Source organism: Aplidium turbinatum, chromosome 5 (genome assembly GCF_918807975.1).
Source record: "Aplidium turbinatum chromosome 5, kaAplTurb1.1, whole genome shotgun sequence".
NCBI lineage: Eukaryota > Metazoa > Chordata > Ascidiacea > Aplousobranchia > Polyclinidae > Aplidium > Aplidium turbinatum.
The window spans coordinates 26856925-26981062 of record NC_137476.1 but is presented as its reverse complement, the minus strand read 5'-3'; the positions used below and the strand labels follow the sequence as shown (position 1 = coordinate 26981062).

General features: G+C 37.7%; 4 protein-coding genes, 1 non-coding gene and 1 pseudogene across 5 annotated transcripts; 4 read left to right on the top strand and 2 right to left on the bottom strand.

Moving 5' to 3' along the window:
- The first annotated feature begins 15968 nt into the window (after positions 1-15968).
- LOC145770506 (cytochrome P450 3A25-like) lies at positions 15969-29236 on the top strand. The gene is made up of 15 exons (XM_082582171.1): positions 15969-16081; positions 19239-19350; positions 20165-20214; positions 20936-21032; positions 21489-21568; positions 21977-22111; positions 22791-22857; positions 24038-24119; positions 24453-24580; positions 24798-24870; positions 25467-25627; positions 25804-25892; positions 26066-26203; positions 26661-26817; positions 27867-29236. The coding sequence occupies exons 1-15, from the start codon at positions 16011-16013 to the stop codon at positions 27951-27953; spliced, it is 1527 nt and encodes a 508-aa protein (XP_082438297.1). The 5' UTR covers positions 15969-16010; the 3' UTR covers positions 27954-29236.
- LOC145771437 (U6 spliceosomal RNA) lies at positions 21643-21739 on the top strand (annotated as a pseudogene).
- A 16122-nt stretch (positions 29237-45358) lies between the features above and the next one.
- LOC145770458 (ATP synthase F(1) complex subunit delta, mitochondrial-like) lies at positions 45359-48706 on the bottom strand. Its single transcript, XM_082582113.1, has 4 exons — positions 48511-48706; positions 47755-47911; positions 47070-47158; positions 45359-45671 (listed from the first exon to the last, which is right to left on the bottom strand). The coding sequence occupies exons 1-4, from the start codon at positions 48652-48654 to the stop codon at positions 45555-45557; spliced, it is 507 nt and encodes a 168-aa protein (XP_082438239.1). The 5' UTR covers positions 48655-48706; the 3' UTR covers positions 45359-45554.
- Positions 48707-62691: 13985 nt separating this feature from the next.
- LOC145771081 (uncharacterized) lies at positions 62692-84215 on the top strand. The gene is made up of 12 exons (XM_082582823.1): positions 62692-63054; positions 63904-64002; positions 65668-65746; positions 69404-70800; positions 71578-71751; positions 74581-74742; positions 75114-75224; positions 78578-78680; positions 79549-80184; positions 80473-80581; positions 80889-81010; positions 81670-84215. The coding sequence occupies exons 1-12, from the start codon at positions 62899-62901 to the stop codon at positions 81816-81818; spliced, it is 3297 nt and encodes a 1098-aa protein (XP_082438949.1). The 5' UTR covers positions 62692-62898; the 3' UTR covers positions 81819-84215.
- A 1016-nt stretch (positions 84216-85231) lies between these two features.
- On the top strand, positions 85232-85335 carry LOC145771428 (U6 spliceosomal RNA). The gene has a single exon (XR_014289218.1). It is a non-coding gene; the product is annotated as a U6 spliceosomal RNA (small nuclear RNA).
- Positions 85336-88083: 2748 nt separating this feature from the next.
- Positions 88084-111674, bottom strand: LOC145770043 (WD repeat-containing protein 81-like). Its single transcript, XM_082581631.1, has 26 exons — positions 111300-111674; positions 110580-110634; positions 107602-107704; positions 107203-107385; positions 105471-105653; positions 105006-105222; positions 104275-104349; positions 103810-103976; positions 102688-102975; positions 101806-102004; positions 101039-101246; positions 100304-100534; positions 99710-99836; positions 99489-99648; positions 99040-99224; positions 98246-98377; positions 97587-97674; positions 96655-96792; positions 95794-96018; positions 94699-94837; positions 94433-94568; positions 94059-94284; positions 93546-93727; positions 92875-93055; positions 91027-91180; positions 88084-90679 (listed from the first exon to the last, which is right to left on the bottom strand). The coding sequence occupies exons 1-26, from the start codon at positions 111669-111671 to the stop codon at positions 90522-90524; spliced, it is 4512 nt and encodes a 1503-aa protein (XP_082437757.1). The 5' UTR covers positions 111672-111674; the 3' UTR covers positions 88084-90521.
- Positions 111675-124138: the final 12464 nt, after the last annotated feature.

Sequence of the window (124138 nt, the reverse complement as noted above, 5' to 3'; positions counted from 1 at the left end):
CTAACAACAGACCAAAAAGTTTTTCTCCAATGACCTCAAACTAAAACAACACAACACTGCTAACTTTTCTATCACGTAAATTATATCGCACTGGTGAAGTGCAAACAGGAACCGCAACTGACCATAGTTGCCGCTTGCCAGGTGCCGACGGGTGAATTTCTCCAAAGCTGCCAAGCAAATTCACCAATGCCTCTCGACCAAATCTATAGGCCAACCAGCACCATTGTTTGATATATTACGTTTTTATAACTATATAAAAAAAAGCCATCATCTCAAACAAAAACATTTACTGGCAATCAAGTTGAACCAGTTTGCCTTGAAAATCCCTAATCTGGCAATCTTGATTTCACTGATCACGTGACCGTTACTTTACCATAATTTCTACTTCTTCGAATTTCAATTCCATTTGCCTTTAATAACCGAGTTTTGTAGGATCAACTTCCAAAAGTAGCCCATTCGAACGTGTTGAAACTAACTCAAGCGATGTAATAGAGAGAAATATTTTTATTTTATAATGATTTCACTGTAACACACAAATGCACAATGAGATTAGGCTGCAAGTGCAACATGTCCGCATCGTTAGCTTGGTTTTCAAAACGCTTGGCTTCATGGGTAAACACTAGAACATGACCATAGGATCGAAAAGGAAAAACTTTAAATTTTCTGTTTTTTAAAACCTACTTTTTTTCGAAAAGCTCGTACAGTACTCCTTTTTCTTCTTTGTTGATTGTGTAGGTGTAGGCTGATCATGGTTGCCAGGTGGCATAAAATGCTGAACCATAAGAAAAGCATTTTGCATTATTTCGTTTGTTTTTGAATCTTTAGCTTTATCCTCGGACAGACAAAGCCTTGACAGGTTATTTCGGTTATTTTTAGTAGTTTTCCAAAGGGTACTTGCAGAGGCTTTTGAAGTTTTGACGCAGGGCCGATTACCGAGATTGGCAGAGCGGAGTTTTCTGATTGTTAGAGTTAGGGTACGATACCGTAGTCTAGATTAGAACATAAAGTCATAGTCAGAGATGGGCAAGATCACCAGTATTGGTGATCTTGAAGATCAAGATCACCAAACTATGTGATCTTGAAGATCAAGATCGTGATCTTAAAGATCAAGATCACTTTTTGTGTAGGCCTAGGCTACTTGAAAAAAAAATAAAGTTTTTGATCAATGATGTTGCAAAAAATAATTACTATGAGCAACCTGGGTAAAGGTATGTAGCGGACGCTGCTTTCAGCATATCCACACATACACAGCCATCAGTGGGATGGCAACATTCCTGGGCGAAGTCGGCAAGGAATGATAGGACACGAGGTCGATTACGCTACTATATTGTTTGCTAACTCCAACTCAGAAGATCAATGCTTGCTCACAACGTAATTGTTTATAGTTTTAATCTTTGATCCAGCAACACAGAAAGCAAAGGAAAACACCAGAATCATTAAAGCTCCACCACCAACAACTGGATACGAAATGTTGTCGCTGCTACATTATTAACAATAAACTGATCCATGGCCACCTAAAGATACGGCCTGATTTGTCACATTTTGCATAAATTTCCTGGTTTTTCTCACTTTGGGCAAACGTTTAAATAAATTTTTCTAAAAATTAGATTTTTACGCTTTCTTTATTCTTTTCCCCAGATGACACAATAGGTTTTAACATTCTCACATGTTGAAAAACAAAGAAAATTTGATTTCGAAGATTTTAGTCAGACTGTTAATTTTCAATAACAGTCTGATTTTGCGTTTTTCAACTTACTTTTTCTCATATGCTGCTGCTTTCCCAAGGCAACAAAAAAGTTTTATGTCATTAGGAAACCGCAAAAAGTAAAAACATCTCAAAAAATGTCTGTCAAGCACTAGTAGTAGCTGTAATCAAAATCTGCAAAATGTGACAAATCAGGCCGCATCTCCAGGTGGCCATGACTGATCCAAACGTCATCCTGGCAGTGCCAAAAAATATAGAAACAGTAGCAACAACGAAACTGATATATTGCTTTAGAACTACCAAGACTGATTTCTTGATACTGGTTTTAAGTTCTGATTTTAGATATTGCATTCAACTGATTTTCATATTGAAAGAACCGACTTTTCATATTGAACAAAAACTCAACAAACTGATTTTACATATTGCAAAACTCGACAAAAGACTGATTTTCACATAGCAAAAGACTTAACACACTCTGATTTAAAATCATGAGCTAAACTTCTTTAAGAAGGTTTCTAGTGTGGGATTGCGAGTTTTACATGCGATCACACAACGCAACACGACTGCAAATCTACATAACGATGAACCAAGGTAGGAATTCGGCATAGTGAAGTTGATTACTGAAGTTGCATTCCCGATTACTGGATTGAATTCCCGAGACGTGCAGTTATGCGCTCAAGGCGGAGCCTTCTGGACAAATCTAGTCTACGTGTGACGTCAGAGACGACAGAGCTCTCTAGCGCTACAGGTATATAGTTGGTATTGCTAACTTTTACTTTTAACTACTCGATCGCTGGCCTAAGAATGGTAATAAGTTAGTGACTTTTGTTATTAGGCCTATCAATTGTTGACGTAGTGGTCGCAGCGGTAAACCATAATCTCTTCGTGGGAAAATTGTAACATAAGATTCCAGGATCCGTTCGTCTGTATGTAATGATCGAAAAAGAAACACTCTTCTGAAACGTCTATTCAAAAAGTGTATTACTGTAAAATTAGCCCGCGGCTATCGAAAATGGAGTGCAACGCGATACACCACTAAAAACTTGTCACTACAATCCAAACTACTTAGATAAAGACGGAAATTTTGTCCAGCTGGCAAGCACTAAGCAAACAGTTAAATATGCGACTGACTTTCAATCAACAATTTTACGAAATGACGAGAATAGATTGCAATATCTCAAACTCACGTACGCAGTTACTGTGACGTCATAGTAAAACATTGTGAAGTAATTCTCAACAGGTGTGATACAAGTCTTACGAACGATGGTGCAATCTTGGCTCATTTTTAGGAAAAATTCCATGACGTAATATGCTAAGATTCAGTAGACCTGAACGGTTTTATATTATGACGTTTGATTTGGTGAACCATTGTCGGGAACACGTAGTTTGCATAGAATCGCAACGTCACACCCAAGGCCGAGGTTAATTACAGTATAAGTTCCGAAAAAGTCGCAAAATTTGCGATTAGTTTTCCACTTTTTATTTATAATAAATAACTAAAAATAAACTTTGAACTGCATCATTTTTTACCAAATTTTTATTTGGTTCATGTGGGAGTTTTTATACTGTACGTGTTGCTAAGCAGTTTTAACTTTCACTGTATTATGTCAATGTTTATTGCACCATTTACCCATCTGGCAACCTGGATGCTGTTGTCTGCTATCAAAAAAGTTCAGAGGCCTGCGGTCACACAAACCGCTCCATACTCAGACCCTAAACAAGTCTTGGTCTGGTTGATTTGCTGCAATAAACCACTTTACATGACCAAAGTCGGCGTCCTAGAGTCCAGATTTTTTAACACCGCCACTCTAGAGTTTTAAAACATCTAAAATTGGGTCAAAGAAAGAAAACATTTTTTTTAAATTTACACATGAAAATTGTGAACAAAGTTAAATCATTTTTTATTATACGTCAACATAAAGTACACGGTAGTTGACTTCTTTATTACGATCGACACAGAAAATTTTAATTTTGAAATGGCAACACTAACCAGATTAGATGAAGACTTTAAATCAGGGGGAAGGCACTTTAACATGCAGATATCCAATCCACGGACTTCTGTCCAATCCAACCACGAACCAATGAAATGCTACGTTATCTGTCCAATTGTGACCATTCCAGCATTCAGCCAGAGAATTACATGTAATTATTACTTTGAACTTTGTTTGGTAATTACTAGGGCAACCAAAAGTCAATAAAGTCAAAATTTTTCTGCTTTGTTCAAAGTTTATAAAACGTCCATAAACTAAATTTCAGGCTGACACGAAGAGAGGTTTCAAAGTTATTAGGTAAAAAAAAAGTCAAATTTCATGGTTAAGTCAAAATTTTCTTTTAACGTAGTTTTTCTTCTCTCTATTAATAATTTATTAAAGCTACACAGATACTGATTTTTTTGTTGCAATTTCTGTTGCTAGTCTGGCGTAATAATCCATTTGTTGCAATTTCTGAGGTAATAATCTTATTTTGCCCACTACTGACGATTAAGTATTAAGTAGCCTAGGTTAGGCATAGAAGGCAAGTAATTTCTTTGTAGCGTAATGGTCTTTGTTCTTGGTTAGGTGAATACGATTACGCAAACCATTACAGTAGCCTACACATAGTATTGAGTTATATCTTCCGGATGTTCTCAAATTTGTTTTTAGCTAGCCTATAATTATGCCCAAGGTTAAACATTATATTCAAGCAAGAATCTGAAGGAATGACAATTGACATCAAGTGCATTGTGAAAATGGGAGGAAATGACATTTCACCACATTTCTATAGCCTGCTGAGGAACTCCAAAGTAACTTCTGTATTAGTAGAGAGAAGCTTCTCCATTTTAGGAAAAAAATTTGGCGAGAGACAGGAACTTCAAAGGCGATAATGTGAAACATTCCTTGATGTTGAAGTATAATACTGCAGAACCCTCTCAGTAATTTCGGGATATTTAAAGACACTCCATATTTATCTTTTGCAGTTTTTCGAGTGACTTTCATTACATGTTCGTTAGCTGTGTGGTGTTGTTGAATCTTTCACGCTTTTGTTTTATTTCATTAGAAAGAGAAGATATCCTTACGTAACAGTTTGATTTCTAACATGCTTTGTATTTCGCATTTGGGTTGTAAACGCAGACAGCTATTGGTCAAAATTTGTAAATTATAAAGTCAAAATTTCAAGTTTTTAGGTCAAAAAATTGGTTGCCCTAGTAATTACAGAAGAAAAAAGAGCTATAGCAGAAGTGGGAATCAAACCCACGTCAATGTAATGACTACCACCGCTCTAACCCAATGCGCCAAGTCAACCGATGGAAAAGCATTGATTTAATTTAGCTAGAATTTGCGTTTTTCCTTTATTCTTCCAAGACGCAACCTTGATGACGTCATGAACAGCGTAGCTTCTGATTGGTTCGTGGTTTATTAGAAATCTGCTTGTTAAAGTGCCTACCAAATGAGGGGGTAGGCACTTTGTACAAGCCACTGCTTTAAAGCGTTTATGCGCAAGAAAATTTACAAATGTTGGAGTTTGAGGACAGCAGTGGGCTATTAATGTACCAATATTGTGTAAACTTTTATCAGCATTTACTTTTTAAATTTGAACTACCTGACTGAGCACCGTACAAGATAAGATTACAGCAATACAGACAGAATTCAGAAGTTTTGTTATTTAGTGTGGTTGAGGCGAAATATTGAAGTTTGCTTAGGGTTCCAAATAACTTTGCGCCGGCCCTGCCATATTTCATTCAGTTTTTTGTTGGCTACATATTTCCACGTTAACATTGAAACGTGCACAAGTATGACGCGCTGCTTGTAGCTTCACAACAAAACACGAGATTCATCTCAGTCACGTAGAAGGGAAGTTGAAAATTTAACCATTTTAATCAATGCAATGTGATATGCCGTCAAAGCGATTCAACTGAGAAAAAAGAAATCAAAGGAGTTAAACCGCAACCATGCAGCGTTTCGTCTATATAAGCAATAGAAATGATTTTTGCTTTCACAAAAGGCAAGGAATAAATTCAACACAAGGACGGTAGAATCACTGTGATTATTAGAAGCACGCACCATTCTGAGACATGACTGTTTTGGAGGTTAAATCGATGTGCAAAAAGTGAATCTTTCTTGCAGGCCAGGTTTTTCAAGCATTCGGCTGGCACTACACAAGCTGAAGTTAGATAAAAGAATTACAGCTTATCGGGAGACAACTGTCACTCTGTTTGAAATTGTCTGACTAATTTTCTTGACAGTTGCTACTCAAAAAGCCACAGTTCAGGTGTGTTCAGAAGTGCTCGCCTGTCAGCTCAAAGCAGGCAAAACAAGCGCAGTCGAAAACAAAACAGCGTAGCCTACATTTTTATGAATGGCCTACTGCGCGGTAAGTGTGTACAGCAGCAGTGGCGTACGTTAGGGAGAGGGGTGAGGTTGGGGGTAACCCCCCCCCCCCCCCGAGCTTGATATTTCAATTTTTTGTATTGTTTGATGATGGCTTATCATGGCTTTATTTAAATGCGTCATCCTTTATTTTTCTTAGTTTTTATGTAAATTAAGTTTTGTAAACACGTATTTGTGTTGTGATGCAACAATTACAGCCAAGAAACTGTCTACGACGAAACTAATAAGTGAAAAATTGAGTAGCTGGCATAGAGAATTATAAATTTTTCGCTTGCTTTTGTTGATTATAAGTTTCGTACAGCTGCTTGAAGCTAAACTGTAGGACGGTAGGATAATAGACTCAGGCTCATGACAGCTAGAATAATTGGTATGTTTTTCGCTGATGGCTAGCCTAGTTTTAGTAGGATACGGTTTCCACCTTTTGATTGGACATCTCCTAGATAGGTCCAAGAATGAGCAACTTTAATGTTACGTTGAAACGCTTTTAAAACAATGTTTTGTTTCATTTTGACGGAAAATTGTTTTATCTTCTTTGATTGCGAGATCTCAGCAATTTGGTTTCGTTATGACTGAAAAGAAATATGAAATGCCAATGCATGAGAATCGTAGGCTACACTACAAGGTAGAAAACGTCAAGACAAAAATGCATGGGATTGCGTAAAAAGTGTTTATTTTAAGATAAACTGCCTACCTTCACTCAGGGGTGTTTCAAACAAGACACAACCTATTTCAAAATTTTGTTTTTTTTGGTAAATAATAATTAATTCATCTCATCATCATCAACCAATTTTGATTATTATACAGGCCATGAATTAATCCTCATGTCGAGGGTGTGGCCTGTCTATCTGTCGAGAACGAAGTCTTCCCCTCCACACCTCAGGGTTTGTAAATATTTTTATCGTCTTTAACCTTCCTTTTTCTGTCCCAAAATAAAAGCAAATTACTGCAACGAGTATTTTAAATTCCTTTTTACTACAAAATGCAGTCTCAACGCAGTGCCGGTCTTTGGGGTGTGCAAACCGTGCGATCGCACAAGGCCCGCAATTTGCTCAGAAAATTCAGTAATTTTGTCATTTCCAATGGAAAAATTCAACACGTGAATTCAACAAAGGAATTAGCAACAAGAAAACATAGAGACTCAACGGGTGCAACCTATTTCGTCCCCTGAACATTTCGTACCCAGAAAAGATCGAGAAAAAAAACAACACAGCCGAAGTTGCTGATCGGAGTTGCCGCAAACATTTCAAATTTCTCTCGATCTTTTCAGGGGACGAAATAGTTCGTAATTTATTTTGTTACTCCGATTTCAGGGTACGAAATCGGGGTACGAATTTTTCAGGGGACGAAATAGGTTGCATCCAGACTTAACATAGCTTTATTTCCGAAAAATGCCAAAGAATGCATGATCTTATCCTTTTGCTATGCCACCGGACAGCACCATTTCACAGTAATATTCATACCCAAATTTTGAACATGCTCTCAGAATGCCCCAAATTCAAAGTAATTTTTCAAAATTTTCTGGGGGAGGTCCCCCAGACCCCCTGCCGCTGGGTGTCGCCTTCGGCGATCACACCGTCAGGCTTCGTCTGCCGACAGTTAAACCACCCCCTCCCATTTCAAAATACCTAGCTATGCTACTGAATTGGATCATTGTCATTGGGGCCCGCAAAGCATATTCCGCACAGGGCCCGAAATACCCTCAGACCGGCACTGCTCAACGTAACTCAAATGAAAAACGTCTTCGTTCTCCTCTGGAAACACCAGCCAAATTCTGAATCGACAGTGGATAGCATTCACGATTTGCATTGCATATTTGCATTAACCAACAAGTTTTTAACATAATTCAATTCAATTCAATTTTTTAATTCAAAAAACGTACGTTAATGTTCGTCAAGCTTTCCCCACCATATTGTAGCCCTAATCATCAGCACAATGACAAGTGTAGGCTACGTTCACTGACCTGTCATAGGCCCACTTTCGTTTCCGCCGTGAACTGAATGTTGGTTACGATTAAAATGGTCTCACGAATTTGTTTCAAACCCCCTTCCCATGAAAAATTCCTGCGTACGCCACTGTACAACAGCATGGGAAATTCCACCTACCTACAGCAAGACAGTAAAGTTAGATTACCAGAAAGTAAGAAAAATATGCAGGGATACGCAACAAATGCAATAATTAAAGCAAACAATATCCAAAATATAAAATAATCGTAAGATATTTGACACGCTCATGCAAAAAAGTTGCAATGCACAGACATTCTTTTCAAAAGTGGTTTGAAAACTTTGAAGTATATTATTGTAGATCTTTTCCGACATTACTGTCTCTGGCCTGATAAGTTTCCATTTCGTTTTCAATAACAACTTGTCTACATCAAGCCATGGTCTATATCAGGGGTCACAAAACTACGGCCCGCGGGCCGGAACCGGCCCGCGAACTGATTTTATCTGGCCCGCCACGTGCTGCGGAAATAACAGCTGCACTATACAACTGTTAAGGAAAAAAGTTACCAAACTTTTGGTAAAGTACTGACGTTGCTGTTGAGCTACACGCAACCTGCTAATGATTTTTCCATATTGTTTCTTCTTATGTTTCTTTTATCATTGGGCCACCACAAATGGGGACAGCCTAGGCCAAATTTGGAAAGATGTAATGTTTTTTCAAGAGTACGATGTCCTGCAGTGTATCCAGGCCCGTAGCCAGACATTTTCAAGGGGGGGTTTCCAAATCCAAAAATATGGACCTTTTGATAACACTTTCTTCTTGGCGTGTCCACAAGCAAGCAATCAAAACATAGGAAGAAGCAGTACACAGTGATGTACGCGCATACAAAAAATATTGACGCCGTCAGCGTAAACGCAAACGTTCGAAAAACTATACGCCGTATGCGTCAACGTAACTTGTAAAAAAAAGTTGGCGGAGTCGGCGTCAGCGCATACACTAGCGTAAACTAATTTTGTTTGCTAGGTGCCAAACAATCACACGGTATAAACCACTCGAAACAAACAAGTTTTATTTTGAATTTCCACGAGGAAACACAAGCATCTGAAAGTGTTCATCTGACATTTTGCTGTGTTTTGGTTCCAATATGTCTTTGCCCATTGAAAACATTCTTTCAACTGCAGCGCTGGAAGGTATTGGCGTGTTGTAGCGAAAAAAATACATTAAAAAGTATGCGTTGACGCTATGCGCTAAAAAACCGCGAAAACTTTACGGCGTAGCCTCAAGCGCAAACTATCCAAAAAAATGTGGCTGCAAGCGTTAGCGTAACCAAAAAGTCTACGCCGCAAGTCTGCGGCGTGGAATTTGCGGCGTATACGTAGCCTACATCTCTGGCAGTACATAATAATTATATAAACCAACAAACAAAACAAACTTCAAATTGTCAACATTACAAAAACGAACTAAATAAATAGGCTACATTTTGCAATATACCGGTAACGATTTCTGTTATTCGCTTTTAGCTTAAATTGTCTACGATATGCGAGGTTCTAAACCAGGGATCTGCAAATAGTGGGTCGCCACCCCAATTTGGGTCGCGAGACCATCCACAGTGGGTCGCAAAAGGGTTTAAACTTACTATAAATATAACTTGTATGTCAAAAATAAATAGGCCTACAATCATATAGGCCTACTCTTTGACGTGCTGAGTTTCGTACAATTTTGTACAAGAAAATTTCTACTTTCCAAAGTAGTACAGTAGCCTAGTCCTCGCTTATTAAGCCCACAGTTATAAAGCCTAGAAGACACCCTGATCCATGACATGAAAACTCTCTCAGCTTATCTCCAGAATTGGCGGCTGAAACTCAGCGAAACCAAAACTGTGGCAGCAGCTTTCCACCTAAACAATCGGTAAGCTGATCGTAAGCTACATGTTCAGAACAATGGAAAACCTCTGTCCTTCTGCCGCGAACCAAAAATTCTTGGAGTGTCACTAGTAGAGATGTAAATGCAAAAAAAACGAACCGTTTTTTTTAAAAAAAAACGTTTTTTTTTCAAAAAAAACTTGAGCCAAAAAAAACACTCGTTTTTTGGTTTTTTTTGTTTTTTTTCATATTTTTCTGAAAAAGTTGCAATTTTTTTGCAATTTACAGCTTAGTTTCATTATAGTGCTCTTGAAAAACATTAAATTACTAAAAATATTGTTTGTGTTTGGCAGCATATGTTCTTGCATAGTCCTATGAGGACCTATGTTGTTTCGCTTTCTTCTTCATTCTCTGGCATGTTTGTGGCAGTAGACCTGACAAACATTGAATTAATGAAATTTGATACATGACATAATGTAGATGAGTTAATTTCTTTTTCCTTTTATGGAAGTTAGCCTATGATGTTAGTATACTGTGGTACTGGTTATTCTTGTACACACACAATGGGTTGACAAAATTTTGACAAAACAAGGTGGCAGTATTCAGTACACACATTTAGCCTACCTTGTTTGTGGACGTGGTAATTTACTAATGCAAGCTATTGCCAATAGCTTGTTTAAACATGTTTTGTAACTGATAGCTTGCCAACGATGTATATGCTTTATAAATGTTGAAACAGAAGTATTCTTTTCGTGTGTTGTAAGATCTTGGATTGGACACTTCGTCATTGATGCTTCTTGCAGATTATTTGGGACATATAATGCAAGAGACCTTATCACTGATATTTTTAGCTGTCAAAAGTTAGTGCATTTGTCAGAAAAGGTTTAGGTTAATGTTCCTTTCAAATGCCCACCACCCATGTTGACTATTGCTAGTAACTACCATTCTACCAACCTTGAATGAAGAAATTTTTCCTTTAAAGTGGAGTTTTTCAGCACTGCTCAGTGCTCAGTGTTCACATAGTGAATAAATGCTTTATAATGCTTTTCCTGACAAGAATAAAGTTTTACCCATATTCCCACAATGCAGGATAAAGATACAAAACAAACATCAAAGATGAAAACTTATTTTATTTGAGAACTAGGCCTACTGTTTTTTGAGATAAAAAGAAATTGACCTCTTGTCGTTACGCACCAATAAAACCATGATGCAAACTTTAGTTTTTTTTATTGGGCAGAGGAAAGATTGACGAAAAGTTAGGCAAAAACAAAAAAAGTGCTAAAGTCTCAAAGTTCTGCAAACTAGTTCAAATTGGATGGATTAAGTGCAACCAATAACCATACTTCTTTTTAACATGTCTATGACAGCACAATGGTGTGATTAAGGGAAAACAAACATGACTATGACGTCACAAAGGATTATTGAATCTCTTCAGGGAAAATAAAAAAACATCAAAACGTTTCCATCTTTCACTACATTTAAATGTGATTTGGGCTAAAAGTTGGGACTTTAGCACTACACTGCTTTTGCCAAACTTGTCATCAATCTTTCTTCTACCCAATTATTTTTTTTTTTAATTTACGCACCATGGTTTTATTGGTGCGTAACGACAAGAGGTTAATTTCTTTTTAGCTCAAAAAGTAGTAGCCAAAACTTGTTTTAATATTCATAAACAGATAGCCCACCCCATAAAACATGGGGGTAGAGCTAAAACTTATGTAAATATGTTGAGCGGTTCTTGAGATATGGCCGTTTTTCTATTGCTCCTTATCTATAAAGCCACTTAGTGGCTAAGGTTATTTCACTTATAACTCGAGAACCGCTTGTGTGATTTTCATCACGTTTGCACCAAATGCACATCAACTGGAACAATCTCTTGACGTTGTACTGGTAATGGTGTGGTGTGCTGGTGAAAAGTGCCTTTGTGAAGTAGAGAAACAGGACCCTGACCACCTGGTCCTAACGTAACATGCCCATTAACCAAAATCCCAGGTGGCTTCGAAACTGTACACGAGTGTGGTACTGCATTTAACAACTGGCTGAACCAAATTACAGACAATACTTGAGATGTGCCAACCATAGGACACTGTGTTACTATTTGAGACGATGAGAAACCTTTACGGCTCGTGTGTTGAGACTTGAGAGACATATTGTCTCATTTGAAAGATGTTATACGAGTTATGAGACTATTTTTTTGTTGAAAGAGACGCTATTGCAATGAGTTTACCGTAATTGCTGCATATTGTGACATTTAATAAAAAAATAGATAAAAAAAAACAAAAAAAACGAATAAAAAACAAAAAAAAACGATAAAAAACAAAAAAAACGAGCTCGTTTTTTTTAAAAACAAAAAAAATCTTTTTTTTACATCTCTACCTACCACCACCATTTGGTGTCACTGCGCAAGAAACTGACAAACTGCGCTGGGCTACTCAGTACTCAAGTGCCTGGCAGGATCCAGCTGGGGGACGAGAGATGACACTTTGCATATAGCAGCCTTAGCCCTTGTCTACTCTTCAGCAGAGTACTGTGAACCTGTTTGGTGCTGCAGTGCTCACTGCCACAACATTGACATTGCCATAAACAGCGCCCTGCGCACAGTGGCGTAGCAACGCAATATGCCGCCCTTGGATTTTTGCACGAAACGCCGCCCCTACCCCCCCCCCCCCCCCTGTGACACCGTCGTAAAAGCTGATTAAAATTCCACACAACAGAAGAATTAAAGCAGTTTTGTTTAATTTTATTGAAAGTTCAAAATAAAACCACTTCTTACTCTGACAGCTGAAGGATTCTTTGTCTCCTTTATTTACTCTAATCCCTTGGCTTGAATGGCCCTTGTTTATTCTGAAACCTTTCGGGCCATAATTTGATTGTCTCAACTCTCATGTTATGAGTTAATGTTTCTGGCCAAGTAGTTATCGCTTATTCGCTATCGTTATCGCTTTTCTGGCCAAGCCACATCGTTATAAGAATAATAGATAGCATCTGCTTAACTTTATCTGACAGTATTTCATTCACAGGCTTGCAATGATCACTTTGTTATTGTTTTGCTAGAGGTAGCCTACATATTCTTCTTCCGTCTCAATTTGAGGTACCGTACCGTATTAGAGATTTACTGTGCTAATCTTTTCTGTTTTTTTTTAGCAGAGGCAATTTTTACGAACTTCAAAATGACTCCTTCATTCTTTTTAGCTCCTCTTCTCTAGCTTTCTTTTTCTTTAAAAAAATCTTCACTTTCTTTTACTCTCGTCATAGGCAAAACATAACTTAAAAAAATTGCAACTTAAATCTTGTTCTGGAACCTACAGCACATTTGTTAAAAACAATAACCATATAATTGCAAATTTGCTGAGTTAAGCTAAATGATCTATTTCAGACCTTGAACTTTAAACATTTCACTAACCTAACCCATCTTCACACATGAAATGGAGGAATCCCGTCTATCTACCACTGACAGGTAGTAAAGGTGGTTGACTCGATGACCTCACGGTCCATTCCTGTCTCCTCCCGAAAGTGAAATAAACTTAAAACTAATCTGAACTTAACTACCGTACCAAAGCTAAATTGACTGAACAATGCTATAGCTTACAAGTTACAACCGACATTTTATCATTACTTCAACAGCATGAATACCGTATCATTAAACCGTCACAAATAGGCTACCGCATGGTGAGGCTCAATCTAAAAAAGTTGCAAATTAGTTTATAGGCATAACTTGTTTAATTTTTTGGCTTCACTTAGATCAGGGTTAACTTATGTCGTTTAAATCTGAGTCTCTCCGAGAATAAATTAATGTGACTGTCTTTGTTTGTTTAAACTTTAAAACGTTATCACATTTTTCCGCCCTCTAGCAACGTGCCGCCCCTGGATTTATCCACAAGATCCAATGGGTAGTTACGCCACTGCCTGCGCACAGTGACCGGATGCCTGCGCCCCACACCATTGAACAATCTCCCCGTTCTCGCTGGCATCCAACCGACTGAGCTTTGTGGCGAATAAACCATTCTGTCTCTCGGTCGACGGGCACTGGAGCCTAACCATCTTCTCCACCACAAGATCTCTGCTCTCCCAAACGAGCACCCCGTCGACTGAAATCAAGATAATTAATCGTGCCAGAACTTCTGATCAACGAAGCTGATGAAAAAACATCTCTGCGGCCACTTGGGCGGACCATAAATGGAATTCTGAACGGAAGTCAAGTGGGCTAGCACCAGAAACCATTCGTTCATTTCCTACGCCGACACATGCTCCATAAGCCTGACACTACTGGTCACAGCGGTAAACCATAATCTCTTCGTGGGAAAATTGTAACATAAGATTTCCGAATCCGTTCGTCTGTATGTATCGACCGAAAAAGAAACACTCCTTGAAACGTCTATTCAATAAGTGTATTCCTGTAAAATTAGCCCGCGGCTATCGAAATCGAGATGCAACGCCGTACACCTCTAAAAACTGTCACTACGATACAGATTACTTGGATAAAAGACGGAACTTTTGTCCAGCTAGCAAGCACTAAGCCAACAGTTAAATGTGCGGCCAACTTTCAAACAATCATTTTACGAATGACCAGAATAGATAGCAATATCTTAAACTCACATATGCAGTACTGTGACGCAATAATGAAAGACAATTATGAAGTCATTCAAATAGGTGTTTAAAGCTGATGTAATATTTCCTGTTTAAACAGGTTTCAAACTGAAACAGGCCCAAACAGGTCCAAACAGGTTTGACACAAGTCTTATGAACGATGGTGCAATTTTGGCACATTTTCTAGCAACTTCCATGACGTAATATTCAGTAGACTTGAACGGTTTTTTATATGACGTTTTATTAGGTGAACCATTGTCTGGAACAACTACAAAGACAGGCATGGGTGCGCCTCAACAGTCTTCGTGCGGGCGTCGGCTTTTCCGCTCAACCATGCAGTCATGCACCAATGGTGAATGGCCTCTTCCTCCTCCTGTGAATGTGGTGCCGAGGAACAGACCGCAGACCACATCATCAATGACTACAGGCTACCAAGACACCTAAGGGAGTGGAAGGTCTACGCGTCTTGGATGATGAAACCAAAGACTGGCCGCTCTCTAGTAGCCTTCCGGTGTAGTCCGGGAACATCATGGATTTTGGGTGGTAAAAGGATAGACCCTCGGTCCCAGAGGCTCACACGACGACGAAGCCCACGGTTAATAGGTCCACTCGCTTATTAAGCCCAATTTGGTCCATTTCTGAATTACTGAAGGTATAGGAGTGGTAGAAAATTCTCCACGCTCAATAAGCCCAAAATTGTCCGGTCCCTATGTGAGCTTAATAAGCGGGGACGATCGTATTGAAATTGATATTAAATTGCAAAGTATTTTGCGCAAAATTATATGCTTCTGAAACGTTTGGCCCGCGAAGATTCACGGTCGCGCAAACAAGTATTTACGGCCCTGTTCTAAACAAGCAGCAAAGACATATCTTTCGGAAATACACAAACTTTTGTGCATTTATCGAACAATCGCGCTCATCTCGATCAATGCTGAACGCAGTTTTAGTGCCATGAGGCGAGTAAAAACTTTGCTTCGTACCACAATGACAGACGACAGTTAACAACCGAATGTTTGTGACTATTCACAAACAGGTGATGGACACCATTGACATTGCAACACAAGGCATTATGATGCAGCAATGATCAAAGTTTAATACTTTACTATTGTACAATGTAGGCTACAATCTTTCATTTATTTTAGGTAGCTGATCCTGTGACCCTATATGTACACTACACCTTTTCCAAAATGTGGACCTTTTCGGCTCAAGGGGGGGTTACCGGGAACCCCGAGAACCCCCCCTGGCTACGGGCCTGAGTGTGTCACAGTAGGGGATAACTTTTCCAGCAACCTTTCGATTTTCATCACAACTTTGCTATTCCTCCGCTGACTTTGTTATTCATTGTGCTCATTTCAAGTCAATGGAGATTCTAAATAGTTGTATATCTTTTCGCAATTTGCATCCGGCCCGCAGCTGTTAATCTCGCAGCAATCCGGCCCTCAGAGAAAAAAGTTTGGTGACCCCTGGTCTACATTGATTAAATCGCACGAAAAACTATACTTTGTAGTAACTTTAAGTTGACGTCCTGTAAAGTTGTTACTGTGAAAAATGATGTCACCTTTTGATATTTTATCTCTGGAAACATGGACTCTTCTTGTCACAGTGGTTGTTTTGATACGGTTCGTATTCAATTGATTATTTTTGCACGTTAGAAGATGTCGATTGAACGCAATCTCTTTACAAACTGTACGAATGCTGGAAATAGTATAAGTGAACTTTGTTTTAAAGTATTTCTTCCTTACTATGAACTAGGCTACTTGTAGTTTGACGCCAGTTTAACAACATTGTTTAATGCAATATGTTTCTTTCATTGGATGGTCTGAATGGCTAGCGTGGAAGCTACACCGTTATGGTTAGCGAATCGCAACTGCTCGCTGTACTAGTGAGTGCTCAGCCTTGTGCTGATAGCCGGGAAGAACGCCCCTTTCTTCACATTGTTTAGTGCAGTGGTTCCCAACTCATGGGTCGCGACCCAAAGTTGGGTCGCCTGATAATTTTTTCGGGTCGCTTGTTTTTCAGGCATATTGTATCTTGGGCGAAAAAAATAACAATAAAATAATTTAAAACGTGAAGAGATCGATCACAAAACTGGAAAATATAAACACAAGTCATGAAGCGTTTCATGTCGAGACATCGGAAAGCTTTGTAGCATGATCGTAGTGCAAAAAGGTTTAACAATTTTCGCTTTTATTATTGTTATTATTATTATTAATTAAATGTAAACCCAACAAAAATTTCAGTCTCAAACATAAATTAACTTCACAAAGTTACGAGATATATATTGTAACGTGCACTATATGTCACGAACGCTATGTCGGACAAACTATGACAAAGTTTTCCACACGTTGGATCACGCACAGTCTGGTGTGGTAAAACGCATCAAAGACAAAGCCCCAAGTGCTGTATGGACTTATTGCTTTCTCCACAGAGGCCTTTGCTGCAAAAGAGCTGTCTCAAGAGCTGCACGAAGTGTTGAATCAGGGTTGTCAGACAGTTTTTGAGAAAAAGAGCCAAATAATGTCGAAAAATGGGCCAAACTGGGTAAAAAAGAGCCAAATTGTTCAATAATGTTAATAACGTTGCTAATAAAACATAATAACGTTACAAGATTACAACAACACAGTCTATACTCTACAAGAACAATTCCAAATCTTCATCTTCTACAGTGTTTCCACTCGAATCTTTGGCATAAACATTGTCAGCTAAACACTGTCTAAAAAATTGTAATCACTTTTCAGTCTCAAGTTCCGAAAGACATTTATTTAAATAGCTAGTTTGATAGTATGTGTCAACTGCTTCCAAAAAGAGCCAAATATTGACAACAAAGGGCCAAGGGGCCAAACAATTTTTTTTGGGGCCAACTACCTCTAAAAAGGGCCAAATTTCACAAATTTGGCCCCAAAAGGGCCAATCTGGCAAGCCTGTGTTGAATGATGTGAAGTGTGTAAACTTCATCAAAACAAGTCCACTAAATCAGCATTTGTTTTCGTCTTTGTGGATTCTGATTATTATCAAGCATTGCTGTTGCACATAGAAGTGCGATAGTTGTCACGAGGTCGTGTCCTGAAGCGAGTTTGTAATTTGCGAGAGGAGATTGCTATCTTCCTGAGGCAACAGAACTGTGTGAGATTAGCCGAAAAGTTTTTGCAAGAAGATTTCAAGGCAAAAGTTGCTTACCTTGCCGATATATTTGACTCTCTGAATTCTCTAAATTTACAGTATATATGCAAGGCAACGATTTTACGGTGATTGATCGCGCCGCAAAAGTTTCTGCTTAACACAAAAAACTCATATTCTGGAAAAGTTATGTCACCAGAGATGAGTACGATATATTTCCTTAGCTAACGCATCTGTGGCAATGAAGTTGATATTAAGCAAATGATATAATTAGACACCTGTGACAGTTTGCCAAAAAGTTTTTGCACTACTATGGAGAATCTCTAACACTTAATAACCAAAATGATTGGATAATTGATTCATTTGTTGGAAAAGATCTTCCTCACCTTTCTATCCATGTTACAGAACAGTTTGTGGACATAACGACAGAAGTAGCAAACTGTAGCCTATTTCTTTTGCGTCCTTCAAAGACAAATAGCCTACCCCAAAGATTCTGCAAACATCCACTTTTGGGCTTCCATGTACAAAGTGTATCCCACAGTTTCACAATTAGGGGTTCAAAAACAGATTCCATTTGCAACAACTTGGCTTTGTAAGATTGGATTTAGCGCCATGTGTGTATTGAAAACTGAACAGCGAAACCGGCTGGAAGTTAAAGCCGACATGCGGCTATGCCTAAGCAAAATAATGCCTCGATTTCAAAAAATCACTGACAGCAAGCCAGCACAGCTATCTCATTAGTGATTTGATAAACATATCATTTTCGGAAAAAGTTACTGCTTTTGTAGTGCTGTTTGTTTGCAACGCAAGCTTGTATGGCTTTTAAAATATTACGACAATTTGCTTGGGTCGCAAGATTTTACCGAACTGAATTTTTTTTTTAAATGGGTCGCCTTAAAAACGAGTTGGGAACCACTGGTTTAGTGCATTTTTTTCGCCAATAAAAGGAACAAATGCAAATTTAACTGATTTCGTTGCACCTACGTAACTTTATTTATAATTCTATAATTTTTACTGTTATTACTGTATTTATAGTACGGTACAATTTACTTTTTAGTTGTACCTTTTCATTATTTTTCCTAAACCGTCTTAATGTAATCAGTTTTAACGTCCTTACACTCACTACTAAGTTAATAACTTGAACGGTGTCCGACAAATTGTTCGTAAGCAATTGTTCGTAAAACAATTGTTTGTAAAATTAATTCTTCGTAAAACAATTCTTCCTAAAGCATTTTTTCGTGCATGCAGTTAAAATTTGATGTATACGAAGAAATGCTTTACGAAGAATTGTTTTACGAACAATTGTTTTACGAACAATTGCTTACGAATAATTGCTTTACGAACAATTGCTTACGAACAATTTGCCTATAACCAACTTGAACACACGCCTGCACCACCAAATTAAACTTAAACAAAAAATCATAAATAATCATTAAATATAACTTACAAATAGTGCTCGTAACTCTTTTGATTAACCATAGACAGATAAGATTTTCCCGCCCATAGACAGATAAGTTTTCGGCCATACAAATGTTTACGTTCGTAGTTTATAGATTATGTTCACTTTTAATATGTTAAATGCCGTGTGGTTGCTTGGTTTTATCTGTCTATGGTTGAAAAAAGTCACCTCTTGATGAAAATTGTATTTTGGTTAAACAGGCTATACATTTATCAACGTTGGAAAGTTCTTAAGAACCTGAACATTCCCCATGATCCCCCATCGCTAATGTGTATAGGAAACATGGGAGAACTGATGAAGAGCGTTGATGCTGTAAGAATTTGTTGGTTTATTCTTAAAAGAATTAGTATGTAACCGAGCAAAATAACAAGAAGGCGAATTGTACTCTGCGAATGAACGATGAAACTCTATAAGGCGGCTTGAGAAAGCATTAATTGTTGAAGAGAATTATTTTAAATATTGACTTTCAAATTCTTGTAGCCCAGGTCAACCTATTCTTCGAATTTGGAACTAGGTCGCTAAACATAAAAGTTTAGAGTTTCCAAATTTAATTTAGAGAAATTAATGGATTACATGTTATGTTTGTTTATAACTATTCCACCGACAAAGTTCTAATGAAAAGTAAATGTTTCTTAGCTTTGCTTATCTGTCCCTCCAACTCAAAGTATTGTAAACTTCAAACACATCCCAGTCAGCAAATCAGTCTTTTTTGACATTGATTCAATGTCTGCAGACGTTAAATAAATGTTAAAAAGGACATTTGTTAGCTGGGATTTCATCCGAGAAATATAACAGTGTATGTTTTATTATAAGGTTTATCTTAGATTTGGACCAGTCCATACAGCGTACAAAAAAACAAACATAAGTATATCTGATAACTTCGCCTTCTGGATAGGCTACGTATGTAGAGAATGGTATCGTAATAGTGCAGATCTTTTTTAAGTAGCCTGCTTAATGTACGAGCATCAAACTGGTGGCCCGCGAGCTACAAGCGCCTCACTGTGGCGTCTCTGATAAACTTGTCCAGTGTACCAATTAACAAAACTATCTCACGTAAAGTCTAAGGCAGTTGCATGCGTTCCACTGCATGAAGTGATTTCGTCATCTCTGACGTATTACTTTTCAGATATTCAATCAGGATTTAATTGATAAGAAGAAGTTTGGATACGTGTATGGGTAAGCATTAAATAAGGCCAAGCAACATAGCCTACACCCGTCAACGAGAAAAAATCAAGGATTGCACGTTAAAAACAAATGTCACGAATGTAGTATGCTCACTCAGTAGGGCTTTTCGTAAAAAATTGTTTTAAAAATTAAGTTTAATTTTAAAATAGATTTTGTTTAATAGTTTACGACTAAGAGGTTAGGTTTTGTTTAAATTTCAAAGTGGTAATAAGTTTTATTATTCCTGCTCGGCAACTCAGCAAAGGAATGAATGCAGGATAATAATGTACTCGGCTATACGGATGCGCTGACACTGTCTGCTTTGTAATGAGCTGAGAAGCAACGCTTATCCGCGATGGATAGGTCACACCGCTTTACAAAAAGTTTCTTGGTGAAAGATTTTGTTTCCAACGTGTTTTCGTTTTAAATGCCCCTAGGCTACAATGAGAATTATTCAGCAATTGTTCTCAATTTTAGGCCAATGTGTTCTGTTTTTTTGTTTTATTTTAATCTGACCGTTCTAATCGGTAAAAGCAAAAAATAAAGATAACACAGTCAAACAACTGCAGAGTGCCGTCATCAGAATATGCGTATTTACAGTACATCGCTGCTGTGGTGTGCTTTAATTGAGTGTTCAAAGGTCACCTACATAAACCAAAGCAACAACGGGAGTTGAAAGTGAAACCTTGCGTGCTTTCCAGAAAAGATATTTTAAACGTTTCTTGCTTGGTAGCTACTATATTGGATTCCAGCCTCGAATTTGCATCAGTGATCCTCACATTTTGAAGCAAATTTACATCAAAGAATTTTCTACTTTCACAGACCGTACAGTACGTATCTAGAGTAAGGTTGTTATAAAAATATCGAAAAGTTTATAAATACCGTCTAAGACTAAGTGATTGCAAAGATATTGTGCCCGTTTTCATCTGAATAAGTTAGTTAATAGAATATATTTTTTCAGATTGCAAGCTACTATACTGACGAAAAGCATTGGTTTGATTGATCTAGAATCTAGATCTAAGCATTTGTTGATTTGAGAGAATTGGATTTCTGAAAACTCATGTTAAAGTACTATTGCAGAAAACGATTGACAGCAAAGACAACAGATAGTAACATAGCATTCATTCCAGGCCTAATAACTTTTCTATCAACATCTGGTGTTGCTGGTATTGCGCCAAACTTTGAATAGAGATGGATGTTTCATAGCCCCACAAGTGCAAAAAATTTAACCACCAAAATTTAACAGTAAATAAAATAATCTCTGCCTAACTATGTGCTTTCAACAGAAATTGTGGAACCGAGTTGGTGGCAAGGAAATGAACACAACACTGGAGGTCACCAGCGGCAAGCAATGGAAGAGAATAAGGTTTGCCACTTGATGCACTATTTACAACAATCGATATGAAAATCTTAAACTTTCCAAAACAACTTGCTTCGGCAGTAGCCTACATATACTAAAATTGAAACGATACAGAGAAGATTAGCATGGCCCTTGCGCAAGGATGACACGCAAAATCGTGAAGCGTTCCATATCAAAAAAAACAAAACAAAAAAAACAAAACAAAAAAAAACTTTCCAAAACAAATCCTACTCTTGTTTGGCTTGATGGGAGCTCTATTAAAAGTAATGTATTGAAGGTAGCTACTATACTGACTCACGTCACTACAGAAAAATAGTTACGAGCCTATTTTTAAACCTGAACTATCTTAGACTCGGGACCTTAGATCTGTCATCATGTTCAGCTTATCTGTACTAGTAATCTTTTTACCGGCAGGAACACTTTAGCACCGACGTTTTCTACTCTGAAGTTGAAAGATATGATGATATTAGTTGACCAATGTTCTGACAAAATGACCAACAATCTGAAACTCATTTCGACAGAAAACGAAGGAAGGTTTTCAACCAAAGAGTAAGTGAAATTTTTTTTTTAAATTGACCTTAAATTTAGGCATTAGTAGATTTTATCGAATGCTCACTGTGTTGTAGGCTGTAAACTATTTTTATGACTAGGCCTAGGCTTTTATGACTGTGTTCAGATTTTTTTGTCATGTGAATGAAGCAGATGTGACCCCACATAAATGGATGATGATGTTGATTTTGATCATGATGTAATGTAGCCAAGCTGACATAAACTTGGCTGAACCATTACACACGTTTAACTAAAAAAGAAGCAACATTCAACACAATTAGAGCAGTTCGAAACCAATTCGTTTCTACATAACGTTAAATTAGTTTGCAAAGAATTTCGTTTCAATCAATTTTTTTTTGAACAGCCATATGTACAGACTTTCCAGATTGTTTTTAGTTAGCTACAGTTTGATACACGCCACTATCAACAATTCGGACAGTAGGCCTACCTATTATTTCATGAGATGGAGTTCTAACTTATGCACCCAAATGATGAAAGTGGTAGGTAGGCCTAGGTTAATTTTTTGCATAGCGCTGGCAGTGTAGGCCTATCTACATTTTAGTGTAACGATCGAGATATTTAAACTGTTTGAAACATTGAGAAGTGCTCCGTTAAAAGCGAACTATTATTGTATTGCATATTAAGTAGCATATATGTAAGAAGTAAAATTTTTTTACAGTTTGTTTGGAAACTTTTCGATGGACGTCATATGTTCGGCAGCCTTCAGCGTGAATGTGAATTGTCAGGTAGACCCAGTAGCCTACATTCGTGGTACTAGTTTAACATAGCCTAAATGACATTTAGGCCTAATGTTGCAATAGGCTACTTCATATCGTCGCAGTTAGCCAAAGTTTTGTTACTACCTAAAATGTTTATCTTAGCATTTGTGTAACACTGTAACAGTGCCTCTGATTTGCTTATGTGTTAAAATTGAAGTGCACCTGATTCTGAATAAATCGTAACTTATGCTGGATTGGCTACCAGACTCCAGAATAGAAAAGAAATTGATCCTGATAACTTTAAAAAAACAAGAAATAGACCTACATTGCTATTGTGGCAGAAAATAAATCAATAAATTTGCTCTTCTTTTAACAAATTCTGTTCATTTACCTCGATCTACCATCGCTTAATTGTCTAGCGCTGGTTTATTGTGGTTCCAGAAAATGGCTGTTAGCTACAATCTTGTTTTGTTCGTCATTCAGACCTGCGCTATTGCGTTGTCTCTACTTTCAGATATGAAAAACGAAACACATAACACAAAACAAGTTTTATGACAGGGCCGTGTGAGCACCATCTCGGGCCCTCCCTCGAAATTCACTGGTAGCCTAGGCCCTTATGTTTAGTGATGGCTCTTAAAAATAGAACAAAAGAGCGTTAGGTTATGGCCGCAAACTCTTTCAATGTAGGGGAAAAAATTTACATTTATAATTTCAGCAAACCGTAAAAAAAGCTTAGGCTAATGTATTTTTTAGAAAAAAAGTAAAAATGTCGACAATACAAGATTTGGAAGAAGACAAAGAGTTCTAACAAAGCAACATTTACACGACATATGGACAATACAAAACGTGATGTCCAAAAAAGCAAAGCACTATATTGGGTGTGGGGGTTTGCCTGGAAGAAGTAAATACGCCCTTGTATTAAGCTATTGATTTTTAAGCTTTTGTAGCAGCTTTTTTTCTTTTTTTAAACAGTTAAGAACATTAAGCAGACTAAAATCGGTGTGCCTCCTCGGCCGGAGGCACGGGAGGCGGTTAACGCGGCCCTGATGACAATCTACACTTATATTTTCACATCCATAATTATACACCATTTAAGTTTAGGCAATCCTGCGATAGGAAAGCGACAGCGCATGGCCAACGGAAGTCAAATAGGCTATTCTGCATCATCGTTGATTGCGTTGTGTTGATTAAGAATTTATTTTACCAGGATACCAGTAGTGACGTCGTTGGCAAATCAAAAAAGTTGTTTGAGAGGTCGATCTTTTCAAGCCCTGCCGCTCTTTTATTTGGTAAGCAACGAAGCATATCAAGTCATTTTATTTTTCGTCATTGAGACGTCCGGGACAAACATCAAGCTAGAAATTGGTTCAGCATTTTGCTGAACATCAAGTTGTAAAATCGAAATCGTTGGAAAACCACCGATTTCGAACTTATACGAAGTTTAATATTGTGAACTTAAAGGTAAAATTGGACAAATTGGACTTTGTCTTATTCATTTCAACTCCAATAAAAAATGATCAAATGTGCTGCCCTGGTCGAAAATGAGAATTTGCTTTGACGGAATTGATCTGTTGTATAGATTTGAGCTGTCGTTACAAATATGTTTCGCTTCTATTTTTTAGTTTTGTTTCCATGGACCGAGCGGATTGCGGAAATGTTCAACTATTCCATATTTGGTCAAGATTTCTTAAATTATTACAAGAGTTTGCTCAACGCTATTATTGCTGGGAAGAAAGGCTCTGAAAATCAGGCAAGCGTTGCGCAGAAAATGCTTTAGCTTTTTGCCAAACACCTTTTTTCGTGTAGCTTATCCAGACGTAAAAGAAATGTATTTTCGGTGGACGTTATTCATTGATAGGCCTAACTGGTTCGATATTGGGAGCCTAGACATTGTTCCGTCCTGTAACCTATGCAGTAGCCTACAGCGCATTAATCAAGATTTTTTAAAGACTTTTTTCCCTTTCCAGAGAGTGGACATTTTGCAGCAAATGTTGAAACACGAAATCACAGACAAGGAGGCAAAAAACGAACCCATTAAAGGTGACCAACCGACCCTACATAATTTATAGAACAAAGCAATATCCAGATCGTTTTGTTATGAGAGCCAAACTCCTTAGCGGAAAAGCTGGAAATTAACAATTAGTTTCACATCTTTCAAACAACGGTGCTAGCATGATTTCTTTTGCTTTTCTTTCTTGGTGGTCGTAGGTTGCCGCAAGGTTCAGAAGAAGGAGAAACTTGATGTCGTCAACTTTAGCGACTACTGTTTTACGTTAGCGCGTTGGGCTCGCAGTCGAGAGCCTGCATGTTCGACTCCAGCCACCCGCACTTGCTGTTGTTTCTCTGGGCAAGAAACTTTACGATAATTGCCTCTACCCAGTGATCGATTTCGAGTAATGGGTAATACCAATTTTAAATCATAAGTAGAGTAGACAACCGGAAACAGATATTGCAGTCGGCTGCAGCGTGGGTCGGTGTACGTCGGAAGGCTTACACCGATGCATAGCGCTCAAGTCCGCTTTCCCGCAATGCAGGATAAAGATAATAAAACAAAATATACAAACACTGTCTTACGTTCTCACCAGTGTCTTACGTTTCTCAAGAAATAACTAATCCCTTGAGCTTAATATTTTTAGGCCTGACACGATCTGAAATCATAGGCAACTCTGTACTGATGATGCTTGCTGGGTACGAAACGACAGCAATTACAATCACATTTCTTGCTTACTGTCTTGCCATGTACAAAGAAGCCCAAGAGAAAGTTCGAAACGAAATAAAAAGAATTGTTGAAAAACATGTAAGAAGCAAATCGGCTAAGAGATGAATACAACTGTTAGTCCTGGTTTATTTTGGATATAGACTTTTTAGCTTATAGGTTACAGAACTACACGTAGACGTAGGCTATGCATAACTTCCAGTTTGTTGGACGAGCTTTGAAAGTAGGATACGTGTTTTAAATTTGATTTCAAACAGGGTGGCTTGACCTTTGAAGCTGTGAACGATCTCAAGTTTTTGGATATGTGCATGAAGGAATCTCAAAGGCTTTATGGTGCCCTTCCCAGGTAAGACGCTAAAAAATTGATATTTTGCATAAAGGTTAAAAGTGTGATGACTGATGATATTATGTAGGTTTGATGATTTTTTTCCCTTAAGAGTGGCAAGTTGCATTGTGTTTTCAACATGCATAAAGATGGCTGTTAAAAGTGCATGATGCCGATTTTTTTCATGTGTGAAGGAGTATGCGACACTGCAGTAAAGACATCACGATCGACAATATACATATCCCAGCTGGAATGCAAGTAGAGATTCCTATTTACGGAATGAACCATGACGAAGAGTATTGGGACTCGCCATGGGAATTTAAACCTGAAAGGCAAGAACCATTTGCTGAATCATAATCCAGCCAAACAATCAGTCCTCTTTTGCAATGATTTAATGATTTAAAAAAAGCTGCAGACCTTGCCTCAATGTAAAAGAACTGGTTGTTTGTCTAGGAATGTTTTCAAGATATAGGCCTAAAGCCACAGAAATTAAATATGGGACTGACAAGGACTGACAAGATATGACAAGTTTATCCTCTCAAAGAACAGCAGTTGGGTAAAGGTTAAAATAAAGATAAAATCTATACCATCTCAATCAAAGTGAAGTGTTTCACTGCTGTGTAAACCCTTTCTTGTAGGCATTTGCAGAATAAACCCACTTTCAGCTGAAGCAATCTTTGAAAAATGAATTTACAAGTTGCCGCCATTTTTTTTTTTTGGAAACCAAAGTTACAAAGTATTTCTCAACCAAACCAAACTCAAATTTTAATTCAAGATCGTAATTTTCAGATTCGAAGACATGAGTAAAATTGATCCGGTCATTTTTCAACCGTTTGGTGTAGGTCCTCGCAATTGCATTGGCATGAGGCTTGCTATACTTGAAGTGAAAGTTGCTATTTGCAAGATTCTTCAAGATTTTGATCTCAGTGCATGTGATGACACTCCGGTGAGTTATGTTAAGCTGGCACACTGTAAATAAGCACAGATTTGTATTTTTAAATTTACTTAAAAATTACTACAAGAAAATGCAGATGTGAAGTATTATTGCATGTGAATGTTAGCTGGAAGAAAAAAATGAGCCACACGAAAAGTAGAAAATGGCTGCATGATTCCCGCGGCCCGCCCATTGCTCACCCCGCTTAGGGATGGTTAAAAACATTTTTATTCGTTTTATTTTTTTGCTTTTTATACTATTTCCTATCGTTTTATACATCTTTTCAAGGACCGTAGCAACTGTTTTTATTTATCATAACAAAAAAATGCAAAAGAAAGTGTTGAGTTACAGCTGCCATGTTAATAGTCAACCTCCTTTGTTGCTTGTCGTAATTTCTTTTATTTGTTTGTTTATATCTTTTATTCCAGTCATTTTTTTCATTGTATAGCCTATTATGATGAGTATTATGATGTTCCTTAAAGTCTAATTATTGGTGAGTCTACAAACTACTCGGCTGATACAGGTTAATTTATCAATAAAAAAAGTAGACAGTGCCACTAAATTGACAAAATCAAGCTCTTTCAATTTCAATTTAATAAACTTGAATTTGCCAATTTTAGTGTGATACTGTATACTTTTTTTGATAATTTATCACACTAAGCATGCTTTTGGATCATTGGTGAAGTTAAAAAAGATTTTAATGAAAAGTTTAGTTACAAAGTTTTATTTTGGCAACTTATCAATGTCTTGATCATTTCGGAACAAATATTTCACAAAAGTAAACATACAAATTTAGTTTCAACATTTAAATTTTAGACAGACTGTTGGTGCAATAAAAAAACGATCTTTTTTTATTATTTTTCTTCAAAAAAATACATGTTTTAAAAAAAACAAAAAACAAGAACAACAAAAACGGCTCACATCTCTATCCCTGCTATAAGATTTAGTAGATGAATTATTTGGTTTAAAATTTTAAGAAAGTTATTAGCAATAGGTTTGAATTTGAGTGAAACATTCACCCATAGTCTATTATTGTTACAGTTGTTTCTTACTTTACGCAGGCACCACCGCTTGATGTGACATTGAAAGCAAGCATGCGACCAAAGAAAGAGATCTTTCTGAAAATCCAACCTCTGGAAGCAAATTGAGCTAGCCTTGACCCTGGTGGATCTTTGCAGCTAAATGATATACAGATCGGCATATCAAGTTGTAAATATTTGAAGTGCAAATAATTACAATTTGGCGATGTCTTTAATTAAGTGGCATTTCATCGCTTTGTTTTTTTCTTATAACGTTGTGTGTTTGAAATTAACCTTCGATTCCATTTCTGAAAAAGTTTTTTAAGTATATTTAATCTTTTGACAAGTAACACAAAACTTTTATTTGTCTTGGCATCATACAGTACATGACCAAGCGTTTACCCGCATATGCATAAACAATTGAGTACGCAAGAGAGGCGATCGGGCTACAGTATGTTCCCCTCTTCGAAACTTTCTTTGAAGATTAAATTTTAAACCAGCGATGCGGCTGCTTTCAACGAAGTCGCCGAGTTTCTTTGCCTCATTTTCGATCAAATTATTTGCTTTCAATCCACAATTTATCCGAAGTAACCTCAGCTTTTGCAAATTCGGAAATTGGTATCGTAAATGTACGCTGAGTATGGTCATCCTATCCTGGCTTTAATTTTATAAGCTAATGAGCGTTTTTCTAAAAAGAAGGAATGTTCCCTTGAAGGAAATCCTGCGTACGCCCTTGCGCACAAATGTTAATTTAGCAAGTGTGACAAGCTCAATACAGTATCTCAATTATGGAAAAGTAAAATATTCGCAATTTTTCTCGATGAGCAAGTTGTTCATTTTGTTACAGTTACTGTTCTGATATTGGCAGAATACGTAAATGTTGTACATTACACGTTCCGAACTCTACTTAAATGCCATGCCACGATGTATTCTTGGTGTTGTGCAAGGTTGTTGATGATGCTCTGACAACCCTTCCTGTCAATACGCTGCTAACTGCATGCTTTCTTTTTCATAATTTGCTGGAAAAACTCTGTATGGACATTTACCTAACCAGCAAATCAGTTGTTTGCCACATTGATTTAACATATGCAGACGTCGAATCAATGTAAAAAACAACTGATTTACTGGCTGGGTAGTCATAAAATCTACAAAATCAATAGTCTCAGAAAGGTCAATCAGTTGAAAAAAACAGTTTCAGAAACACTAAGGTTCGTAAAATTCGGAAGATTAATTTATTTTATCGTAAGCATGACATGCTTTTGCATCAAACTGACCACAATCTAAGGACTTCGCAACAGACGAAAATATCGGAAAATAAACTTGACTTGTGGTTTCGAAATGAATTGGCTTGCAGTTGGTTTTCTTCACTTGAGTTTACTTGTTCAAGTAAATTGACTTGATTAATGCTTTCATTTTTTTGTCATATTTTCATCTCAGTGGTTGAAGATTTAGGCTCACAGTAGAAGGGAATCAAACAAAAGAATATTGCTGAAAGACAGTTGCTTGCTCAGGGTAGGTATCGAACCGGCGTCCTTTCGAAGTCGTGTAGGCGCTCTTATCGCTGTCATGCAGCCAACCTGCTTTCGTAGATTTACATGAAGAAAAACAGACCGAGAAACTAAGATTCCCTTTAGTCTGCTGCCCTATGGTCCAAGGCAATGCAGTAGGGTAGACTGGGGTAAAGAGCCCCCCTTAAGGACAAAACGACATAACTCAGCACATTGATTTGCTAAACCAAGAGTTTTTATGTTAAACTGCGTAAGAAATGCAACTGAATGAAAAGCGTTTAGTTATGTGGCTGCAGCATTCACATTTTTAAGAAAAAAATTAAAAAATATATTTTTAGTCAAAGGGGCTTCTTACCCCGCAGCTGGGGTAAATAGCCTATAGGGAGGCGCTTTACCCCATAATGATACGTCATACTGCAATTTATTGCAATCTACATAAACACTGTTTTTTGTAGTATTTTGTTCATCCCTTTATGATAATCCTGTTGTAGGCCAATATTCTATTCATTATTGTCGTTTAATTTTCGGGACAAAGGATGTTTGGATGTGTAATAAATAAAAATGGACTATTTCATAAACATACGAACAAGAGTATGAAGTAGGCCTACTGTAGTGGAATTCGTGGGCTAACTATTTTTAAAGCACATGAAAAGTAATACTTCATTCACTTAAAATGGCAGCCTACAGTACAGAAATTATTTGTTGATAAAAAAAAGTCTCTCTCAACATTAAAATGATGCAAGTCTTATGGAAAATGGATTCAGTGTTAACAATGACAAGCCAATAGGCAACATGATTAAAGTCGGATTCTAGTTGTCTTCGTCATCTGAATCACAGTTTTGACATCTAGTGTACAATGGTTCTCCAGGTGTGCATTCTTCATGGGCCCACAACCGGCATGAAACACATTGGATCCATCCTTCACCTGGTCTGCTATTACAAAATGGCTCTCCACACCAGTGGCTCCGAGAGGGGGGGGGGAAGTCGGGCCAGTTTACCCCCTAGCAAAACATTGTAAAGGAAAAACGAGTAGTTTTTTGTTTTTGTACTTTTGAGGGGGGCCCATTTTTAGTACTAAAGTAAAAACGTACCGACTAAATAATTAACAAGTTCTTAAATGAAGTGCGTAGTTCCAAGTATTTCTCAATCATTGCAAATGCCACTCTCGATGCTTCTTATCAAGAACAAATCATTTTCGTGTTAAGGTAGGCGATGTTGAACAGCTTCAAGACGTAAAATCTGAAGCTGAAATGATTTCTGTATCACTGAACGGTTTCGATTGTATTGATAGTTTCAACTTGAAAACTGGCGCTGTTTTAGCTAAGAGGGAACTATTTTTGCTTGACAACTGAACCTTAACTTCAAAATCTGCGTTGGACAGGCATAGGATGTTGTAACTTTATCTCCTCCGCCTGCAGCAGATTGCGCATCAACATGAGTTATTTGCTTCCAAGAGTGGCGATTTTGATTCAGCTCGCCCAGTGTCGCCAAGTTGAGTCCGGTCCATGGTTAGATGTCGTCTTGCCATCGTTTTGGTTGTCTGCTACGTTTTCTTTTTCCTTCTACTTTTCCTTCTGTGCAAACTTTGCTGATTCCGAATTGTGATCTTTTAGAGTGGTCGAACAGTTTTAAAACTTTTGATTTTATTAACTTATTACCTCAATTGGATGTAATTTTTGTCATAGTTAAAAGATGGTCTGTTTTCGTGTGGTCAAGTAGACTTTTGGTGGTCATGCTTCTCATGATGTGATTTTGGAAGGTAGTGAGTTTTTTCTTTATTTGAGTTTTTGTGTTTATGGATGTTGTTGCTTAAATCTAGTTGGAATTCATAATGTTGCCTACGGACAGTGTTGTTCAAATGTCTTATCATTTTTGGAGTAATTGATTTATCTGTAAGCTTGTGGCATCTTTTAAGTTATAGCCCAGTCAGAGGAAAAATTCTGAAAAATCTAAAGAAAGCTGTCCTGTCATCTTGCAAAGAAAACTGACTTCGAGAATATGTAATCAAGGCGTGGTGCAGTCAAACCCAATGCTTTACATTACCCTTTTTGCAATTGGAGCTCTAAAGACGTTTCTTAAATGCATCAAGTTGGAACCAACAAGAGCTTGGCCGGAAGCTGAGTCAATGCTAAAGTAGCCTACAACTAGCAGTTTTAAATTTGTGACTGCTTTGCATTATGTGGGTTACGGTCCTAAACAAGATTCACTGATGAATTTAATGAAATTAAAAGAAGATGTAATCTAAGTAAGAGAAAGCTGAGAAGAGTAGGCTACTACTCGCAAGCTAAAGTTGCAGTGGCAATTATAAATTTAAAAGAAAATAACTTTGTTTTCCTGAGGACAGAACGATTTTATAACTCCACTTAACTAGCTGAATCATTCGAAGGAAATGTATTCTACCGTACATTGCAAAGGATTCGATAGTTGTTGAAATTGACAAATGTATCAACAAACTTAAACATATCGTCGATGAATTTGAAATTCCATGAAAATTTCATCGTATGTCTGTTGTGCAGTTGCGGGTATGTGCGACAAATTTAAACCATTTGTAGGCTACAACAATGACATTTTTCAAGACATTTTGGATGAGTGGTACTTTTGACAGAAAGCCACACAGCAAACTTCAGCTGCAAACCAGAACGAACCACCCCATAATCTCTACACAAGGAATCATTGATTGCAACTTTCGAAAGGTTTTTCCAAATAGTTTTGTTATGATTTTTTTTGTGTAGCCTACTGGTAGCTACATCCAACGGTTGTGCTTTGAGAACACGGTTTTAACAATTACTGAAATTTGTAAAGAATTGTTTGCGCTCCAGTAGGCCTATGACGCAAAACCGATTGACAAGCCTAACTATAAAAGCCTAAGTATACTAGTAGGCTACATGTTGTGGATCAATTCAGACGTCGCAAAATTTTATCATTTGATGCTGTGATCCGTAACTTTGCATTGCAAAAAGTCCAGAAAGGGTTGAATTAAATCAGGGATGTCCAAAGTCCGGCCCGCGGGCCAACTCCGGCCCACGAGACGTTTTTGTATGGCCCGCGCCTGTTGTTGTACAATGTGTTATTTTTGGCCTGCAGACATACAAAAATCATATAAATTCAACTTGCAGTTTTCAGTAAAATTATTGTGGCTGTTGGCCGCGAACACTTAGCCTATTATCAAATCTGGCTCGCGTGGGAAAAAGATTTGACACTCATGAATTAAATACTTGGTTGAACTATTTTCCCTGCCTGTCGGCCTATTGTGTGTTTACAAGGCTTTCTAGACAAAATAGTTTGCCTCAATGGCAATTTTGCTTCAAGTGTGATCCAGTGAGTATACATTGGTGATTTTTACATTGAACGAAGTTCTTTTTATGCTGAGGAAAGTAGGGTAGGCTAATTTCAGCTTAACACGAACATGCAATGCAATATTTGCTAAAAAATATTATGGGGCCCATTTTTCGTGTTGTTTCCCGACCAGTGCTGACTTCTCTCGGAGGCCCTGCTCCACACACGAGGCATGGCCATTCTTCATCCTCTGAACTTTCATCAACAGTGTTTTTCTGGACGGACAATTTTTGTTTCTTGCTTCTTTGTTTAAATACGAGCTGCTTTCTTTTTTGCATATTCACCTTTGGCCTACTTGCACCAGTTTTTTGCTTTTCTTTCAGCAAGTTTTTGTAAGGGGAAGATGTTAGGAGATTCGACTGCTGCGGGACACGTGTTCGTGTGCGTTTGGTTATAGATTTTACAGGTTTGCATAATTCAAACAGCGTTCGTTTGGCTGTAACAATGTTGATTGCTAGTGATCGTGCATCTTCACGTGAAGAGGAACATGGCACATCATTCAGGTTCCCTGCTATTGTATCGACATCGTTGAACCTTGCTTGTTGTTCTTCGTCTGATGCCGACATTTCTGGATGCTGTATGCTATCTTCTTGATCATGTGTTGTGTCTTCTCTTTGATGGCTGGCTGTTTGTCGTTGTGGCTCTTCATCTGTACCGACGGAAGCAGATTGCTCTGGATGTTGTTGACCTTTAGAAAGAGATAAATTTGGAGTAACAGAAAAATCGTTTTGATGGCATTCTACAAAGTTTTCTAGGTGTGGTTCTGGCTCATCAGTAAGAGCAGATGCAGCAAAGTTATCATCGCAGAAGATGTCGTCGTTAAAGGGCCAAAGACCACATGTCCTAAAGCCATTAACTGACTTCTCAATCGTAGCTGATTTATTATATGCCACTGCAAATATTTTGGCAATCTCAAAGAAGCTGATTCTTTTTCCTTGATTGGCAACCATCCAAGTGTCGGCAGAAGCATTATACGCGCTTTTCAAAGATTTGAAAAATGTTCTATCCAACGACTGCATTTTGTGAGAGCAATGAGGTGGAAGAGTGAGAAGTTCAATCCCAATAGAACGGGAGAACTCTATAGCTGCAAGTGTTTTGTGGCTGTGATGACCATTAAGTATGATGATGTGTTTTTCCTCCTGTGATGGTTTTGCAATTGTAGCAAAGAGTTTCAGCCATTTCAAAAACGCTTGCTCGTCGGTCCAACCACTATCCGTACAATGGCCAATTGCTCCAGCAGGTGCCTCGTTCATGAGAGCATCCACCATGCGCTTTCTGGGAAATATAAACATTGGGGGTATGTACGATCCTGCAGCATTCGTGGCACATATTACGGTTACGGTCTTCCCCTTTTCTCCACTAGTTATTTTGCCCACTTCTCTGGCACCTTTGGTAGCAATGATGTTTGCAGGCTTGTGAACGTTAGATATCCCAGTCTCATCCATGTTCCAGACACGCGTTGGGCTGTATTGGTGGCTAGTTAGCACACTGCGGTAAATGTCAAAAAATTTCTTTACTTGTGGTTTATTAAACCCTACAGCTCTGGCGATATTAGTGGCTTCAGGTTTGCGGATCGCCAGTTCCGGATGTCGAGACATAAATCCATTAAGCCAGTCTGGACCAGCCATTTTCGTTTCTGTATTAAACCTATGTTTAATGTCCATCTGGGTAGCATAATCATAAGCAAGGCGACGAACGTCTTTCGTTGTGAGGCCAAATAATGCTTTTTCCATAGACTGGATTTTCGAAACAAGCTCAGTCTCGTACTCATCGGGAATGTCTGACCGGAACCTACTGGTCACAGCGGTAAACCATAATTTCTTCGTGGGAAAATTGTAACTTAAAGTTCCCGGATCCTTTCGTCTGCATATAATGACCGAAGAAACACACACTTGAACTTCTTTTCAAACAGTGTATTTATGTAAAAATTAGCCCACGGCTACCAAAAACGAGGGGGTGCAACGCGTACACCACTTAAACTGTCACTACACAACAGATTACTTGGATAAAAGACGGAACTTTTGTCCAGCTAGCAAGCACTAAGCCAACAGTTAAATGTGCGGCCAACTTTCAAACAATCATTTTTACGAATGACCAGAATAGATATCAATATCTCAAATTCACGTATGCAGTACTGTGACGCAATAATGAAAAACAATTATGAAGTCATTCAACAGGTGTTCGAGCTAGTGAACCAATGCATTCATGTTTAAACAGGCCCAAACAGGTCCAAACAGATTTAAACAGGTCTGACACAAGTCTTATTAACGCTGGTGCAATTTTGGCTCATGTTTTAGGAATTTCCATGACGTAATATTCAGTAGACTTGAACGGTTTTTATATGACGTTTGATTTGGTGAAAATTGTCGGGAACATAGCGGCCCCTAGTTATGACAGTCTGACATGGCATAACTAAAAAGAATTGACGACAATTGTGAGCCAATGAATAAAAACACATGATACACTAATTGTTTGAATCACTCACGTTCAAGTTAATACGCAAATACAAAGGGCATGCAAAGAATGAACAGCAATAAGAATAAACACGATGATACATGAAATTGGTACCATAGGTACACGCTAAATTGACGCTATATACAATTGTTGCGATAATAACCGACTGTTCTGGGCTCAGACAAGGGTCGGCCACCGCAGACAAAACCAGGCTCAAACCCTAACACTTAGGTGTTCTTTACGGGGGCGAGGCACGAAATATCCCTCAACACGTAGTCTACTTTTACTTTCCCCGTACTCTCATCATAGTTGCAGACGGCAACTTTGGCTCTACGAACCACAGGCTTCCCTTTCCTAATTTGTGGAACTACCTCATGCACCCTCCCAAGTTGATACTTCCCACGTTTACCAATGTCTTGGAGAGAACCTACCACTACAAGTTGACCAGGCTCCAAATTCTCGGCCATTTTTAGCCATTTTTTCCGGCCCTGAAGACCTGGCAAGTAAAAATCGATCCATTTACTCCAAAACTGCTGAGAAAGTGACAAATTGAACCGATAATCCCTTCTTAATTGGTCACGATCATGTGGTTGCCCAACAGCACAGTATGGGTCTAAGTATGGGGTCAAAAGTGAGGCAGGGGTGATGACAGTAAAATCCCTAGGGTCGTCACTCAAAGGTACCAAAGGGCGTTCGTTCACGATCCGAACGGCACTGCCTGTGTACGTAAGCAGTTCAATAAAATTGGGCTTACGAATTGAAGAGTCCAAAATGTGAAAAAATGCAATTTTAAATTGTTTAACCATTGCCTCCCAGGCGCCACCTTGCGCCGGAGCATACGGGGGTATAAATTCCCAGTTTATCTCTCTCTGTCTCAGGGCGTTGTGAAATTCAGCTGATTCTATCAACTCGGGTAACTTCTTAGATGCTGCCTGAAAGGTACTTCCATTATCGGAATAGATAGCATTAACCTGCCCACGTAAATCTGTAAACCTTGTAAAGGCAAGTAAAAAATCACTCAGCGACAATGACGTAACCAGCTCAACATGAATAGCGCGAGATGCCATACATGTGAATAAGAGTCCCCAAGCTTTTTTGTGACTCCTACCTTCAACAAATGTCAATGGTCCAAGATAGTCTAAGCCGCAATCAAAAAAGGGTTTCCTATGGGCAGTTGTGCGAGACAAAGGTAAATCAGACATGAGCTGCCTTATAGGCCGAGCTTTCTCAATCGCACATACACCACAATCATTAAGATACCTCTTCACGGAAGCATTACCATTAGCGATCCAAAACTTCTGTCGCGTAGACAACAAAGTGTGCTGTACTCCACAGTGCGCATTTCGATTATGATGCGACAGTACAACAAGCCTAGTGAAGGGGTGTTTCGAAGGCAAAACAATCGGATGCTTTGCTTCTAAGTGCTTCTTAGCCTACCAACTACAAACTTCGTCTTTTATTTTTTTTTTGCTTCTAAGTGCTTCTTGGCCTACCAGCTAACAAATTCGTCTTTTATTTTTTATGCTGCCTGTGCTTCCGTACAAACACTAGCCAGAGAATCGTCTTTTATTTTTTATGGTCACAGCGGTAAACCATAATTTCTTCGTGGGAAAATTGTAACTTAAAGTTCCCGGATCCTTTCGTCTGCATATAATGACCGAAGAAACACACACTTGAACTTCTTTTCAAACAGTGTATTTCTGTAAAAATTAGCCCACGGCTACCAAAAACGAGGGGGTGCAACGCGTACACCACTTAAACTGTCACTACACAACAGATTACTTGGATAAAAGACGGAACTTTTGTCCAGCTAGCAAGCACTAAGCCAACAGTTAAATGTGCGGCCAACTTTCAAACAATCATTTTACGAATGACCAGAATAGATATCAATATCTCAAATTCACGTATGCAGTACTGTGACGCAATAATGAAAAACAATTATGAAGTCATTCAACAGGTGTTCGAGCTAGTGAACCAATGCATTCATGTTTAAACAGGCCCAAACAGGTCCAAACAGATTTAAACAGGTCTGACACAAGTCTTATTAACGCTGGTGCAATTTTGGCTCATGTTTTAGGAATTTCCATGACGTAATATTCAGTAGACTTGAACGGTTTTTATATGACGTTTGATTTGGTGAAAATTGTCGGGAACACCTACCTAAAGCAACACACCCAGGTTTCTCTACTTTCCCGTCCCTGTGTCGTCGTAGCGTCCGAGGTGAAATGCCATAAGCTTTCGCCGTTGACTTTAAAGCACCGCCTGCTTTAACTGCTGCAAGAGCCCTCTGCAAATCGTCTTCTGTGTAAGAAGCTCGCAATGTTTTACGCTTGTAAACACGTGGCATTTTATAGAGATTGCGACTTTACAAATTTAATATAGACTATGTTCGTTACATGAAGACGATATCCTAAAACAAATACAACATCTGTTTCTATGTATATGTATTTAGTTTTGGGGTAAAAAGCCTACTGCACTGGGGTAAAGAGCCCACAGTGGGCCTTTTACCCCGATGAATAGTAGGCTTCTTACCCCATAAGCATCCATTTTATATTTTCTACTGTTGTTCTAAATCTGTGCGAACTCTACGAAACTGGCTCTTACAGTCCTGATTATACACAATGATCTACAACTTAACAAGTATACTTTTCAATTTTGTTGTTTTTTAATGAGCACAGTAGTGAAGAATTGATTTCTAAATTTTACAACATATTCATGAAAAACTGAAAACTTCTCACAACAACATTATCACTTCATTCTTTTCGATCCTTTCACGTGCAAAACATACCCACAATGCATACCTTGTAGTGGCGGCAGTATAGAGTTATTTCACCAAACGCTTTAGAAAAAAAAGGGCATAGGCGTTTTACCTCGGGTGGGCTCTTTACCCCAGTTTACCTATGTAGCGTATCGTATGCAACAAGTTAACAAATCGTTGATAAACACTTAGAACGAAAACTTCTCAACGTCACGTCTAAAGTCTTTGCGTGAGGTCACCATGAGATAATTTAACCTGCTTATTACGTTTGCACAGTGCACTTGGATTCTATTCACTTCTTCGAAAGTCAGAATATGACGCCATCTATTGATGACTTCCTGGGCTCTTTTTCGTACACCAAACGGCGCATGATTGGCTGGCATGTGCATTGACTCAGTCTGCAAAAAAAATGCGACCAATCAAAAATGTACAGTAGTAGCGTTTTTTAACACAGTTCATGAAGTTTTTTTGTTGGCGCTTTATTTTGAAAAGACAATTTTTTTTTACTTCATTCATGGATGTGTCTTTGAGCCAGGTTTTTACTTCATCGGGTAGTTCCTGCCCAATAAATTTGTACATCGTTTCAGCTGCTTTTTCCGGTTGACTGGCTATGTACTCATGTCTTATGCGCAGATAAGAAGTGTTGCTATTGTCTGGAAAACACAATGGTGTATCAACTTATTTGCTGCGTTACTTTCAAAACACAATAGCCTATAACTTACACAAAAAAACAACAACATAACAACCAAACTGCATTTAACATAATAACATGAAAATAAACTAAAAATTACAAACGTTTTCGGCCATACTCATGTTACATGATGTTAGCCCTTTTCAAGTAACCAACTGACTGATGTTCTTCATAAATTGAAATTACAGATCTGATCTACATACACAAAAATCGAAAAAAGAAACGCATAAGAATGAAACGGCAAGGCAGAGGAGAGGCAAAAGTCAAACGTAAAATTTGTAATTTTTAGTTTATTTTCATGTTATTATGTTAAATGCCGTCTGATTGTTAGGTTTTATTTGTTTCTATGCCATGGTTAAAAAAAATTACCTCTCTACCAAAATTGTAAAATACAATATGTCAATCAATGCAAGCTAATATACTTTGGATAAATTATACATAACGGACTAGGAAAGAGTGTGGTAGATCCATGTCTATCCAGCAGGTGAAGATATTGTTAAAGAAAGACCTTCCATTCATTTGTGTGTCAAACGGTTGATTCCCAAAGACGTATTAAAATTTTGGATTTAATAGAGAATCCTTGACGAATGGCAAAACAAAAGATAGAGGCGTATTTTGTGATGTTGCTTCAGCAATATGCTCTTAATATATAAAGCATAAACGCTAGTAGCCTTGTTGAACACTCTGAGTTCTAGCAAGCCTAAATACGCAGCCTAAGCGTAACCTAATGCAAGCAACGTATCTATTCTATATTGATTTCAAATACACTATTAAATGTGACGCTTGACATTAATTATATCTTAGGAGTGTTGTATTTCTTACTTTTCCATTTAGAATCAGCAATTTGTAGATTTTTCTCGAGTCTACGACAAAGAGAAGCAGCTGTTTCTTCTAATGTGTCGGACCTTGTCTCATCCGTATCTATCTGATAAAATAAAGGTTTGTTACATGGTTGTGCAACACTGCACTGAATTATCTAGTTAGACAATAGATGCTATATCATGAGTAAAAAATTTAAAACCCTCAATAGGTTGACTTCCTATTTCATTATGAAGGGTTTGCTCTGGAAACGTAACCTACAAATACCATATAGCCTAGAATAAATACAAATCGGATGCGGATGCGCAATAAATACCTACGAATATAGGATAGCTTACTGAACGAACATAATTATGTAACTGCATAACTTGCCGAAGTAGGATGAAGAATTTATTTATGTGATGCATTTACAGGAGGCAGCAGCTTTAACGTATTAAGACTAAGCTACACCTACAATGCCACAAAATAGCAGCCTATGAAATACCATCATTCTTGACGAAAGGATTGCTCTTGGATCTCTTACAAGATGAATAATCTTCAAATCCACATCACGCCTTTCATTCATTTCTTCAATTAGGCCTATTTCTTGCAAGCTCTGTAACTCGCAGATACGTAGTATTTTGAACACTACAAGAGGTGATTTCGAGCAAATGCTCGAAATAAGAGAAGTCTTTAAAGGAGGTTTACAATCTTTCGTTTTCGATGTGTCGGTAAAAGTAATCTCTTTTGAACTATTGCTGGATGAAAAACATTCCGCATGATATTTTGTCAGCAAAGGCTGATGTCTATCAAGAAAACAAAGTGTGTTTTGTTTGCACTTTGCATACCAGTCTGTGTGATTGGATAAACTGAAAGCTTTTCGATAGATTTGTTTGACATCTTGAAAATTGCACTGAATGAACTGCCTCAACGCATCAAGCTTTTCGCTTTGGAGGACATCACAGTCACGAGTAAACGGAAACAGAGGTTCAAAAAGATAAAACGCGTTTTTATTCCTGTTGAAGAATTCACCGACAAATGAGGATCCGGACCGTTTGTTAGAGAACAAAAGAACAACTTTTTTCCGACTAGACTGTGTTTTCAAAAACATCTTTGACTTCTTAAAAACTTTATATTGATCTTTTGTTGATGGTCGTGCACCTCTTGATGAAAGAGAGCTGAACCTTATGTTTCCACAGATTGTCGATGTGCAGTCAAGATAGTAGATTGTGGAAATGCAGCAAAGACTAACAAAGAAGCACTTACATTTTAGCATGAATCTAATTTTACGAAGCAGTTTATTACGTTTTGAAGACATTAGGCTACTAAGAGGTAAAAATATTCAACATTGCTAAAATAAAAGTTTTTGTGATTTAAGCAAAACAATAATTTGTGGCTCAACTAACCCTTTTTGTAATGTTAGTTGAGTCATTTGAGTTGACTAGACATTAACACTGTCCGCTAGTTCTCGTAGTAAAATAGCCACTTATCAGTAGGGCTATGATTCTTGAAAAGATTGTTCAATGCATGCTTAGGCCTACCTACGATAATAGTTGCGTTATAGCGTTAGGGTTAATGACAATGAATGCAAAACTTGCTGGTCATCATTCTAAGACTACATAGTGACGATCATACCAACCAAAGACTAGCTGTTTTGCCACGTAAAAATTGAAGATCTGTTATCTGTGACAGACTATGTTTCAACCACGGCTGTTGAGAGGATCGACTGCTTAGGGCTCGATACGTATGAGATGGCAGAGCCTTTGAAAGAAGACATTTCAAGAAAAACACAGCATAGCCTAATCATAAGGAGGACATCTTGAGTCCTGGTAAAAAAGTAGGCTACCGCCTATCACAGCTACCGGCTGCAGTTACAATAAAATCAAAAAGTCCAAAAGTGGCTTTACTGCACTATAAATAAGTAAGTAGCCTATAGGCGCAGCAAAATTTGCTTGGTAGTTAGACTTAGCAGAAAACGAGACAGACAACCAAAAGAACGGCAAGACTATTCTAATCCAACCTAAGGCGAGCTGCGTTGGAAGACAGTAAGTAAACTCATTTCACGAAATAAAAAGTTATTGAAGAAAATGGCCGAACCGATGTTGATGCGCAATCCGCTGCAAACGAAGATAGCAACGCATGATGACTTGCCGTTCCTGTAGGCCTATAGGCTACAAAGGCCGTTGAGAGGATATTTTGGGCCCAGTAGCAATCACATCTTCGGGCCCCAAGTGAAGCACACTATAGGCTATCCAAAGAATACACGGTGATTTTTTCAAGTTCCCGGGCCTCTGAAATCAACCTGGCCTCGGATCCAAAGGAACCTACTGGATCTCCCTGTCAACGCTAGGCCTACTAATTTATCGCAATTCGCAACCCATTATCAATACGGTTCCTTTAATCTGGTTTTTATCTTGACTTCCTTTACTCTTTTTATTTTTTTTGTTTTCGCTAACCTCCATGTCTGAAATTTGTTTCGACCCTTGGTTGGAAAATTTTCCTAGACTAGTCCCGGGACTAGGCCTACTTATTTTGCAACAAGCTCAAAAGGAACGAACCGCTTTTCTCGGCTGTCATTGAAAATGCGTGGTGTAGGCCTACGAAGCACGGAGACATAACACGAATTCTAAAGTATGTTCTGTTGGAAGACTGTTGCCTAAGGCAGAATACAAGCTGAACGACAACTATTCATTTTACCATGGTCGCGATGAAAAGCGATGTTCAAAAACATCATTACGACGGAAGAAACAAATATAGGCTACAAAGCAACTCAAAACGTAAACTTACTAAAATTAAACATCATACGCCTATAGCCTAACTTTAAAATGCCATCTTACCCTAGGCCACGAGTAGCCTATATAAGTATATATATTTTGTAAATACGGTAAATTATTCTATTCCGTTGGGTTGCTCTTGATGACTGGCTACTTGTACTTGTAGCCTACACCTAATCTCCGAATTGTTGCGCATCGGAAACTTCGGTTTGGCCGTGTTACATTTTAGGTTGAGTTTTATCACCTTGCGATTTTTATATTTTTTTATATTGATACTTATTTACGTGTTGCTCCACTTACCCCGGAATAAATTGTACTTTATGGGGTAAATTGAGCAATAACCTGGGGTAAGTTGAGCAATTCGATTAAGTTGAAGCACTCGAGAAAGTTTAAGAAATGGAAAGAAGGATTTGAAACCAAGGGTATGAAGGTGAATCTTGAAAAAACAAAAGTGATGGTGAGTGGAGCAGAAGGAACAGTTGTTGAGAGCAAAGTAGATCCCTGTGGAATATGTGGCAAGAGAGTGATGAAAAATTCAATGCAATGCAAGGAATGTGGAAAGTGGGTACATGCAAGATGTGCTAATGTCAAGAGAGCCGCAACAAGATTGGCGAAGTGTTTTGTTTGTAGGAAATGCAGTAAAGAAAGGAATGAAGTGGAAGGCCATGATGATGAGTTCTGCCATGGCATCGAAACAGTAACAGATTTCTGTTATCTGGGTGATCGGATAGATGGAAGTGGTGGATGTGAAGCAGCGGTGACAACAAGGGCAAGATTGGGCTGGGCAAAGTTCAGGGAATGTGGGGAAATGTTGTATGGCAGAAAATTTTCACTAAGGATGAAAGGAAAAGTATATCGGAGCTGTGTGCGGCCTGCAAAGAGACATGGGTATTGAGAAAGAGTGAACTGGCAATCCTGAAAAGAACGGAAAGGTCAATGGTGAGAGCAATGTGTGGGGTGAAAACGAGAAGGGAAAAAAGGACTGAAGAATTGTTGGATATGCTAGAGATGAGAGAGACCATAGACCAAATGGCAAGGGCAAATGGTGTAAGATGGTATGGACATGTGATAAGGAGAGAAGAAGGAAGTTTTCTTAGAAAGGCACTAGATCTAAAGGTGGATGGGAAGAAGAAACGCGGTCGTCCAAGAAGAACGTGGAAACAACAAGTGAAGGATGAATTTAAAAAAGTCGGACTGAAGGAGGAAAATGCAAGGGACAGGGTGAAATGGAGAAAAGGGATAAAAACAATTGCTGCGCGGAAACAATCGGCCACCCCCACTAGTGGGGAACAAACCGACGATGGATTATGATGATGATGATTCCCCTGTCAGTTTGTTTGTATAATTGCGAGCCTGCGAGGCATTATGCTTTACAACACAACACTGTTTTTTTTATCCAATACGAACCTAAAAAGACATAAATTCAACATTTCAAATATTAAATAAGCTAATAAGGCTATTTCTTTTGGGGTAAGTTGAGCAACTGCTCCAAGATACTTCAACTAGCATTGCACACTTTACCCCATCCTGATTTTTGTGACAAAATTACAAATATTCAAAAAACTACAAGACTAACCAACCTGAACGTTTTATTGAATATCCTCACACTTTATACTTACCAATACAAAAAAAAAGATTTGATTTACATAGTGTAACAAAAAGTTATTCAGTTTTTTGGCAAATTTTTTTTTCTCGAATTTTCAACATAAACAATAGGCTATAATTGCGTACGTGCCATTGTAAAATGCAATTCTCAGTGGACATAACAAATACATTGAATGAAGTGGCATTATGAGTGATAGCCTACATCCAGAATAAAAAATCCGCCGACTCGTTTTTCCAAAAACAGGGGTTGCTCATCTTACCCTATTGCACACTTTACCCCAGTCTCCCCTAGTTATGATGACTGGGAAATAGGACTTGGTCTATTCGGAAAAATTATGGAGATTTATTCAAGTTTAACTTTGCACGCTGCTATTGTAATAATTTTAAATGTGTTGCCTTATTTTTTTTTATCGAACTCAATTTTTCACTTTAGATAGGCTATAGCCTATCAACCTGTTTTTGAGTTGCATTGATCTACAAATGATAAAGCTTTGGTAGAGACTAGAGTTTGCTTTGTTTGATTTCTCTATGATCTACAAATGTAGACACCAATCAATATTTATCTTGCAGTGAGGTGTAGGGTAGCATCTGATAGAATTTCCCACGGTGGCAATAAAAGATCCTTATAGCCAAGTTCACCTTAAGCTATGCTTCTAATGTTTGGCATTTAATTAATTCCAATTTCTTTTTTTGTATAAGTGAATATCTTTAATACTTTACATTTATAGTAACCTACAATAGCTATAGTGATTGTCTTGAGCATTGTTAGAATGCAATGGTTTAACTGAGGATTCTTCCATTTTTCGCTCCAGCTGAAAAAGGCCTCAAGCCACTGACAGGTTCGAGTTTCAAGCAACGTCTTCTGGTGCAGAGTAGCTTACGTATTTCATTGGTCATCACCGAGGAAGTCTTACACTACCGGTAGTAATTAAAAATTATATTAAATTATCTTTTCGTATTGGGATTCAGCGCTTAGTTTTTCTGGTGCAATTGCACAATACTCTTTTTTTCCGAGTGGCGGAAAATAGGTCAGGCTACGCCTTGTCAATAATTATTATCCTTTAAATTCATTTTGATGCCCACTAATGGGGTTGCAGTTTTTTACATGCATGGATTGTCTTATCCATCACAATACATGGAGAAGCTTGCAATGACCACAGGCTAATTTCCAATGATATGTGGTTGAAGGAATTGATTGTTTTGTGACCTACTGGGGTGCATAGTTTCATACAGTGCTGCTGGTCTATCGACCGTTGATACAAGTCACTCCCAATTTATGATCATTCTCCAACATCATCCTTGTTCAGTTGAACATCTTTCGTGTGAAAAATAATAATGGCTTTTGACGACGTAAGCCATTTCTTTCATCGAGCGAAGCCGTGATAATTTGAGATTTCAGAAAGACATCTTACCTTTTTGTATTTTGTTTTTCACTACGCCTGATAGCTACGCCTACCAATTATACAGCAAGTTTAAGCCTATGTGAATCAAAAGCACACGATTTCCAGTCCTTCAACAAAATCTTGTAAATGAAAGCTGCTGGGAGCAGCAGAATAGCTCTACAAACATGTCCATTCATCATTCACCGCAAGCTTGAAACACAGAGACAATTTCTGGTCGTAAACAATTTATTTTCTACAATTTGTCACCACGAGCGATGTCGTTATGATCAAATTTAGCGATCGTCTTCAAGCTGGAAGTTTTTTAAATTTTTACGAAGATTCAACGTTGTAAGGAGATGAAGTCATGAAAACGACAAAATTTCCAGCCGCTCCAAGTCGGAAAACATTAAAATTAGAGCAAAGTTTACGCGCCGATGATAGCTTCATTGCATGAAATAGCAATTTCAGCCTCCATTCTGCTTGCATCGTCGCTGGCCGAAGATAATTGTGATTGGGCTTTGGTTAAGTTGGCACGAGCAAGCTGAAAAAAGAGAATGGACTATCAGAAACACCTCTTTATTATCTGATTTTGCAAAATATATGAAATTGATTGACCTAGTTCTAGTCTGCAGAGCCCATAAACATTATAGCACGCAAAAAGTAATAACCTATTTAGTACTAAAATTAGTTTGCGTTCTTCTGGTGACTATCTACTAGGTTACCTCGTGACTATATACTAGGTTACCTCGTGATGTTAAAGATGATAACTAGCTTTTGTATTTCCGGAAGGTATTTACCTATTTACAATAGGTAAATACCTTCCCTCCGCTAAAGACCCCATGAAAGAAGGTGAAGTTTCTGGATTGATCTACCAAGTTCCGTGTCATGACTGTGATTTAATCTACATTGGACAGACAAAACGTGATCTTAAATCTAGAATCAACGAGCACCAAAGAGCTATTAAATTTCAACGTCCAGAGCATTCCGCTCTTTGCAAACACTCTATAAATTCAGACCATAAAATTACTTGGACCAACGCCACCATTCTTAAAACTGAAAAGGATTATACAAAAAGATTGTTCACAGAAAAATGGTACATAAACCAGAAGGCACAACATGCTCTTAACCAAAAAGATGGTCAGAATTTCCCCTCTGTGTACAAAAAATTACTTTAACTTTAGCTTCACCTTTTCCATTCTCAGTGCGTCTTCTCTACCATTGTTATTGCTAATCCCATTGTTTTCTGTCTTGTCTGATATTTTTTCAACGTTTCTTGACAGTGGCCCAATAGATAGATAAATTTACGCTGTTGGAAAGTAGCCTACTGGTTTTAGGCATTCACTGCATTTAGTTTAACCTCTAGGTATCGTTGCGTGTTTTAATTCTGATTCTTGCTGCTTTACTTTACTCATTTTATCAGTATGTTTTTGTGTTGTGCCATCGTTGCTGAACAGGTTGTGTTATCCTGTTTTAGCCACCTTGATAAAGTCAGTCGTGCTGACTGACGAAACGTCGGAAATACAAAAGCTAGTTATCATCTTTAACATCACGAGGTAACCTAGTATATAGTCACCAGAAGAACGCAAACTAATTTTATTACCAAATGCCTGGTGAACAGTCTCTCTCTGTTTTTACTATTTAGTACTTTTAGAAATATTTAAGAACCTCTAGTCTAGACTACTCAGTAAACTTCAAATTTTCCCTCAATTTTGCTGTATGTCCAAGTTATTACAACTTCAAGCAGATTAGGTATATGCCGAATAAAAAATTTATGTGGTGAACTATCAAGCAATCGCCTTGCCAAACAATTACAAATAACACTTTTCACACTAGGATTTAATAACCTTTAAGAGCAGCAAATGAATATTAGCAGTGCACCCTGTAAGGTAGAGCAAAAAGAAGTTGGAAATACGGAACTATGAAGCAGTCATTGACTCACATCTTTGTCTAAATCGTCGAGGTGCACAGCTTCTTCAGCAGTTATTTGAACTGAATCATCTTCATTTACGCTAAATGATCCACTGCTCACTGCAGAGAGTAACAAAAGTTAACATGGGTGCAGTTGTGAAATGCAGCAAGGCATTGACGGCTTAACATTCAAAGAATCCTGGCATCCTCCTACACCACAATTTGATGGTTGCTTTACATTCCGCTATGCATTGCAATAAAGCTAAAGTTACCGTACCGGCACGATAGCTCAGTTGGTTAGCGTGTGACTTCTGGAACGAAGAAGCTTCAAGATCAAGCGGCGCTGGTTCGACTCTCGGGGCGTGCACTTGAGCAATGTACGCTAAGGACTGCTCTCCGTTCAGCGGCATCTAATGGATGGAATAATTCCCCGCCAACAAGACTTCAACAATTGGAAACTTCACTCTGTCAATCTCGGTGACCGGGCCTGCGTCAGTGATTCAAAGCCCCTACAGGTATGCGAAACTACCAGAATTAAGCTCTGCAAGAAGCTTTCCCGGTCCGACAATAAAGATTCAATCAATCAGTCAAGTTACGACCAACTAAAAAAAAAATAATGAATTGCAATAAAATTTCAACTTTTGCAACAGAACAGAACAAAATCAAAATAAAGAGATAAAAGGACCGATATTTAAACCATATTTATAATTTCATACCAAAATACTTGGTGACTGTCCCCTCCATTTCAGTAACTGTGACTACCCCGGGTTGGAGAACACCCAGCGTCGGCACATGGTTGGCCAAAATACCAATCACTCCTGTTCCAGTAGGCACATCAACCTGGCGAACTTTTTCGCTGGACTGGTAAAATGCCTGCAATGACAATGCACGATCAAAGAAAAATGTCAAGAAAAAAAACAATCAGCAAGGTAAACGGAGTTTCTATATAAGAGTAGATTTAAAAATCCCTTTAACACACTGAATACTGCACAATATTTAGGTGCTTCTACACCACTGAACGAGATGGTTCGATACAGTGATGATGATAGAGGGATGAGCATGAAAGTGCTGAAGGAAGCTGAGAGTAAACAAGAGTTGAGGGCGGTCCTTGGCTTAGATAACTGCAGGCTTTTTTATGTCTCCGGGGTGTAACCTCCATATGAATAAAAATAATATGTTATATTATGTGCTATTGTACATTGAAATGGATGTGGACTGTGGAGCTATCCAATAAACTTGATTGATTGAATACAGAGAGAGATGAATTACAGAATGACCTAGAGTTGCAATTTACTGAAAATATAGTAGTGATACCACCAAAGTTTTAGCCACAACTTCAGTTACAAGGAACACGCAGGCAATCAGGCATTCCATTCACTCAACTTACCCCAGATAAGACAAAACAGCAAAATTGTGACAAAATTGACAAACAAAATATTCCTAGCAGAAACTAGCAAATAAAAAAGTCTTACCTGTGAAGGAGAAGCAAAAGTAAAAACCATTTGGCCAGAAGCAGGTGGTGCATCAGCAAAGGTTCTGGTTTGTTGAGATAGAGCCATATAGCGACAGATAGATGATGCATTTCGCAAGTAACACCGTGCTATTGCAGCAGACATGTTTAGTTATGTAGTTATAACAATGAATCTATGTACAAAAAATTCAAGAAAAAATCCTGAATGTAAAAATCTGTTTAAAGTTACATGCTCCATCAAAACAACTGCACGTAGCAGTAATTTCTACAGTAACTTTCATACATGTTGTATTTCAACAGATTGCGTCAGAGACTGTATATGCATTATGCATAACCCAATAACTCATGGAATGACATTAAGCAAGGGTGCACAAACCATGGCCCAAATGTGGTTTGAACTTTTTGAATTGCGGAAAAGTCCGGATATTAAAAAAATGTGTGGTCTGCTACATGATTTTCATTTATATTTTAAGTTTGCAACGTTTAGTAAACGTTATTTTTTGTTTGGCAGCCCGACAAGTTCAACCAATCAAGCATTCAAATCTTTACCTATATCTCTAGTAGATACATCTTTTGATTGCAGTCACACTAGCCACAGTTTAACTGTGGCAGCACAATTCTATTTGCTCGCACGCAGCACGAAACTTAAACTAATTTTATGTTAAATAAAGTAAACAATATCACACCAAATCAGAAGAATCAGTTTATTTAAATACACAGCTTTCGCCACACAAGTGTGGCTTCATCAGTACAATCTGCAACAACAATAAAGAATGAAATACTATTAAGATGATTATAAAATTTAATGAAAGTGTTAAAAAAGTAAAAAAGATCAAATATTATACATAACTATAAGACTTTAGGTCAATACATCAGATAAAGAGATGATAATAAACATGTAAAACATCAAATCTATTAAAATTGCAATTAAAGAAAACTTTTAACTATAAAACTAGTTTCTACGTATTATAGCTCCTATCATTTGTCCGACTTGCCTGACTTCTTACGATGACATAGCCCAGTGGTTCCCAACTCATGGGTCACGACCCAAAGTTGGGTCGCCTGATGATTTTTTTGGGTCGCTTGTTTTTCAGGCATATTGTATCTTGGGTGAAAAAAATAACAATAAAAAAAAATTTAAAACGTGATGAGATCGATCACAAAACTGGAAAATATAAACACAAGTCATGAAGCGTTTCATGTTGAGACATTGGAAAGCTTTGTAGCATGATCGTAGTGCAAGAAGTTTTAACAATTTTCGCTTTTATTATTGTTATTATTAAATGTAAACCCAACAAAAATTTCAGTCTCAAACATAAAATAACTTGACATAGTTACGGGATATATGTTGTAACGTGCACTACAGTATATGTCACGAACGCTATGTCGAACAAACTATGACAAAGTTTTCCACACGTTGGACCACACAGAGTCTGGTGTGGTAAAACGCATCAAAGACAAAGCTCCAAGTGCTGTATGGACTTATTGCTTTCTCGACAGAGAGGCCTTTGCTGCAAAAAAGCTGCACGAAGTGTTGAATGATGTGAAGTGAGTAAACTTCATCAAAACAAGTTCACTAAATCCGCATTTGTTTTCGTCTTTGTGGATTCTGATTATTATCAAGCATTGCTGTTGCACACAGAAGTGCGATCGTTGTCACGAGGTCGTGTCCTGAAGCGAGCTTATAATTTGCGAGAGAAGATTGCTATCTTCCTGAGGCAACCAACAGAACTGTGTGAGATTAGCCGAGAAGTTTTTGCAAGAAGATTTTAAGGAAAAAGTTGCTTACCTTGCCGATATATTTGACTCTCTGAACTCTCTAAATTTATATATAATGCAAGGCAACGGTTTTACAGTGATTGATCGCGCCGCAAAAGTTTCTGCTTACCACAAAAAATTCATATTCTGGAAAAGTTATGTCACCAGAGATGAGTACGATATATTTCCTCAGCTAACGCAATATATCTGTGGTAATGACGTTGATATTGAGCAAACGATAATTAGACACCTGGAACAGTTTGCCAAAAAGTTTGTGCACTACTACAGGGTTCGATCTTAGCACTGGTCCTCTGGCCAATGTCTAGTGCGAGTTCACCACGAACCAGTACGAATCGTTTCGCACTGGTCCGACTGTCCAGTGCGAAAATATCATCGTATTATGTCGTTTGATTGTTTAGAGTGCGTGGTTCTCGTTTGCACTTCTCTTCAAACAACAAAACACGTGATCCGTGCGTGTTAAACCGTAAGAAAAAGGCAATCGCAACATCACGTGTTAAATCATAAGAAAAATGCAATAGCAACATCATGTGACAGTGTTAAATCGTAAGAAAAAGGGTAATCGATTCATATGTGAGGTCAAGAAGGCCCGACACTGGCTATGTGTTTACAAGGCCAGACAACACACATCGGATTTCGATTATGACCCATCATCGGATTCAGAAATTGAAGAGCCCCAAGTAGATTGAAGACTCAACGTAGATTGAATGTCTTGCCTAGATAAACTGTTGTTACTGTTATTGCCATTGTATATTTCCATGTTATTGCCACCATTCATTGTTGTCGTTTTAAGGTGGTTTTCCCTGGGTTGGCCTCGTGCTTCCCAGGACAATCTTGTTTTTATCAGTAAATGGGACAGACCAGTGCGATCTCGTGCGGACCAGTGCAAATGGTGAGCCACTGGTCCGGTTGGCCAGTGCGAAAAAAAGTTAAGGCCGAACCCTGCTACTATGGAGAATCTCTAACACTTAATAACCAAAATGATTGGATAATTGATCCATTTGTTGGAAAAGATCTGCCTCAACTTTCCATTCATGTTGCAGAACAGTTTATGGACATAACAGAAGTAGCAAACCGTATTTCTTTTGCGTCCTTCAAAGACAAATAACCCAAAGATTCTGCAAACATCCTCTTTTGGGCTTCCATGTACAAAGTGTATCCCACAGTTTCACAATTAGGGATTCAAAAACAGATTCCATTTGCAACAACTTGGCTTTGTAAGATTGGACTTAGTGCCATGTGTGTATTGAAAACTGAACAGCAAAACCGGCTGGAAGTTAAAGCCGACATGCGGCTATGCCTAAGCAAAATAACGCCTCGATTTCAAAAACTCACTGACAGCAAGCCAGCACAGCTATCTCAATAGTGATTTGATAAACATATAGACAGACAATCGATAACAACTTAATAACATTGAATTGCATAATTAATACAAAAATGAAATAGATACATAATTTCAAACGTTTTCGGCAAAACTTTCTGCCCTCTTCAGGAAAATATCTTAATTCATCTAAACAAAACAAAACCAAAATGTTATGTTGTCCGCTCACTATTTTGTCTCATGACCACACTCCCGCATAATTATGACAGATTGCTACCACCTTTTGTGTTTGTTCGTCAGTTGTTGCTTGTACGCAGGTCAGTGCAGTTTTATTGAATTTCAGTCATTTATTATTAACATTTCACGAATAATTTTGTTTTGTTTAGATGAATTAAGATATTTTCCTGAAGAGGGCAGAAAGTTTTGCCGAAAACGTTTGAAATTATGTATCTATTTCATTTCTGTATTTATTTTGAATTATGCAATTCAATGTTATTAAGTTGTTATCGATTGTCTGTCTATGGTTTTTAAAAAGTACCTCTCTACCAAAGCTATGATAAACATATTATTTTCGAAAAAAGTTACTGCTTTTGTAGTACTGTTTGTTTGCAACACAATCTTGTATGGCTTTTAAAATATTACGACAATTTGCATGGGTCGCAAGATTTTACCGAACTGAATTTTTTTTAAAAATGGGTCGCCTTAAAAACGAGTTGGGAACCACTGACATAGCCTACACTATTTTTCATCGTGATAGTAAGGAATAAAAACAAACTGAACCGCTAATTTAAACAGAACTAAATTCTAAGAATGTTGAGATGCAATGACATTGGCATAGCAACGATAGGTTAAGTGAAAATGCATTTGAATAATGATGTCATAATGAAAATTTTATATTAGAATTGATATTGTTTACTTCATTTAAAATGTTTTGTCACACCGCGCACCCCAGTGGATCGTCAGTTGAATTATAGGAAAATTTGATGAAAAGTTTAGGAACAAACTTTGGTTTTGTAATTTTATGTTGTTCGCATGCTAAAACTCCAGACAAAAAATCTGCTGTTGTTTTGCGGTGGAATAGCCTTTTCGCGTGCTATACTGTGTGAACAAGGAGTGAACATCCATCCACTGAGCATCTTGCTGCGGTTCTCACTATGCATGCTCTATTGCTCTGGCTGAAGAATGAAGATGCTTAGCTAGGTGGAAAGTACCTGCGTAGTCATTTATTGCGTGTGCATTCATCATAATATAGTGAACGGGTGCAACCTAGTTCGTACCCTGAAAAGATCGAGAGAAAAAATTTAAAAAAGCCGAAGTCGCTGATCGCAGTTTAATAGCACAAAGCCGAACTCGCTGATCGGAGTTTCGCAAACAAACTCGAGGGTTAGGGTTAGCGGAAACTGCGGAAAAATATTTGAGGAAACTGCAATCAGCGAGGGTTAGAGCATAGATTACTCTATGGTTACGGTAAAGGTTAGCGGAAACTGCGGGAAAACGTTTGCAGAAACTGCGATCAGCGAGGGTTAGGGTTAGAGAGCATAGATTACTCGATTGTTAGAGTTAGGGCCGAGTTAGGGTAAGCGGAAACTGCGGTAAGCGGAAAAATGTTTGCGGAAACTGCGATCAGCGAGGGTTAGGGTTAGAGCATACCGTAGATTACTCTATGGTTAGAGTCTTTCTCTCGATCTTTTCAGGAGGAAAATTTTGAAATGTTTGCGGAAACTGTGATCAGCGACTTCCGCTTTTTTTAATTTTTTCTCTTGATCTTTTCAGGGTACAAACTGAGGATACGAACTGTTCAGGATACGAACTAGGTTGCATCCATAGTGAACAATAGATATTTCGAGCTGTGGCTGCAGACCAAGCTGGTCATGCAGTTATGTGCATTTGGCTTGCAATGCTGAAAGTTTGCACACCCTTGGTTAAAAGTATGATAAGAATATAAAGCTTTCAAAGCCACAAATAATTGAGCCTGTTGGTTCTGAGAAATATGATGTCAATTTAAATGCTGTTAGGTGCAGATTGATACCTATTTTTTTTTTGCTGAGACTTTTCAGTCATTTGTCCGAAATGACTTGAAAAAATTAGGTCATTTTTATTTATTTCGGTCATTTTTTCTGATGAAAATATTTCCTTTCAAGTAGCTGATACAAACCAAAATTTGCACTTCCTGACTAGCTACAACATTACAAAGTTTCGCTGAGAAACTTTGTTGTTTTCGGACATTTTGACCGAATTGACCATATTTTTTTCAGACATTTTGCTAAAAAATCGGTCAATGACCGATAGATGATCGAAAAAAAAACCCAGATTGATACTCTAGTCTTGAACACAAGTGTCAAATTATGTTGCCAGATAATGAAATCACTAATGATTGAAACATACCGGTACGTCTATTGAATCTGAAACTAGCAAGCTGAGGTGCAGTGGGGTGCGGCTATCTACTCCAAAATAATGAAGGTTTATAAAAATATGTACCGGTATCAACTACAGTTTTGCAAGAATTACAATAAGGTACTGAAGAAGCCACCTTTACGGTACGTTGGTGAAAGAGTCATTTATAATTTACAAATTTCCGAGGATGGTTGACTTTATTTACCAATACGATACTTGCCATGTTTAATTACACCCTAACTGAAAAATCCTAGTCCAACTTTTATTTTCAGTAACATAAAGAAAATAAAGAGACAACAGGGTCTACTTGATCACCTAACTGTATATATATTAAAATGTACTGTAGTACAGTATTGGCAATAAAGTTAGACCAGTGAATGTAATGCAAAATTTCGAAATTATAGCATTGTTTTAACTTTAGCAATTGCCAACACCATTTAAAAATCTATAATTTCACGCCAGCAATACTTTTGCCATCATAAAACTAGTCATTTTGAAGGTTGAGGATATGAGAGCTCTGTAAGATGTGAGTGTCGATAGCATGATAGGTATTACTTTTCATCATTAATGACAAAGATAGTACCGTAACTAACCAAATGAAAAAAATTGTACTAGCTACAATAATCCATATACCAGCCCATCAATCAACGAAAAAAAGGTGCCAAAATCTTGAGGTAAATAAGACATGCCTGAATAGTTCATGTGTGGTATGGTAAGACTAAAAGTTTATATCTATAACCGGCAAGGCCAACAACTTGGATATGATTTGAAGTTTTTCTTATATTTTTTTGGTTGATTTTTTTCTAAAAAGTTAGTCACATTCAGCAGCTTATCCAAAATTATAAGATGGGTACCTACTCTTGAAAAAACAGTTGCAAGGGGGAGACTCACAACACACACTGCATGTTTTCAATGCTATTTACCGTACTTCTCCAATTTTTGATTACCTTGTCCGTTCAAACAAACAACTAAATATGCAAATCGCAAATCTAAAACATAAACTTGTCAAGAAAACTGTTGAAAAAGATACCTTACTCAACAAGAGCACTCATGCTTGAATTTACTAAACCTCTTATTTTCAGTCACTAGGGTCATTTTGCTGAAGGGCAGAGTTGCCAGACAAAAAATTAATTTTATGTTGAAAAACCCTATGTCCAGATAAAATTGGCTAACTGCCAAAACGTGTTTCAAACATATTTTACAGTTTTTATCAAACTTTTCTGTTTTCATCATTCCAGTAAACAGGTTTGGACACTGGACAGTCTACTACAGTCTCCCTGTCGGTATAGGAACTTGTGTAACTTTTGTATTGTGTATATTCAGTGTTGTACGTTGACGCCGTCAATTTGACGCGTCAACTTTTGGTTGACGCTGAGGCTAGCGCCGTCAACTATTTTGCCGATTTTAAGCGTCACGCGCTATGAGTCATTTTTCGTTTGCATAGAAAATCTCGTTTCACAATGAGAGTTAAATTTTGTTTGACGTTTTGACTTTCAGACTGATAGCAATGAACAATCTTTTTCTGTGGCAGCTGTTCGTCTATCTAATTATGCAGTTTCAAGTTGGTTTATCGTATTTTGGGTTAATCTGAGTCGAAAAAAGACGAAATCGTCTTTCGCAGCTCGAAACAGTCTCAAAAACCAAACTCGTTAGAAGTCGAATACTTTCGTTTTGTGAAACCCTGGCTAAAATAGCTCTAGAAATTAGCGCTGACGCCGTCAATTTCTTTAAGAGCTTATGCAGTAGGCTACTTTACGCCGTAAAGTTTTTAGGCAATTCGCGCTGACGCCGTCAATTTATTTCATTGACGCATACAACACTGTGTATATTAGCCTATTTGCAGAGTTGGAAGTAGGCTAACGACTATAGTTGTCACTATTCGATAGCGTCATTCGTTGCTTTCTGAATATCGATTGCTTATACCCATTCTATTTAAAAATTAATATCGAATGCGCGTTATTCACTGCTTTTTTATGCCAGCAACGAAATCCTTATTCGTTTTTCACTAATCGATATTTAGGAGAACTGCTGAATCATGTTTTCTTGTTCACTTATATCGTCGTCAAAACGAATTTACGAGATTTAGTTTTCGGATTAGCCTACTATCCGACCTAGTCTCCTTCCGGTTTTCGAACTTTAAAGGATTAAGGAAAATTTTGCGGCAACACAGTTCAGAAAAACGTACCATGCCAGTGGGAGTCGGTAGCCTATTCGTTAAACACGCAAATAGGCAGCTGTGTTGTACGCGTCAATAAAATAAATTGACGGCGTCAGCGCGAATTGCCTAAAAACTTTACGGCGTAAAGTAGCCTACTGCATAAGCTCATAAAGAAATTGACGGCGTCAGCGTCAGCGCTAATTTCTAGAGCTATTTTAGCTAAGGTCTCACAAAACGGAAGTATTCGACTTCTAACGAGTTTGGTTTTTGAGACTGTTTCGAGCTGCGAAAGACGATTTCGTCTTTTTTTGACTCAGATTAACTTAGGATACGATAAACAAACTTGAAACTGCATAATTGGATAGACGAACAGCTGCCACAGAAAAAGATTGTTCATTGCTACCAGTCTCAAAGTCAAAACGTCAAACAAAATTTAACTCTCATTGTGAAACGATATTTTCCATGCAAACGAAAAATGACTCATAGCGAGTGACGCTTAAAATCGGCAGAATAGTTGACGGCGCTATCACTTCCGTCAACTGAAAAATAAACTGACGGCGCTATAGCCTCTGCGTCAACATACAACACTGCAAATAGGCTACAATAAAACACAATGAGTTATTTTTAGTAATTGCTAATCATTGCTTTTTTTAAGTATCGATAGCGGAAAGTCATTGCTTTTTTGGGCACTATCGAATAGTGAAATAGTCATTGCTTTTTGACTAACGACTTCCAACCCTGATTACTTGCATATTTCAAACATGTAGCCTGCTATATTCCTGTAATTGACAAATAAACCGATGATTGATTGATTGGTATTTTGTTTCGCGGCAGCAGGTTGCACGCCCCTACATCATAGGTTGGTTGGTTGACTTTGAATCTTTATCCTCGAACTTACAAAGCCTTAATTGGTAGGTTATTCCTGGCAGTTTCGCATACTTGTAGTTGTAGAGGCTTTTGACACAGAGCAGTCCTTAGAATGCGTTGCTTAATAAACACTTCGAGAGTCGAACTAGCGCCGCTTGATCTTTCGTTCACGAGGACAGACAAGAAAGGTTTGAAATGTTATATGATTCAAAGCTATAGATTTTAGTTTAGTCTTTTAGTTTTATACATCAAAACTAAGAAAATCTTTTTTTCTGCAAAAAAAACATATGTTTTTGGCTATTGCACACACAGTGACACAGTAGCCTAAGTAGGCTAAGTTAATGAGATCTTGCCAAAAGTACAAACAACAGGTTGCATGCCTTGCCCGCAGGCTATAGGCCCACCCGATGGACTATTTCAGAGGTCACAAGTCTTTTTTGAGAAAGGGCTATGTAGGCAACTGTGAGAAGAGATGCTTTTTGGCAGAATAACTAGTTTGTTCAATGTAGTGTTCAACCTGTGGTGATATGCTAATTCAGTGGAGTGGGTGTGATTTATTCAGCTGTATAGCCTACAGCAATTGACACGTTCGGTGGTTGCAGGCGAGGATGTGGAGAAAAGACTTAACGGTATTATAATTTATCACAAACTCCCAAAGTCACATATAACCAGTGTTGGGCGCGATAACTCATTTTTCAGTTAAGCGATAACGATAATCGATAAACGAAAAATGCCTAAAGCGATAACGATAAACGATAAATCAAAAAAAAGTTAAGCGATAACGATAAACGATAAATTATCGCCGATAATGTCCGATAACGATAATTTTTTTTTTTCTTGATTAGCGCTGCCCCATCCCATGCAGCACGAACTGTTTTCATCAACACGACGAAAAATCGAACATAATATAGCCTACTGTAGTGTAAAGAGACAAAACTTTTTGTAAGTTATGCATGAATAAAATCGCAACAGCGGCAGTAGGTATCGAATCTTCCTTCAGGTGTCACTATAGGCGAGTTCTACTGTACTGTATTTAGCATAATTTTACCACGCAACTCGATGCGCCTATTGTCATGCAAAAACTACTACAAGATGCAAAAAGTGTGATGTCGGTCTGCATGTCAAATGCTTCAAGCAATATCATATTCTGCAATGACTTGTTTCAGTGATGGTGGCGCGAAAGACCATGTTTCCGATGTAAAAGCGGCCTCGTATTGCGATACTTTCATAAACCACTTGCCAATTTCTTTCGCTTCGCTTCAAAGGAATCTGTACCGCCTGTGCGCTTACATTTTAATTGTAAAATTCACTCGCGATTGCCGATTGCAGCAAAACAACAAGAGACTTGTTGCATGCATTTCATTGCATTGCAATTTGCAACTCTGAAAATTATTGTGTTGTCAGGACCGTCGCTACAGGGGGCGTGCCCCTCCCATGACAACGACCTGTGCACACACATTTCAGGCACTGAAGAAGAACGGGTTTTAATTTTAGTTTCATGAACTAGGTGGCTAGTAAAAACATTACTTTTCATGGTCTTTCCACTTATGTGTCGATCCAACATAAAATTTATCGGCGATTAATTATCGGCGATAATCAAATATTGCCTTTGGCGATAACGATAAACGATAACTGAAAAAATAATTAAGCGATAACGATAAGCGATAAAAATTTATCGCCGATAATTATCGCCGATAAATTATCGCCGATAATGCCCATCACTGCATATAACCTATAGGCCTAGCTTAGGCCTAGGCTACTTATTTTTTCAGAAATAGCTATTTAAAAAAAGTCCAATAGAAAATAAGGAGGGGCAACACCAAATTAAATATTCAAACATTTCACACCCAGTAGCACATCCTGGGAGCACTTGATCACGTGCTCACCCTATTTAGCCTACTGTTGTAAAAGCTCAGTACATGAACCGAGCAATCGAGCCATATTCTCTTCCGCGATAGCATCGAAATCTACATGTAGTCTTGCGTCATTTTTACGTTACCTTTCTGCTGTGCACCGCATCAATTCACTCGTGTTGCTTTTGGAGTGTTGGAGCTATTAGGTCTCTGGGGCTACTTTTCTGGGTTTTGTTACTTTTCTAGGCTTCTCTAGGCTACTTGTTTAGGTTTCTAAGTCTTGTGCAGCCATCGTCATAGCCTACCTATTTTTGAACTTTTATTTTTGACCTTATGATTTAGAAACAAATAGATCTAATATTTTATCTTTGAAAGAAATTTTTATTGTAAAAATAATGAACAACGACAATCAAACAAACCTCTACTTCAAAGTATAATCTTTTGGAAGTTTTACCACACAATGGAATAGAAATCATTCTGATACTATCTGGAATTTTATGTGAGGGGAGAAAGGAATTTTCAAAAGCAGAGTGAACTGCTTGTTTTTATAGGGAAGAGGGGTAACCAAAGGCCTCTTGGAATTGTTACTAGCTGTCATTTGTTTGAAACTTTGTGATTTACAATCACGATAAGTCACTTGTTGAAATTAGACTGCCAAACATGCAAAGCTGTCAAAAGATGAAATTATTCTATTGTTTGGTTATTCACTTGCAGATTGAAACTGAATCAAGAATTAACAAAAACGATATCAAATTACAGTTGATTCAATAAAACCGCTTAGTGGCGCTGTAGAATCAAACTAGTTTGAAATATTTTGTTAACGCGATCGAACAAACAAAGCTATTGATAAAGCATTGGTTCATGTGTCAACAAATGAATATGTCGTTTCTCTTTCAGTCAGTCCAAACCTAGTTGAAAGTTGTTTCATCGTTTACCTAAGCCATCGATAAGCAGATTATTTGTTGTACTGATCCAAAGATTGTTAAATACACGGATCTAAGCAGAAGGCTTAATTTCTGTTAGATTTTTGCTCAGTAGTAAACGAGATTATGAAAGTGACATCTAACATGTGATAGGAAACTATTAAAGGTTGTTATTTTTACTATTGAAAACTATACCTAGATTGAATTTATGCTTTTCGTATCTTCCAACGTCTTGGCATCAGATCGAAAAGAGAGACTAAAACGTTCATGTTTTGTAGACTAGTCTGTGAATGGTATTAGTAGAACAATCGAAAGAGAAAGTAGAGAGGATCTTGTTCTAATATTAGACCTAATAGATTGATGACACAGAAAAATTGAAAAGGGAATTGACAGAGATAATAAATCGATTACAAACTGAAATTGAAAAGCACGCTGGTTTATCACTGTAGTAAAAATGAAATTTGCCCTATTGGTGTGAATAATTTTTCCTTTTTATCACTACATTGTTGAATGCAGGCATTAATGCATTGGATCAAAATTGTCTGCTCCAATTTGCAGACTGTTGTACTGTAGGCCTACGGGTAAGAAGACGAAGGGGGTTGTGAAAAACGTTGTAAATTGCATTGCCATGATTGAGGTCACTCACTTACAACAGCTACCCAGAACTCTATTTGGGGTCTTTTGCATAAGTTAAAAGATAGAATACAACTTTTAGTTCACTCATTCATCCACAATTACTCAGCATAAACACAGATGAGCAACCCGTTCGAATTTAAACCAAAAGTAAATATGTCAGTACTTTTGCCGTATATCGTTTCACTGTCCCTGGCAGCTTGACAAAATGACCACCTACAAATCGGTTACCGCCTTGTGGACAGGGGATAACTTAGTAGTTTACTCTGAAGTGCCAGTTAAACACAGCTCAAGATTGAATGATTAGAGATCATAAAATCTAGCAATGGCATTCCTTTTCCAGAGGTCAAGCTGGGAATTTTCCAAAAATTTGTGGAAGGTTTCAGAGATATAAGTGTGTCGGACTGAAACGAAATTGTGCGTACGACAACGTCGCTTTAACGTGATGTAGACTTGCCATGTCGAAACAAGTCCACGCTACTTGAATTACGAGCTATTAAACCACGGGCAAACACGATAAAAAAACGTGTGTTGAAAGATCACCTCTGCATATTTTTGAAGCTTGTTCTGTGTGTCAATAGGGTATTTTGAAGCTGCAGCAATAAAGAATGGTACAAAAAATAAGCGTACGTCAAACTGAGGCTAAATCAGTTAGTCGATTTCATAATTAAACTTGTCAAAACAAGATTAGACAGTGTTTAATTAGCCTGTTGTATATAAGTTAAGATGACCGCTTTTTTACTGATACCGTAGTTAAAAAGAAATGTACTTTTTTAATTTTTGTAAGCTTGCTACTTGAAACAAAGAAGAACAGGTTGCACCTGTAATTTACAATGTTTCAGAATTAGATCAATTTCAGCTGGCAAAATTCACACTTTTTGCATTGATTCCGTATTTTTTGACAATGGTGTAATATAGTTTTCTAACTAGGAATGTCCGGGGAAGGTCTATAACTTGGTGCTAAAGCAACACACAAGAAAACAATTCTTAGGCAAAGCACAACCTAAAGCTCAGGATGCATAAATGTGTTTGAGTTTTTACGAAAAAATAAGCTACAGTATGCAATGCTTAAGAGCAAAATGGCTGGAAAGTCTGGTAAATCTAATAAAAAAAAAAATAAAGAGCCAGAATTATACAGTAGATACTAAAAACATGATCAGTAAACGTTTCAAACTAAAAGGCCAGACAAATAATAGCAGTGAAGATCAAAACAGTCCACTACTCCAACGTTTACTGAAAATGAGTTTACTGTCTACATTGTGGGCCCTTTATGTTTTGATTACAATATACTGTTTTGGACGGATACATTAAAATCATTAAAAATTAAAACCAATGTTAAATACTATATATTTCAATCAAAATGTCAATCACAAATAATTGAACAGTAGACGCCTCTTGAATCATAATAAAACCACTTTGATAGATGATTCAGTGTTTAAATATTTATATTTATATTCCAGTTTTGAGGATTTTAAGTCTATCCAATCGGAAATCTGTGATTTTTGGAGGTTATTTATGGTCAAGAACAGACTAACACGCCAAACGCCACCAAAGCGTTCATGCTTTGTTAGATTGGAATCACTAAAATTTACATTGATAATTTAAGGACTAGCCTGCGCAAGGTAAACCTACATCAACCGTTTATCAGCCATTGATACCTCAATTAAGCATCTACTAGGTCCGACACTACTAGAAGAGTGAGGTTAGGTAGGCTACAGTTTATTACGGTTGGCATAAAAATCATCATAATTCAAAGTCACCTGACAACCTTTCAATAGAAACAATCAAACTTCCTGGATGACTATTTTTAAAAACAAACTTGGCAACACTGTCAGTTTGAAACGATTTTCTGAAATATCCACACGGTTGCAAAAAATTCAGTTCAAGCTTGTGGTTCCATTACAATTAAAATACACCAAGTTCGAGCAATCTCTCCTTTAGAAACTTAAAAGCATTTGTGTACATAAAGAAAACATTTGCTGTGTGCTCAGTGGTTATGTTTAGTATCGTATTGTAAAACACACACACAACTATGAATGCGTCTTTGTTGAAGATTTTTTTATCACTCACGTCCCCATAACCTATGTGACAAAGTAGAAAAATACCATGCTTATTTCTCCAACGAATTCCTGCATAAAAAGCTTATTGTTAACAGAATCTCATTACCAAAATCACATTTTATAGATGTTCGTCACAGGTTAGTTCAAACACGTTTGTAAGGAAAAGCAACATGAATAATTCTTTACCAAGTGACGAAAACACCTTTTTACAAGAGCAAATAGTGTCGGGACAAAACGAATTTCCTCCACCTTATCCTCAAAGAACTTCAGATCATTATCAACCTCCGCCTCCGCTTTATCAACTGGAGCACTCTTCTCAAAATCCTTTGCACTCTTCTTCTTCTCAAGTTCTTCGTCACCAAAGAACTCGGACTTTATCAAAAGATGCAAGCCCAGCGCATTCTATGTCTTCCAGCACTTTCAGTCCAGCCGGAGCGATACCTGAGTGTTCTCCCGAAAGAAATCTAAATTGTCCAACAATTTTAGTTCAAGCGGAAACTCCTTGTCCTCCTGTTATTGAAACCCCTGTTTCCATGACAGCGTCAAACTCCTACATGCCGGTGAGTTAAGAAATATTAAAGTAAGATCGTGATTTCAAAATTACTTTGGATAACGTTAGATTACATTTTTTCTGTTTCAAGATTTTATGCTGTCTGTGGCTTTGAAGATATTTCTACAGGCATTCCACTTTAATTCATTCTTTGGAAACATTTACAAACAGGGATGAACAATAGGGTTTAAACAATCCCTACTTATTGTTTAATTACCTTTTTCACGTCTTCCTTAAGTCTTGATATTTGCAAATGATGTTTTATACAACAGCACAAAATGTTTAGGTTACCATACTACCAGTAGGCCTACATTGTTGGAAATCGTGGCAGAACATCAGTTTAATACTTATGCTTTCAGTTTTTGATGTTAACATTATGTTACCATCTATTTAGAATAGAATTTTTATCCGTGTTGATATTATCAGAGTTTTACTTTATTCACTTGTTTACTTTATTTGTTTGTTTTACGTATTTTTCAATTTTTTTTACATGTGCTAGCTGAAGATGCTATTATAGCCTACTAATAGCGAAATCCATTTCTAATAAATTACGGTATGAGGTTAGATTGTTGTGCAAATGCCAACATTTGATGAATAAAAAATAACAGTACCTGTCATATTATAGATATATTATGCGTTATGAGAAAAGTAAATTTTGGGATACTCTGTAATGTTGATCTTCTTCGATGTCGAATTACAAGATTACGAGACATCTGTGCTTTTGAGTATCCGTTCTCCATTACTTCATGCAGCTGCATCATTCGTGAAGTGGCTACGTAGTAAATAACTCTAGATAATGATACAAACAAGCAAAAAGTTTTCGAAAAACTTATTGACTTCTTACGTTTTTACTTTCAAGGGAGACGTGATGTCCCCGAGAGGACAACTGCCAGAAAGATTTTCAAAATTACGAGTCCAGTCCAATTCTGTTGTCCCTGAAGAAGTTACTTTCGCAGACGTAAGTACCTAGTAAAAGTCTGCAGATGTTGAGTTAATGCGAAAATTGTGAATTGTTCTGGCGGGTAGCTAGGCGAATATGAAAAACTTAAGAGTAATAACGAAGGAGATTTAAAAAAAAAAAATGGAGAATTTTAGTGTTTGAAGTTTGCAATCAAAAATTTTGAAGTGTAAGGCTTTCTTTATGGCTGTAAGTTCTGAAAATCCGGCTGTAGGTAAACGGTACCTCTGATTTTCCTACTATTTTTAAATCTCTTGTTTAAAGTTTGTTTTATGTTTAAGTTTTAGAAAAAAATGCTAACAGATTCACTTAGAAAAGCTTTTTCTAAAAGCAAACTTCCTAAAACCTCAATATGTAAATTTGGATTAGACTAAATTAACTTATTTATTGAAATTTAACCCATTCTATACCACGCAATCAACTGCTCCCTTAGCTACTCCTGTGACGACAACGACTTAAAAACATTAAAAACAATGCTCTTATCTGGCTCGGACACAGGCGTGACAAGCTATGAATGAATAAATCTATTGAATAGGGTATGATGGGGAAATATTGTAATTGCATTGGATATATTGACGTACAATAATTTGTAACTCTTTAACATTCGTTAAAAAAGGATACAGCTATGCGCTTGAATGTAGGCTACAATTTTCTACTATCCAAAACTCCGTGTATCTTTTCAATGTCACTTGCAATAAGTGAAAGTTTAAACCCGATCTGTAAAAACAGGACCGTTAAGAGAATAATTAAGCCCAGGGCCAATGGGAAGTCTGAGCCCTTCAAACAAGACATTTTCCTAACCAACAATAGGACTCCAAAGAAAATGTGGTATTTTCTTTGTTCTTGTCTCTCCTGGAAAGATCCCGGACCTCTAAAATTATCCCAGGTCTGGTCTAAAAGTACTCCCGAGACCCTTTGTCAACGCCTCTGAATGAAAGCATCCATCTTTCGCATAAAATATCTTTGTTTCGATACCGTTTGAGATGAACGTATGTGTTTTGTCACGTCACGTTATGACACACTTGAAGTTGGGCACATTGCACGTGACAGTAGTCGTCATCTTTTGATGTTGTAATGTTAATGATTTATCTATTTTTATGTATATTGCTCCCCCTCCATAAACTTAATAGGACATTATTTTAAAGACTTCTCGTCAGTTTGCTGCTAAAAATTTTTCACATAGTTTTGCTTTTCTTGTTAAATTTATAATTTAAAACGTAGGGACAACATTAAGATCACGTAGATTTTTTCTTAAAAAATTTTGCGCGCTTGTTTATTCAATCGTCTCACTTGGATGATTTGCAAAACAGCTTGTTTAACAACTTTCAATCGCTCTCAACAAACTATAACGACTGGCCATGTTTACAAAAATGCAACGTGTTTCGATGTGAAACAAGGAAAACGTAGACAATTTTCAACCATCGGTGACATATAAACAACTATTCCATGAAGACTTGACATGATTTAATGTCAATAGATCCTTTGAAAAGAAAGTTTAAAAATAAATGCTTAAGTAAACGATTTTCATACCAAAGACATGGCTCACCAATTCATGTACATTGAAAAACTATGGTGAAAAAAGGTAGCACTGTTTAAAAACATATGTTTAAGTAAGTGTCATTTTGTGTGAGAGAGTTTACTTGATCTGTGCGTATTTGTTTTCAGACTTTCACAGCTCCAGTCGATGTCCAACAAGCAGATTTCACATACAGCCACACTGGATTTATGAACTCAGATTTAACTGGTAATTTTCATAGGCGAACGCTACATTATTACAGTGGGAAATGATAATACCTCGATCTCTTTTTAATGTTTGCCAATGGTTATTACACGTTAAAATCCTCCTTTTTTAAAAAAGCTGGCGCTTTCTCCCTTTTAAAGCGTTTAATTCAGAACAAACTAGGTTTTCTATAATAATTCGCATCGCGAACTATGCAAACATAGATTATTGAATGCCGTCCCAGCCTTTGTCGCCAACGAGCTTAGCTAGGATAGCATTATTAATTCAAACAGCGATTTCAAGTGCTCCACTGTGTTCGTTATTTACTGGATTTTTCTTTAAAATTATCAAAGTTATGACAAAGTTTTGGCGCTAGTCTGCATAACTTAGAGCTTGCCTGCTGTGACAAAAATACTTTTCTTTGGCAAAAATCCCGATATGCTATATTGGAGTTCTTTTGAAGATAGAAAATTGGAATTAACTGATTTTTGGCTTGATCTTGTGTAAACTAAATTTGCTAAACTTAATCGAAACTTGTCTCATGGGTTATACTCTGCTTTTTTGTTCAAAATTGAAGATAAGTGTGAGATTCTTTGTAGCCTACGATGTATTTTTTTGCGACTAAATTGCTCTCAGGTCTAAATTTTGGTCTTGAAAAGTTTGTTCCAATAAATTTAATATAATTCCTTTGCATACGTAGGCTACACTAAGTTCTTTCTTTTCTTTCAGAAGGATTTGGTATTTGGTCTTTATGGCGTCAATATAAAAAAGCTTTTGCAACAAAGATTGGTTGAAATTTTATTAGTGTTTTATTACAAATCTTTAATCGTGCTACTATGTAAAAAATCAACTATTCTTTTCTTCAAAATTAATACTGTAGGCTGCTTATTGGAAAAATATATAGCTCTCTTTCAAGCGTTAGCTTTACTCACAGTCTTGTATGATGATTTTTTGTTGCTTATATGTGATGTTGACATACGTGCAGCAAATGTCAAGCACCTAGAAACGGTGCTAAAAGCTCCTTTATTCTATATCTAGCAGCGATGTTTATTTGGCCAGTCAAGCAGTGTTTTGTCGATGATCCTAAACTCTCAATAATGGAGCATATTGCTTCGGCCAGGTATTGTTGTAATTTGTGTTTGATTGACAATTTAATTAAATTTTGAAATCCATTTTTGACATCAATTCAACTATTTTGTTTCAAGACAACAATGACTGTTGTTTATTTTATCAAACAAGATTTTTGAAGTCACTAAGTTTTTCACTGTAAAAATATCTCTAAACAATACATGCTACAAGTTAACATATTTGTAAGCGGAATTTGTTACTTACAAACTTGCACGTCTCGGTTTTGCAGAACTTTCTAAAAATGCTTTTTTCCATGATCCGAGTTCCATCATTCTCTACTACAATATAACTTAACCAGTTTTCAATAAGATGATTGAGATAGTAAAATTAGAGAAAGTTTTGCCGCTACAATAGGCTACTTGTAGTAAGTATTTTTGAAGCATATTCTTAAACGTAGCATACTGTAATTTTCGCCGGATACCAGCATTTTGAAAGTTTCTATGAATTGAAGTCCTTAACGACTTTGGGTGGCGAGTTTCAGTCTAATAGTTTGTTGCAAACAATGTCAATTTTCGATGTTCTTTCTAAATTGCTTTGTCCCTTTCGTGCGTGGTATGTTTTCCAATGATTTTTTCATGTAAAGTTGACACGTGACACGTGTAATCCTCATTCATCGATCATCAAAATCTTCCCAAAACAATGGAAGATTCTGAGTTTGTGTTATTTGACACCCTTCTGTTCTCTCACTGTCTGAAATTGGAACCTTGTTGTATATGATATCGCAAATACCCAAAAAGGAAACGACTCCTGTTTTGTCTTTCAACATAAGTGTAAAGTTGTCAGACCATGAAATACATAGAGTGTTATGATACGGTACGCTAATAGGCTATAGTAGGTCTTTTGGCTGAAATACAGACAAACGAGAAAGCAAACTGAACAATGCAAAACTGCAAGTTGCTGCATTTTGCTTGGCAATCGTCCAGTTCATATAAAATTAGCTTGCTTCTGAAATAGATACATTGAAGAGCACATTTTAAACGTTAAATTGCATTGTAGAAACATCCTTATTGTCATCAGCCACCAATATCGTCTTATTTTTTGCAATTTTACTCGCACTCAAAGCGCTTTCACTGTTTATGTTGAAGCCTAAGACAAAATTCTACAGTGAAAAAGAACTTTATGAAGCCATTTGTGGATGAATTGTTTGAATATGTGTCTAGTGTCGATTTGAACGTTTTCGTTTTCTAAACAACGCTTGGCTTTCATAGCTAAAACGAGGAATTAAAAACGAAAGTGCTCAGATCAAAAAAACAAAGTTTGGTTTTCTTTAGTTCTCTTAGTTTTGAACTTAAAGCCTAGTTCAAAATAAAACTAAATTCAAGACAAAAAAAGTTTGCGTCAAAACGAAATGTTTCGCAAATTCGAATAGCCCTAATTTCTATTTTACACATACGAACACGTGGGCTGCAATTTTAAGAAATTTCTGAATAAACCATTAAATAAACCGAACAAACTTCGACCATTGTCTGCCAATGGCTGTTTCAATGCCACATAATTCCAAACATTCAGAGTTGCCATCACAACAGCTACAAACACAACATCGTTTATGTAGTTTCTAAGCTTAGACAGCGTTGTAACGGCCTGTCCTGTGGATAAGTATTAAACCATTGGTTTTCCACTTGGCTGTGCGCTTTGTTTATTGAGACAAAGCTGAAACCCCGGCGAGCTTTCGACAATGTCCCGGATGAACTAAATGGATTATGTATAGAACAAATTTTCCGGTTATTAAAATTGACTGTTTTAACTTAAATAAATGCACGTATGCTATGTCTGAATAATTAAAAAACGCAATTGATTTAAAAGTTTGCATTATTTGATTGACAGTTATCTTGTTGATAATAACTATATATATATATTATAGACTATTTGTAGTTTAAGCTGTATATTCAGATAGGATGATTTATAGAGATTTATGACACAAAGTCACATGGTAAGCCTTTTACACAATGTCTCTGCTTTCCTTGCATCACTTCGGTTCAGTTCAACAGGCCATAGCCCTGAAAAGGGGCGTAGACATTTCTCTGTAGAGCAGCGTAGGCTACTTTTTTATAATATAGGCCTAAGAGAAATCATGAGCTATGGCTGAAAGAGACGCCACTTCACAATCGACCGCGTGCCTTTAAGTGTCTTGCCAAAAACACAACCACATGCTCTTGAGCGGTGTCGAACCGGCGTCTTTTCGACTGCAGTACAGGGCTCTCACCACTCAGCTATGCAGCCGATACTGATCAGCATCATTAGCCTATTATCATCTGACTGACTACACTACATGTTAGCAATAGTCTACCATCTTTGAAAAGTATATAAAATCGAATTAAATCAAAAGGTTGATACATTGCTTAACCCAATGAAAAAAATCAAATATTAACTAGGTTAGAGTAACAGGTTTTACAGTATGTTTTGTGGCACGACAAGAAATCTTTCTTCCAAGGCTGTATCATGTTTAATCCTAGCCTTCTGCTGAAGATGACGTGTTATTTTAAATCTGGCTTGAAGTAAAAAAAAACTTGTCAATGAAAAAAGCGTCTTTGTTAAACAAGATTTTTTTTACAGACAACGAAAATTCCAATGATTTACCATCATTTCACCAACAAAGCAGCGGCAGTGGTTTTCCATCTGAAGCTGCTCCATCATTTTCAACGGAATCATCGCATTTTAATGACAAAAGCACCAACAACCACATAAAGATTTCGGTTAAAGTAGAGAATCCAGATCATTTAGATGAATATATGAAAAAAACGGAAGAATCTCTTGATCACTTTTCTCAGCCGCGAGATGATAAAGAAAGCTACAAAGTGGAGTCTTCATTTGGAGAACAAGATTGGGCTGATCCGAACTCCATGCCTTTGACTACAGAAGCCACTCATATGCTGCAAAGTAATCACCACTTTTTACAGCCCACCAACCCTCAGACGCCGACGGTCAATCATCTTCATGTGCAATCTCACTTAAGTCCTAACAGCCACAGTCACTCATATAAACCATTGGGAACATCTAATACCTTAAACCCGTACAAAGTTTTGCCTCCTGTTACTCCTACCGGTTCTTTTACTGCCCATCACGTCAACCATGAAGACTTTTTGATCCCGCCTGGGAGCGCTATGTCCACAATAAGTGGTCTGAGTGGCTTGTCTCCGTTTCAGGGTTTTTCTCCAATCAACTCCACATTGGTGAGTCCGAGACATTCAGCAAAATCTGGATCGAGAACTTTATTCTCCGCTGCTCGAAAACGTACTTTGTCAGTTTCACCTCTGTCTATGGATGGAATCGATTTTAATTCACTCATACGAATATCTCCGAATTCTTTACTTTTTAGTAACGGATCTCCTTTGCCACAGACCAGCAGCAACGCTTTAGAGTTTAACGGAACATACGGCCACTTAGGAGCGCGAAATATGCTGACTCCCTCTAACGGGACGATATCACGGCAGTTGCTAGTAGCAACTCCAGGAAGTGTAATGGCTCAAAGTGAACAGCATCCGGCTCCACAATTAGGAGAGTACATGGCTGGGGCATTTTCAAACTTGTTTGAGCATGAAAATACCAAGCACGGAACAAACCAATCCTATCCACAAACCAACGTTTCCCATCCAGTTTCTGGATCTTCCTTAGAGCAAGCAGATGCAAACTCTCATCTAGCACAGGGGAGCAAAGCAAACGAAATGCAACCTCCACACAACATAAACTACCCCCCGTTTTTCGATTTTAACAACTCAGGAAAACAACCAGGAGCAGAAGATCTTGAACGACAAGGTGCCCAGTCGTCATTTTCTCGCTTATCCTCACAAGTCAAAAGCACTCATCATCCCCCTTCCAACGTAATGTTAAACCAGTTTCGTCCTCCTTCTCTGCCACCCTCCAGCAGTAGGGGAACTTCAGAAGCAGTAGTCACTTCCAAAGAAGGGTCCATTTGGATTTGTCGTTGGTTAGAGTGCAATTTAGTTTTCAAGGTAATTTTTCATAGATATGTATATATTGGACAGGATAATTTTAGGTCAAAATTGAAAGAGAACTTTATTGAGTAAAAACTGTTTGAGACAAAATGGTGCAAATTTTGTTTTAAAAGTTTTGAAAACACTTTTGTTTCAATCCCTTGTACCGCTAATTTATTGGCAAATTTTCGAAAAACATTTGCGCAAGGCGCATTAGCCTACTTTATTTATTTTGGTACTTTATTTTAAATTTTCAGGTGTCTTGTCTTAATTTGGAATGCTCAACGAAACACAGTTTCTTGGGTTTCAAAAGAAAATTAAACAAGATGTTATACTAAGAACGCTATTTCGAAAAAAAAAAACTTAAGCAAATTTGCATCAAAACGAAGCAAAGTATTTTCGAATTTTTTTAAAAATACGACACTTTAGGACAGTCTTAGTTTATCAATACAAGAAAGTAAGTTGCATGTTTTACAGCTAAAGTTGAAATGTTGTCCAACAAAATATACTTGTTCATTAAAACGTCTTGATTTCTGTTAGTTGAACAATTTAAAAAAATAGTAAAAAATTATCTATTGTTTTTACAGCGAAGAACAAACTTGCCAACAAAGCCCTCCCAATAGATATTTATTTTAACTTATACCAAACTGTATACGTGTGGTCTTTGCTTTGTTCGAAAACGAATTGGTCGTATCATCACATTGCACTTTCATTTTGAATCCCACCTATCAGAGGCAGTAAACGATCTTTTACAACGCAGCGGTATTTAATCAATCAATTGTTTATTTTGAATAGGAACAAGAGGAACTAGTTAAACATATAGAGAAGATTCATATCGACCAAAGAAAGGGGGAGGAATTCACTTGCTTTTGGGCTTTGTGCCCGAGAAATTACAAGCCCTTCAATGCTCGCTACAAACTATTAATTCACATGAGAGTCCATTCAGGGGAAAGACCTAACAAGTGCACGGTAAGTAATTAATTGGGTCGAAGGAAGTTTGATATTTGACTTTGCAAAACTGCTGAGATATTTTGCTAATATCCATATCATTATGAACGTTTCAATTTTATTACACATGTGAAATATAGGTAGAAGATTTTTCATTTCTCGAAACTGCAGTACTTTTCGTCGGAGTCAGACTCTGTTGAGAGTCTGACGAAAAGTACGCTTCTGCAGCTTCGAGCAATCAAATACCTTTTCCTTGCCTTATTCAAGTTCTGTGCCTCAAACCATACTCCAAGCTACATGTGGAACAGCAGCAAATTACTGTAGCTTCAGCAGGACGTGAGCGTGATGACAAAACATGTCGATATTTGCTTGGAGAAACACATTGATTAAGTTATATGCAACATTCAACATACTGTGTGTGTTCGAGCAATGTTATTTTGGGAGTTTTTATGCATGTGGTTTCAGCACTTCTTATACACAACTGATCAAACGCTTACCGATGGCATAATTCCACTGTAATCAATTGTACATGTGCTTAAACTCATTGGCATCAAGTAATGTGCATGTAAATATGCTGCCGAGATAACGTTAGGCTAGCCACCAAAGCGTTGAGTCAACAATAAATGGGAAATGGCTCCGCAATACACAAGTTTTAATGTGCGAAAACTTAACATGCTATGACCATGCACAGAAAAAGTGCAAATTGTGTGGCTGAAAACATTCCTGACTTGGGAGGACTTCAGCATGATACAAGAGCATTATCTTCATCATGTGATGAAAGATGCTGTAATGTATCAACACGCAAACCACTTCCACCACGTCTAATGCTTTTCAAGGAAAGCTCTTTCAATAGGCAAAGATACTGTCTTGGAATTTTTCTAGCTCATATTTCTCAAATAATTTTCATTCAAAATGCACAGATCTACTTTGTGGTAAATCAAATATATTTACGACATTAGATAGATAAAATTATGAACATAAAAGCCATATTTTTCATCGTGTTTAAACAGCAATGAACTGGACAAATTCAAACATTACTGTCTTCTCAATGACAGCCAGGTATGTCTGTAAGATAAGAAAAGAATTTACATCAAAATCAATCAAGCCACTAGATAAGAGAACATTTCATGTCCGACAAATATAGTTTACGTTTCACAATAATTTATTTCTAGTAATTTTGAAATGGACGTTTTGAATAAATTTGCTTTGCAAGGTAAAATACTAGGAATAACCTGTGTACAGCGCATAATCATAGAGATTCTATTTCCGATTTCGATTCATTAAATGCAAAGCCAACACAAGCGCATAAACATGGAGTTAACCGTTTTTAACAAAAGTCTAATTTCTATTAGTGTGGTCAATAGACGGCATTCCGTGAGCAATATAAAAGATCTACTTTATTTTTGTGTATAATTTTCAGCGAAAAATAACAGTATGCCTTAAACAAATTCATAACTATAATCCAAAAACTAAAATCATACTTATTAGAAGCAAAAAAAAACTGTATGAAAACCAATGTATCACTGCAGACGTACGTAAGAAGAACAAATATTAACTAAGTCATCTTCACTATTATATAAAAACAAAGGCAAATAAAAAGCTTAAGCAAAGGAATAATAATTTCATTTTTTTCTGATCATAAGATAGAATATCGAAGATTCATCCATTGCTGCTTTGAGAGAAGTCCATCCAACAAATCAGTGATTTGTTACACCGATATCTGAAGACATAAAAAGCAATAGCAGTGCATAAAAATGACTGATCTCAATGGATTGTTCTTTTTCGCTTGACACCAACAACCACAAAATCGATGAGTCAAACTCAGTCAAATAAATGTCTCTGGGTTGCAAGCTATGCTGGTGAGAACAATTGTGGCCCATGATAAGTTCTAAAACTGCTGAAATTTTTATTACAAAGCTGACTTTGACAACAGGCTAAAAATAAGTTTATTTTTCGTTTGCATCACGATGTTTGCGGACAGAAGATTCTGGTTGTCATTCGTGTGCATGAGCGATATATCAATCAGCTTTGGAAGGAGGACACAATGTCTTTTGATAACAGCTTGCAACCACTTGCAAAAGCCTTAGAAATATCTTGTTAAAGAAAAAAATTTCAAAACTTAAAAACGTGCACGACTTTTCTATGAAAGATGTATCAAAGGGTTTAGGGTGTGTGGGCTCCTATTCCGGAAAATTAACTTTAAAGGCCAGCTTCGCCCGCTGTTTGCAGGCCTCATTGCGGCTCGTCACAGTATTTCATGCGGCCCGCGTGATAGCCTTCTAGTATGTTTTTGAAAATTCAAGCTCAACAATTCTCTATATAAATTTTAAACTTTGTGTGTTCAGCAAAACACGGGATTTTCACGATCAGTGAGTGAATTTTTTCGAAGCTGATATATTTTTAATTAATATTTTAATTTGCATTCTTGATTGTGTCGCCAACGTACATCAACTAGCACTACGAAGTTGAAACTATTGCATAAATGTTAACATTTTTTGTTTGTCAACGTTGCATAATCCTAAACAATGCATCTGCATGGTGTAAAACTACTTTTTCTCTTTTAATGAGCAAGCAATTAGTTCAGAATCTTTGTTTTACAAGGCCTATCTTTTCTTTTTACACAAGATTTGCTACGTAAACGTAGTCTACAGCTTTTGTGACATTCCCATACCTATTTACATAATATATGAATTGACTTCTTTATTCGTGCAGGCCGCCGCGAAACCATGTCTACTAATCATTATAAAACAATTTAAAGATTATTTACATAGATACAACTCATATGTTCAGATTGAAGAAGTGTTTCCAAGCAACGAAATTTGATTTATAATTTATTCAATTTCCTTTTAGTTTGAAGGATGCAATAAAGCTTTTTCACGACTGGAGAACTTGAAGATCCATCTTCGTTCTCATACCGGAGAACGGCCGTATATATGTCAACATGTGGGCTGCTCTAAGGCTTTCAGCAATTCTTCAGACCGAGCGAAACACCAAAGAACTCATTTGGACACGGTAATAGCTAAATTGAAATTTATATGACTTCGTTTTCTTCGACAGTTGCCACCAGCTGATCCAGGGGAGACACTTTAACTTGTGTAAACGTGCCACCTCTCAAAAAACAAGAAAAGTAATTATATAATTTGACATAGGCTAGCCAATATAAGGACAACATTTTGTAAATGGGTCAAAGTAACAACCTTTCCAGCATGGCACGTAATTTAAAAATGTAAAATACTGCTTTGCATGGGTTTATCTAAAATTTCCAACTGTGACACAAAATGGGACACTGTGGTTACTAACAAGCTAAAGGTGTAGTCTAATAAGTTAAATTATTACTGTAAGTAACTTGTTAGAACAATTTTCTCATGCATTTTTGTTTTCAGAAACCATACGCCTGTCAGTTTCCTGGCTGCAATAAACGTTACACAGACCCTTCTTCCTTACGCAAACATGTAAAAGGGGGACACACCACAAAAGAACAGACAAGAAAAAAGGTAAGAAATCAATGCATAGACATGCTTTATTGCTGAATCAAAATTGTTTTACTTAATTGCCCATGTTTTGATTGCATCATAGGATGAAGCTGTTAAAAAAGATAAGGTGAGAGTATAAGTAGTGAAGTGCATCTAATTGATATAAAAGTACTACATAATGCCATTGCTATGTTGGCAAGAGAAAAACATTTTCTTTTACACTTTGTAAGTTATGAGCATAAACGAACATGAGGTTTTCCTTTTTGTGGCCGCCTTGAGCAGTAAGTAGGCTACTGTGCTCACATAGGCTAATACAGCTGGTAGGTATGTTGCTAAGGCCACAAATCACATGTAGCCTACTTAGCTTAAGTGGACTATAGTTTATCTGTTTATTACTTTTGCTCTTAGATTGAATTCATTCTCTTTTCTAGTTACTTGTCACAACTTCCGTTAACTCAGCGTTTTAATTACTGAACAGATAAAATAAATAAGTCAAACAGATTGCTTGATAACAGGTTTGTTGGCCAAGTTTAAATGAGAGTTAAAAAATTAAAAGTTTATTGCTGACATCTGTTCGACATTAGACATTTATAAAACTCTCTTCAACAGGCAAAGGTTCAGAGTTTTTGTTTGTTTAATTGACTTTAACTTTTGACAATCGAATTCCTTGAATATGAAAGATCTTGAGCAAATTTTCGATTTGCCTTAACTTGTGTAAACAGTTGTGAGTGCCAGCAACTGAACTTTTATCTTGTCAGACAGTTATGAAAGGTTGGCCATCAATTTGCATTGGTTAGGTAATTTACCTTTCTATTTCGTCAGTTAATCGTAAACTTTAATGTTTTGAATCTGAAATGTATTTTTGTCTGTTGCTAAAATAAGATGAAAGAAATCTGCTTTGCAACGTAGGTGTGCTACCGTTACCAGTATTGTCGCCTCTGAAATAGTTGATATTAACCTCCAGACCCATCACAGAACTGTTACTTCTGCAAATTTTGCTTGATACTATGTAAAGCTTTGAGTGGAAGTTAGTATTTCACTGTAAGTCTTAACTGCTCTCCTTATTACGTAACGTTTTATTTTATAAAGGTCTAAGCTCTCATGGGTCAATATTCCACCAAATTTAAAGAGTAAAAGACTACACCTATATGACTATCTCTGTAAATAATCGATGGGAAAATTTTCAAATTTTATTGACATTCTAAAGGTGTGCTGTATTCGCATAGTGTTTAGAAGGAGCGATTTTCCTGACGTCAGCACAAGGCTGACAACTCACTAAAGCAGAAGTCGGTCACTCTGTTGGCATGAATTAATGGTGCGATACTGATGAGATCAGCCTAGTGGGCGAAACACGTGTCTATCGCTGCCACTTTTTGCTACACTTTAATGCTGAGAAACGCATGCTCTTGTGCTTAGGCCTGGTTTATGGGGGGTACTAAAGAAACCATTTCAAGAGTTCCAGGGGTCCGTCCGTTCGGTTTCGGAAGCAAACTTCCTTTGCCTTTTCGTTGTTTTGAAGTTCATTTTTTTTATGTGATGAATTACGTTTTATACCAAGTCGATTTTATAAAACTGTTTAAATTTTGTTTATTTTTTTTTTCGACAAAACAATCTTTTTAAACACACTTATCAATTTATTGTTATGTTTTGGTAACTTTATTGTAATTTCAACGAGTTTAACATGTTTTATTACACACAGAAATACATCATAATTCAAATCAGCTCAAACGTTTTCGACACGTAGGTCTACTTGTGTCCTCATCAGCAATTATTTTACATCTGCAACATACATAAAAATAGGAATTAGAAGATAAATCTGACTGTGCATTATGGTAGTCAATGATACAGCAAAACGAACTTTCTACTGAAGCTTTATTGTAATTCAACAACAGTTCGAATGAAATGAAACAGTTATTTGATGTTTCTGAAAAATTAGCTTTAGCCTACTTTGTGACAAAATACTGTATGCAGTAACACCGTTGACATTGGAGTCCAAGAGATACTTTAGGACCGGGGATACGTATGGGATACTTTTGGACCGGGGATACTTATGGGATACTTTTGGACCGGGGATACTTATGGGATACTTTTAGACCGGGAATACTTATGGGATACTTTTGGACCGGGAATACTTATGGGATACTTTTGGACCGGGAATACTTATAGGATACTTTTGGACCGGGGATACTTATGGGATACTTTTGGACCGGGGATAATTATGGGATACTTTTGGACCGGGGATACTTATGGGATACTTTTGGACCGGGAATACTTATGGGATACTTTTGGACCGGGGATAATTATGGGATACTTTTGGACCGGGGTACTTATGAGATACTTTTGAACCGGGAATGCTTATGGGATACTTTTGGACCGTAAATACTTATGTGATACTTTTGGACGCTTTTGGACCATAAACTTTAAAAAACCACCTTGTATTATTTGGATATGGTGTGTTTTTCTGAGAAATGTCTTGATCTTGGCCTCAAGGATCTCATTGGTACGGGACTCATGTTAGCCTATTCTTTTAACGTCTCTGTGTATATGTTTCTATAGGCTTTGACTTTGTGTTATCACTATCTTTAGTATCACCAGTCTTAGAAAAACTTACAGTCCAATGTAGGCTTTCGTGTCATATCGCCTTATCTTGGCAAATAGTTGTTACTAAAGGTCACATAGAACTATAAGCCATGTTACACTGCAATGTAAACTCAAAAACACCGCGATGACTTGATCTGCGTTCTAATTGCCGAAATAATCAGGCTGAGAAAGCTAAATACCTATCACTTTATTTCAATCTTTTTTTCAATATTATTTTTTACTATTTGTGATCACACCTTCAATAAACACTTCATGGTATCAAGGTGACTCAAAGCTAAAGCAATTAATTAAAAAAATTTCATTGCCATTCGATCAATCAAGCTTTATTCCAGCAATCGTTTAATGTTTAATTCAAGTTTAAACGTAGTTCGATTTGATCAGCGTCCTTTTTTGACGCTAAATAAACTTTGAAGGATAAATCTGGAGATTTTTGACAAAGGATTTTGAACGACTGACATCGTTGTTTTTCTTCGGAGTATTAAATCCATTTCGGTTGAATCTTTGAATTCAAGTTACAATAGCAAAGTTAATAAGCAACAGTCGCAAAATACATATAAATTCAGGCAAAAGGCAAGTTGTCCAACGTGTTTAAGTTGCCTATATCTCACTCGGTTTAGTTTAAATACAATAACGTCTTTTATAAAATTTGCGAAACTACTTTTGTCGTGAAAGTCCATCTATAACGATGTGACGTCATATGACATCTACAAGATGATGAGCGGTTTCAAGAGATATAGCTTAAGTTGAACATACTGTTAAAACTTTTGTTTCAGATGAGAAGTTTGGACACTGTTAAAAGTGAAGGGTTGGTTGACTGTCTCACTATTCAACCTCTGCATCTACTAGCTCACGAAGAAACTTTAGGACTGGATCGAGGTACGTTGATTGACTAGAATAATACACTTTGTAACCTCAGAATGAGAAAGAATCTTAGGCAGTTTGGATCCTTGCAAAAGATGTATTCCGTTACCGTAGACCCATTCACTTCATCTATACCTGGTGGCGCTAAATGGAAAAATGTTTTCCAATGTCCGCCCCGTTAGCTCAGTGGTTACGCGCCCGGCTCAAGATCACGCGGCGCTGGTTCGACTCTCGGGGTGTGCGCTTGAGCAACGCATTTCAGGACTGCTCTCCTTTCAGTGACACCTAGTGAATGGAATAATTCCAACCTCTCAATCTGAAAACTTCACCCTGCCAATCTCGGTAACCGGCCCTGCGTTAAGAGCCTCTACAAGTATGCGAAACTACCAGCAATAACCTATCAAGGCTTTTTCAGTCCGAGGATAAAGATTCAAAATCAACCAACCAACCAATAAGCGAAATGCCTTCAATTGCACTTACAAACAGCTAAAACCTCATTGCTTTATCTCACTACTGTTTCATTTGTAGACCTAAATATCTGTCAATTCTAATAGGATTGTTTCTTATTGTCATTGTTTCATGAACACTTTAAACAAACAAACTATGTATCTCGTAAGTTATAATGTTATTTTGAACGTACACGCCTAATGTGTCTACTTGTTTATGCTGGCATATGTCTTATGGTGCATGGTGCATGCAAGTGAATTCGTTGAATTGCTCTCTTCACTTCGTATGGATCACAAGGTCTAGAATAAGCGCTTAATAATATTATGATGAAACAGTTGTTTTCTGTTAAAAAACTTTCTCAAAATGTTGTTTTAATCCGAATAAGCTATTATTCTAGCCCAGGGTAATCAACCTAATAAAAAATGTACTTTTGTAGGTGATGGGGCAGTGGGAAGTACAAATCGAAAAGATACTCATGGTTTGATGGGAAGTCAATCTTGTGCCAATTCTCCTCACCTCCAACCAACTAGAAACACTCCAGTATATTCATTCGGACATCCCCACTCTCAAAGTCCAAGAAATCAATCTAATCTGCATCCTTTTAATCCACTCCACTCCCATCAAGTTCGTCTTCCACCGAATCCGTATCATTTGCCTCCCATCGCATCACAAAACCAAAATAATGATGTATCCCACCAACCCAGTTCCCATCATTTTACGACTCCTCAACCTCCCTATCTTTCTCCGGCCAATCACGATCCTTTTCATCACAATGTGCCTATGTCTCCTCATCCTTCTTACTCTCATCATGTGGAACACAATGAAGAGTCTTTAAATCTTCAGCAATTAATGCCTCCACCACCTCCACCTCTTTCACTTCCTGGGACACATTCTAATCTCCCTCACTCTAATGTGAATATTGTCTCAGGTAGAAATCATCAAAAAAATCCTCACATCTACATACAAAATATTTCCTCCAGTACGCTAGGTAACAACTCAGAAGACATGCCTCACATGATTCCACACCCACCGTCAACCCCAGGCTCATCTTCAAGAAGACCAAGTTCCAAAGGTACCAATCCTGGCACTATACTTTAACGATCTCCTGCATTAAAATATCATGGGATTTTACTTGAATGCAGCTTACTGATACAAAGATATGCCATAAAGATGGTTTCGTATAGTCATCTCTTTGTAGAGAGAAAAAAGTTTTCTCTGCCTATAAAACGTTGAATGGTAGTTTTATTAAATATTTCTGGAAACTTCCTTGGTTTGTATTATCTGAATCATCTCTTAATCGATTTATTTTACTTGGTGTCTTGATTAGACCTCCTCTGATTTTTCATTTTGTTTTCAATAGGTTACAACTCTAGTAACAGCGCATCAGATGAACATCGTTCACACCGTTGCAGCGCCAATCTCAACAGAAACTCTTTGACACCTTCTTACCATCAATCAAGCAGATTACGGTGGGTATTCTACTTTGCATTATTTGAACGTAGCTTAGCCTAACTATTCATATGATTCTGTTCTTGTACGTAAATTTACGAAATGTTATTTTGCTACGTGCAGCTCTATTCATTAAGTTTACTCGTCACACCTAAGTTTTTATTTACTTTAATACATCAATATAGGCTACTGGATAACTGTTAGTGTTAACATTAAATTAACTACAGTTGTCTTGTTAGTAGTCTAATATGCATGGTATGCTATACAAACATGACAAGCATTCGCAGGAAATACCTTTAAGATATTTTATTTGTTTTGTGTGTTTAGTGTCCATTCTTCTACCAGTTCAAATCATCTTGGCATGTTTCACGTCACTGATGGCGTAGGAATGACGTATGAAGCTGTGCAAAGAGCCATTTCTGTCAACAGTAATAACTCAGAACGAAAAGGTAGGATACTAACCCCTTTATGCTTGCGTCAGTCAATTTGAGATATAGACTTAGATATTCACATGAGAGATTGATTTTTTATTTGCAATAGAAAAAAAAAACTTTTATCTCAATAACAATGTGTAGCAAAGAAACGAAAAACGTAGTAACATATTTCTGGCCGACAGATTAACCAAAACACAATACGGTATTAACGAAACTTTGTGTTTGACAAAAACGCGCTCATTACAAAGAACGGTTGACTTTGTAGTCTTTTGTAGGCTACAAAGGTGTTTTAGCTTAAATATTCTTTTTGAGTTGCCGTTGGTTTAATCTTGATCGTTTAGGCTCCTTTGTTTCGTTGTATAAGAAAGAATTTGATTTGCGGCAAAACTTTCTGTTTCGTATTATACAGTATTAAGACAAATACATTTTTCCTCTATTTAATTAATCTTTTTGTTCCAATACGTAATGTGTTAATGAATGAGTTTATAAAGAATGAGTTTATGTAAAGAGTTAATGAATGAGGGATTCAACAGTTTCTCTTGCGAATGGAGCTATCTATAGATAGGCTACTGTAAATGCTCCTGATGATAAACTGATAATCTGCCGCCTTTAGTAAAGCATACAACACCATTATAAAATCAATTGCGCAGCCTATGAACTTGATTTTGTTGCAGGTCTGGATTTGCCACCAGGATCGCCATATAGCTATATGGCCAATACCGAGTCAATGAGAAGTCATGACTCCGCTGCTGTTTTACAACTGAAAGCTGTGGATCGTTGTCCAAGTCAAACGTCCATGGTGTTTGCTGATGGGCCAGTGTAACTTAATACTTCCTTACAGCAGTGATGAAACATTGCACACAGAAATTCAAATTCCGTGTTTCCCAACGTATTAAAAAAAGGGCGTTGGAAAATGAATAAAGTTGTTTTCGAAACTTGACTGGAAAGGGACAGCTTAGATCTACCATAAAATAAGAACAATAACATACGAAAAACAACAAACAAAATTTGTGTAACAATATTTTGACAGTATCACAACAGATTTGGAGTGAAATTTGTTAGGCTACTTAGTTAAAAAGCTTGATTTGGGTTGCACTTTGCTGCAATCAGGCTATAAAGTTTATCAGATTCAAAAAATCCTAAATTGTATTCACTCTCTCGTGAAATGTGCAACCTGTTGCTTTGCATTTTTTCCTTTTTGCATTGGCCAAGCTGGACGTGAAACTCCGGACGAACTAAAAATGGTAGGCCTTTAGACAGGGGTGTTGGAAACGGTTTACACGCCTAGCGTAGTGTGAGCTATTCAATTTCAAACTTTTGTTGCGGTAGGCCTATTTATATTTTTTGAATAGCCAAAATACATTATAGGATAATATGCTACTATAAAACTATCTTGGGCCCTCGTACGAGAGGCACGGAGAATAGTTCACACGGCCCTGTATGTTGTATTGCTTTTCACTCGCTACGTTTACTTAATGCTTATTTTTTACTAAAATAGAAAGTGATATTTTCAGAAAGTTTTATACTGTAGGAAGCCTGGGTCTATGTGAAGCCTAGCATGCTCTGGAGATTGTAGTCTATATATCATTAACGTTATTTGTTTTTTTGCCAAGATATTTACAACATTAGTGCCTCGTGGTGCAGGAAACTGTCAACAACAGTCAATAAAGGCCATGATAGCCTTTACCAAACGATAGCCTACATCTAATAGGCTAAAAAATTTGAAGTTGTAGGCCCAATCTACTAGCGTGTCGGCTATACCTTCCGGAGTGCATGCTCCTTGTTTGAAAAACTAAATTACCAACTTCAAACCCAAACAGCAAAACTTGTCATTTCTTCATTAAATTAACGTATACAGGCGTTTAATCAACGCAGAACTGACGGATTTAGCTGTGTAGGAAATTAATTCTACACGATTGACAATAAGGTTTCAGAGCCGAGAGAGTCATTGAACTCGGCTTATGCAATCTCTAAAAAGCAACTGACTAAATTTGGTCAACGTAGGAAGTTTAATGTGATTTTTTATTGGTTTTCAGTTTTAGTCGATTTAGTCGTAAACTGTGTTTCGACAACTAGTAAAACTAACAATAAAGAGGGATTATGATGACTTAATAATTAACTTGTTCTCGGTCAGCCATTTCTGTGTCTTCGATTGTATGTACTTTTCCAAGAAATGAGATTTTTGGAATGTACTAAATATTTCACATTCTATTCAAATTTTACGGACGGTATGACGGATATGAAACTTATTTTCTCTTTACTAAAATACCTATTTGACCCAGGAATGTTGTCTTGGTATAGGCTACTGGTAACGTAAAAAGACAAAGTATTTTAAGTCAATGCTGCTTATGTTTTTGTCTATTTGATGATGAATGAGCTCAATTTTGCAAACAAGCAAAAACTTCTTTAAATCTGCGCCAAAAGAATGTTTGATTGAAAGTAGCCTAAACAGAAAACGTTGCCCAGAATCCAGCTTACATAAAGTAGGCTAGATTCAAGTGTTGTAGGCAGTTCTTATGCATGAAAAGTTTATTGCAGCCTATTGACAAAATGAAATTAAAAAGGGCCTAAATTTTTTGGACCTAGCTAGGCCTATACTTATTTCTTTGCCTCTATCTTCTCTTTTTCAATTACAACCTAAATTTATCTAGAATCATTGCTAAAACAATGAAAACTATTAATACTACAAAAAGTGCTTAATGCTAAGCAAAAAAGCAAAGCAGAGCGAATTAAATCAAATATAGTTATTACTATCAGAATCCTTAACAGCCTGTTTCACCTACACGGATCATCAGAAGTTCTTATTCAAATAGAATATTCATTTTGAAATATTTTATTTAAGGATTCAGATAGTAATAACTATATTTGATTTAGAATCATTGCTATATTCATATTGTATTTAATTTAAGTCAAATTCATTTTTTATGGCTGGTGACTCGCTTGGCAACAACAGTTGGGCATCACTGTTTTGAATTGTCAACGTATGAGAATTCTCGCAACTTCACTGCCACGAAACTGTTTCATGCGACTGTGATTGTAGTTTTACACTTTGTAGCTTTTCATATAGGCTAAGGTACCGTATTTTCCTTAATGTTTCTTCATTTGTTTAATGTAGCACACTGATCTATTAGATATTTTGTATATACTTTTTAACACTTTTGCTTCTTTTAATTATTTCTGGTCAGTAAACCGTGTAGTATTTTGTTGTTGCAAAGTTACATTAAAATACAACATGAATGACTGAGTAACAAGAATGGGATCTCTGAAAGCCGTGATATCCGTGAAGTGCCGCTTAAAACAATGACAATCGAAGTTAGCTATTGGGATTGAAACTACACCAGAAACTATGTAGGCTACGCAAATCGCCAATTCACTTAGTTTCTCACTTTTTATCAGTTTCGGCAGAAACCCTGTCTTTATTTCAATTATTCTGATTTATCTTCTTTCTCAATCAGTTAGGCTAGCTATGTCTCCGACAAACCCTTGCTTGTGGAAGTGATTATTTGCTGTGCTAATTCGCAGCATCAGGCTACTGTATTTCATTATGAAGCTCTAGAGCAGGGGTCACCAACCTTTTTGCATGCGGGCCACTTTGGTACTAAGGAGAGCTGTGGCGGCCGCATTAATAAAATTTTAGGTAATAAGACTGACTTTTATGCTAGAAAAGAACGTATCCAGCGTTACATGTTGTTAATATTTGTCTTATAATACCGCAGCAACAAAATTAGTCGAACAACGCTACTGCTAGGCCAAGCTCCTTTAACAACACTTTTGACTTTTTTAACAATGCCTAATAAACGAGGCCACTTGTTTTGTGCACTTATAGCGAGGCGAGCGGCTTCATCAGAATATTCATCGCCAAGCAATACCGGTAGTGGTGTTGTCACTTCGCTTCACAAAAGATATCTTGCCATTAACAGTTTCAGTAAACAAGGAAATGTTTGACACATCGCAATACAGGCAACAATAGTGACCTGCAAACACACCAGCAAAAAATAGGCTCCAATAACAAGGATAAAGAAACCAGTCACCAGCATGTAACAAACGCTTGTGGAAATCACCGAAAAAACGTTTCCATCGTAATTCATGAACAGTGTTCCCTTTAAAAAAGCAATTAGTTGGTTTTTCATATTTTTGTGAGAGTCTATAAAACCGTCTTTCTTTTATGATAGACAACTGTCACTTGCGGTGCTTATCAGCGTGGCAAGAATTTGTTGATTAACAACATTTTGCGATGCTTGCTTCGGCAGTGCATATACTAAAATTGAAACGATACAGAGAAGATTAGCATGGTCCCTGCGCAAGGTGACACGCAAAATCGTGAAGCGTTCCATATTTCTTAAAAAAACAAACAGTTGCAGTAGCCTACTAAGCTAAATATTTTCATAATACAATCAGAAAAAGTCTTTGAATTTATATATAATATTTTGCCAACTTATTATAAATTGAGTTGGCACACCGATCTGTTTTGCCAACAAAAACTTGCATAAAGAGAACACTGCTCGTGAAACACAATAACGATGAAACGCACACCAGTGTTTACATGACATTTGCAAACTTAAAATAAGCAACCCTATGCTCACAGACAGTGACGATCGGTGAGGGAAAGCAAGGAAAGCAGTGCTTACCTGAGCGAAAACTATGCAAAATATAATGACTGAATTCTAGGTTTAACTTCTTATTATTTTTATCACGTCTATTTTAACTTGAAAATTACTGTGTTCGTGACTAGAATTACTCGTAACGCTTGTGAGTAGTCTAAGTCCTCACCAAACCGCATGTCTTGCCTATAAATGCCAATTAACACAAACGCTCCTGTCAGAAACAACCACTGAGGCTTCAGGGAAATCAACTTGCAAAGTTGCTTTCCCCACGTCCAAAAACGTCAAAAAACGCCTTCGTTTTATCCAATCCTCACCCGTTTTGCAAAACGTCACCAGCTGCTTAGCCAATCAGATGTGTTATGGTTAGAGTTGCTTTCCTAGTGACGTCAATGCGTTCAATCGCTAGACTAACTGGTCATACGCACAGAATGGTCTCTCGTCACGGTACACAGCACAGCATCATAAAGGCGAAAAGATTGTTGCTGTTTTTTGATGTCTCCCGCCATGTACTTTAGCCTACTATAGCTTTCATAGTCATGCCTTTGCCCTTTTTACAGCGTTGATATAACGTTACTTCGTCAATGAACGTTCAGGTGCGGATGCAATATTTAGTTCGTTAAGCTTCTATACGCAGGAGGCAAACTTATCCAGCGTTTTGTACAAATTCCTTGCGGTTGTAATGTTTAGGCCTAAGTGTTAGTTTTTGTAGTGTAGCTGTAGGCCTAACTGAATATCTGAGAATGAACATTCATGACGAATTAAATATTTAGACAACTATTATTCCATGTCTAACACTGGATTTTGGTCCTGCAACGTTAAAATTAAGATTGTGCAATAAATGTTCATGACTTCTAAATATTAAATGGAGGTATGATCACGACAAAGGCGAAGCACAATTTGACAGATTTTTATTTTTGATTTGTTTTGGAAATGCTCTCAGAGCGTACGAAATTGAAAGTGTTTTTCAAAATTTTCTGGGGGAGGCCCCCAGACCCCCCGCTGGAAGTGTTGCCTTCGGCAACACGCCTTCGGGCTTCGCCCGACGGTAACGCCCTTCGTGCCTACTACCTTGCTGCAGAATATTTCCAAGTTGCTTTCCCAACGGTTTAAGCCACCGAACGTCACTGCTCACAGACATTTTCGAAATTCAAAAACAGACATTTTAATCAACCACTGGGACCGTGTGGCAGGACATCGCATTGGAATAGCTTTAAGCAACCCCCATCCAAAACTATAATCTGATTGGTCGGTCGGTGGAATCGTATGCAAAGCGAAAATATGCTTCCCGAAAAGTATTTTTTGCCTTCGTGCTCTTTAACTCCTCAAGAAAAGTATTTTTGGTTATACTTGTACGCTGATACATTCCGCGGGCCGCAGCGATACAGCGTGGCGGGCTGCCAGTTGGTGACCCCTGCTCTAGAGCACACCCCGCTGGTTCGACTCTCGGGGTATGCGCTTGAGCAACGCATTATCGGGACTGCTTTCCATTCAGCGGTACCTAATGGATGGAATAATTCCCCAGCAACAAGACTTCAACAATCGGAAACTACACTCTTGTCAATCTCGGTGAGCGGGTCTGCGTAAGTGGTCCAAAGCCTACAAGTATGCGAAACTGCTAGAGCTAAGCTCTCAAAGAAGCTTTTCCAGTCCGAAGATAAAAATTCAATCAATCAGTAAAAATGACGCGGTCATCATGGTTAGTTGAATGCTGATCAGACCTCAAACAACGGTAGCCACTTTAACATACGGTACCTAACAACTTTTGTAAGTCAGTAAAGTTTCAAAGCAATCAGAAGTAGGCTACGGTATATGTAAAATAGCGTTTCAACCAATCAGAAGTTAGAGGTAGAACAAAGAAAAAGCGCTAACAGTTCTGATAGGAAATAATTTAGTGAACCTTCCGCAGTAGCCAGGGTGGCCCAGAGGGTTAAGGAATACATATCGATGACGTGGGTTTGACTCTCCACCCCTGGCATAACTCTTTTTTTGGTTTGACTCTCAAGGTGTGTGCTTGAAGCAAGCATTTCAAGGACAGCTCTCCATTCAGCGGCGTCTGGTGGGGATGGAATAATTCACATGCAACAAGCGGGAACTTTACTTTGTCCATCTCAGTGACCGGGCCTGCGTCCCTGGTTCAAAGCCACTACAAGCATGTGCAGCTGCCACAATTTATCTCTCCAAGAAACTTTCTCAGTTCAAGGATAAAGAATTAATCGATTATAGAACTTTAGCATTACAAAAACTTTGCGCTTATTGGATGCAGCTGGCAGCAGATTTGATTCACAGAGTCGGCTACTGGATGAAAGAATAGGTATAGATTTGTCACAAGTGCCACCACGCCCAAAGCTGGAGTCTACAGCATCATTTGATGCTAAAGATGAACTGTATTGCAGGATGAAGTGAAAACCACTTGTAGCCAATCAGCGCAAAGACAACTCAAAAACATTGTGGAAGCTATGACGTAACGAAAGCAATCAACTCATCGATCGTGACGTAAGATTTATTGCACTTGATTGCGTTTGATAAAAAAGCGTCAATTTGATGGTAAAGAAATTCTAAAGCAACATTAACACTCAACAGAGTCAGAAGATGCTTCGTAAGAGACAAGCTAAGGACCGAATGAATCGATGGGCACGTGAGGTCAACTACATTCTCAGACAGCAAAATTCGTCATTTTTACATTGATTGAACGTCTGTAGACGTTGATCTGCACACGTTAAATCAATGGAAAAATGACGAATTTTGCTGTTTGGGTTGCTTGTTATCATACTGATATCACAAGGTCATTCTCACAAAATTTAGCAGAGTGCCATTAGTATTTCAAAATAAGCCAAACAGGATATTGTCCTTCTTTTACGTAATTTCAACGTCTGAAAACGTTAAATTATTATGTATACTGGCAATAAAGCACAAAATAAAAGTCACCTTTTTACATCACACTCCAGTTGAACAACGTCGAAATGATAAAATGCGTATTGAAAAAAAATCTTCAGACATGTTTGTGAACAAGATGTGATCGACAGGCACCTTGAAACGGAGGTGTATCCAACTTACACGAAATCGGTGTTTGCCTGAAGTATTTTTAACCCACCCGCATTCCTTACACATGTAGGTTAGTACAAATTAAAATGAGAATAATGTACGTATGTCAATGCTTAGACAGAGGGTTCGACTGACTGGCACTGAGAAGTTGGCGGCTACAACGCGAGGAATGTGATGCGATAGCAGGAAATGATTTCATTGGTCGCAGTGGAATTAAAAAAATCTACGGTATGGCAAGATGATCATTTAGTTCATGGCTCAGTGACGTTTGCGGTGGGTTAAGTTAGAAAACAAAATAAGTCTAATCAAAAAATAAAGAGCCCAAAATGTAGATACCAAACTCATGTTCAGCAAACAAACGTTTCGAAGAAGACAGTATAGTTTTCGAAACGTTTGTTTGCTGAACATGAGTTTGGTATCTACATTTTGGGCTCTCCATTTTTTGATTAAAATAAGTCTGTTCTGCTAAAAACTGAAAAGAAGTCAAAAAAACAACCCAACACTGGACATGTCAACGTCAACCACAATTCTGCAAAGCTTGTTTGCAGGGTTATGAAAAGATTGGCATTTTTCTTCCATCAATAAATCAGTTTTTAACGTCTGTAGACATAAAATCAACGTACAAATGACTGGTTTTATGCAAGGGTTAAGCACTGCAAATGTATTTCACGTTTTGTATTTCGTATACCGCACGAAATAGAATATAGCTTTTCCTCGCAGTGTTTTGATGTAAATACAATGAAAAATAAACTTTTTGCACGTTGACTTGGCGCGGTATCGAACAAGTCAACGACACAGATCCGCTTGATGGTGAGAACAGCGCTGGATAAAACCATTTAATCACGCACAAATCACAAAAACAACAAAGAAGTAACATTCTGTTACGTAGAATTACTACATGCCTAGCAATGAGATTTTTTTAATGCTTTCTTGGTGGAATGAGACCTTTTTGGTCCGTCCAACATCTTTGTAATTTATTTTTAATCTGGATTGATAAACAGATGAATCGCCTAATTTCCCTTACGGTCAACAAAGCTCAAGCAAAAAATAAGCAAGGTGCACCATGCGGGTTGCGAACCCGTGACGCCACTGATCATATGGTATGCCATAGTTTTGTTATAAAATACAGGGGGTGTCAAAAAAGATAACTCATATTTAACACATTGACACATTTTTGCAACACCATGCAAAAAAATTACGTAATAGCTTTGGCTTTTTGAAATATTGAAAAAAACCTAGAAAGCGATCGACAGTATAAATCAAATGAGATTATGTTAAAAAAAAGCACAGTTAATTACGCACTGCAGTCCACTGCTCAGTACGTACAAATGCAGAATAACTTTAGCGATACAAGCAACAGGCTGCTAACTTTGGCATGAACTAAGAATTCGTTTATAAGGAATTCTCCATCAGAAAAGAGCAGTGCTCCACAAAAGAGGTTCGTAAATACAATTCATTAACGCGTGAAAAAGTAGATTTAATTTCAAAACGATAACTGAAGTTTTTAACTTGACGTAACAAACAATTGTAAAATAATATTTTGCGCTCTTCTGGTGACTGCAAACCCGGATATCACAAATATGTGATGTTAATGCAAGAAAAGAGCGTTTTTCCTGGCAGTCAGCACAAGGCTGAGTAGTGAGTACTCACTAGAACAGCGAGCAAATCGGCTGCTGAGAAACAAATAGCAAATAATGGGTGAAACTATCCATGGAAAACGCTCAACCGACCCAGACAACAAATCAAGCGTTTTTTACATTGATTCAACGTCTGCAGACGTTGAATCAATGTATAAAAACGCTTGATTTGTTGTCTGGGGACCAACCCACGCCCTGAAGTGGTTATACCAAACTTGACGTAAGAGCATAACAACATGAACATTAAGCTAGCAATTTGATGTTCCCAGTATCAGAAGCCACCAGCAACTGACGCTTCATCGAAAGGATTGAGAATGTGGTCAGGCTTCCTCGAAGGACGTCGGATCTGAGCTTTGTGGCAGCAGTGGGTTTATCGAGTTGAGCTTTCAGTGTAGTGGAATCTAAGAACGTGAAGTAATTTTTAGTGGTTGATCGAACGTTTATGAACGTAATTCCGTCATTCTACGTCCGGCCGAGAAATCAGTCTCTTTTTATATTGACTCTCTGCATGTCAACAAACGTTGAATCAATGTACAAAGAACTGATTTCCCGATGGGATAATACATAAAACAAACAGAAGCCAGTTATCATTGAAATAAAATACATGGAGCCAGATGGCGAGTTCTGTTGCATCAAATATATTCAACGTTTATTTCTAGCAAGTACAGCTAAGTTTTACATCATGAGACGTAGAACCAATGTAGTAGTGATGTGAAGAAAAAAAGAAAACACAAAAATATTTTTCTACCTCCGTTTGAGTTCTTCATGGGCAAGGTGTGTACGAGGATGCGATTGGAGGAAGATGCCGAGAGGATCTCGTTGTGGAAGGTCCGGACAACGTGCACCGGCTCCGGTATTGAGCGATACACCATGGTCGGAACAAGGTTTCCCGTCTCCCAGTACTGTTATGTAGATAAACGTAACTCGACGTGCGTCACTACGCAACGTGACGTAAATTTACGTGCATCACTACGCAAAGTAACGGGAAATTGTTTTAAGTGATCGAGCACCAGGGGCTCTATCCACTTTTAGAATTCGGGGGGGTGATTTTTGGACAGTGGGCTAAAATCGTCATAGTCATTTCAACTTCTGGGGGGCTGCGCCCCCCAGACCCCCCATTGCAGCATCAGCTTCACTCTGATGGGAGCACAGGGGTTCCAAGTCATTTCACAAAGTATGTTTCGGAAAGGGCATTTTTGGGTAAGCAAACTGGTAGTCACTTAACAAGAAATAATTCTGCCACTGCAAATGAAAACTCGAACCAATCATAAACTACGTTTTCCATGATGCGAAAAAGGGCGAAAAGAAGATGATACAAAGCAAATCAAGTGCTGGATTTTCTGTCAGCTGGTTGGCATAGGGGTTAGGGTTAGAAAGTAGTCATTTCATTGACGTGGGTTCCATTCTCACAACTGCTATTGCTCTTTTTTCTTCTGTAATTACCAAATAAAGTTCAAAACAAGGATTAACTTTCTGGCTGAGTGCAATGCGAGAAAGGTCACAATTGGACGGTAGCCTCTTATAACATGTTCTGATTGGTTGGCGGTGTCATTCTAGTAATTTGCAGTGGCAGAATTTTTTCTTGTTAAAGTGGCTACCAAGCAGACTAAGTTAAAACCAGAGATGTACGTATACGCCGCAAATTCTACGCCGCATGCTTGCGGCGTAGGGCCACATTTTTTTGGATAGTTGTCGCTTGAGGCTACGCCGTAAAGTTTTCGCGTTTTTTTAGCGCATAGCGTCAACGCATACTTTTTTTCGCTACAACACGCCAATACCTTCCAGCGCTGCAGTTGAAAGAATGTTTTCAATGGGCAAAGACATATTCGAACCAAAACACAGCAAAATTTCAGATGAACACTTTCAGATGCTTGTGTTTCTTCGTGGAAATTCAAAATAAAACTTGTTTGTTTCGAGTGGTTTATACCGTGTGAATGTTTGGCACCTAGCAAACAAAATTAGTTTACGCTGGTGTATGCGCTGACGCTGACGCCGTCAACTTTTTTTACAAGTTACGTTGATATTTTATACGGTTTATACGGCGTATGGTTTTTCGAACGTTTGTGTTTACGCTGACGGCGTCAATATTTTTTGTATGCGCTTACACCACTGGTTAAAACACAGTGTAAACGCCTGGCTCGTAGTTCAGGGTTGCCAAACCAAAAAATCTTATTAAAATGAAATATATATTCATACTGAAAATTCATATTGAAAAAAATTTAAAATCTGCTAATAGCGAAAATATTTTTTTTCAAAATTTGATCAATAAAATATCACAAAACCTTTTCAAAGCCAAATGAGTGGGGGGGGTGATTTTGCATTGATCACACCCCCACTCCAATTAGTGGGGGGGTGATCACCCCCCTCACCCCCCCTTGGATAGAGCCCATGTCGAGCACCATCTCGACACACCAAAATACACGTGACTCGCAACGTGACGTACATTTACGTGCGTCACTACGCAAGGTAACGTAAATATTTTTTAAGTGCTCAAGCACCATTTCGACACACCAAAATAACTACTTTGCAAAAATATTTGTCTACGCTACCAATGACTTCCACACACGAATACAAAGCCAACAGGCCCAACACTCACAGCTATGGTTTGGTCAGCGGAAGCGGTCACGAATGTGTTTCCGGTCACGTACGATGACGTGATGACGTCACTGTCGTGAGCCTGCCACATCCGGAGGATGGGACCCATCCGGATGTCCAGGAGAGACAAGACTCCGGAGCTGAAGCCCACCGCGGCGTAGTTACCACTGGAGCACACAGATCTGGAAGAATAAAAGATGCTTCGAGAAGTGAAAAAAAGTTGAATTCCTCAAGATCGACCAGTGGATCAAAATGCATCCTTTTTATATCTCATACGTCGGCTGCGTGTCTGAGTGGTGAGAGCGTAGGACAGATGTTCGAAAGGACGTTGGTTTGAAACCCTTCAAAAGCACGACTGGTTCTTGGCAAGACAATTGGTAAAACGGTTCGAGATGAACACAAATTCGTTTTCTTGCCTTTCGTCTGCTACATTGGCATCTTGACGTCACGATATTTCAAATCGAGTTGATCTTAGAAAGAAACGGAGTAGCTGCAGACAACTGGTGGACCTAGATGTTTCGAGAAGACCAGGCTTATTTGAAGCAAAATGAAGAGAGTCGAAATGATCTTGTAAGACTTGAATTAACAGGATAATTAAAACCTTACCGAAAAGACAAGCTACTTACATTCAGTTTTAAATTTAAAGTCAAAAATCGGAAAAGGATTTCTAACCTTGGTACGCCAACTGAAGGCCCAATGACAGTCTTGTATTCCTGAGCGAGCAAGTCGGTCCGAAGATCGACAACTTTCAAAACTGAATCGGATGTCACCACGAGCAGTTGGCGGTGCGGAGCTGGCGCGAGGGAGAGCGACAAAACGTTCGCTTTGAAATCGTTGCTTTCCAAACTGCTGATCTGTGAAAGGAAAATGGTGCAATGGCTTGTCGAAGTTGCACGTTTGAACAATGAACATGCATGTTACAAAAGGTTCAGAGTGAGTGTTAAAATTTGTTGTTTACAAGAAAAATGGAAACATAACATTCATCTTGACGTCATGAAGAGAATTCAACAATCAAAACTAATTCTAGCAGTTGCGAGATGTTGTTTGAATTGCTGCCTCACAAGCAAGAAGAATAATGTAATAACCCAGACAGAAAATCAGTCGCTTTTGATATTGATTCAACGTCTACAGACGAATACGTCGACAGATGTCTGGGAATAGCACGTTTATCTTGAATGTATGTACCTGTTGGCCAGTGTATGGATCCCATATGTGCAAGCTGCCATCGCACGACACGACCTTATGATCGGCTTCAACTAAGTTTGTGTAGAAGACTGGTTTCTTGTGTTGTTTATAAACGAAGAGTGGCTGAGTGGTGTCATTGTTCCCGCACTGCAGCGACCATATCTTCACAGTCTTATCTTTGCTGGCTGACATGAACCACTCTTCAGAGCCGCTGACGTAGGTCGATCTGTAAAAAGAAAAAGTCGAACATTTTTGAAATTGTCGAAATAACAACTGCAAACCTAACATCATCAAACGTTCAAATCAGATCAAGATTTAGACCTAAAATCGATGATCAGTGCAGGTCGTGGGGGCGTGAAGAATGACCAATTCACCTGACAGCGGCAGAATGGCCCTGGAAAGATTGAAGATCGATTTGGTTGAAGTGGATGTGACTGTCATCGGGGGCCAGTCCTATCTCGTGCTCCCAGTAAGCCAGCCAGTTCCCTTTCAAGTAACTGCTGTCGTCACCTGAAGAATGAATCAGCAATGTGACAGTTTGGATTTGAACATCGAGGTTTTTCAGTTTCAGCCACGTAAGTTTGCGATGTGAATTGATAACATGTTGTTTTTACATCATGCAAATATGTGTTGTTTTTACCTTTCAATTCTTTCTGTTGCGTGGAGTCGACAGAAATGACAACGTTTTCGGCAACTTCTTGTTTGTCCTCCACAACAATTCGATTACCGACTGACGATATTTCCGCACTGCTCTTCACTTCTTTCATACCGTCGGATAGCTACACAACACAAGACGTTACGTCATTTTGAAATTTCGATTACCGCAACAAGATTAGAACTCGACTTTTTTAAAGTTTCTAAAAAAAAAAAAGAAAAAAAAAACACTAACAAGAACCGATAAGTTATAAAGATGGCGCATTAGACCGAGATCATGACTGTTCTTTACGGAATCTTCATCATCAGTCATCACTATCGCCATGCAAGTTATTCAATGCGTTAGCATGCAAAACTTTGTCTTTTATCGAATCAAGACTTAGACCAGATGAGGTAGAGTTGAATTGAGTGGTCGATAAAGCCAATTTCGTGCCCATGTTGAAACGTGTTTCCACAAATTATTGCCAAATAATCAAAACATAAATAGTCCAAAATGTACCGCAGATACTAAACTCATGTTCAGCAAACTTTTTGAAAAGAAACCTGTTTTCATCTTCCATGCTGTTGATGAGATATTGATTGATAATAGTGGCTCAACAGAGTTAAAGATGCAAACAGCTTCGTTTACGAAACGTTTGTTACGTTTTGGGCTCTTCATTTTTTTGATTAGATTGACCAGGCGTTTCAGTGATGTTGCTCCACTGTCAAGTGATCTCTAAATTTCACTTGCCACTAATTGCATTACCACACACGCTCAGTAGAGTACAGTAGTTAAGGCTAAAGGGTATCTGAATAACCTGTTTTAAAAAATATGACATGGCACTGTCTGGATTCTCAACACTTATGTCTGGTTCAACGCATAGAGAATTATATTTATTGGGAGTAAGGTATTGGTAACAGGGTCACTTTCATAAAAGAACGCTTTTGGAAAAAAAGAAAAAATTGAAATATTGTAGAAACCTTACGTCTTTCGTAATTTCTGATGCAAACGCAATCACGCAAAACGTCATGTGATTGTGATCATAGCTCATGATAAAGCATCACTAACAAAAAATATCATATGACGCGAAGCACTCCGTACCTTTGCCTTGGCTTCTGAGGTCAGGTTGGAGGATTGAAGACTGAGATTCTGCACAACATCGTGGTGGTCCTTGAGTATCCTCTCCATGTGGATGCTTCCCATCAGGCGAGCAAACGGGATGTACGCGTGGCAGGCAGCCTCCGGGCAGAAGGCCTCACGAAGTTCGACGTTTATTTCTTCCATCAGCTTTGCGTCAACTGACGCAAGACGTCCGCTTCTTTTTAGCTAGAGCGAAAACCAACGTCATGTTTATTCAGTGAGGGATTTGTTTGAATAGAATCGTGCTAGAAGTAATAACTTTTGTTTTTCTTGCTTCTAACAGTTCTTTCGCAACACATACAGAAGTTAATTTCACTGAGAGATGATAATGTTTCTACGATCATGTTATTTTTAAACAGGAAACTGATAACAGTTAAATGTGTATTGCTCTGTTCTCAGATAACAATGTCACTGTAGCAGCATTGGAAGCCGCAAGTGGCTTTTGGGTGAAATTTGAGGTTAAGTTGTTGTTGTTTTTTTTTTAATGTACGGGAATTCTTTGCACATTTATGTTGCCCATCTTGTCCTTGTCGAATTGATAAAACCAGAAAATTTAAAATTTGCGCTTCAAATCAGATTTCGGGTTCGGGGCAGGTTTGAAAAATGAAATGTAGTAGCGCTTGACTGCTGACGCTTGAACGATGCACAGAGCTTGTACAACCGAGTCTGACAAAGCAAATGCGTAAAATTCCTACCTACCAAGGCTACCAGAATGGCAAGATTAAGTAAATTACTGAAAACCATCCAAAATTTACTTAACGACGAATCCAGTTTCGCGTTCGAAAAAGCGAACTGATCAAGCCGATGTTTGAAAGCACTCACAACAGTCGCTTCGTCTTTAGCTTCTGCATCGGCAGGGGATTTATCCAATGGACTGCTCAATTCGCCATATTGAACGGCGGCGGTTATTGAATCCAATTCTGGCTCCAAAGTGGATGAAATTGCATCAAGATCGCCAAACTGGACAAAGTATAAACGAATCGGTCAAGAAAGTTGCACAAATCGGTCAATTTACTTGGATTTGTCAATATTTTTGTAACATTCCATTATAAAGCGAAAAACTAAATACAGCAAAAAGTTACATTATGAATGAATGAGACTAATATACACGGAGATACAAAGGGTTTGGGTCATACTAAATTTTATTTAAATAAAATTAAAAGTATAATAACTGGCAATCCTGAGAAGAACGGAAAGGTCAATGGTGAGAGCAATGTGTGGGGTGAAAACGAGAAGGGAAAAAAGGACTGAAGAATTGTTGGATATGCTAGAGATGAGAGAGACCATAGACCAAATGGCAAGGGCAAATGGAGTAAGATGGTATGGACATGTGATAAGGAGGGAGGAAGGAAGTTTTCTTAGAAAGGCACTAGATCTAAAGGTGGATGGGAAGAGGAAACGCGGTCGTCCAAGAAGAACGTGGAAACAACAAGTAAAGGATGAATTTAAAAAAGTCGGACTGAAGGAGGAAGATGCAAGGGACAGGGTGAAATGGAGAAAAGGGATAAAAACAATTGCTGCGCGGAAACAATCGGCCACCCCCACTAGTGGGGAACAAACCGACGATGGATTATGATGATGAAAAGTATAATACTCTGAATAAAACCTTCAGTTTTTCTTTTTGCGTTTTCCAAGCAAACTATCTTTGAAGATACGCTGTTATATTATCAACGTTACAAGAGCTGAAGCTTGAGAGCGAAGAATTTTCTCTACACGAGAAGGAATTTGTGAATCTTTGCAAACATCGTTTTTACCTCAATTCCGTCGTCTTCAAAACAGTACAAATCCTCCCCAGTGTTGGCGCTTGCGTCAGAAGCTGTGGTGTTATGAGGGAGGAAGTTGCTAAATATACATTTTAGACGTAATTTTACGTTTAAAAACTCGCTCATAAGTTGAATCGAATAGGTGTAAAACTCCGGTGACAAAACTAAATCGTTCAAATTATAAACAAATACTTTACTTCACAAATTTTATGTCAATACTTCTAATTAGCATTTTTCGTCTTCCAAGTTTCAGTTACAAAACATAACAATGTTGAATCAAGGCGGTGGTGTGCCGCGTCCTGCGTCCGCAAGCCTAAAATTCAGCACTGCATCGCATCGCGAATAATGTATTCATCAAAAAGACGGGAAAGAGAAGACCACAGAAAACATGGAAAGACACAATGAAGGAAGAGCTGACAAAAAAAACTTGAAGATGCTAAACGACAGAGAGAAGTGGAGGAGTCGCTGCAGACAATTGGTCGACCCTGATGTTTCGGGATGAAAACCAGGCTTCTATAAAGAAAAATGGAGAGAGAGAGATATCGCGTAGTGACATCTTTTCAGTAACTGACAGCCGATTGCAGCGTTTATGTGATTGACTCAAACGTTGTTGATAAGAAAATAAACTTTTTCAAAGGGATATTCCATACCTGAAAAAAGAATGTAACAAATCAGTCAAATGCAAACGGGACATCTCTCGGCCGATGCGTAGAGCAATGCAGACAAGAATATCAATCACTTTCAGACAGAGCCGCTTCCGTTGCTCCCCACCCCCTGGAAACCTGCAGACAGTCAAAGATGATCAAAAAACAAAACTCGCCATTTTGTTTTCCATCAGATTGTGTTTTTTGTTAATTGTTTGTCGTATCCAGGCTTACATCCAGTGGTTGAAGATTTAAATTAAGTGGACGGGAAGGCAAGGAAGCCAATCTTCGGTGTCCACCTTCAGCATGCCTTTAAGTGTCCTGCCAAAGACACAGCCGCATGCTCTTGAGCGGTGTCGAACCGGCGCCCTTTAGACTGCGTTCCAGGGCTCTCACCACTCGGCTATGCAGCCGAAGTCTAATCAGATTGTGTTGAAGAAATAACAATTTCATTTATCATATGAGCGTGATGGTGATGTGTTTGCAAATGTTGTTACACATCTCGTGAAACTGTTCGGTAATCAGGTCAACAACCCCTGGATAAATTAAAGGCTAATAAAGTTAAAGAGAAAAAGTCGCTCATAAAATAATACCAAACAATGACAAAATCAACTCAATGGCTCAACCAAGAAACACAAGATACAAGAAATTAATCAAATGTAACACCACAAATCAAGAAGAGGTTTTCTTCTGCTTGGCACTTCTAATGCTACACTTTAGTTGGACACCAAAACTATCGGCACAAATGCACATGAATAAAAATTGAAAAAAAATATTTAACAAAGTATAACAACACACACCTGACATGATTGGATGAGATGACGCCAATGAGTGGCATGATGATCTCCTTCGAGAGCCTGTTAAGTTGCTCCATCAGAGCGTGGTCGCTCATGTAAGGGACGATGCATGTGAGGAGAGTTGTGGAAGCCTCCAGTGCAGCGTACGAGCGCTCGGTGAAGCAGGTACCGGAGATAGCCGAGGAAACCTGGAGGTGCAGTTTATTGAAATGTGACACACTTCAACGTCAAATCAACGTTATACGACTTGCTTTCTCGTGACCTGAAGACTAACTCAAGACAGCAAATTGAACGTTTTTTTACATTGATTCCTGCAGACGTTGAATCAATGTAAAAACGGTTGAATTGCTGTTTGGGAAAGTATAAACAGATATTCCAAAAATGAAACAATTTCGATAAACAGATAAATTTTAAACGGCAAACCACAAGTCACTCGATTGCATTCGACTTACAGAAAACGAGATATGAGGAATGTACTGCAGGGTGAAGAGGACCGAGCCATACAGTGATGCAGCGTATATGAGGCTCCCGATCACTCGCTCGCAGTGTACGTCGCTTGAAGACTTTTCTGTTGAGAAAAAAAATGACGTCATTTGTACTGACGTGAATTGACTTTCAAATGACGTCATCAATCATGAAAAAATAGTCAGTGCTGCGGACAATTAGAAGATACATACGTCCATTTGCGTCTGCGCAGTAACATGCGCTGATGCTGAGAAGAAGCTGTCGTATGACGTATTTTGACGCGATGGTTGGACCCAAGCTGGAAAGCAACCACTCAATACTCGATGAAATGGTGTCTAAACAATGGATGAGTTGGTTATAAGATTGCTGCGCGAAAACATTCCAGCATCTATAGATCACAAAGCAAACACTGGCTGGTCGCTTGTAGAACTGGATAAGGAGCAGTTTGCGAATTTTGTAAGCAGACCAAAAAAGATAATTTTCTAGCTTAATCGTGGCAGTTTCTTGTGCTTACAGCGGGTCGAGCCACGATAGGCAGAATTCCAAAGATAAAGCCTTAGATAGATTACACTGGACAACACAATGTTTGGTGCAACAAAGTTAAGAGGGGTTTTGAGAGTTTGTGAGGGTTGGGAATTTTTGAAGGCTGGAGACACAAATAAAAATGACTGAAATTCCTATCGCTTGGGTGCGTCGCAAGTCCAACAAACTTTTTCAAAAGCGTCGCAACGAAAAAGGTTTGAGAATCACTGTTTAAAACGCGCACACAATCGACCTTCTTGGAGCAGTTGTTGCAACCTACCGTAGCATTCCGAACTTTTCACCAGAGCTTCAATTATGATGCAAGGAAAGGTTTCGAGGAAGATATTGAGGCCCAGTCGCGCCTGAAGTTGCACGAGAAACATTTTGTCGCACAGAGCTGACGCCAAATTGTCGCAGTTGCTGACGTCAGCGCCTATCGCCAAATCTGCGACAACTTTATTGTAGATGGCAATGATTGTGGGGAGGAGTTGTTTGCATGTGTTTTCAGGACCTGAAATTATATACCATTTATGTTAAGGAAATAAAAGTGAAAATACACAGTTGACAAAAATCATAAGAACTTTCGTAGTCATTTTTAAACTTTTCTTCCATCATTTTCCCAAGGTTTCAAACTGTTAGAGTAATATAACCTCTCTTGCTGCAAAAACAATAGTATGACAGTAGTAAAAGTTAAAACAGTAAAAAAATTGTTTTTTGATTGGAGAACTGCTTTGATTTATTTGTTGCAAAACTTCTATATCTATCTTCCTTGCCAGTTACGAGCACAATATGTTCAATGACATAAAATAAACTACGCATTATTCAATCTGAAACAAGAAATAGTCATATCGGCGAAACAGTTTAGAACTTTCCAGAATGTTGGAATGAAAATCAAAAATAACGTCGCGATGTCCACGTCATGAATCGTGCATCGAGCTTGGTACTTCACATTCTCACTGAGTGATGTCGAAAACTCCCTCAATAACCGATCTCAACTTACATAATAATATCTTACCTAGCTCCTGGGCAATGTGGTCGAAGACAAGCAGAAGAATATTGACGGAATGCTGAATCGGTTGATCGAGTAAGCGGACAATGTGAGGCACGAGAATGTCCATGCCTTCAGGACAACCATGTAATTTCCTCAGCAGATTGATTAAATCTCGTTCTACTGCTTCAAAGTGCTCATCTTGGAGTGGAAATTGATAATAGTTTGTCAATCTCTGCAAACAGTACATAGAGATACTGCAGAAACACAGCATTACAAGGCCAGAAAGCAAATTATGAAAATAAAACTAACAGCTGGTACCACTAAAATAAGCTGTGCACCAAGTCTAATCGTTATGCCAGACTGCTAGTGGTACTTATAAGTGAAAATTGCAATTTATTACTTTCCTGTTATATGGGAATAAAGTCTTGGCTTGGAAATCTCGTTTACGTTAGTTGCAAACCACTCGCTCTTGTCCAAATTAATTACACATTTGACTAATGCTATTGATTCAGTCGTAATATCATGTATCAACTCTTTTGGGTGGGAAGTGAAGATAAGTTGCTTCCATGCTACGAAGCATCTGAAAGTATGCGAAACCCCCAGGTTGAGTTTACTCACGGGTTTCTAACTCTTAAAATGAATATTCCATCAGTCAATTGCCGTTGTTGCGCTGGTAGCGGATTTACTTCAGTGATGAATCCTTACAGTTTTTAAAACTTCAAGAAAAAATAAACGACCCAAGTCTATTTTACTTCATTTGTCGGCCAGAGACTGCACGGCACTCTACTTACCACGAGCTGTTCAATGAAGCTGTGGAGCTTATCAAAGTATATCGGGAACTGGGCAATCTGCATAGGCTCAGAAAGGAAGTGCTTGGGCCGGGGAGGTGGGTAGCCCCGACTTGTAGAGTTCTTGAAGAGTCTGCGTCGCTTAGGTTTTGGTCCGTTTTCCGAAATTCCTGTTTCTTCTTTCCTGAGTTCCACGCAAGTTCTGTGATTCAAATGTATGTTGGCTCAGAGATTATGCTATTTTTCACATAAGAGTATCCGCGTCCAATGCACATTCGTTCACCCATTGCACTCACTAACGCTAAAACAGGTAACCATATTCACTGAATATTCCTATCAATGTTTGATCAAAGCAATGTTTCCGTCGTGTTTATGTTACTACAAAGTCTTAAAAAGCTTAGTTAGCTTTTGCTAAATTTCGCAGATTTTTTGCCAACCGTCTGACTGAAATCTTGCAAGTCACATTTCACAATTTGTGACTGCCTGATGATATCATAACAGCTTATGCTGCCTAGCAGAGACATGAGAAAATGCGAAGTTTAAAAAATTTCAGTTAGGCTGATAGCAATAGCCAGCAAAATCTGACATATTATGCCGCGTCTTCAGGTGACGTTAACCAACACAACGGGACGCAAGGAAATTTCACAATTGGCTCAAGCGTTTGTTTTGCTTGTGTTTTCTTAACAGGGTCGCCTGTAGTCCTCAATCAACGCTTTAACAATATCACAATAGTGAAGTTTTGGCGTAAAAATACAAGTCCCCACCTAACGAAATGAACAACAAAATTACAGCAAGCAAAACTACTGAACTACAAAACTGTGAAAACCACCGACCGCGTACGGAATTGAAAATTTGTACAAAACAAATCGTGAAAAGATGTCTCACCGTTCTACAGAATATTTCAAGCAGCTGAGTAAAAAATCCAAAGCGTCTCTTACAGTGATGGGAAATACGTGTTTGTTCGAGCGGTAACTCAGTACGGCTGTTTCGAATCGCTCTGACAACGCCAATTGCGTCCCGGAGTACTTGATGTGAGGTATCATGAAGAGTTCAGAGGTTAGACAGACGAAAACCAACATATTGCGATCGGACGTAATCTCTTGTGCACTACTTTGCAACATTTTGTCTCGGCTGCTTTTCAAGGTTTCTTGTAGTTCTGTTGATATTTCCAATCTGAAAATAAGAATCTATTATGTTTTTATGCAGCAGTTTTTTGTAAAAACTCAGGTTGCAATGTATCACGTTGTATTGCTACAAGGTTGTTGTGTCTTGGCTATTAAACGGTGGTAAATTTTTAGCGAAGAAATTAGTTTGTACGTCATTCCTTTAAGCATGCCCAAGTTGAACAAACACAGTTCAAGTACAATTTCTGTGCCACGCAGAGCAACAATGGCTTTGTAGCGATCAGAATGACAATGACATTTCATGGAGTTGGTACCCGCACTGAAGCTTCATTACACGGCTAAGTGCGAAAAAATCCGCAGTCTATTACGTTATGGTTGAATGCAGTTTTTGAATATTTTCCACGTACGTCTAAGGTGTCTTGTCCAACACAGCTACATGGCCTACAAGGTTGTCAAATTAAAAACGTTTGGCGCCGTTTGTTAAAACTTACAATGCTTGAAACCCTGCAAGCTTTTGCTACTTGTCTTTTGCAGTCGTGCTAGATTTGCGACCATCGCCGTAAAAATAGTCAGTTTACAAGCAAGCGTTTGATTTAAGGTTTGCTTTGGTTGATACACTAATAAAAACGCAGGAATTTCTCTAACCTTGAACCGTCGAGGTAGGTGATGTCACAATTAGCATATTGAAAAACGCACTTCGACATAGTTTTAAGACGCGGAAAAATTCTTTATCAAATTGCGTTTCATTCTCATATAATGAAATCTATTGATGACATTGTCGTGTATGCCGTACTTTAGAATCAATACAAAAAATGCAAGGAGTCGTTAGGTCAAAGTTTTGTGCAGCTATCCACGCGACACGGTATTCCACAGGTGCACACACCTTTCCAATTCAAATGCTTTAAAATTATAAAGTTTCTCAAGTTGGTCGAGAGCAGCGAAGGGCTCATAGTCGTCGGGAAGCCGGATAGCCTGTCCGACATAACCTTCGTCTGATGTTGCGGTGTCGTCCGATCTCACTGCTTCTGACGGCTTGTCGTTAGGACTGGACTGAAATTAATTGATTTACTTTATTTATTTTTAATAATTTCTGAACTGATGGGCTTTGTCAGTAGTGATAATGAATTATTGTTTTACAAATTGTTTTTGTTAACCACTATTTATTTACTGCAATGATAATAATGATTGTAATCAGAAATCCACAATATAATAGTCACCACAACAGAGCAAAGACTGTGGTTTCACGCAACTTCATACCATCTACGGTACCGAAGCATTGCAAGCATAAAATGTATTGCCACTATATTTTATGCAAATACGGTGAAACTTAATGCTATATATATCGTACTTCTGCTTCAATTTTGATTTCCTTCCCATCAACTGACAGCTCTTTGGAGCTGTTGAGTCTTGTTTTCGACAGAATCTAAAACAACACGTCATACTTTGACCAATGTGGTTGATTGTGAGAATATTTGTCATCGAACTGAAAAAGCTTCTTTAGAAGCTTGATCGTGGCAGTTCCGCATACTTGTAGAGCAAGGGTAAGCAACCTTTTATACACAAGGACCGGTTGTGAAAATGAAAGGGTATACAAAGTGGAAAAGGGTCGCACGCGGCCCACCCCTGTTGTCGTGGCCTTAATCTGCCGACGTAGGCCAGGGAACCGAGTTTGGCAGAGTAAAGTTTATGTTTGAAGTGTTGCAGTATAGGTCAATCACATCTTCAAGATTGCTGTTATGTAACCCTTTATGTAAGACACAATATGGTATTCAAGGCAACCACAGCTTTCATAAGTTGCTGCTGCAATTCCTTACCTAATTGTGAAAAAGAAACTGGAAATTTAAAAAAATTCCAAACTCGTTTGAAAACATTCTGTTTTGCTGAACAATAGCCTTACCACTGAATAAAATTATCAACACGTACAGTGTACATCGCCCAGCAGCACAGTTTGCACTATGGACGTAGCGCTACACAACTGCTATTATTATTATACGAGCGGTTGAATAATATAGCAGGTTTAAAGTTGTAAACTCTTCAGCTCATATACCAACAAAAAAAGAACTTTACAAGTGCACTAACCGTATGAGGAAAATAGGGTTTCGGTATTCTCTTCTGTGGATGTGGAGAATTAAATAGTTGGACAATTCCCTGCGTTACCGGCTTGGTGTGTTGGTCAACCAGTTGTCGGCAAACGTTTAACGACTGTATAGCGTGCTTACCCGATAGCTTGTAGCCAAATGTTATGTCGATCCAATCATGTAAATGATTTGACACTGGGTCACTTTCAAGCATGGCCCTGTTGAAACGGGTTAAAAAAACAGTGTGAAAAACAAAATACAGTAATAAGTAAAAATTGCAATGACTATTGGAACACATACAACGTGAAAAACAGAATTTGCTTCCAATAAAGGAGATTTTTAAAAACAATTTTAAAAAGAAAATCATGCAACCTTTTTGCTACATTTTCAAAAACTTACATTTTTGTGTTGTTATTCAAAATGAAGCAAATAAAAGGTTTTAGCGCTGTAACTACAATAAGCTTACATATGTTTTGACACAAAATCTTCCGGTGAATCACACCAATCAGGAACAGCCAAATCAGTCATGTCTTGATGGAGAGAAGTAAAGATAGAAGGATCGTTGTAAAACTCCGGGATGCACTCATCAGGAGTCCACCCCTGCATCCTCTGGATGCTGGATGGATATTCATTCGGCTCCCAGTACGACCTGAAAGATAATGGGATATTAAAGACAAAAATGGCTGAACGTTTTTCGAACAATGATATAAAACTTAAACGAGTTTCCAGGTAAGTAACTTCATGTCTGAGAGGCCATTGCCCATATGGCAACAGATATCCTTATAATCATTCCCAGGTTACATTGTTTGCACTTGTCCTTCCAATTCCAGACTTTGGTGCTCATTAAGCTTAAACTATCCCAGGGGTGTCCAACCTTTTTCACAGGAGGGCCAAATTTGATAATGCAGAAGTGCCTGCGGGCCAACAGCCTCTGACAATCTAGTTTTGCGTAAAGAAAAATGCATATTGCATATATAGCAATATTGTAATTTGTTTAATGTTATTTTCATACAACAAAGCAATGTGCAGGTTTAAGTATTTCATTGTACACATATCACGAGATATCATAAGTTAGGCTGCATAAGTCATCCGCTTTTCCGTCAGACAAACACACTCATGTTAGTGTCAAGGATGAAATTGACGTCTTGATTTCTATTCCCAGATCAAGTATGGTTCGAGGTTAATGGTAGACAAGCTGAAAATATCACGTAGATGGGAGTCGCTCAGCTTTAATCTCAAGCGGTTCTTATTTAAGTTCATAACGGAAAACGTCTGCTCACACAAGATATTGAACCGTACAACGTCAACATTTTTTTTGTTTTATTGCAAATTTTTGCAAAGTTGTTGCTGGCAGCTTCGCAGAGAAGCCCAATTAGCAGCGGTCGTTGAATTTGCTAGCTAGCAAGAAAATGAATGAATGCTTGACTATCACTCATTACAATGCTCTCAGGCAATAAAAACCGAATTTGCAATTATGACGCAACAATGATTTTAGCTTTTCTCCCCTGGATTTTTGGGCGAGAAAATACTGTCTTCATCAATTCAAAAAAAATTCAAATTGAATTGGTGTGATTTGATTAATTTATGTGTGTCTGCGGGCCAAAAATAACACACTGTGCAACAACGGGCGCGGGCCATACAAAAACGTATCGCCGGTCGGATTTTGCCGGCGGGTCACACTTTGGACACCCCTGAACTATCCAGATAGCGGTTAACGAATTTTTTCTATTTAGAACTGGATATAATCTTGTTAGTAAACCGGATAGCATAATTAAGTAACATTACCAATGTGTTTTTTTAGCAAGTTTGGATATCCTTTGTTTCCACCATACGGGAGCGGCCTTGGTATACTAAATCCTCGAATATTTGTCACCAAAACAATTGAATATTTTGCAAATTTCAGATGAGCGTTTGTCTGGTAATTATCGGTTATTATCCAGTTAACCAGTCGGCTAAAAATATATCCGATACATCCGTTATCCCAGTAATAAAAACTATTGATATCTGAACTAAATTTGGTGCCCATGCACATTGCACACTTGTTTCCACTGATGCAACATTTTAACTATTTAAAAATGTTTTTGCTCGCAAGATGATTATTGCAAGACTATTTCGTCCGTGCTTTATGATCTAATGTGGCCGAAAATACAGTGGAAATTTGATTTGGGTAACCACTAACCAGAAACGATTTATCATACCTTACATGCTTTTGGAGTATGTCTTGAGGTATCGTCCTTGCTTTATACACATAGAAGGTGATATCAGAAAGCATGTCAGGTACATGATGAGGTACGTGAGTATTGTGGCCAGAGTTAGGTGATCGCTTTTCATTGGCAGCCATGGCATATTGCAACTCAAGTTGATCATCTCCTTTGTTTAACCTGAAGAGTGAAGATACAATTCAATAAAATTATGGATAGTTTATATTGTTTATGCTACCAGTTCACCCTTCACTACTCAACATCCTATCACGGATTTCGGATGACTTGAGCTTAATATCATACTAAAAAAGTTAGTTTCTGTAAAGTATGATAACTTATACATAACTTTATTATTATTTATTATATACTATGAAATAATTCTGTTCTTGTTCTGACCTGTATTTTGATTTGGTGAGATCTCTCCAACCGCCGTCACACCTTGAAAAATCAGAAACCCATGGTAATATGGGATGATGATTCGGGTCATTGAACCGACGACCTGTTAATACATTGCCATATATAAATTGAAGTATTAGCAAAAGGTATGGTCAGAGATGGGCAAGATCACCTGTTTTGGTGATCTTGAAGATCAAGAACTTCTAAACTTGTATGTTAACCTACTACGTATTTGTAAGTGTTACTAGATTATATTAATCTTTATTGAACCATTTACCCATCTGGCAACCTTGACACTGTTGTCTGATATCAAAAAAGTTTAGAGGTCTGAGGTCAGATAAATCACTCCAAAAAAATGCACAAGCTAGCCTATACAAAAAAGAGGTAGCAACCGTTTTTAGATTTACTATAGTTGTTTATACTCAGACCCTAAACAATTATTGACCAAGGTTAATTTGTGAGATAAACCACTTTACATGACCAAAGTCGACTATACAGTGGAACTCTTTTAGCACTGCCATTCTAAACTTTTTAATCATCTAAAATTGGGTCAAAGCAAACATTTTTTTTTAGAATTTGCAAAACAAAGTTGTGAACAATCAACAAAGTCGAATCATTTTTTGTTATACAACAATAGAAAGTATATATATACAGTATATATATATATAAGGAAGTTAACTTATTTATTATGACTAACTCAGAAAACTTTTTAATTTTTGAAATGGCAACACTGACCAAATTATTGAAACTTTAAATCGACTTTTTTTGGACACATATTATTTTAACAGTGACTTGATGTTTTGGTTTGGTTTGTGAATCTTTATCCTTGGACTGACAAAGCCTTGATAGGTTATTCCTGGTACTTGTTCGCATACTTGTAGAGGCTCTTGACGCAGGGCCGGTTACCGAGATTGGCAGAGTGAAGTTTTTTCCGATTGTTGAAGTGTTGTTGCCGAGAAATTATTCCATTCACTAGGTGCCGCTGAATGGAGAGCAGTCCTGAAATGCGTTGCTCAAGCGCACACCCCGAGAGTCGAACCAGCGCCGCGTGATCTTGAGCCCGACGCGTAACCAATTACATTACCATGTTAGTAATGTAATTACCACAAAATACTTTCTACAGTACGAGCTCAAAAAGTGTCCCAATGTTGTAAGTAAACTTTAGTTTCAACTTTTAAAGTGATCTTGATCTTACTGTTTTTCAAGACCAAAATCACACAAAAAAGTGACCTTAGATCAAGATCACTGAAATAAAAGTGATCCTCAAGATCAAGCCCAAATTGCCCATCTCTGGGTAGGATGATGCGCATTGCGCAAGCAACCAAATAATTAGTTTTCGTGGAAAAGGTAACAAAATTTATGACTTGTAGTAGCGTACCAATGTGAAACATATGTCTCACTCCACAAACTCAATGCAATGTTAAAGTAAAAAGGTGGTTCACTGGTTCTACTTAAAAATGCTCCAGATTTTACGTATATATAGAACGTTGTTACTAGGAAGAAGTCCTGAGTTGTGACCAATAAAAATAAACCTTAACTGAAAGATTGAATCTGCTGACGTTAAACTAGTGAAAAAAGGGTTGATTTGCTAACTAGGTTTCTGCAGTGGCGGATCCAGAGGGGGCAATCCCCTCCCTAAAACAGACAAAAGTAACTTTATTCACTTTAACTTTATTTTTATTCATGTATTTGCAAGGTCAGATTAATGTAGGCCTAGACACCATTGTGTTGAGCTTGAAATTCCCCCTAAGGCTACTTAATTGCATCTGCCCTGGGTTTCTGTAATCAACAGATCTTCGAAATTAATATCGGCACTTTTTTGACACAATTTATATTTTGTTGGATTATTTCACCATTTACACGCCAATAGCCCAGCTAAATTCAAAAGCTGCAGACTGATAAAGCTTCTTTGGAAGCTTGGCAGTGCCACATATTTGTAAAGGATTTTAACTACAATATTCAAACTTTGAAGCCACACAGATATATTTATACTGATTTTTTCCATTCAAGAAATGAAGAGCTTGTTTCCAAAATTGCTTACATCCACTTTTGGTGATTTCGAGAAAACCACGAAAAACGTTTATGACAGTTTCGCTTGGTAAATGTAATGCGCTTTTGATTTCTAACGATGTATAACTACCTACTGAATTGAGCCATGACGTTTGTCCAGATCTAAGGAATATTAGAAGGCTTAGAATCGCCTTTTTATAAAATTAGAAATGTGGATATAAGCGGTTTTGGAAATAAACTGGAGAATAAAAATTGCCAGAATGACAGAAACCAATTTTTGAAACCATTTTTCCAAGCTGACCACCACTAATTCATCACCACAATCCAAATCCACTTTAAACAAAGCAAAAAAACACAGTTATAAAGCTCAAGTGGCTACTAAGCAGTCTAAGCACCGTTGGTAGCTGCAACAATAGGCTGCAAGCCTATAACAGTGCTTATCAGTGTTGCCAGATAGTAGATGCTTCAAACTACCAAACACATTTCAAATTTTGCCAAACTGACCAGAGACTGACTGTCAACTCACCAAAAATGTTTGCCAAAATTCTGCCAACTCAAAATTTTACTGCCAAACAACGTAAAGTTCTGCCAAATCTCGAATTTGGTAGTGAAATTTGCCAAATGGTAACACTGCTGCTTATCACGAAACGATGACAAAAACGGTTTAACAATCAGCGATATGTCACCTGATACAATGGCTTAATATGATTGGTTAATTGTGGATACAAGTGGTTTTGGAAACAAAGTGTGATGGCGCGTAAGCGGTTTTGGAAGAAAACGCAATTTTTAGTGTCGAATTTGAAGCAGAAAGAGAAGGTTTTGGAAAAAAAGGAATTGATAGTAGGTACCTATGGTAATACTCTACCTAATGACACTCTAAACTCAATTTTGGTAAAAGTGGCGCCTAAGCGGTTTTGGAAACAAGCTCTTCAAATACAGACCCACATAATACAAACTCATTTACCAACCTGCCAACTTGTTCAAGTGCATGAGGTAGTCATAGTTAGAGAGTTTTCCACCAACCTAAAATTAAACACAAGTACGACATGCATATTGGACTCCTGTATTTTCTCCATGAGTTATTGAAATAGTATCGACTGCACTTTAAGACTATTTCCACTTTTTGAATTTTATATTATGATCATCATGCACAGAACAAAATCAATCTATATAAATGTTGTACGGTATTATAAAAAACAAACATATCCTTTAATGAATTGAGCAACACAAGATTAAATCTAGCACAAACTAGTGATCAACAATTCCAGATGTTTTTTATTTTGGGTACCGTACAGTACACAACATTCTGTCGCGGGTGACCTGTGACAAGACAACTGACTGCAGCCAACCTATTGCAGAGACATCTCACTGCAGAGTGTATTTCACAGAATAGCACAGAAATAGAAGGTCAGAAAATTACATTATGGCCAAACAATAATAAGATACTGTATTAACTTTAATGGACTTGGTAAAAGCCGACAGTTACAGAAGCAACCGAAAACATAATAAAATGGTGAAAATTAGTTGTAGCAGCAACATACATCATAATGCAGTTATACTTCAGTCTGCACTCTGCAGCATATTGCATCTATATATACAAGGCTTGTGGTACAAAACACTGACACTCCCCAGCTGATTGGAGTAATAAGCTAATGAACTAGTTCAGTAGCCTAACTCAACATGCTTACCCATAAATCAGTGACTTCGTTCAAGGTAGAAGACGAGACAGTTGTTACAGCTTTCTTTGTATCTTCATCAAATTCATCAGAGCAACACTGAGGTATTTTGTGTTCACGAAGGTCTGCTTGGATCCACATTAATTGATCTAATGCCACTCGCCTCCAAGTCAAAGATGCCAGGTCAAGTGAAGATAGATTGATACAAACAAAACTCATTAATTTCAGAAGTTGAAAAAATAGGAATAACGGTCTTGCGTTAGAAGTGCTCAAAAATGTAGGACTATACATCAATGCATCATAAACGCTATGCAATATGCATTTTTTGAGACAATAGGCTCGACTTGAAGCTTTAATTTTTACCAAAACTGGAAGGCAATGCATAGATAAATCGTTGTGCAATGGGATGCATACATGCACTTTATCATCATCAGTACTGTTATTTTTTAAAATGTTTTCTTCATTTGCATTGGCAGAGATAAATTTGTCTTCAAACTTACTCAAAAATAACCTTTCTTGGTCAACATCTTCCGGTTTTTCCAAAATATAACTGTCTTTATATTTTGAGTAAGCATTTTTCCAACTGTAAGCAAAATTATCAAGAGATAGTTCCTCATAAAAATTACCTAATGTACGATGTTGTAAACTAAAATTTACATTCCCTTTCCACTGAGATGACTCTTTTTCATCACATAACAAAATGAATAATTTCACGTATCCATCCGTGACAAAAGTGGAATGATGCAGTTCAGCTGAAAGTTGATATTTTGATAAATTCTTAGGTTCATTGCACTGAGGAATTGTGTTGAACTCTTGGAGGTTTGAGAGCCACTTCTTTTCTACAAGCAACGTAGCTTCAGTCTCACTTTTGCATCTTATCAGTGCATGAGGAATATTTAAGTCATTGGAAATGAGTAACTGCAAATTTTCCATCGCCATCTCACACGCACACAATTCCAAATAAATTCAATGGTATATTTTTCACACTCAAGACTAGAAAGTTTCTTTGCATCTTTTTCTTGTCTTCGCAAAATGCCCAAATATGCATAACTATTTCTACATTTGAAGAATGTAGAAAACGTTCTTTCACTAGGCTTGCTCAGCCCTCCATCTTTCCTCAAGTCGAAGAACCTTCCAACCAAACAAATACAAACACTATAAAAAAAATCAATCAACAATACAGAGTTGCCAAATTGGAATTTTTTTAACTTGTCATATATCAGTGTTGCCAGAGACTATCACAATTTCATCAAACCTCTTTTAAAAATTTCCAATCGCAAATAAATTTGTTTTACCTGTACCATGCAGTGGCGTACCGTGACCACTTTGACAGGATGTTCAGTGACGGCAAAGCAACAGCGGGGGGTCTGGGGGGCCTCACCCAGAAATTTTTTAAAATTAACATTGAATTTGGTGCGTTTGTAGGGACCCGAATGAATTTCCATTTTTTTAGCTTTCTACAAAATGTAATTCTCACATAGCATTTGCGTCTCTTAAAAAAGGCTCACTTGTTGTGCACCGAGATAATTTTAATGGATCATTTTTTACTCAAATAACCTTCCACCGACAGCTTTCCTCAAGTGATTCTGTTTAATGGCAAGTCATCGCTTTCAATCTTCTCTGCTTTAACAAAACGTTATATCCGCAGTTCACCTCTGCGACGGAATCTCACCAGGAGTTCACCCTAGTTCGTAAACATTGTTGAAATTTGCTAATTTTAAATTACGTAACTGCTTGCTTTTTCATTTTTCTGAAAGTGGTTTATATACCTCTGCACAAAACAATTTTAACAGAGACTCATAATATTACTGAAAATTAACTCAGACTCATAAGATAACTTTTCAAATTCAAAATCTAAATTCAATTCGAACTCACGAATAAAAGAACTTGAGACTCATTGCGTTATCTTTGTACCATCGAAGCTTTGTTACGCCAGCAGCGGTTCTGCTGTCATCAGGGGAATAAACATTTAATTCAACAATAAAACCTCGAACCTCTGCATTGGTGCCCCGAGTTTTAATACAAATAAAACCATAAACCACCTGCACGTTCAGAGAGCATTTTCAGCACAAATTCTGAACATGAACAGAACTGATAAAAATAATGTTGTCGGAATGGAGAAGAATACAAAATAGATATTTATTTGACAGCGCATTGAATGAAAGACTTAATAATATCAAACATTAAGTTGCATTTCTAAAGTCACATACTTCAGTTCACTTTTTATTTCCGACCATCAAAACGAACAATATTACTTGCCATAACACAGCAGGAGTCTGAACAAACGCAAAAGTTAAAGCGTGCTCGAGATGGAAATGATTTACTTCATGCAAGGATTAGGCACGGTCGCAACACCTTGAGAAATGTACAAGCGAATTAAAAACAAACAGGTGAAAGTTAAAACAAAAAACAATAGCAAAGCAACTCGATAATAAACAAGAAAAGAAAGTCGATTGCTATGTTGGTCGGCTGTACTTTTATCCGCCGTACTAGGCTACTTAGTAAAAACGAAAATGTTTAACACCTCGACTACAGAAGGAAAACTCATCTATAGCATAATTCGATTCTTCTTGTTTGTGCAATAAATTTTTGAATTACATCGTCGTAGAAAGCTTGCTTTTGCTTCAGTTCTAGCAAAAGTTGTTTCCAACGCTGATCACCTCAAACTCTAATCCAGTGGTTCCCAACTGGGGGTTCGCGGACCCCTTGGGGGTCCGTGAGAAAGCATTTGGGGGTCCGTGATTATCTTGATGAATTTTGGAAGAAAAAAAACTTTGTTCTATATGCATGGATGGAGCACCAGCCATGCTCGGGAACAAATCCGGATTTGCTTCTTTAGTAAAAAACGAAGCTCCTCGCGTGGTTGTTACCCATTGCTTCTTGCACAGGTAGCCTACGCCTTAGCAGCAAAAACTTTACTAGCAAGTCAAAGAAATTCTGACGAATTGCGTGAAAGTCGTTAATTTCATCAAAGTCAGAGCTGTAAACCACCGTACTTTTAAAGCGCTCTGTCAAGAAGTAGGGTCAGATTACGGAGTACTTTTGTATCATTCTGAGGCACGTTGGTTATCTAGAGAAGTTTTAAAACGACTGCAGCAACTAAAAAAATGAGGTATCAACTCTTTTGAAAGAAAAAGGAAGTCTCCTCTCAAAATTGTTCGAGCGTAAAAGTTTTCTATACGGCATGGCCTACTTAGCCGATATTTTCGGTCATATTAACAATGTTAATCGTGGCATTCAAGGACCAGGTGTGACAATAATTGATGCAGCTGAAAAACTGAAAACGTTTTTAGCCACGTTGCCCGTTTGGAAACGCAGATTGGAAGCAGGTAATTACGCTAACTTTCCAATGTTAGAAGATCTTATTTTGATGGATAAAACTCAAAGAGAATGTAGGCTACTCTTTTGATCTTTATGAGAGAAAAATTTTGAGCACACTTGAAACCCTGCAAATCTTATTTCAACGTTATTTTAATTTAGAACACCTGCCGAACGAAGTTGAAACATGGATTCGAAATCCTTTTCTTTTGACTTGAGCAACATTAGCGATGACGATCTCAGTAAAGATGACCTAATTGATTTGAGATCAAAAGAGTTATTACGCATTGAGTTTCATTCAAAAACTGTGGAAGAATTTTGGTGCTCACAACTGCAAACCTACCCATTCTTGGCAAAGCAAGCGATTATTGTTTTGTTACCATTCATAACCACTTAACCTTTGCGAGGCAGGATTCTCAGCTCTTGTTGCAATAAAAACAACATCGAAATCGCCTGGACAGTGGACGTTGAAGATGACATGCGTGTTGCATTGCCAAAAACTCAACCACAGTTCAGTCGTTTAATTCAGGAAAGGCAACAACAACCATATCATTAAATTTGCTTACGTTGAAAAAGTTTCGGCATGGCACTTTGGGTCACCTTAATATTCAAACACTGCTGACATTTCTTGAACAATCCATTCATTTTCTTATTTAAGCAACTGTTTAACCTGATATTTGCCGCAGGAGTCACAGTGGCAATGCAATATGACACGGTAGGCTACAGTAGGGGAGATGTTCTACCAACGGACAGGGTACGACCAACGGACCACCCTTCTATTTCTTAAAATAAAAATTGGAAGCACGAAAAATGTTATTGTGGTATCGAGATTAACCTTTTTAATTTTGGAAATCTTCCTTGCGGGGACCTGTGATTTTTTTTCATATTGTTATGAAGGAAAGTATGTTTTACAAGGTAAAAAGTAAATTTTGAACATTTTTCTTCTGCAACTTTTTCACCCATCGGTTTATTTTTTTCAAGACTATTTTTTGTTTGCTGATTGCTTATTCATTGATTAATGAAATTGCAATGAGTTAAATGTTTAAATTTTATCCATCATTAAACTAGACCATAAAATCCAAGAACTATCGTGTATCTGACCAACGGACCACCCACCTGTTTGACCAGTGGGTCACTAGCTAACTGTTCAACAATGTCTTCCTTTATGTATTCAGACTAAAGATGTCAGAAATTAAAACAACTAGCACTAACACAGGGTTGTTTAGTTCTGAAAATCTCAACAAAGCTGTCGAAGATGTTTTGAAACAAAATATTTTTGTTCGAAACTCGGCGAAAAAATATGATATACCACGAACAACGTTGGCTCGTTATAGTCCAGTCAAATTAACCAAAAAAACTGGAAAACCCGGAAAAAAATAGTACAAAGCTAAAATTTTGCCACAAGCATCAGTGCATGGTCTGAAACAAAATATCAAAAATCCGCAAAAATCCACCTTGGGCAAAAAAAATTATGGGATTTTTGAAAAAACAAAATTTATAAAAAAATTATCAAAAATAACTGCATGGAAATATAGGCAAGTGATATATGAAATTGAAGCTAATGATGAGGCAAATACAATAAGGATAAATTTAGGTCAAAATGAAGTTATTTCAACGAGGTAGGCTATGGTCCTTTCAACATAAAAAGCCTATACATTAAAACAGGGGTTACCAAACTTTTTTCTCTGAGGGCCGGATTGCTGCGAGATTAACAACTGCGGGCCGGATGCTAATTGCGAAAAGATATACAAGTATGTAGAATCTCCATTGACTTGAATTGAGCACAATAAATAACAAAGTCAGCGGTGGAATAGCAAAGTTGTGATGAAAATCGAAAGGTTGCTTGAAAAGTTATCCCCTGCTGCGATACACTACAGGGCATCGTGCTCTTGAAAAAACATTACATCTTTCCAAATTTGGCCTAGGCTGTTCCCATTTGTGGTGGCCTAATGATAAACAGCAACGTCAGTCCTTTACAAAAAATCTGGTAACTTTTTCCCTTAACAGTAGTGCTGCTGTTATTTCCGCAGCATGTAGCGGGCCAGATGAAATCAGTTCGCGGGCCGGTTCCGGCCCGCGGGCCGTAGTTTGGTGATCCCTGCATTAAACTAATAGGACAGCAAATATTTTCGTCTTACACATTAAAGATATCAAATATATTTCTGTGTATTTCAACAGGAGTAGTAGTGTTTTCGCATTCTTCTGATTCAAGTGAAAGAGGCTCAATATTTTTACACATTCCTGTAAGTTACAAAAGGTACAGGCTGAAACACACTTCAGTCCATTCCTCTTGCAGGAACATGCTGCATTGCACTCTTTCTTGCATTTACACCTAATAATGTTCAACAACTCTGGAGGTGCTGGTTCCATGTCCGTCATGATAGGAAAGTATTTTCCACATACAATCTTCCATCCCCAGTTTTCAGGATTGATGACCGTAGCAGGGATAGGATGCTTCCATTGCAAGACCTGTAGATGCACCCGCTGTGCATGATACTTGGCAGCACATTCTGTTGGCGGTAACTTCTCTGGACGAACACCAACAACTGAAGAAGCGACTGCAGACATGTAGCGATTGTATCGTAGCTCACAGAGTTTCTCGTCCTTACCACCATACATTAAGACAAACAACTTCTGACCTGCAGTTGAAATTTCTTTTACGTTAGCGTTTGTTGAATAGAAAAGCTGGCTTATTGATCTGATCTCCTCTTTACTTTTTAGATGTTTCAGGAGTGCCACTTTGCCATGTCCAAATGTAGCCGAGGTGGTGTCACAACCACTCCATGCATGCAGAAATAAGATGTTTTTTACTATTTGTTGACCCATGGCCACCTGGAGATGCGGCCTGATTTGTCACATTTTGCAAATTTTGATTACAGCTACTGCTAGTGCTTGACTGACATTTTTTGAGATGTTTTTACTTTTTGCGGTTTCCTAATGATATAAAACTTTTTTGTTGCCTTGGGGAAGCAATAGCAAATGAGAAAAAGTAAGTTGAAAAACGCGAAATCAGACTGTTACTGAAAATTAACAGTCTGACTAAAATCTTCGAAATCAAATTTTCTTTGTTTTTCAACATGTGAGAATGTTGAAACCTCTTGTGTCATCTGGGGAAAAGAATAAAGAAAGCGTAAAAATCTAATTTTAAGAAAAATTTATTTAAACGTTCGCCCAAAGTTAGAAAAACCTGGAAATTTCTGCAAAATGTGACAAATCAGGCCGTAGGCTATCTTTAGGTGGCCATGGTTGACCTATGCTTTTCGCAATGTCAGGAATTCGGAACATCTGCAAACCAACCTTCGACTTTTTTGTTGCGTGTGAGAAAAAATATATATCATGTAGTATATCCTGCCCATCCCAGTGGTGAATGAGCAATACAAGAATGTCAGTGTCATCTGAAACAACCACTGTGTTATGTCCGGCAGTACAGAGTGTTAATGCTTGTTTCGCTATCATGGTGTCTGCATCTTCTTTCCTCTTCATCTTCTTTTCCTCTTCCGCATCATAACCATGTTGTTCTAGACCTTTCATCAACATTGCTATGAACTGAGTCTTGTTTGAGTCATTTTTTAGAAAAGCCTGCTGGTTATCTGGAACGATGAGATGTTCTGCAATCTTTGTGTAAGCAGCTGTTTGTCCACCTTCTCTACGGATGTGCTCGTGATCCTTCGTTGAAGCTGCGTATCCATCAAAGACAACAGTAGAACCACCTCCATAATTATTTTTCATATATCCCACATACTGACTTACAACTTCCTTGTATAAAGAAGATGCTTTCCAACAGATACGATGCAATAATGCGCCGCCCTCCATCTATAACAAATTTGGCATCTGTTAACTCGGAAGCTCTACTGGTGGCACACCTTCTTTTAGAACGGAGGCAAGTGATGATTTCTTTCCTTTTCTCATCATGTCATCCTTGAACAGAGAAGTTGGTATAGGAGCTATCTCATATGCAAAAAGGGACTTAATAATGTCACTCCTTTCAACTTGAATCAACAATCTGGAAAACAGCAGCATCGGATCTATGTGTATGGTGTCATGTGTATGTGTAATTGTGTATGGTGCAATTTTTGTTCCTTTTCGAAGATTCTCCAGAGTCCTTACTTGGTCAGCTCGCTTAAAGGACATTTCCGTGTAAGACTTATTGTTGTCCATTTTCTTCTGCATCATGATTCCAACCTCTTCCACAATGTCACAATTAATGCCGTCTTTCTCATCTGATGCTTGTGCAGATGACAAGGATCGTAGAGCCGGGTCAGTGGCATCGAATGGGTTGTGATTCTGTAACCACGTGATCATTTTGCTAATGTCTTCAGAATCATGTTTAATTCTGCTGACTCCCATTTCAGCGTGTTGTTCACTGGTGGCCACGTGCAGTTCAGTAAAATCACTCATGGAATGATGGATTCCAGCACACCGGTGCATACTATAGATCCATAAAATCCTAACCGCTTCTGTAAATCTACGTCCCCGTGTCAGTCCACCTCGGCTTTTTAGGGTTCTCATCAAGATCTGTTCTATCGCAAGGTCTGTGGAGATGCCACATCAAAATTTGTCAGACCTTCTAACAGTATGATGTCCATGAGCTATGAATTGATTGTACAGCCATGGATGACTTTTAGAAAGATCGTGCATTAGTTGTAGATACAGTCGACTAGATTTGGCATAATTGTTGTGGCCTGTCGCTGCAAACAGATTAGCATTTGTATAGTAGCTACAAGGTGCATGTTCCAGTCGCCAGTTCTTTCTGCTCTAATAAACAATTTCAAAACAGAAATGTAACATACTGCAAATATTGCAACCACAGTTTAGCTGTGCGCGAAACATTTGACAAATATTGCTTGTAAAGTTGAATTCCATTTTGCAAGCGGTCGAATGACGTCGAATGCGACAAGTGAAGCAGTAACTGCAGTGATTCTAAGACAAGACGATGATCCTGTAGCTTCTAGCGACGTAATCTTGGCAGTTCCAGTATACATTTAACAGATCAAACCTCAAATAGAATATTACTCAACTTACTCTTATTCAAAACAATCTTATTGAAAGAGAAACCTAGAATCAATAAAACAGGATTAGCAGTAAAAAATAATGGATATGTCACATGCCTATGTTGCCATTCGGTCATTTTTAATAATTTTTTTATAAATTTCCTTGTTTTTTCGAAATTGCCATAATTTTTTTTGCCCAAGGTGGATTTTTGCGGATTTTTGATATTTTGTTTCAGACCATGCACTGATGCTTGTGGCAAAATTTTAGCTTTGTACTATTTTTTTCTGGGTCAAAACCTAATTTGACTGGACTATTATGTTAAAGAATGAATCAATGGATAGTGAGAAAACTACTGCACCAACACCTGCGGCATCTACAAAACACCTGTCTGGTATCTTAAAGTTTTCTGCAACTTTAGAAAAATATGAGATTTAAAAAGAGTAAAATAAACACCAAAAACACTTGAATCTCATATTATGAAATTGAATTGAATATGAAAATATGAAATGAAATTTCATAATAAAAGCATATTTCTAGTGCTTGTTGCTTATGTTGTTGTGTTGTTTGTATGTTGTTCGTGTATTAAATAGTCCAAAATAAGCACCAGTGCATCAGATTTTTGCCAAGTAGAAGTGACCCGTTGGTCGAATAGCAGTGGCCCGTTGGTCGTATAGGGGTTTGACCAACGGGGCACTTTTTATTATCATTTAAAATTTATTTTTCGGCAGTTAGTAGTTGGAAAATTAAAAAACTTTTTTGGCTGAATATACCAGGGTATGTGACCTACTGTTATGCCAAAAAAGAACGACACATGACCTTTGTATGGACAGAAAATAACAAATATGTGAAAAATGACCCGTTGGTGACACATCTCCCCTAGTTGAGTAGCATAATTATTACAATAGTCAATAGTAGGCTATGTTAATTGAACTGACTCGTGTGAAAATAAATTTCTTTGCAATAGTCAATAGTGTGTTTTTTTGTTTTTTTTTGTTTTTTTTTCAATTCAATTCAATTTATTTTTCTTTGTCAGAATGCAAAAGAAATGATATTGTAAAAAAGAAATACAGTAACAAAACTAACAAAAGGAAAAGGTGGCAAAACCTTAATGGTTTAAGACGTGCATGAAAGGATCTAATATTGCGGTATATGCATCAATAAATATAGTTAAGCACGGCCACCAAACCTGATACTTTAAAATAAGTTGATGAATTAGTTAAGAATCAGTCGCCTCCTCGTTCCTGGAACAACTGGAGCGCCAATTCTTAAAGCAATGAGAACACGACTGAACCCAACATCACAAAAACAAACTAATATACACAGTTACACACACATATTGAAATTACGTAACGGACTATCAAAACAAGGACTTATTTACAGATTTCATACAGAAATAAAGTGTTCGCAGCAACGATATTAAGTAGCTTATATATTGCAGAACAAATACATAATATGGCAGCTCATTATCAAGATAAAATAGTTAAAAAAGCTTTGTTTTTTAAATTAATTTCCTGCGCATGTAAGAGCATAAGAAGCATGATGATATAGCAGCGTGTTTTTGGTATTTCTAATAAGAGTTGAATCATCTTTTATAGCGTCAATGAGGGATGGAGTGTTTTTGGTATCGCTAATGAGAGGTGGAGATTCTTTGGTAATGCCGATGAAGGATGGAGTGTCTGAGTTGTTTCAAGCATCTTTTCCAAACCAACCTAAATAATAATCTTAGGAAAAGTCAAGCGATCCTCTGAACGAACATAATAGCTTATAATAATCAGGGAGTAGTTAGATGCAAGCTGGTAGTAACTTAGTGATATATTCTTATCTGGCAAATATTAAATTATACAAAATGGTATAGTAGCTTATTCATGGAAGAGTAAAGATAGTAATCATCATCCCACTGTGCATCATCCTTATCCGGTCGGGTGTAATATATAAGATATACGTATAGTAAGATATGTTAATGTATAATATAGTAATATATGATATGTAGGATAAATTTACAAAAGTGGCATTTGGAAAGGCATGCTATACCAGGATATGGTGCAACAATCAATAATACAGTCAGATAATAATTAAAGAGTTACAGACTTACAGCATAGGTTGTTAGAGGTTAATTTTCAAAACGCAAGTGCTTTTTCAAGTTACTGCAAAATATTGAAAAGGTTTCAATATCAGTGATGGTTTTCGGGAGATGGTTCCAAACTTTAACTCCACTAAACTGAATGGATTGTTGAGTCAAGCTTTTGGAGAAGTAGGGGAGGAAAAAGTGATTGTAGCTTCTGGTTGATATTGAGTGCAAATTGTTATTAAGTTGAAATAGAGAATTAAAGCATTGGGGTAAGTGATTGTGTTTGAGTTTGAACATAAATTTTGCAGTTTCAGTTCCGTCAAAATTTAGGTAGGGGTCCGCAGAATTAATAATTTGTCTAAAGGGGTCCATGACAACAAAAAGGTTGGGAACCACTGCTCTAATCCAACAAGCTAAAACTTGCTATTGCCTGGGATTCCCCCAATGACGCGCCAAGGTGTGCAGATCAGCGAGTGCACAGCCTGGCTGACCTAAAACCATTGCTGTTTTCGCTGCCTTGTGACGTCATTTTTCTTAATTGTTTATTTTAAATAGCACTCGCCAAGCTGTCAGTGCACACCCAGCTTAAAGGTAGGATAATGACCGAAAAAAATTAAAGGCAATGACCTCAAACGTTGGAGTATTAAAATTAGAAGGGGAAGAGTTTTGCAATTGAAAAGAAAGCAATCAGCATGCAGCAAGATGTTAGAATATCATGAAAGTAAAGAACATCGACAACCGATGGAAGTTTTCTTTTTTTCTGGATTTCTTGGGGTGTGCAGTGCACACCTTGAACACCCTGAATATACGCCACTGGTACCATGTCATCGCAAAGTGGACTTGAGTGTCTTTCCGCCAATCTCATGGTGATTAAATTCCCTAATTAAAATTCCTTGCAATTTAAAAATTTTCAAATCTTCTCAAATTGGCTACAAAAATCGCCGAAGTTCGCCACGATAGCTCAGCGGAAACTTCATTCTGTCCAGTCTATGCTCTGTCAAAGTTGGTGACCAGACTTGCGTCAGTGGTTCAAAGCCACTACAACAAGCATGCAAAACTGCCAAGATTAAGCTTTAAAGAAACTTTCTCAGTTTGAAGATAACCTATAAATTCCCACAATCAATCATTTAATCCAGGGGTTTTCAACCTGGGAGTCGCGAGACGCCTGAAAATGCAGTGTATCGTTTTCAATTATTTTTTGCTAGAAAAGATTAAAAACTGTGTTTTTTTTCGCAATCGACTAATTTTCGATATCTGAGGTTATTCTGCTGTTTCAGCTTTCAAACGTTGCAAAGGCTTTAACGATAGAAAACATTCAATATTTTTCACTTACCGTAGTTCTTGTACCTTGCTTTATGTGAACTAAAGTTAACCACAGTAACCATGTGTTTCTCGGCAGTCTAGTGTAGCAGGAACTCAGCGATAGACACGTGTTTCGCCCATTAGGCTGGGCTCATCAGTACCGCACAAAAGAGCAAGGCTATTTGGAATCTAGGGATGGTAGAAGTAGGTATTCTACTGTCCCTATTGGAATCCTATATCAAACATGTATGGATCAAAGTTGGATCAATTGTAATTGATTACACATTTGATGTAATTGTAATTGGAACTTTTTGTTGTTGTGTAGCCTAATTGCAGGCCTAATTGTATTTGTAGTTTTAAAATTTTTTGGTCTAAATTGCAATTAGTCTACATTTGGTAAGTTGCACGCATATCAATTGTTATTTGTGAGACGCTAGTTGGGATTGAATAAGGACTTCAAACTTACACTGTAAGCTAATCTTTATCAAATGTCATTCTACTTGTTTATGATAAAATCAAACTGTACAAAATCTTCTTCATCTTCCTCTTCTTCGTTTGAACCTTCTTCGCCACTCTAGGGGTTGAGGGGCTCTTCAGCTCTTCAGCAATTTTTATCAAGGGTTGTGCGGCACATGCAAATGGTTGTCTCAATTTTAGTCACCAAGGTTGCTCGCATACAGACTAGTAGAGACTTGAGTAGAGCAAGTGGTTGGGGTTCGTAGCGCGGCAAGAAAGAGACAGGATGGCTTCTTTGTGCGAAGCTCAGCTGCTAGGATGCCGGTAAGTAGGCTACACAGAGATTGTCCGATTAGGCAGATCGCAGGAATCCTGTCACAATGCGCAAGGCAGAGTTTATGGCAGTGTCAATTTGATGGCAGTGGGCACTGCGGCTCCAGACTAGTTCGCAGTATTCTGCTGGAGCCTAAGCTAGCGCCATGGTGTCAACTCCAGCTCCTCAACCTAAGCCAACCAGACGCCTTAGCAAAGCTTTGCGTGTTGAGATCTTTTTGCGTAGTCACTCTAAATGTTGACGGTAAGTGACCGACCTGTCCAGGACTACACGTAGATATTTAGGGTAGGGGAAGACGGGGCAAAGCGGGACGCGGGGCAAAGCGGGACATCGCGATTTCTCACGGTTTGTATTCTTTGGCTCCCTCTAACCGGAAGCATT

Bases quoted from the DNA above. Each gene is read 5' to 3' on its own strand.
- LOC145771081 (XM_082582823.1), top strand. From the start codon at position 62,899: ATGTCTTCCAGCACTTTCAGTCCAGCCGGAGCGATACCTGAGTGTTCT. The intron at 64,003-65,667 runs GTAAGTACCTAG...ATTTGTTTTCAG, and splicing joins AAGAAGTTACTTTCGCAGAC to ACTTTCACAGCTCCAGTCGA. The intron at 81,011-81,669 runs GTAGGATACTAA...ATTTTGTTGCAG, and splicing joins TAATAACTCAGAACGAAAAG to GTCTGGATTTGCCACCAGGA.
- LOC145770458 (XM_082582113.1), bottom strand. From the start codon at position 48,654: ATGTCTGCTGCAATAGCACGGTGTTACTTGCGAAATGCATCATCTATC. The intron at 47,159-47,754 runs GTATGAAATTAT...TACTCTCTGCAG, and splicing joins GACAGTCACCAAGTATTTTG to TGAGCAGTGGATCATTTAGC. The intron at 45,672-47,069 runs GTGAGTCAATGA...CTCTTTTTTCAG, and splicing joins TCGACGATTTAGACAAAGAT to CTTGCTCGTGCCAACTTAAC.
- LOC145770506 (XM_082582171.1), top strand. From the start codon at position 16,011: ATGATGTCACCTTTTGATATTTTATCTCTGGAAACATGGACTCTTCTT. The intron at 24,581-24,797 runs GCAAGCGTTGCG...TTCCCTTTCCAG, and splicing joins AGAAAGGCTCTGAAAATCAG to AGAGTGGACATTTTGCAGCA. The intron at 26,204-26,660 runs GCAAGAACCATT...CGTAATTTTCAG, and splicing joins TGGGAATTTAAACCTGAAAG to ATTCGAAGACATGAGTAAAA.
- LOC145770043 (XM_082581631.1), bottom strand. From the start codon at position 111,671: ATGCATTGCCTTCCAGTTTTGGTAAAAATTAAAGCTTCAAGTCGAGCC. The intron at 105,223-105,470 runs GTAAGCTTATTG...CCGTTTCAACAG, and splicing joins GATTTTGTGTCAAAACATAT to GGCCATGCTTGAAAGTGACC. The intron at 96,793-97,586 runs GTAAAAACGATG...TACTTTGTCCAG, and splicing joins TTGAAGACGACGGAATTGAG to TTTGGCGATCTTGATGCAAT.